General features: G+C 42.7%; 1 protein-coding gene across 1 annotated transcript; it reads left to right on the forward strand.

Annotated features, from left to right (window-relative positions):
• Positions 1–8,022: 8,022 nt before the first annotated feature.
• PALM (paralemmin) lies at positions 8,023–98,026 on the forward strand. The gene is made up of 9 exons (XM_070943590.1): positions 8,023–8,146; positions 51,480–51,528; positions 75,423–75,503; positions 77,726–77,856; positions 83,222–83,342; positions 83,797–83,818; positions 86,075–86,143; positions 92,706–92,837; positions 97,335–98,026. Exons 1-9 carry the CDS (start codon positions 8,142–8,144, stop codon positions 97,895–97,897), a joined length of 1,173 nt encoding a protein of 390 aa, XP_070799691.1. The 5' UTR covers positions 8,023–8,141; the 3' UTR covers positions 97,898–98,026.
• Positions 98,027–117,923: the final 19,897 nt, after the last annotated feature.

Below are 117,923 nucleotides of genomic sequence, written 5' to 3' on the forward strand. Positions count from 1 at the left end.
GAACAACTTTCATTTTCTCGGTGCATTTTAATATAAAATTCGTAATAATTCAAAAATATTAAAGGTGAATGATCTGCAAACCAAAATAAAATTTGTGAAGTTCTTGAATTCAAATTGGTTGTAAGTTATTAAAGACAGCTAGGTTGTCTGAACCAGTATGTGTAATTAAGTTTTCTAAAACAGAAATACTGAAAAAAAAAAATTCCACAAAGATTGCTAACAACGCTACAGCTGGACTAGTCAGTTCACTAGCCACAAGGCAAATACTATATTTCTAAGAGCCAATGTGTCTTTCATCTTTACAAGTTCCTTGACTGTTCCTTGTTGGGAGATAAACCAACAATGCAAACTATTATGGCGAGGCAGTTTGGCCTAATGGTTAATGCACCAGGTTAGAAACTAGGAGACTGTCCCACTTTAGGCATGAAATCCAGCTGGGTGACTTTGGGCCAATCACTAGGAGACTGTGAATTCTAGTCCCACCTTAGGTATGAAATCCAGCTGGGTGATTTTGGGCCAATCACTAGGAGACTGTGAATTCTAGTCCCACCTTAGGTATGAAATCCAGCTGGGTGATTTTGGGCCAATCACTAGGAGACTGTGAATTCTAGTCCCACTTTAGGCATGAAATCCAGCTGGGTGACTTTGGGCCAATCACTAGGAGACTGTGAATTCTAGTCCCACTTTAGGCATGAAATCCAGCTGGGTGACTTTGGGCCAATCACTAGGAGACTGTGAATTCTAGTCCCACCTTAGGCATGAAATCCAGCTGGGTGACTTTGGGCCAATCACTAGGAGACTGTGAATTCTAGTCCCACCTTAGGTATGAAATCCAGCTGGGTGATTTTGGGCCAATCACTAGGAGACTGTGAATTCTAGTCCCACTTTAGGCATGAAATCCAGCTGGGTGATTTTGGGCCAATCACTAGGAGACTGTGAATTCTAGTCCCACTTTAGGCATGAAATCCAGCTGGGTGATTTTGGGCCAATCACTAGGAGACTGTGAATTCTAGTCCCACCTTAGGTATGAAATCCAGCTGGGTGACTTTGGGCCAATCATTAGGAGACTATGAATTCTAGTCCCACTTTAGGCATGAGAGCTGGCTGGCTGGCTTTGGGTCAGTCAACTCTCTCTCAGTCCAACTCACCTTACAGAGTGGTTGTTGTGGGGCAAATAGCAGGACGAAAGAGCATTAGGTATGTTCACTGCTTTGAATTATTTATAAAAAAAATAAATATTTAAAATATTACTTTTGCTTTGCTTTGTGGGTTTGCTGGAGGTGTTTGGTTAGTAATTGATGAGACGCCAGTACATTGTTGTTGATGAAAATTCTGCTCAATACCATATCAATCCTGCGGTATGCAAAAACGGTCCTTGAATCATCAATATTTTCAGGGAAATGTGGCCTATTATATTGCCATCTAAAGATTGATTTTTCTATCTCTTAGGAGGGGATTTGTTTTTCCAGTCAAGTCCTGCCCCCTCCCCTCATTTTTGAAAAAGAAATCTGAAGTTCATGGTTGCTGGCAAAATGAAAGAAACACGGTGGCATTTTCAGAAGGGGCTAGATCAACCTTTCTTTATCTTTTTTCGTTATTATTATATTTATTTTACAATATTATATTTTGAAGGGCTTGTGCTGGAGTTAAATCAAACAGCTACACCTAGCAGAGGCCTAAAGCACTTATTTTGCTTCTTATTTCTATTAAAACAAAACCAAAAAAACCCCCCATGTTCCACTAGAATTTGGCATTCTGAAGGGGGCTTTCAGCAGTAAAATTTGGGAGGTGGGCTGTGATCATTGCAAAAAGGGCTGGAGGAAACACAGGCTGGTTTGAGATCTAAACCAGCGGTCACCAACTGGTGGTCCATGGACCACTGGTGGTCCGCAAGAAAATTTTGGTGGTCCGCAGAAAAATTATTTGCATTTTTTGTATTGCACTAAATCAGGGGTCCTCAAACTACGGCCCCTGCATGCAATGAACATTTGTGTTGTTGCAGAGAGTCTCCCCCTTTGGGGTCTTTTTGTGTGGGTTGGAGGAGGACAGAAATTCCGACTTGGGGTCTGCTTCTGCCTCCTGGTGCAAAGCTTTGGGCGAAAGCTGGAGGGAAGTGCTGCTGGTGGCGAACAGCTGGAGGGCCTTGTTCCAGTGGGACTGCATCGTGACCTGGAACTGGCTGATCATCTCAGCCCGCTGAGCCTCCAGGCGCCGGTACCTGGCCTTGCACTCCCACAGGTCTCCCCTCTGCTTGGAAAACCTATGCTTGTGCAATTTGAACTGAGGTGTTTTGCCAAGTCTTTCTCATGGTGGCTGCTTAGCTCCAACAACTGCTTCCTGTTAGGGCCGTAAGGAGCCCGGGCGGAGAGGCAAGGAGTGGCTGGAAGGGGAGGGGTGAGTAGAGGCTGGCGAGAGGCGCCCCTCAACATGAGTGACATAGAGTTGTCCACGCCCACCCAGTCACATGATCACCTAGCCACGCCCCCCCAGTCGGTCATTAGGGAGATCATATTAGTGGTCCGCGGGATTTAAAATTATGAATTAGTGGTCCCTTAGGCTCGAAAGGTTAGTGACCCCTGGTCTAAACAGTTATTACTGGATGTCTTAAATGACCCCTCTACAGTAGTGGCCAAAATTGTGGAACCCTTTTGGGAAAAGTGTATTTTCTAAAACTAGCTAATAACACCACTTTTTTTGGAGTAATACCATAAAATTATATATCAATGGAAAGATAATTTAATCAAGAATGTAATGCAATAACTTTTATGAAGGATTTGCTATTAGAATAGCAGTTACAGTATAAAGAAGAAAAGTGAAACAGGTAGAAAAAATGAGATATACAAAAATTATCACCATAGAAAAAATGAGATGTACAAAAATTGTCAATGAATACTTAGTTGGGTAACCTTTAGCATGAATTATGGCCTTACAACGTCTTCCCATGGAGTGAACCAAGTCTTTTAGTTCTGCAGCTGTTATAATGTGAAACCAAGATTGAATGGTTGCTTCTATTAACTGGGTTTTATTGCTAGGTCACTTCTGACTTATAAGTTTCTTTAGTCGGCTCCATAGATTTTCAATTGGGTTAAGGTCTGGGCTATTCCCAGGCCATTCCAGCAGTGGAATATGATTATCTTGAAACTCCAAAAAAAAAAGTGGTGTTATTAGCCATCAAACTTCAAAAATACACTTTTCCCAAAAGATTTCCACAATTTTGGCTGCTACTGTAGATAAGATCTACCATCTAGCCGGCACTGCCCCCCCTGCTGTTCGCAGACAAGCAGCAGCATACAGACAGAGGCTCAAATCATAAATATTTAGACCAGGGGTCAGCAACCCGCGGCTCTGGAGCCACATGTGGCTCTTTCATTCCTTTACTGTGGCTCCCTGTTGCCAGTCAGCACCACAATTTTGAGAGGAGCTTCCAGTTAAGGGAGGGGGGACGCATGGTGTGCCAGGAGGAGACTTTATGGCAAGGGGCGGGTTTTCCAGTCAGCCCCACAATTGATAGGGCTTTCGGTTAGGAATGGTAGAGAAAAAAGGATGCCGCGCTAGGAGGAGACTCTATGGTGGGGGAACCGGACTTCCGGTTGGCTCCAGAATTGAATGGGGGGCTTCTGGTTAAGAGCTTTGTGGCTCTTTGAGTGTTTAAGGTTGACGTCCCCTGATCTAGACGACACCTTCTCTATGGCCTACAACCAGCGCATCAGAGATTGAAATCCAGGAAAAGCTTCCTTAGGTTGACAGAAGAGTTCGAAGAATTTGAAAGCAGAGTGGACCTATGGATAATCCTCAACTTACGACCAAAGTTGAGCCCAAAACTTCTGTTGCTAAGTGAGGCAGTTGTTGAGTTTTGCCCCGTTTTACAACCTTCCTTACCGCAGTTGTTAATCAAATCACTGCAGTTTTAAATTAGTAACGTGGTTGTTAAGTGAATCTGGCTTCTCCATTGACTTTGTCAGGTCACAAAAGGGGATCAAATGACCCAGGGACACTGCAACCATCATAAATATCGGCCAGTTGCCAAGCATCCAAATTCTGATCACGTGACCATTGAGGATGCCGCAGTGGTCGTGTGAAAAATGATGTCACTTCTTTCAGTGTCATTTTATACTTCTAAAGGTCACTAAATGAACGGTTGCAAGTTGAGGACTGATTGATTATACATAGAACCAATACTGGGTGGAACCAACAAAGGAGCTGGCAGCTGGGTCTGATGAAAGCTGGGAAGTATGGAAATTGTTGAATAAGCTGCACACAGGTACAAGGTCCAGAGGCACTCTGAACATATGGGGCTCTCTGTGGCTTCTGCTCATTGCAATTGTGGTGACAATCAACAACAACAACACATATCATATGTATACCTGCGCTCAGTGTACACTTGCAGATCAGTGGTGGATTCCTCCCGGTTCGGCCCGGTTCGGCAGAGCCAGTAGCTGTGACGATATGACGTCACTGAACTGGTTCTCTTTGTTCAGGAGCTAGGCCCTCCCGCCCCCTACGTTATTCTTACCTTTTATTTGGCCCCGCCCCCAATCTATTCGCTGCCTCCCGAGTCCCAGATGATCGGCTAGAAGGAAAAAATGCTGTTTAAACTCTTGCCACGGGGCTTCAAAGGGCCGCCCTACAGCTGATCAGTGTTAAAAGCCAGTGTGGTGGTAGACCGGTGCCTCCAAAAACAAATGAATAGACCGGTGCCTCCAAGAACAAATGAGTAGACCGGTACAGCTCTGCAAGCAGTTAAAAGTCTGGTAGACCAGTACCTCTGCTAAATCCTAAAGAATTGTCACATGACCATCAAACCACGCCCACAAAATAAGCCACGCCCACAAAATCGGTAGTAAACAAATTTAGAACCCACCCCTGTTGCAGATATCATGGCAGCACAACACAGCACAATTAATGTTGCTAGTTTTTGGGCAAAATCTGTTTAACTTGTACATATTTTAATTTTGTCTTTTATATTTTAAATGCTACGCTATATAGTATGCCTTATTTTCATTGTAATGGTTCTGATACAAATAAACAAACAAGTTAGCCATATCACACCTGAAATACATTGAAGAGGCAATGGATTTGGCAAGAATTCTTTAATTAAGGCCAACTGGTGGCAGCACCTGGCTGATTTTGGCTGATTAGAAAAGAACTAAACAGGATCAGATGAACAGAAGGAAGAGGAGGAAGAAGAGATGACAAACAACTTTATTTATTATTGCCATGTCACTCTAGCCAGCAGGAAAAAAATCATCTTGAAGGAGACTTCAGTAACAGGTAGTCCTTGACTTACGACCGAGTGCAATTTTGACTGTGAGTTGTAATGGTCATTAAGTGGCTCACCCATGTGACCACGCCCAATTTTATGACTTTTTTTGTGGTGGTCATTAAGCAAATGCCATGGTCAGAGTGAATGTATTGGTCGTTAAGCGAAGCCATTGTTTGCTATAGGGGTTGTTTTGGGTTTTATTTTGGAAACCGGGAGTAAAAGTCAATTTCTGGCAAAAGCATCATAAATCAGTCTTTGTGGGAAAAGCACCATTGGGACAAAGGGTTGTGTGACTCACCCTTAAGAGGCACTAGATCGGCGGTCACCAACTGGTGGTCCGTGGACCACTGGTGATCTGCAAGAAAATTTTGGTGAAAAATTATTTGCATTTTTTGTATTGCACTAAATCAGGGGTCCTCAAACTACGGCCCCTGGGACAGATACATGCAATGAACATTTGTGTTGCTGCAGAGAGTCTCCCCCTTTGGGGCCTTTTTGTGTGGGTTGGAGGAGGACAGAAGTTCTGACGGGGTCTGCTTCTGCCTCCTGGTGTGGAGCTTTGGGCGAAGGCTGGAGGGAAGTGCCGCTGGTGGCGAACAGCTGGAGGACCTTGTTCCAATGGGACTGCATCATGGCCTGAAACTGGCTGACCATCTCAGCCCACTGAGCCTCCAGGTGCCGGTACCTGGCCTTGCACTCCCACAGGTTTTCCCTCTGCTTGGAAAACCTATGCTTGTAGTCCTCAGTAAGGTGCTTCTACTGAGCCTCCTTCTCGGTCAGATCCAATTTGAACTGAAGTGTTTTGCCAACTCTTTCTCATGGTGGCTGCTTGGCTCCAACAACTGTTTCCTGTTGGGGTTAGGGTTAGGGTTAGGGTTAGGGTTAGGGTTAGGAGCCCAGGCGGAGAGGCAAGGAGTGGCTGGAAGGGGAGGGGTGAGTAGAGGCTGGCGAGGTGCCCCTCGATTTGAGTGACATTGAGTTGGCCACGCCCACCCAGTCACATGATCACCTAGCCACGCCCACCCAGCCAGTCATTAGGGAGATCATATTAGTGGTCCGCGGGATTTAAAATTATGGATTTAGGCTCGAAAGGTTGGTGACCCCTGCACTAGATAATCCCCAGTCAGAGTAGTCATAATGTTGAATTTGGGTATTGGCTGGGAATTGAACAGATGATCTTTGAAGGCCCCTCTACTTCTGTGTATTGTCTTAGGTGACAGAAGCAAAACAGACCATCCCTGTATACCAGAGGTCTTCAAACTTGGCAGCTTTAAGACTTGTGGACTTCAACTCTCAGCTGGCTGGAGAATTCTGGGAGTTGAAGTCTACAAGTCTTAAAGCTGCCACGTTTGGGGACCCCTGCTGTATACCCTAAGGCTAAGCCCTAAGGTAATTTATCTGCCTGGGCCCAGAATATTATGGGAACATAGTTGACGCTCGCCAACCAAGGTTGGATTCAGTATTTTGTGAAGCTGTGATTATAAGGCAACTTCATTTGCTCACTGGAGAGCATATTTGGCGAGGAGTAAATATGAGTGGATCACGTCTTAGCTCAGCTGTCCCTCCCTCTCCCTGCAAAGTTTTCAGTTCATTTTGGTCTGAACCACTGTTTCTCAAGTCTCAGCCATTTTTAGACGTGCGGACTTCCAACTCCTAGAATTCCCCAGAATGGCTGCAGAATTCTGGGAGCTCTCCCACTTCTTAAAATCGCTGAGGTTGAGAAACACAGGCCTAAGGACATAAAGAGTGGAAAGCTCTTCTATGTTTCTTAATTGTGTTTCTGCTGAAAGGCAGGCCTGTGTCTGTTGCTGTGATTTCCCTACTTTCTCTTTTTGTTCCAGAGAGGGAAACACTCTGCACATGCCCAGAGTGCCTTTGTCCCACAGTGATGCAATCTATCACATAAATGCAACCAAGCAAGCCAGCTAATTTGCTTAGGGATTTCCTCTGGCTAGGAATGGGTCTTGTGTCGAATTGCCCTTTCCTTTTCTTCCAGTCAGAAGACATCCTCTTGCCCACAAGGCGAATTTCTCGGCTGTTCCGCGAAACCCATCCTCTCGTTCGCGGATTTCTCGGGCAGTTTGTGCCCAGACCGAAGCTCATCATGGTTTGCATTCATGGCTCATTTTAACCGTGGCTTGTCAAACCAGCCAGCCAGCCCTGATAAAGCGAAGCCCTGAATTTAGCGCCCTTTCTCAAGCCCAGAAAGCGCCCCTTGCGCTAAGCCCAAAGCAAACCCGCTTTTAAAAACCGAGCGCCATGAGGAAAAGCAAGCCGCATCTTCTTTCCCTCCGGAGCGTAAGAAAGCAGCGCAGCCCGCCGCAACGAGCTGAGGCGAGGGCAGAAGCGCTGAAGCAACCGGGCGGCTCCCACCAGCCGTCGCGCACCGCTCGGCTCCCTCAGAAGCCTCTCGCCTGCATTCAGAGCTCGCCGGCTGCCTCTCTGCTTTTTGGAGAAAACACCCGCCGTGGCGGGAGGCGACCAGCAAGGGGCGCTATTGCAATGCTGGAGGAAGGCCGGCTTGGGAGGGGAGGTGGGGGCTCAACTGCACCCGCGCACATACACACACACACACACCACACACACACACATCCATCCCACACTCGCGCATAATAGCCAAGGCTTCGCATCCTCGGCTCGCACAGCCCATCCGCTCGGGACGGTAACCAACGCCGGATGGGATGTGGAGTCGTCAGGTGCAGCCGTCACCGCCACCTTCTCTGACGGCCTCTGGAAATCAGAGCTCTTGACGAGGAGGAGGAGGAGGAGAGGAAGATTAATCCCGCTAAACCGGCTCTTCCCCCTCCCTTTTCTTGCACCTTGCAAGACCGCCAGACTGCCGGGAGTAGCCGAGGGGAGCACCGCGGAGTCCTGAAAAATGGAGTAAGCGTTTCTTCTCTTTCTTTCTTTTTCTCTTTCTTTCTTTCTTTCTCTCCTTCCTTCGCTCCCGGTCCGCGCCTGGAAGGTTGCCTTTTGGTGTCGGGAGTCTTTCCCCGTCTTCGTTCCGCCTCCCGTGCTTGGAGCAGCGGCTCCCTTGCAATATGCTGGGTACCCCTTGGCTGTGGCTGATGGGGCGGGGAAGAGACGTTGCAAGGTTTTGGCCGGGGCAGATCTCGCCTCTTGTTCCCCCCCCCCCCCCCGAGGAAGGAAGCGATGCTGCTGCAATGGGCACCTCGGGCTTCAAGTCTCCACAGCCTTGTTGTGTTTTGCCCGTCAAACTCTTGGCAAAAAGGCTGGCCGGCTGCACACCCCGGAATGGGAAGGGAGCTGAAAGAAAGGCTGGTCCATTTTCTCAGGGGGTGACGCTCCATCTCTTTCTCGCAGCCTCTCCCTCTCTCTCTCTTTTTTTTTTTACCTGTTGTTGCAAGCTTTCATCTGCTGTGTGTGTGTTTGCGTGGTAGTGCGTGACTGCCTCCACCCAGTCACCCCCCCCCCATCCAAGCAATGACTCAGGCGATTCTGAAAGAGATGCACTTGGTGGCTTCCCACTGTCTCTGTCTGTTCCTTCCAGTCCAAATTGGCTTGGGGTTGGGTTGGCTTGGTTGTTTTTTCTTTCTTTCTTTCTTTCTTTCTTTTTTCGACCCAGGTGGAGACTGCCTTTCAGGGTGGGGTGAGGTAGGCCCATCAATTCAGCCTCCTTCCCTGAGAGAGAGGGGGGGGGGGCCCTCCCAAACCACCATGGGCTTGCCTCAAGCAAAAAATAACAAGCCTTCTTTTATTATTATTATTTGACATTTTAATTTCTTCGGATGCTCTTGAGCGAAAGCACCTTTGACAAGGAGGATGCCTTCAAAGCCCCGGATTGACAGAAAACAAAGGAATGGATTTTAAGGGAAGGCTTCCAGTCAGGGCCTCCCTGTAACAGCTGTACGAAGTAAAGGGCATTGGAATGGATGCATGCCTATCCATACCTTTGTTTTTATTTCCTTCCTTATTAATAAAAACTGCCCCTAGGTTTTTGCCAGCCTGTTTCTAATTGGTTCTTCTTCTTCTTCTTTTTTTTCAATGGGTACACAGGACGACAAAGTTGGCGGGGCAAGAGATGGGCACATTCCTTTAGTCGGTCTTGCAACCCTTGCCTGAAACCTTTGCTAAAAAAAGGGGGTAAAAAGGGAAGGATTTTGACATTTCGTTGCCCACTTTCTGACGAGGAACTGAAAATGTGCTTTTTGTCCCCAGTAATCTCCAGTAGGAATTGCTGGCGCCGGGCACAATCTCTTGGGAGGCTTCCCAGCCGAACTGTCTTGGTATCCACGTGTGCCAATTAACAGAATTAGACTTCAGCCAGGGGTGTCTTCTAGATTGCTAGAAAAATTGCTGCAGTGAATTGAAATTTCAAGTTTCTGTTTTGGACCCTTCCCTTCTGCTGTTTGAATGTTTTGGGTGTTTACCACAGAATGTTCCGTGGTTATAACCAGAACGCATCTTGAGATTTATAATGTTGTGTTTTATGGGGATAAAAAAGGATTGACCTTAATGTACTCCCAAAAGATAAGGACTGAAATGTCCTTTAGACAAAACAGTGCAATATTTGTTTTAAGGAAAGCTCTCTTGTTCTTCACTAAACAGCAGACCCCCTGTGGTAAACCTGGCTTTGAAAGGTTTAAAAACTTCCCTGGAGCCTGGTTTTAGGCTCTGAATGTTTTTATCTTCTGTGGAGTTTATTGGAATTCTGGGAGAGCAGATGAAAAAAGATGAGATTTCCCTCTGCTTTCATTTAAATATTTCATTTGTCTTTTGGCAGCTACTGTTAAGCATCCAGCTAATTGATTTTTATTTTTCCAGTAGCTACATAAAACTAACCATCTACACTAATAATAATATACTTTTGCCTGTATAGCTCTCAACCTCATAGAGTATCCCAGCCCTGTTTCCACAACAAAGGGGTAACCAGGGAGGGCTTAATAATAATAATAATAATAATTCACAGTTGTATACATATTAAAATATAGACCTCCTAGCCAGAAAGTTGCCTTTGATGATATGAGTGGCATATAAGTTAAATAAATAAATGAATAAATAAATAAATAAAGTATATTTTTCCAGGAAGAAACATTAGACCGTAGAAAGAAAACAGCTCCCCCCCCTTTTAACGTTATTTATTTTATATATCAAATTTGGAGACTGCCCATCTCACCCACTGAGTGACTCTTTTGATCTTAGCTTTGCTACCCTTATTTTGGAGCTTCAACAAATTAAGGATTTTCTCCTTTGATAGGCGAAGCAAATTTTGAACTTGGTTCCTTTGCTTCTAACTAGGCGGTCTGAATTGAGCTTCTTTCGAGAGGGGCCCTGCAACCTTAATTTCTGGCTCTTGTTTTTCACACACTTGTCCCTGCTTGTCAGCTGTGGATCTAAGAAGTGCATTTCTTAGCTTTTCCTTGATTGCATGGTTATCTTTTTTAAGAGCATGCACTGCCCACTTGTTTCCCAAAGAACTTGAGGCAGCATCTGAGCAACCCATCATTTTATTTCTTCCTTTGGAAGAATTGAACCTCAGCGTTCAAGGTGCTGTCCGGGATCCCACTGCTTTTTAAACGGGTGTTGTTCCAGAGTGGTGTTGTTGTTTATGGAAGAGCCAGTTTGATGGTTCAAGAAACTGGATTAGTCAGGCCTTAGACATGAAGCCATCTGCTTCTAGTCTAGCCACCTGAGCAATTACACCAGTGTTTCTCAATCTCAGCGAGTTGAAGACCTGTGGACTTCAACTCCCAGAATTCCCCAGCCAGCCAAGCTGGCTGGGGAATTCTGGGAGTTGAAGTCCACAGGTCTTCAACTCGCTGAGATTGAGAAACACTGCATTACTTCCAAATGGCTTTCACGTAAATGCTACAGAGCTCTGAGACAACACCCAATTTAAGAGCAGTGGGACTACAGACGACCCCAGTTCAAAGTGAGCCCCAGTTTTTAATATTCCCACAGCCCTAAGAATGTAAATCACATATTGTCCCGAAGATGCTTTTCCGAAAGGCAACTGTACTTACTTGGGTTTTTTTTCCTTTGAAAATATTTCACTTCTTGTCCGAGAAGCTTCTTCAATTCTGAATGGGTGGGTTTATATTCTTTTACAGGCATCTAGTCATTAGCACTAGTATGTATGCATGTGAATGTAAGAATAGAATAGAATAGAATAGAATAGAATAGAATAGAATAGAATAGAATAGAATAGAATAGAATTCTTTATTGGCTAAGTGTGATTGGACACACAAGGAATTTGTCTTGGTGCATATGCTCTCAGTGTACATAAAATAAAAGATACGTTCGTCAAGAATCATAAGGGACAACACTTAATTCTAGTCATAGGGAACAAATAAGCAATCAAATCATTATTAGGAAACAGTCAATATAAATCTTAAGGATACATGTCAGGTGTGAAGAATCAAGACTACAGATTAAATTCCAGTTAAGCTCCTTCTCCTACAATATGTGAGAGAGTTTGTGCTTCTGTGTGTAAGGCTCTATTAGTATGCTTAAGAGCTAATTTCTCTTATTATCTCTGGGTGGACTGACCATTAAGCTCCTGGACAGGGTCATCGCCAACATCCACCACAATTTAGTTTGAGCATATTCTACAATTCAATCCCACGAGATGAAAAGTTGTGTACAGGATATTGTCGGGTTCACTGAGTTCTTTCCCAGCCACAATCTGTTTTGCAAATAAGCATGTGACTTTCCTAATCTTTCACTATCTCAAAATTTAGTCTGAAACTGAGCAAACTTCGCTGTATCACAGTCCTTTTTTGACGAGTAGCCAAAACTGATAATCTAAAATAATTTAAGCAAAACTTAAAAAAAAAAAACGAACTGCAAAACATCTCTGGAGTTGGCGCCCAAGATTGAAAGACTAAATAATAATGATAATGTTGTCATAACAATGCAAACAATAACAGCACCGTCCCTGCTGTTAGTACTGCTATTACAACTGTTATTGATAGTTAAAATTCCAAAAACAGACTAGAGAATGATAATTAATGATTCTTTTCTATGATGCGCAGAAATGCTAGAGCACGTCCTCTAGCTAGAAAAACTTTGCAAAAAATTATTCCTTCTGGCAACAACCCTTCCCACATCTCGGTTCCCAAACTTTTTAGAGCAGATTTCAGAATAATTTTGACACCATTAGGTAATACAGGAAGTGGCCATGATGTGGATCTAATTAATTTTAAAATGAAGGAGGAGAATGCTCTGAATGGTTATATAACAATCAGTAAGAGTCGGGTGGCATCTTGTGAAACTAATAAAATTTATTAAAAGGCATAAACATTTGTGGGCTGCCACCAAAGCTTATGACTTTCAATAAAAATTGTCAGAAAAGATTCTATAAGACGGGGGGGGGGGGTGTTATTACCACAGACTTAATACAGCCTACAATGTCTCTAATTTGCAAAGCAGTTATTAAAGAGTATCTCTAAGACAGTGTTTCTCAACTTTGGCAACTTTAAGATATGTGGACTTCAATTCTTAGCATGGCTGGCATAGGAATACTAGGACAAGAAGTATTCGACATGAGATGCATATAGGTAGTCCCTGACTTATGACCACAATTGTGGCTGGAACTTCTGACATTAAGCAAGGCAGTTATTAAGAGATCAAATATCCCTGGGAAACTGCAACTATCATAAATGCATACCAGTTGCCAAGTACCTGAAGTGGAGAAGGGTTCCATGTGAACAGCAGCTGAACATGGGTCAAAGTTGGCCACTTTGATTATGTGATCATGGGGATAGTCATATGTGTGAGCTGTAGGCCATTTTTTTTAGCGCTGTTGTAATTTTGGACAATCACTAAACAAAGTTGTAAGTTGAGGACTACCTGTACTAAGAGATCTTGGCCAAAAACAGAAAGCTGACTTATGCAGATCTTTGATCTGGTTCAGTTGTTAGCAAAATGTTTACCTTCATAGGGAGATTTATTAGTGCTCAATGCACATGAGTGCTAAACGGGGCCTCCCTATTCAAGAGCAATTTAGCTCTGAATACCATAAGCAGTGGGGAAAAGCTATGGTTGGAACTAATTAGAAGCATCTAATTGGCCACTGTGGGAAAAAAGATTCAGTGAAGTTGACCCACCCACAGTCTTTGGTTTTCTGAGATCTGTCTTCCATGGCAACAAGTATTAATCAGGTTATCTGAATGGAACTTTGAATTAGAAGTCCTGAGCAATCTACTCCAGAATAGAATATCATTTGTTGTAGGTTGTACAATGGGTCTTCATATACTGGTTGGTACCACCCCCACCCCAATTTCTGGTTGGTCATTGGGTGGATTGGGGATGGGGAAGAGATTAATTTAGTTCATGAAGGAAGACTTGAAACAAAACTTAGTTATCACCTGAGATTTTCAATTCCCTGAATTTTGAAGTGTTATCCACAAATAATAATAAAGAATGTATATTTAGGGAACAGCGTGTTCAAAAAATACATGTTTATGTTAAACACATTTAAATGCATTTAGGAAAAAATGCACTTGTAGATTCCTCCCCTCCCTCCCCACACACACCCCCTCAAAAAGACCAAATTTCTGTATATTAGGCAAATGGAAACAATGCTGTATTGCGTAGTATTGGAGATAGTGCACCAAAATATTTAACCAATTTTAGTGCCAACTTCTTTTTAAAAATATCAAATCAAATTTGACAAGAGTCAATAGAATGAAACCCACAAAAAATTGGACAAATTAATCAAAATCAGAAACAGAGAGAAACTAAAACAGACAGATTTATCCATTCTCTTTTGGAACCAGAAAGGTACAGTTTAAAATTGATGGTAGTCTGATCCCAAATGGAGCCTCTACATTTCCCTATTGTCTGGTTCGGTGAATTAGAGATAAAACAGGATGATGGCTAAGGAGGACTCCTTTTCACATCTTGCCTTGCGTTGTCTTCAAGGAATTAACAGCACCTAAGGATGTACCTAGAGGTGGGATTCACTTACCTTCCTTACCGGTTTGCAAATGTGACGCACGTGCCTCCTCTGCGCATGCGCACAGCCTTCTGCACATGCACAGTGCTGGCACATTACATTCGGGCGGGTGGGCGGAGCCTCCCGCAGTTGCCACTACCAGTTTGCCTGAACCGGCTGAATCCCACCACTGGATGTACCTATCACTTTTTCAAATAGTCATCATATTCCCATATTATAATCATGGGACTTGTTATTTATATGCAATACATTTTTACATGTAGGGAGTTGGCTTTTTGGATGCAGGGAAAGAATGGGGGGTGGGAAAGATCCAGAATCTCTCTTCCTCTGCTTCTCCTCCCAGTCCCATGGGAGTTATTCCAATCTGTTTTGAGAGCAGCAGAGCAATGGTAAGGTAAACAGGGAATCAGATTTCAACCCCAAGAGCTGCTTCTGTACCTCAGACCACAACACAACTCTTCAATTGGGTGCCTCCCAAACGTGTTGGACTACAGAACCAGTAATCCATTAATTGAGCTGTTGTCTAACACATCTGGAGGACATCATAATGGGGAAAACTGCATTACCAGCAGCTCATCAATCAGGACAGCATTATCAGCTCCTTTGAATAACTCTGGAGCAGGAAACCATCAGAAAGCATTGGGGGGGTGGGGAAGCAACCTGGAGAAAAACATTGAAGTGGAAGCATTAATGCTGCCATTCTCTCCAATGTTCTCAGTTGTAATATTAGCCGCATGGCTCTAAGGACAAAACAAACAATTAAAGAGAGTAGTTATCACCTTTTTTTGTTTGTCTTTAGGCTGTTTGGCTTGATGCCATTATATAAATACACTTTAAAAAAAAAAGGATTAATGCACCCCAAGCTGCAAGATTTTGGCATTCTCACTTGAAATGCAATCATAGGAGCATACCAATGAAGGAGCATACCAATCAGCTAAATAAATATAATTTTATGACATTTTTTGGGAGAACATCAACATCTTGTGTTGATTTGGCCATCTCATGAGTCTTCAGTCATTTTTTAAAAAAATTATAATTTTGGCTGGCTGGGGAATTCTGGGACTTGAAATAACTATATTTTTCTTATAAGTCTACCAACCATTTCTTATACTTTCACACCATTGTAGCCAATATGTAAATGTTCTATTATCTCCCTTATAGCCCTTTGTCATGGAACTATTTTCTCTACTTTTGTAATATAATCCATAAACAGACTCCAGTCTTTAATAAAAAAAAACTGTAGATTTCTCTCTAGCAGTCTTGTGTCTCTCAAAGGTGGAGCTAAACGACCTTCCTATTCCCCTTTAACCACATGATTTCCAGAATCCAGAAGGTTGAAAAAGAGACCTACTGATTAGCTAGCCAGTCGGCAGGCTGCAACTGTCCCATTTCAACTGCTGATCTGGTCACATTCAATGTGTGACTCCCCTGAAGTTGCTGAAGCAGTAAATTTGCTCTAGCAAGTCAGTTTAGGTCAGGGGTGTCAAACTCAAGGCCTGCGGGCCGGCTGGGGTGCTTAGATCTAGGCCACAGGACCATCCTGGAAACAGCAAAGGACTGGCCCACGGTGCCTCTGCCAAAACAGCACATGCGTGGGATGCAGTCAGCCCTCCTGAGCTCCATTTTTGCTGGCAGAGGGTTGCAGGAGGCTGTCACAGCCGAAAACAGAGCTTGGGAGCCCGTTTTCGCTGGCAGAGTACTTGGCCACCACAGGCGCCCCCAACATGAGTGACGTCAAGCTGACCATGCCAACTCTGACCACGCCCACCCCGGCCCCCCAAGATCAAACACAACCCTGATGCGGCCCTCAATGAAATTGAGTTTGACACCCCTGGTTTAGGTGTCTGGCCTTTGGAAAATAGGTTGACCCCCTCCTCTCTGTGACAGCCCTTCAAATATTGGAACACTGCTATCATGTCTCCCCTGGTCCTTCTCTTCAGCCATGTTCCTGTAACCGTTCTTCATATGTTTTAGTCTCCAGTCCCCTAATTATCTTTGTTGTTCTTCTCTGCACTCTTTCTAAAGTCTCAACATCTTTTTTATAGTGTGATGACCAAAACTGGATGCAGTATCCTAAGTGTAGTCTTACTAAGGCTTTATAGAGTAGTATTAGTACCTCGCGTGATCTTGATTGGATCCCTCTGTTAATGCTACTTAGGATTGCATTGGTTTTTTTGACTGCCACTGCACACTGTTGGCTCATATTTAATTGGCTGTCCACTAAGACTCCAATATTCCTGTCACAGTTACTGCTATTAAGCCTGTTTTCTCCCAATCTATATTTTTCTTGCCTAAGACTTTACTTTTCTCTACATTGAATTTCATTTTGTTAGTTAGGGCCCAGTGTTCAAGTCTGTCAAGATCCATCTGGATCTTGAGCCTATCATTTAGGTGAATGAGTATGTCATGGCAAAAGGTGTTCACAGCACAATTTCATGATTATTTACTTGGGAGTAAGCAAAGTTCTACTGTCCGTAACTGGGCCTTTTGTTGGCACTTACATGTTCTCTGCATACATACTGCCAGATGAAACAGGCATATGGAGTGATCCAGTAACAAACCCAGGTAGCATTATTCATAATTTGCTGGCGGTGAGGCCTAGATTCAACTCTTGTGCCCAAAGGCAGTCTACACCTGACAATAACTGCTTCCTGGAGATAAACAACAGAGATAAGCTATTAGATTTGTGACCTTTTTTTTCTAGGCAGCTGAAAATAGCACACGGGACCCACCCATTTTATCTCATCAACCATTCTGCTGGGTTAGTTACCGACTGACCCGAGATAAACCAACGAGCTTCATGCTGAGTGGAAATTTGGACATTCTTTCGCCCGGGTGTTTAATCACATGCAGATTTTTACAGGCTTGCTCACTTGCTTGCTTCTGGAAGCTTCATGTTGGCCAGAACAGGAAAATCAGATGAATACAGGGGTGTCCAACCTTGGGAACTTTAAGACTTGTGGACTTCAACTCCCAGAATTCCCCAGCCAGCTAGCCACCTAGGTACACCCACATTACACCAATTCTCCGTGAGCTGCACTGGCTCCGGTCTCCGGTCACAATTCAAGGTGTTGGTTATTACCTTTAAAGCCCTACATGGCTCAGGGCCAGGTTATCTTCGAGACCGCCTTCTGCCACATAGCTCCCAGTGACCGTTAAGATCTCACAGAGTTGGTCTCCTCCGGGTCCCGTCAGCTAAACAATACCGGCTGGTGGGCCCGCAGGGGAGGGCCTTCTCTGTGGCTGCCCCAGCTCTCTGGAACCAGTTACCTCCTGAGGTCCGGACCATCCCCACCCTATTGGCCTTCCGGAAAGCGGTGAAGACCTGGCTTTTCTGGCAGGCCTGGGGCCGTTGATCTTGCTCTTGTGATCTGGCGAGATCCGGCCATGAATGGCGTGAATGAGTTTTTAATGTTTTTAATTTTTTAATTTTTTTTTATAATGATTTTTTAAAATGTATTGTGAGCCGCCCTGAGTCTTTGGAGAGGGGCGGCATATAAATTTAATTAATTAAATTAAATTAAATTAAATTAAAGTTCCCAAGATTGGACACCCTTGCTCTGTTAAGAGGTGAAACTTTTACTATACAGAGCCACTATACAGGTAGTTCTTGACTTACAACCTGTTACTAAGTGACCATTCGAAGTTACAGTGGAACTATCTAGGGAAAGGGTGTCAAACACAAGGCCCGTGGGCCAGATCCAGCCCACGATGTGGTCGGATCCGGCCCGTGGGGCCATCCTGGAAAATGTAAGGGGCTGACCCTCATCGCTCCAGCCCAAAGAGGAAACATCGGGCCAGCATGGCTTTGGCCCTGTCTACCCAGTGTGAAGAGGAAACATGCCAGCAGTTTGGGGAGTGGTGTCAAGATGGCCACGCCCACACAGTCAGCAATGCCCAGTGAGTGGCATCAAGCAGGCCACACCCACCCATTTGGCCATACCCACCCATGCCTCTCCCACCCCCGAGGTCAACCACAGCCCTGATGCGGCCCTCAATGAAATTGAGTTTGACACCCCTGATCTAGGGGATACTTATGACCTGGATTCAAAGTTCCAATGGTTTTCCTCCTCCAAGTCATGTGATTCAACTTCCGGTGCTCAGAAACTGGCTGCATTTATGGCTGTTTATGTGGTCACATGACTGGGTTTTATGATGGTTTGGCTAAAATTGGCATTTGCCTCTGGTTTTCATCAAAGCCACGTGCTTAATGAAAGATCATTTTGTTTAATGAACATGCTGTTCACTTAACAACTGTGATGGCTGCTTTACAACTGCCGCACTCGCTTAATGACTGCTGCAAGAAAAGTTGTAAAACTGTGTTGGTCACATCTACAACCATCACAATGCACGACTATGATGGGCAGGCTCCATTACAGTTATAAGTCAAGGACTATCTATACAGGTAGTCTTCAACTTACAACAACAATTGAACCCAAACTTTCTGCTGTTAAGTGAAAGATTTGTTAAGTGAATTTGTCCCATTTTATGACTTTTCGTGCCACATTTGTTAAGTGAATCACTGCAGTTGTTAAAATAGTAACATGGTTGTTAAGTGAATTAAGTGACTTTGCTTATCAGAAGGCCGCAAAATGACTCCTGAGCACTGCAACTGTCATAAATATGAGTTGTCAAACATTTAAATGTAAATTATGTGACCATTGGGATGCTGGAATGGTCATAAGTGTGAAAAATGGTCATCACTCACTATTTTCAGTGCTGTTGTAACTTTGAACAATCACTAAATGAACAGTACAGGACTACCTGTACTGGCTGTGAGTATAGATACCCTTGTAAAAAGATAGTTTACCTCTGCTCAGAATCAAACACAAGTGAATATACCTGGTGAACCTCTCAGAGGTGTTTGTGATGAAGGCAGATGGAGAGCAACACAGATTCTCTTTGGGTTATCTAACACATCCTCTCATGGCTCCAATCCAGGGTGGGTGCTACTTACCTTTACTACTGGTTCGCAACGGGATCGCACACGCACCTTGATGTCATCAGGATAGCCAATGATGATATCCGTGGCGGTGGACGTGGCCTCCCACCAGTTTTACTACCGGTTCTTGTGAACCAGTCCGAACCGGGGCAACCCACCACTGCCCCAGTCCGTAGGCGATGAGTTGGTTGGTGAGTCATAAATACAGCTTGTGAGTTGGCAGGGTATTTATTTTTGAAAATTTATAGGACTGCCCAACTCGCTCTCAGCAACCCTGGGTGGCTTACAATTTTTTTCCACTCCACCCCAAGGGAAAAAAAATGATATAAATGGCTCTTGTCCTCAGCAACAGTTGTTTAAAGACAGGATCCTGTCCTGCATGAGCCATTTTGGATAGTAATTCTTGATAGCTTTAACAAAATGGAACCTTTTTGGGATCAAGTTAATATATAACCAGTTTTAACATAGTGATTCCAGTGGCAACCAGCTAGATGCCTCCAGGAGTTTTGCAAAAAGGAAGCTACTGTATTAGGTGGTAGAACTTTTGACTGAAAGAAAAATTTACAGGAAATACATTATATGAAAAAACAGAGAGGGAGAGAAAGAGTAGCATGTACTCTCTAGGACAGTGTTTCTCAACCTCAGCAACTTTAAGATATGTGGACGTCAACTCCCAGAATTCCCAAGTCACCATCCCAGAATTCTGGGAGTTGAAGTCCACACATCTTTAAAAGCTGCTGTGGTAGGAAAACACTGTGACTGAAACAGCCTGTATCCTCCACGGATTTGTTTTCTCTTTTATTGTAGGCAAAGCAGACCTCTGGCCATCATTTCCTCTTGTGACAGAGAATTCCAGAGCTGAATTCCAACACTTGTCTCTTATCTTCTGTTTATAACTTTCTTTATCCGAGGCCTTCCAGATGTGATTGAACTGCAAAATTCCTAGTCAAGGTAGTCCACTAAAATGCTAACTGCGGAATTCTGGGAATCTTCTCACCGGTTGCAGACAGTGAAAAAAATATATATAAGAGGATTGAAGTGTCCGCACATAAGCAGACAGATACATTTTCCTTGCTTTATGCTATGATACCATGTTTTCCCCAAAATAAGACATCCCTTGATAATAAGCCCAATCGGGCTTTTGAGCACATGGCAATAAGGCAAAGCGCTTATTTCAGGGTTCAAAAAAATATAAGACAGGGTCTTATTTTCGGGGAAACACGGTTAGTCAATTGAACTAACTCTTTGGGTACAAGCTCTCTAAACTGTTAAGAGAAGTAGGCACATTATTGAAGAAAAAAAGGGAAGACATTCAGCCTCTATCATTATAGGTAATCCTCATTTAGTGACTGCCTTGTTTAGTGAATGTTTGCAGTGGTGATAAAAAGTATAACCTATCCTTTGCAGATCTGTAAAGCAAAGGGAAGCTGAAATAAGATTGTAAGCACAATTCTGGTTTCACTTAGCAACTGCTTTCCTTAGTGCCCAGGTGTCTGCTCCCAAATGTGGTTGCTAAATGAAGACTACCTATATTTTCAAGTTCCTTTCTGCTGTGTATCTTGAAAGCCTTATTATCACCTCACCATCAATCATCCCTTGCTTTCATGGCTTCAGCTCTGAAACAAAGCCTGTATTTAAACACAGCGTTTTCTAGCCACGGGGTGATTTTTATTTTTCTCCTTCAGGACGCTGTAAAGTCCAGTGGAAAGAAAAAATAAAGAACGAAGAGGAGGAGAGCAAGCAAGCAAGCAATTGCCATTTAAAGTGCTAAGGATGTGCATTAAAAGGAAAGCCGGGTTGGGAAGAGCAATGACAAGGCCCAGAGAAAAATGGAAGGCATGAATATTTGATGAAAAGGGCTGTTTACAGAAAGGAAAGCAGGTTTCCACCTCCTTCCAACCTCTCTCCCAGACTTTTAGTAACATCACATCCTTTTGTGGCTGAGCAATCTCTGCTTAGGAGTCTTTCCCACCTGCCCCACTGATAAAAGCAATGATGACATTTATGAATGAATGAGGCCTCCTCTAACAATCCATGCATAATCAGCTCTGGGCAGGGATTCTTCAACAGGAGGGGGTCAATGTCTAAGTCAGTGTTTCTCAGCCTTAACAAGCTTAAAATGTGTGGACTTCCAACTCCCAGAATTGGGAGTTGGAAGTCCACACATCTTAATGTTGCTATGGTTGAGAAATGTTGGCCTAAGCATTATCTGGGACATGTCCAGAAGATATTCTTGAGTAAATGAACTTCAGGGCAGGGCATTACAGCCATGGGTCATCGTTGGCTGACAAATCAGTGGGGAATTTACCAGATTTGCAGATGATACTAAGCTGGCAGGAATAGCGAACACCCTAGAAGATAGATTCAAGATCCAGATGGATCTTGGCAGACTTGAACATTGGGCCCTATCTAACAAAATGAAATTCAGTCTAGAGAAAAGTAAAGTCTTACACTTAGGCAAGAAAAACCAAAAGTACACATATAGAGTGGGTGAAACCAGGCTTAATAGCAGTAACTGTGAGAGGGATCTTGGAGTCTTAGTGGACAACCAGTTAAATATGAGCCAGCAGTGTGCAGCAGCAGCCAAAAAAGCCAATGCAATCCTAAATTGCATTAACAGAGCGATACAATCAAGATCAAGTGAGGGACTAATACCACTCTATAAAGCCTTAGTAAGACCACACCTAGAGTACTGCATCCAGTTTTGGTCCCCACGCTATAAAACAGATGTTGAGACTCTAGAAAAAGTGCAGAGAAGAGCAACCAGGATGATTAGGGGACTGGACTGGAGACTAAAACATATGAAGAACGATTGCAAGAACTGGGCACGGCTAGTCTAGTGAAGAGAAGGACCAGGGGAGACATGATAGCAGTGTTCCAACATTTGAGGGGCTGCCACAGAGAGGAAGGGGTCAAGCTGTTTTCCAAGAGACCTGAAGGCCAGACAAGGAATGTTGGATGGAAACTGATTAAGGAGAGATTCAACCTAGAAATAAGGAGAAATTTTCTGACAGTGAGAACAAGCAACCAATGGAACAGCTTCGGAAGTTGTGGGAGCTTCATCACTGGAGGCTTTCAAGAAGAGACTGGACTGCCATTTGTCAGAAATGGTGTAGGGTCTCCTGCTTGTGCAGGGGGGGTTGGACTAGATGACCTACAAGGTCTCTTCCAACTCTGTTAATCTGTTGCTAACCCTGGATAGGCAGCTGAGTTCTTCAAGACCTATCTTGCCAGCAGTTTCCTTTATACAGGTAGTTCTTGCTTATTGACCTTGTTCAGCAACTGTTTAAAGTTAAAATAGCTCTAAAAAGGGACATTTATGACTGGTCCTCGAATTCATGGTCATCACAACATCCTTGCAGTCATGTGATTGCAGTTTGGGCACTTGGCCACCAGTGCACATTTGTGATGGTTGCAGCATCCTACGCTCATCTGTGACCTTTCTAAGTTGTTTCCCACACACAAAGCCAAGGGGGGAGCCGGCAGGAGGTTGCAGGTTGAAGTCATTTGACATTATGCTCAACAACCATGTGGGATTCATTTAATGGTCACAGCTGGCATTACCATCGTAAGTCAGCACAGTGCATGATGTTTCACTTTACAACCGTGTATCTTAGCAGTGGAGTTGCCAGTCTTGGTTACGGTACTTAACTAAGGACTATCTCTACTGTATATGGATGTTTCCAAGTTCTATCAGTGTCTTCCTGGTTAAAGTCCATAGATTCACTAGATCGCATCTGCTTTATATAGTTGTTCAGTCTGTTTTTTTTTTTACTGCTTTGATCCCAGACAGAAAATAAATAAATAAAAGAGCTTATCCCACATCTTGTTCCTAAAGACTCCATCAGCAGTAGAAGCAATAAGCTTCTATCTACCCCATCACACTTGTTAATAAAACAATCAGAGCCAAAATCAATTTCACGAAGGTAGCCAAAGCAATGCAATCTGTTCTTGAAAATGTAAACGTTGCTAGATCAGATCAGGATGGATTTAATTCTAGTCTCTGAGAAGGAAACTGGCAGGTTTTACATAACTCAAGATAGATCCTTTCTCTTCAGGTTTTTTGATGTTCAGATATCCTGTCTCTCAACACCATTGTGGCTCCATTGAAATATCATAGAACCATGAGGTTGGAAAGGAGCTTAGGTGTCTTCTAGTCCAGCCCCCTGCCCAGGACACGAATCCTTCATTTATCCTAGTCAAATGGGTATCTAATCTTTGCTTGAAAATCTCCAGTAATGGAGCCCCCCCATGACTCCTGAAGTCGGCTGTTCCACTGCATAATAGCTTTCATGGTCAGATATTTTGAATCTGGATCTCACTTTTTAAAACCCCCACTTGTTAGTTCTACTTTAGGAGTTGGAAAATAGAAATAGAATGATAGGGCTGGAAGAGACCTTGGAGGCCTTCTAATCCAACCGACTGCCTAAGGCAGTCCTTATTCCATCCTGGATAAATGGGTGTCCAGTTTTTTCCCTAAAAAAACTCCCAATGATAGGGCACCCACAACTCCAAGAGACAAGCTGTTCTAACAACAAATTGTTCTCAGTATTACTGTGTTTCCCCAAAAATAAGACCTCCCCTGAAAATAAACTCTTCCCTGAAAATAAACCCGTCCCTGAAAATAAACCCTCCCCCCAAAATAAGCCCTCCCCAAAAATATTTAAACACATGCATAGCCGGTCCCCGCCATTTCCTCTGGTTAGGGTTAGGGAGACAAAGCTGGAAATCAGGTAAGACAGCAAAAGAATCCCCATCTTGCTCCACACGCCCCAAAGTAATAAGACCTCCCCGAAAATAAGGCCAAGTGCTTATTTCAGGGTTCAAAAAAATATAAGACAGGATCTTATTTTCAGGGAAACACGGTAGGAAATTGTATAGCTTAGCCTCTAATCCCTTTATCATCTTTGAGCTCTTCTCTCCACTCTTTTTAGGATCTCCACATCTTTTTTGTATCATGGTGACCAGAACTGGACGCAGTATTTCAAGTGTGGCCTCATTAGCGAGGTATATCTATCACTTCTTGTTGTCTTGACACTATCCCTGCTTTGTCACAGTTTAGGACTGCATTGGCTTTTTTTGACAGCTGCAACACACTGCTGGCTCATACTTAATCTGTGCCTACCAAAATATCAGGGAGCGCAGTGGCTTGTGTGGTTAGGATGCTGGTTTGACAATCAGCTGGCTCACGTTTGAAACCCAGTTGCTGCCACCTGGTGGGGTGAGCTCCTGTCACTTGCTCCAGCTTCTGCCATCCAAGCAGTTTGAAAGTAGGCAAATGTGAGTAGATAGATGGGTACCACTTTGGTGGGCAACTTAACGGGGACACAAAAGGAGCTCCCTACTAGGTGTCCCTCGGGCAACAGTGATGCCACAGGTTGATCTTTTCACCCTGGAAACACTTCAGAGCTTCCGACATGGAAGTATATTATAGTACCAAACGGTCCAGATCCTTCTTACAAGTACTTCTCACTGCTGAGCCAGATAAAACCCTAGCCAAGTTTTAAAAGTATAAAAACAGAGCCTGTGTTAAACTGGATTAAAGGTCCACTTAATCAGTCTTTCCCTGTTGTTATCTCCCAGACATAATCAGGAATAGACTGACATTGAACACAGAAGCTTCACTTAGATATCCTAGCAGTCAGAGGGGGAATGTAGTGTATTCTTCTCCAGAAAGAGATCTCATTCCTATTTTAAGAGTCTTGAAAGAAGGCCCACTTATGATCTACGGGGGAAGCCCAGAAGTGGGTATGAAGGTAGCATTCTCCTCCTCACACTGTTTTTGGGGAGGTAGGATGCTATTACAACCGGCAGTTCCACCCTATTTTCATTAGTAGCTTAGAACTGTTGATAGCTCTGTCTCCAGCAAGTATATAAAAAAATAAAGGAAATAAAACATCTAGCCGGAAGATAGACAGTTTGGGATGAGGTCTTTCTTCCCATGCTTAAGAGTCTTCATAGCAATTTAAAAAGAATTACTGGGGCTGCTCTTTTTCACCCTTTATCATTACAGGGATTGATATCTTTTTTTAAAAAAAACAACAACACCGTGATTCTGGAAGAGCTTGTAGATTGCAACATTGTGTCTAATTTAGCACAATGAGCTTGAAAATAATTATTTGGTCCATTGCTCCCAAACACTGCAGTTTAGATATTTGGTTGGAAGTGACCGAGGGATGTGGGTGGATGCAGAGAAGCAGAAGCAGAGATGCTGTTTTCATCCTGTGTCAAGAAAGAGCATTAAGTTCCTTTTCACCAAAGACTGAACGTTTTCAAGTCACAAAGGGTAGGTGCCTGAACTTGTCCCATAATTTTAGCTACGGTTCTTTGCCAAGACTAAGTGGGCTAAGCTACAACGTCTCCCCAGCCAGGGTTCTGGGGAGGGTGGGATGGGCTGTTCCCAGAGGGTGGGAAAAAAGGCAAAAGAGGACCAGCTGCCTACTTTGGAAGTCAGCGGGAGTGTTGAAAAACAAAACTGTTTGCAGCCACAGCAGGGCAAACAAACACAATTGTTCTGTATCGTGGATGTGTAGGCAAAGGGTCATTTGGCCTTTCCTTTACAACATGCAAGGAAAAAAAGGAACGTCCCAGATCAGCACTGGGGAAAATATTGCTCTTGTCAGCTGAGTAACACTCTCTACTTGAGAAAGAACGAAGGAGAAAAACAACTGATTCAGGCTCTGTTCACATTGTTAGCTTGCTTCGCTTCGCTTCACTTCTCCTTCCTCCTCCTCCTCTCCCCTTTCCTCCCTTCCCTTTCCCCTCCTTCCATCAATACATCTATTTATCCCATTACTTCTTTTTTTTGAAAAAATCTTATTTATTATTTAAAGGTATCTGGCCTACGCTGGATACAGGGTGCCTGCCTGGGCTCTGCCGGGGTTTCCCCCAACAGCAGACAGGTGCCCTCACCCCCGAAAGGAGTCGAAGGTACCACTTGGGACGGACCCCTTTCGGAGTCCGCCCCTGGATGAAGGGAGGAGGAGCCTGACAGTGTCTTGAAGGGTCCAATCCCCAAGAGTGGCCGCAGGTGGATGGGGGGCACCCAGCCCATCATCAACCACCCCGCGGTAACCTCGGGCAGTGCGGGTGATGGTCCAGGCATCACCAACCCCCCCCCTCCATTCGACTTGCCGATTTCTCGGTTGCTGTCTTGTTTTCACAATGAGGCGGAGCCCGGAGGCAATCCAGCAATTCTAACTTTCAATCTTCCAGTTTTCTGAAACCACTCCCTGGAGCAGCCACCTGTTAGAATTTAATTTCAAAAATATTTTATTTGTAGATTTCATTTTACTTTTATACTGCTCCCTGCATAAACAGTTTCATCTTCCTTATGCCGTAGTAGATTTTTTCGGATTAGCTGAACCATCTTTGCAATGCCAAATGGAACGATATCTGAATGTCCTATGGCTTTCTACATGCTATATAAACTCTGTTTTGGTAAATGAACATTTATGACTGATTTGCCATGCCACACTAAGTTACGATTTCTGGAACCATGGTTTACTGAATAAACCAACACGGACGCTTGCAATTCAGTTATGTTTTCCATCTCCCCAGGTTTTCCCTTTTTGCTTTGAGACCTTTTGCAGAACTCAAGAATTCACTATCTGGTGACCTAATAAAGGGTTTCTAACGTATAACTTTTAAATTTCTGAATGTTCATGCTGGTACAGTGACTTCTTTCTTATAATATGAAAAATTCTTTTCATCTGAAATGTTTTAGCACGACATTCACTTATGCAAAGCCCCCCAAAATTGTAGCAGGTTGCGTGGTAATACCTCATAGTAGGTGAGATGGGGATGATGGGATATGTTTATGGGTTGGCTCCATATACCCCTGATAGAAACTGGTCAGTTCAATCTCCTCTAAGTGCAAAGAAAACCACTTAGTTGTCATTTCTTATGCTGGAGAGCTGGGAGGTGGGTGCTTGGGATGATGTTGCCGTGGCAACCAATATTAGCCAGGCAACAGGATGCTCTGGGAGAGTACAACGGCAAAGGAGAGGCTAAGATGAGTTTCAGAAATAAATATACCCCAGGGTTGCAAAACAAAGGCGAAAGAAGGAAGAATGCTGGGAATGGTGGTCTGCTTAGTGTTTGCCCTCCTGCTCAGATTCTCTTGCTGTTGTTTGGATCTGGAAGGTCTGTGACTAAGCTGGGTTTGTCTAGTGGGACTCAGAGATACACCTGTCTTATCCTGCAAGGGCTGTGCCAAGGGGAACCATCATGGGAACTGGGAGCAATGGTAGAGGTTGAGAAGCCCTGGGCTCGAATCAACTGCCTGTTCTTCAGTTTATTGAGAAATGTTGGGAAAAATGAAGCTTTAGGAAAGGCTTCAAACCAGTGGTGGGTTCCTCCCGGTTTGGTCCGGTTCGGCCGAGCCGGTAGCGGTGACGATATGACGTCACCGAACCGGTTCTCCCCCCGCCCTCCCACCCCCCCCACGTTATTCTTACCTTTTATTTGGTCCCACCCCCAATCTATTGCTGCCTCCTGAGTCCCAGCTGATGACTAGAGGGAAAAAAACTGTTTAAACTCTTGCTGCAGGGCTTCAAAGGGCCGTCCTACAGCTGATCAGTGTTAAAAGCAAACAAATGAGTCGGGTCGTAAGTGCGAGGACTGGTCGTAAGTGTGAGGACCTTCCAGAAATGACTGACCAGCTAGCCACGCCCACCTAGTCACATGACCTCCAAGCCACACCCACAAAACAAGCCACGCCCACAGAACCGGTAGTAAAAAAAATTAGAACCCACCCCTGCTTCAAACCTGTGCCTAGAGACAGAGCTTCTAGTGCAGCTGCAATTTAGATTTCTTTTGAAATGGATGTTCTTTTATTGTGGCGGCTTCATCCATGCAACCTTAAGGACAACCTAGGAATGGAGGGGAATTTCCCTCTTCCGATGTGAAACTCTTAACCTTGCAACTTTTGTGACCTGGCTCCAAGGTTGTATCAACCTTGCCTTCCTCCTTTCTTCCCCACCACCTGCTGGTGTGCTTGAAAAAGCGTTTTGGAAATCTCCAAAGTGGGCACACTTTCTCTGTAGCCTTTACACTGGCCTTATAGAAGCATTGCCCACTATGGATGTGGGTTCTCCTTACACCACCATCCCAACCCCATTGTTAACATGACTTCTTTGGCTTTGCATAAGTGCTGGACAAAGACTTTTTCCAAACATTTAAGCCTGATTTAAGAGATGGGACTATTCCCCTGCACCCTCCGTGACTTGTTTCACCTTTGAATCCGAGGAAGTGCATGGCCATATTTTTTTAGTTATGAGATAGCCAAGGATTGTATGTGAATGTTCTGTCCTTTACTACATAATGCAGGTAGTCCTTGACTTACGACCACAATTGAGCCCCCAAATTTCCAAATTTTGACTCTTTTAGCTATAGTTGAGAAGTGAATTGCTATAGTTTTTTTTTTTTGTTTTTTAAATTTAAATTTTTATTATAGTTCAAAAAAAACAAAAACAAAAACAAATGTATAATAGTTTTTCTATCATGGTGTAACATCACCAAAATATCCATGTATATATACACACCAATAATCAGAAAGTAAAAATAGCAATTATTTACATATTCTTATATACAAATTTACATTTCCAATACTTATTGATTACCATAATTATACCATCATCTATAATTATAATCCAACATTATCCTTTATCTCTCTCCCATCATTTCTGGATCCAATCATACCACATGTTCCAACTATTATAAAAATCTGAGTCTCTTTTACCCTTGATCAGTTTTGTAAGTCTGTTGGACTCCGCACATTCCATAATTTTATAAATTATTTTTGAGTCCGTTGGTAACTCCTCGTTCTTCCATTCTTGTGCGAATGCCAGTCTCCCTGCAGTGATTATGTGCAGCATCAGATACCATTTAGTCAATTCAATATTTGCGGGTCTAACCCCCAACAGAAAGGTTTCAGGTTTCAATTCCACTCTACAGTGTGTAATTTCAAGCAACCATCGTCGTATTTTCATCCAATATTTAGCTGCCAGTGGACATGTCCACCATTGGTGGAAGTAGGTTCCATTGCTATGCCCACATTTCCAGGATGAATCGCTATAGTTGTTAAGTGAATAGTTTAGTTGTTAAGCAAATCTGGCTATACCTTTTCACTTTGCTTGTCAAAAGACTGCTGGGAAGGAAGGACTGTATGATAAAATGGGCACAAAACATCGAGGAACCAATAATGATGGAAACATGGGAAAAAATATGGGTCAGAAATGTAAAATTTACCCAAGCCCAAAACTTGAGAGAAAATGTATAGATGGCATTTAGATCCCAAAAGTTGGCTTGTATGTATCCAACCCTACAATCTACGTCCTGGAGATGTAAATGTGATGATGCAACGTATTATCATATATGGTGGACATGTAAAAAAATTAAGGCATTTTGGATTAAGATATGGTGGATTGAACAAAATATTTTTAAAAAGAAGATAAAATTTACTCCACAGTTATTTTTATTGGGTATAATTACAGACTGTACAGTTATAGAGACTAATTTGATTTTGAACTTAATAACTGCAGCCAGACTTTTGGTGGCGCAGTATTGGAAGAAGGAAGACGTACCTACTATTGAAGAATGGACATTAAAAGTAGCTAATTTGGCGGAGATGGCTAAAATCTCTGCATATTTGAAGGATCGTTCGAATGAAAGATACATATCGGAATGGAGAAGACGGATTGATTATATTCAAAACAAATATGGGACTAAAAAGTTGCAAATAGCTTACGAATGAATTTGGGTGAATTTTTATTTTTGGTATGTATGGGGGAGTTAAAATGTGAAGGGGAGTTAAGAGCTTATAGTTAGTTTGATTATGTTTGATTATGTTTGCTGAATGCTATACCCTGTATTTTGCTCTGGGAAGTCGGGGGGGGGAAGGGAAGGGGTGGGGGGAGGAAGGGGGAAAAAATTTGTTTGTAAAATATTTTAAAAGACTGCTGGGAAGATTACAAATGATGATCACATGATCCTAGGACACATTTAACAGTAACAGAATTGGAAGGTACCTTGGAGGTCATCTAGTCCAACCCCCTGCTCACACTGAAGACCTATACTAGGGATTCAAACCGCCAAACTGCCGACCTTTCTGATCGACAAGCTCAGTGTCTTAGCCACTGAGCCACCTAGCCAGTGCAACTGTTATAAATACATGCCAGTTGCCAAGTGCCCAAATTTTGATCATGTGACCATGGGGATGCTGCAATGGTCATAAGTGTGAAAGCTGGTCACTTTTTTTTTCAGTGCCGTTTTAATTTTGAATGGTCACTAAAGGAATGGGTGTAAGTCGAGGGCTACCTGTAACCTCTCTCTCCAGTGGTCTGCAGATCCCTGACTTCCCAAGTTTCTAATGCCAAGAAAAGACATAGAAGGGGGTCTCTTCCTATGTGGAATTTTCAGTAAAGTGATGTCCTGTCCTTAAAAAAACTGTTGGGAGAATGTTTTCCTCTCCCCGGGGACTTTTAGTGAAATTGTCCACCCAATTTCTTTGTTCCAACTAGATGGAAAGAATTTCAAAAGGCTGTTTAAGTTCAGCTGTTCTTTCTGTATTGGATGTACATATTTCACAAAAGACAGAAAACTGGAGACTGGAAATTTGGTTTTCTCTTGAAAACCTGGACCTCGGCCACAAGGATAGCAAAGCTCTGTCTCAAGAAGATCTGAAATTAAGCAAGACAAAGTTTCTGCAGCTCACACTGAGTTAGGTACTCTCTCGCTATTTCCCCTAAGCAGGGGTGGGATTCAGCTGGTTCAGACCAGTTCAGGCAAACCGGATGTTGATTTTAATCTGGTTTGCTGAACCGGTAGTTGCAAGGACTGGCTGACCCCGCCCACCCCGCCCCTTCCCTCCCAGGAGTCTCCACGCAGCCTGTTTTGGATGCCCGCACGGAGGCTCTGGGAGGGTGAAAAACAGGCCTACCAGAAGTACCGGAAGTCCGGAAATAGGCCTGTTTCTGACCTCCAGAGGGGCTCCGGAGCCCACGGGAGGCCGTTTTCGCCCTCCTGGAGGCTCAAGGAAAGCCTCCGGAGCCTGGGGAGGGTGAAAACGCCCCCTCCCCGCCGTGGTGCAGGAAGCCAACTAGGCCACATTCCCCATGGCCACGCCTACTCAGCAACTGGGCAGAGAACCGGTTGCTAACATTTTTCAATCCCACCCGTGCCCCTAAGCAGAAACGATTCTTCAACCTTCTTTTCCAGCCCACCACTGACTTCCTTCACACAGCAAAAAGCCATTTCTTGCGTTGTTTTCTTTCCCCTGCTTGGGCTGGAATGCTCCAAAGTCACTGGCTCGAAATAAATTTTCACAACCCCCTTCTGTGAAAGATGTTGACGTGTGGAGCATAAAGTGGGTGGGTGGAGAGGAGATGGGGAGAAAGTTTTCTACCTCACCAGGATTTTTTATATTTTACACACACACACACACACACACACACACACACACACACAAAACCCCACCTGCTAAAAAAGGTGGCGGTCAGCGAACGGGAACCTCCCTGAGAATGCCAGAAGACGTCTGGCAATGATGGGCCTTCCATGATCTCAACCAGGCAAAGTTCAGTGGAAAAAACAATCACAGTGTTGGAACAAAACCTTCGCGGAGATGCTTGGTGTGTACATTCTAAACTGCTGACGGATTTTGTTTGGTGTCGCTCACGCAGTAACTCTGGAACAGTAAAATAAGGTGCCAAGTGTGACTAACAGGATGCGAGATGGGTGCGTGTGTGATTGTTCATTTCACATGACTCCCAAGTGCTGCTGCTGCTGCTGCCTTCCAGGGAGACGAATAAAACGAAGCCACTTGGTGATAAAACTGCCTGAAGTTGCTGGGAATCGGGCAGCATAGAAATTTTATAGATGATGGTGTTGATGAGGAGATGATGGTGATGATGATGATGATTTTCAAAAGACCAGCCAGGGGTAGCTCTGCTCATTTCTAAATGTCATTGCCAGACTCCACAGAAACTTGGGCAAAACAAAACAGCTTCAGAAGAATCCAGCTAGAGAACACGGAGCCAAGCCCATTTATCATAACTAGAGGCCCAAAAGTAGGATGCGGCTCTCTCTGAGCTTGTTTCTCAATAGCAAAGGTTCTAATTAGCTCACTCTCTTTCCCTTTATATATATTTTTTGCTTTAGAAAGATAGAATTTATATTTGCCAGTGGCCACAATTTTTTTTCCTACAACCACTACTTGTTCCAGAGCACAGTCCTGCAGCAAAACTCTGGAAATAAAGTCGAGACCTTCCTGATTGCTACATGGACACATCCATGATGTTTTCCAGATCTCAATGCAAAAGTACTTTGGCATTGTCCTATTCTGGAATGTTTTCCACCTTCATGTCTGGTCTACAGTTCTGGAATTTCCTGCAGAAATATCACGCCAGTACTAACTGGAGCTGAGCTTCAGAAATTAATCAGAAAAAGTGTTTTGGAGCATTTGTGTGCCTAATTGTACAACAGGATACAGCCCTTTAAAGTAGCCATATTTTTTTCTTCAGAGGTTGAATGATGTCTTAGAAGAGGGATGTGGTTGTTTAAAATAATTTTAGACAGGTGCTATGTTTTCCCTCCCTGCACATCTGGAATCACATAATAGAAAGCTTGGAAAGGGTCTTGGAAATCATCTACTCCGGGGGGGGGTGTTCCAAACTTGGCAATTTTAAGACTTGTGGACTTCAACTCCCAGAATTCCTCAGCCAGGCATGTAATTTATGTAATTTCAACAAATTGCCATGGGTAATTTCATCCATTTTTTGGCTTAGTAGGAATATTTTTGGAGATTTTCAAATATATGTTAGTTCACATAGCAATCTTTAAGTCAACTTAAATGTCCCTGTTGTGATGGGTGGTGGGTTCAGGTGTCGTTACCCAAAGAAAAAACACTTTTATCCAATTTTGGATAATTTACCCAGGTTTGGGGAGCAATAATCTAGTCCAGGTCTGCCAAACTCCCGGCCCACGGGCCAGATGCATCACGCGCTGACCATGCCCATGCCCTGTTTAGCAAAGGGGAAAAAAGTCCCAATATGTCATATGATACCGCCGTGAGTTTGACACCCTGATCTAGTCCATCTCCCTGCCTAGGGCAGGAATCCAGTACTATTACTGCAACCTGAAAAATGGCCATCCAATCTCTGTTTCCACACTATCCATATGTCTCACCTGCCAAGGCAGGCAGTTCTATTGTTGAACAGTTCTTACTGTTATTTCTTGATGTTCAGCCAAAATCTGATTTTTTTTTTTTGTAAGTTAAATTCATTGTTCCTTATCTTAAATCCAAAGCCAGGACTTCGCTTACTATGAGACCCAACCTTGCTGAGTTTCAGAGAAGACTCCAAAGCTGAAATCTATCGGCTTTCTTGAACTGCTTTACAGGGAGTCCTTGACTTATAACCGCAACTGAGTCCAAAATTTCTGTTGTTCAGCAAAACAGTTGTTAAGTGAGTTTTGCCCCATTTTACGGCCTTTCTTGCCACCGTTGTGTAATGTGAATCATTACAGTTGTTAAGTTAGTAACCCGGTTGTTAAACGAATCTGACTTTCCCATTGACTTCGCTTGTCAGAAGGTCATGTTGGAAGAAATATCCTTCTGGGTTCAGTTCCAAGTGGGGAAAAAGACACTGGATTCATGGAAGTTGCTTGGAAACACTATTTATTGATGAACAGGATCACATGGCTTGGAGATCTTGAGAGGGAAAAAAAGGGAAGAGATGCTGAGAGTCCCTGGGTTTTATACCCTCTCTGGCTTTGAACTTCCTGGGGCACAGGAAGAATATCCTGATTGGTTGCTGTCAGAGGTCATGGCTAGCTTTTTAGGTTGTCTCTGTGTTAAGTTTGGTTGAATCTTGCTGGGTGATGCATCGAAGGGCAATTAAATGACTGCCTGAAGGAGGTAGATCTTTGTTATGTAGAATAGATTGGCCCAGGCCTTAATGGCCCATTAACAAAGGTGAGGGGGGCTGAGTTTCTGCCTCCCTTTTAGGTAAGGTGACCAGACGTCCCGCTTTTGGCAGGACAGTCCCGCTTTTGAGCAATTTGTCCCGCGTCCCGCGGCGTTTCAAAAAAGTCCCGATTTTTCTTGAGCCCCAGCTGATGGCTAGAAGAAAAAAAAACTGTTTAAACTCTTGCCCGGGGCTTCAAAGGGCCGCCCTACAGGCAATCAGTGTAAAGCAGTTTTTTTTTCCCCTAGCTAAGCTTCAGAAACGAAACCGAAACCAGGGTCTTTGGTGCAGCGTGACAAAATGAGGCAGAGAGAGATTTATTTTTATTTTTATTTTTCCTCCCCAAAAAAGGTAGGTGAAAAACTGCAAACAATGGGAAATTTAGGAGGAGACTTCAAGATTTTAAAACACAAAGGAAAAAAAGCTGTATTTAACTAGGGAATTGTAATAATTGAGATACTATTAATTGTATATTGTGTTGAAAGCAGAAATGGTTAAGTTGTGGTTCGGAGGAATATATGGGAGAAATTATTTGGTTTATTATTATTGGTAAATATAATTAATTGATTTGTAAGAAATTGGATTGCATGGAAATAATTGGAATATTCATGTTCATATTGATTAATATACAAAAAAGATAGTTTTATAACTAATTGATTTATATTAAAATGTTGAATTTGTATTAAACAACTGTATTACATAATTACATAATTAAACAATGTGAGGATGGATATAAAAATAGATGACAATGGGAAGGGGTATAATATAGAATAGAAGGGAAAAATTGAATTTGATTAAGATTAGAGATGAGGATGAAGGGTAATATTGGTTTTTTAAAAAAATAGGTGAGGAATAAATATGGCAAAAAGGAAATATAGAAATTGTAAATTTAATTGAAATGACTAAACGCTGTTTAAATTTGTGAACCAGCCAAATATTCTGTTCAAAAAAAATACATTGTATGTTTGTATGTGTGTTTCTAATTATTGCTATTTATTCATATTTGTTCTCTTTTATTCTTTAAAGTTTAACAATTCATTCTTTATCTTAATATCTTTATATTTGCTTGGGGTTGGCTTTCTTCCCTTTCATCTTTTTTATTGTACAGCAATCTTTCTCCTCAAACCTACCACCTCTCTCTTTTCTTTCCTTCTTACTTTCTCTTCCCCCCACCCTCTTTTTCTCCTCCCTACTTCCTCTTTCTTTCTCCTTCTCCTCCTCTCTTCCTCCCTCTCTTACCCTCACTCCTACTCTAATTTCCATTCCTTCATCCCTCTCTATTGCTGTAATCCTTTAATGCATATGGACTACTCAGAGGGCTGAAAAAGTTATTTTTGACTGGTCCTCACACTTTTGACCAGTCCTCGAACTTATGACTGTCCTCACATTTTACATTTTTGCCCTATCTTGTCATCATGGTGAAGAGAAGCAGTTGTGAAATGAGTGACATGGTTGTTAAGAATACTGCACGGGCATAAATGTGAGGATGGCCATAAGTGTGAGGACCAGTCAAAAGTGCGAGGACCTGTCAGAAATGACTTTTTTCAGCCCTCTGGTTAGTCCTTTTGTGCATATGGACTACTCAGAGGGCTGAAAAAGTTATTTTTGACTGGTCCTCGCACTTTTGACCAGTCCTCGAACTTACGACTGCCCTCACATTTTACATTTTTGCCCTATCTTGTCATCATGGTGAAGAGAAGCAGTTGTGAAATGAGTGACGTGGTTGTTAAGAATACTGCACGGGCATAAATGTGAGGATGGTCATAAGTGTGAGGACCAGTCAAAAGTGCGAGGACCTGTCAGAAATGACTTTTTCAGCCCTCTGGTTAGTCCTTTTGTGCATATGGACTACTCAGAGGGCTGAAAAAGTTATTTTTGACTGGTCCTCGCACTTTTGACCAGTCCTCGAACTTACGACTGTCTTCACATTTTACGTTTTTTTCCCTATCTTATCACCATGGTGAAGAGAAGCAGTTGTGAAATGAGTGACATGGTTGTTAAGAATGCTGCACGGGCATAAATGTGAGGATGGTCATAAGTGTGAGGACCAGTCAAAAGTGCGAGGACCTGTCAGAAACGACTTTTTTCAGCCCTCTGGTTAGTCCTTTTGTGCATATGGACTACTCAGAGGGCTGAAAAAGTTATTTTTGACTGGTCCTCGCACTTTTGACCAGTCCTCGAACTTACGACTGTCCTCACATTTTACATTTTTGCCCTATCTTGTCATCATGGTGAAGAGAAGCAGTTGTGAAATGAGTGACGTGGTTGTTAAGAATGCTGCACGGGCATAAATGTGAGGATGGTCATAAGTGTGAGGACCAGTCAAAAGTGCGAGGACCTGTCAGAAATGACTTTTTTCAGCCCTCTGGTTAGTCCTTTTGTGCATATGGACTACTCAGAGGGCTGAAAAAGTTATTTTTGACTGGTCCTCGCACTTTTGACCAGTCCTCGAACTTACGACTGTCCTCACATTTTACATTTTTGCCCTATCTTGTCATCATGGTGAAGAGAAGCAGTTGTGAAATGAGTGACATGGTTGTTAAGAATGCTGCACGGGCATAAATGTGAGGATGGTCATAAGTATGAGGACCAGTCAAAAGTGTGAGGACCTGTCAGAAATGACTTTCCAGCCCTCTGAGTAGTCCCTATACACATAGCCATGGCCACCCGGTCACATGACCAGCTAGCCACGCCCACCCAGTCACATGGCCTCCAAGCCACGCCCACACAATAAGCCACGCCCACAATGGTGTCCCTCTTACCAATGTTAAAATCTGTTCACCTTACCCTATACACATAGCCATGGCCACCCGGTCACATGACCAGCTAGCCATGCCCACCCAGTCACATGACCAGCTAGCCACACCCACAAAATAAGCCACGCCCACAATGTCCCTCTTTACCAATGTTAAAATCTGGTCACCTTACTTTTAGGGGAAATATTCTGTCCTTTTAATATTCCCTAAAATATTTCATTTTCTAGGAGAGGGGTGGGCTTTAACTTCCTACAGTCACAAAAGATGATCAAATAACCCCAGGACACTGCAAATGTCATAAATACGTGCCTGCTGCCAAGCATCCAAATTTTGATCACATGATCATCAGAATGCTCCAACAGTCCTAATTGTAATAAGCGTTTTTTCAGTGCGGTTGTAACTTTGAACGGTCACTAAACAAATGGTTGATAATTCGAGGACTTCCTGTACCATGTTCCTCCCAGATTCCAATGATTTTTTTTTTCTCTTTTAGGAGGCTTCTGGGTATGCATTGATAGGCGTTTGATTAATGAAGGATTTATTTTCTTCTTGTTGCTGAAGGCCTGGTCCTTTTGCAGCCAGTTATGGCCAAAGGAAATGGCCTCTTATCTGCAGTTGAGGGCTTGTCTACCGTATCACTTTACACAGAAAGATCTCAGGATTTGCTTGCTTGAAAAATAGCTAGAAACCGAGCAGAGAAATGTGTGATGGAATGTTGTTATTTTTGGTATAAGTCTGGCAGATGCCAGATAAGGTACGAATTACAATTTTGTTTTTGCTGATGATGATTTTATATTTATGTAGTAGAAACAAATGGTCAAAGTTGTGGGAATAACAGGGAAGGAGGGGAGAGGAAGCTGCCAGAAAATTGCAAATTCAGTCTACATCCAGTGGTGAGCTGCTGCCGGTTTAGACCGGTTCAAGTGAACTGGTAGTTGCAAACCGCCCACCTGCCCGGGCGCAATCCGATCCTATATCGTTATGTTGTTTGACGCATATGAGGACTGCGCGAGAGAGCGAATTCCCGTGTTTTGTGACACTGAATGCATGTGTGGACGGCGCGCGTGAGCGAATGCCCATGTTTTGTGACACTGCACCCATGTGTGGATGGCGTGCGCTCACATTTCTGGTGCTGGCTGAACCGGTTGTTACGGTATGTGATGCACACCTCTGTCTACATCTGTTTGATTCTGCTTGTTCAGTTGCATTTTAAAATATTGCCATCCTACTTTCTTCTATGAAATATGTCCATAAAATATCTCTCCATTAAAACTCTTAGCTCAAACTGAAGACCCGGGGGCAGATCTGGCCCGCAAGGTACTTAGATCTGGCCCGAAGGGCCACTCTGAAAACAGTGAAGGACTGGCCCACGATGCTTCTGCCAGTGAAACAGAGCTCGGGAGGGCCGCATGCAGCCCTCCCGAGCTCCATTTTCTCTGGCAGAGGGTTGCAGGAGGCTGTCGCAACGGAGCTCCGGAGCCCGTTTTCGCTGGCAGAGCACTTGTGCCACCACAGGTGCCCCCGACACGAGTGACATTGAGCTGGTCACACCCACTCTGGCAATGCCCACCCCTGCCCCCGGAGGTCAAACACAACCCTGTTGTGGCCCACAATGAAATCGAGTTTGACACCCCTGTTCTGGCCCAATTCTCTCAGGAATAGCCAGGTCTTTAGCACCTTTCAAATGTCCAAGGGGGTGGGGCCACCCGAATTTGCGTAGGTGTGTGTGGCAGGTGATTGTTTCATAGGACAAGAGCTATGATGGAATGGTCATTATTGTGGAGTCTATCAAATGGCATTGCTTGATAGAAGATGTCAGGAACATACCAATTCTGTCATTTAGTGGGAATTTAGTGGAAAGCAAAGAATTAATAGGGGACTGGACAGTCCTATTCCATTAAGGGCATTATGGGTGATAACCAATACCTCAAAAATGTATCCAGAAACCTACTGGAAGTCAGTATGGGTAGTCCTGATTTAGTAGCCACAGTTCAGGCTGAAATTTAGTCATTAAGCAAAGCTGTGGTGTTCCAACACTAGAGCATCTCCTTAGTTTTTAAGAAGAGATTGGACAAACTTTTGTATGAAATGGTATGGGGTTCCTGCTTGAGCAAGAGGTTGGACTAGAAAACCTCCAAGGTCCCTTCTAACTCTGTTATTCTGTCGCTAAGTAAAACTGCGACTACACTTACAATCTTATTTCAGCCTTTCTTTGCTTTCTGCAAAGGTCATAGGTGCAAGGATTGTTGCAAAGTTACATTTTATTGCCATCGTAACTGCAAATGGACACTAAATGAGGCAGTTGCTAAATGAGGAATACCTGTGAAACTCCTAGATTAGGGCTGTAGCCTTGGCATACTGAGACATGCCCATCACTCCAATACTACCCCATTCTGGACCTTGTCAGAAGGTCGCAGAAGGGGATTGTGTGACCCTGGGACACTGCCTATGTCATAAATATGAGCCAGTTGCCAAGTGGCTGAATTTTAATCACATGACCATGGAGATGCTGCCACAGTTTGTTTAAAACGATTTTTTATTAGTTTATAATATAGCATACAAAGAAAATACAAATGTAAATACTGTAGTAGGAAAATTAGGGAAGGGAAAAGGGAAGGGGATAGTCAGGGAAAGCAAGGAGAAAAAAGAAGGAAAAGGCATTGACTTCCGATTCCTTTGGTGCAGTAGAATAAGGCATTGAGATGCTGCAACAGTTGTAAATGTGAAAAACAGTCATAAGTCCCTTGTTTCAGCATTGTTGTAACTTCAAACAGTCCCTTATTAAAAGTATATTTCTATTATTCCAATACCTCAATATTTAAGAAACTTCTATTTAATCAAGTTACATCAATCCATAGTTATATCTTCAATACCCCACATTTTATTTCATAATAAATGGAGCTAGAGATGTATGAAGAAATATTGTTAAAAAGTCTGTGTGAATCCTTAAGAAATGACAAAGAGACAAAGGAATTGTTTAAAGATACAGAAATGAACGTAGAAGCTACTCAACAATTGGTGGGAAAAGAAGAACACGATATTCAAGAAGTAGATGAGAACTAGAAAAAGCAGGGGAAGGGGATAATAAAAATGAGAAGCAAGAAGTTAGGAACAAAGAGAAGAGACTAAGAAGTAGAAGACAAATATATAACATCATAATTTATAAGAATACAGAGAGAAGAGAGAAAAACCCCTTTAAAAAACAAAAACAAAAGGAAATTTTGTAGATGGGTGTTTAAAAAATGTAGCAGAAAGAGGCAAAAGGCACCCAGAAGGGTAAGTTTAGTAGACACAAAAAAATTAAAAAGAGATACAAGATTCCAAGAGAGAGAGAGAAAAGATTGACCAAAAAACCAATAAACGATGGAATTTTAGAAAGACTAAGAGATGATGGATAATGAGAAAATATATTAATAAAATGGGAAAACCCCAAAACCCCAATAAATTTTAGGTTAGTAGATGTAATTTAAGACTAGACAATTTAATTGAAGTACTAATATTAACAGTGTGTTAAAAGAAATTATGAATTTAAAATATTAAGGATTAGAAATGGTTGGGACTTTGAGATATACTTCCGTGATGGATTGAATATTGTTAATAATTGGTGTTATTTGTAATCCGATACATTTGGAATATTGATGTTATGGTGGAATAATGAGTGATTTTTAAAATATTGAATGACAACATTTACTAAGGGATAATAAACACAGGGTGCGAAGAAATGTTATTTATGCTTAAATGAATTAAAGGGAAAATGTAAAAGGAATATGAAATGAGACTAGTATTGTTTGAAGTTGGAAGATTAGAATTCTACATACTATTTGTATTATTATTGTTAACGTTGTATAAAAAAGACCTGATCCAATCAATATACCGTCCACAAAACATGTATGTTTATATTGGTAAAATAAAAAATAAAAAAACTTAATATTAAAAAAAAAACCTTCAAACAGTCCCTGAACAAATCGTTGTAAGTCAAGGACTGCCTGTATTTCTTCCTCCTTCGTCACCATCATCACTACCAACTTGGTGCCATCAAAATTGGGATGTGGCTCTTTGAAACCTTTCCTATTGCTGACCTGCATTCTGGACATAAACATAACAAAGAAACGATAAAGAAATAATGATATGGCCATTTCACTTGGTTGCATCTTCTAGACAAAGACCATCCCATTATAACCTGAGAATCCGTCTTTTGGGAACAGGAGCAAAAGATAACGGATTGGGGGCTGTGCAAGGGGTGCTGAAATTACAATGTCCTTATTTCTCTTTTTAGAACATTGGCAAGCATGAGATCCATTCACCCTAAGGCAGAGGTGGGGAACTATAGGCCTTTTATGAGTTGTGGACCTCAACTCCCAGAATTCCTGAGCCAGCTGGCTCAGGAATTCTGGGAGTTGAAGTCCACAACTCATAAAAGGGCCATAGTTCCCCACCCCTGCCATAGGGAAAAAGCGGTGTATTGAATTCAATCCCAGGAGCCTGTTTTGCATACAGGCGTTAATTTGAGGTTTCTACTTAGATGACCTCAGCAGTGAGAAGAAAATCTATAAAAGCATTTAATTCTATCAGGGTGGCCTTCCGCAAATTTCATGAACCACACAGGGCATTCCTTGCCTTGCCCGCCTTATGCTATTTTCCCTAACAGAGGACAATAACACCTCCCTTCCCTCAAGCTCTATCAATTACAGGTCTAGAGTGAAGAATTGGCAAAGCATTCTTCTGTGGAAAGGCTCTTAAGATCCATTTGGTTCTACTGTTGAATATAAATGCCTGGCCTTAGAATCCTTCCATTGTGTGTGTGTGTGTGTGTGTGTGTGTGTGTGTGTGTGTGTGTCTGTGTGCATGCACGCATGCCTGTGTTTCTGTGCTTTGTGTGTGCATGTGCATTGCTAGAGGAAAAAAGCAGAGAGAAAGAGAGATGCCTCCAGGGGCATGCATGGGAATAGAATTAGAACGATTGAAGTGGTAGTCCTGGTCACTATCGTGACTTTTATGATCTTGGGGATGTCCCTGTATGCATGCACAGGTACCGTATATGTTGTACCTCGCTCAATAGTAGTAACTGTGAGAAGGATCTTGGAGTCCTAGTGGACAACCATTTAAATATGAGCCAGCTGTGTTCAGCAGCTGCCAAAAAAAGCCACCACAGTTCTAGGCTGCATAAACAGAAGGATAGAATCAAGATCACGTGAAGTGTTAATACCACTTTGGTATGCCTTAGTAAAGCCACACTTGCCATACTTCATCCAGTTTTGGTCGCCACAATGTAAAAAAGATGTGGAGACTAGAAAGCATGCAGAGAAGAGCAACAAAGATGATTAGGGGCCTGGAGGCTAAAAGATATGAAGAATGATTGCAGGAACTGGGTATATCTAGTTTAATGAAAAGAAGGACTAGGGGAGACATGACAGCAGTGTTCCAATATCTCAGGGGCTGCCACAAAGAAGAGGGAGTCAAGCTATTCTCCAAAGCACCTGAGGACAGGACAAGAAGCAATGGGTGGAAACTAATCAAGGAGAGAAGCAACTTAGAACTAAGGAGAAATTTCCTGACAGTTAGAACAATTAATCAGTGGAACCACTTGCCTCCAGAAGTTGTGAATGCTCCAACACTGGAAGTTTTTAAGAAGATGTTGGATAACCATTTGTCTGAAGTGGTGTAGTGTTTCCTGCCTAAGCAGGGGTTGGACTAGAAGACCTCCAAGGTCCCTTCCAACTCTGTTATTCTATTTAATGCCTCAGATGGATCCCAGAGCTATACAGATTGTCCTCAATTTACAACAGTTGATTTAGTGACCGTTCGAAGTTACAATGGCATTGAAAAAGTGACTTATGACTGTTTTTCACAGTTACCACCTTGGCAGCATCCCCATGATCATGTGATCAAAATTCAGACGCTTGGCAATTGGTTCGTACTTATGACTGTTGCTGTGTCGTAACACCTTTGGCAACCTTCTGACAAGCAAAGTCAATGGGGAAGCCAGGTTCACTTAACAACCGGGTTACTAACTTATCAGCTATAATAATTCACTTAACAACTGTGGCAAGAAAGGTCACAAAATGGGGCAAAAGTCACTTAACAAATGTTTCACTTAATAAAATAAATTATGGGCTCAATTGTGGCCATACGTTGAGGACTACCTGTAGTTAAAAAATAAAAAGGTAGATTCCCATGAGCTTGAAGTGTGGCCTTTCCCGCTCCTTAAGAACTTACCTTGTTTTACTATGGCCTAGAAATATTTTAAATATTTTAAATCTGTCTTCTCCAAAATGGTGCCCTTAGGGCAGGGTTGGGGAACTATGGCAACTTTACAACTGTGGACTTCAACTCCCAGAATTCCTAAGTGAGCCATTCTAGGAGTTGAAGTCCACAGGTCACAAAGTTGCCCTAGTTGCCCACCTCTGGCTTATGATATATTAAACTCCTAGAATTTCCAATCACCATGGCTTCAGGTTTTTCTGAAGATGCCTTTGTTTCCTTGTTTCTGGATTACTGCAATTCAATTTACCTGGGGCTACCCTTGAAGACTATCAGGAAACTAACGTGTGTGTGTGAGAGAGAGAGAGGGAGGGAGGGAGGGAGAGAGAGAGAGAATCATAATACACGAATAGGATCTAAAAATAGAATAGAATAGAATAGAATAGAATAGAATAGAATAGAATAGAATAGAATAGAATAGAATAGAATAGAATAGAATAGAATTGAATTCTTTATTGGCCAAGTGTGATTGCACACACAAGGAATTTGTCTTTGGTGCATATGCTCTCAGTGTACATAAAAAGACAAGATACAGTCAAGAATCATAAGGTACAACACTTAATGATAGTCATAGGGTACAAATAAGCAATCAAATCATACTAGGAAACAATATCAATATAAATCGTAAGGATTCAAGCAACAAAGTTACAGTCATGCAGTCATAAGTGGGAGGAGATGGGTGATAGGAAGGATGAGAAGACTAATAGTAATAGTAATGCAGCCTTAGGGAATAGTTTGACAGAGTTGAGGGAATTATTTGTTTAGCAGAGTGATGGCGTTTGGGAAAAAACTGTTCTTGTGTCTAGTTGTCTTGGTGTGCGTCGTTTTGAGGGTAGGAGTTGAATCAATTTATGTCCAGGATGTGAGGGGTCTGTAAATATTTTCACAACCCTCTTTTTGACTCGTGCAGTATACAGGTCCTCAATGGAAGGCAGGTTGGTAGCAATTGTTTTTCCTGCAGTTCTAATTATCCTCTGAAGTCTGTGTCTGTCTTGTTGGGTTGTAGAGCCAAACCAGACAGTTATAGAGGTGCAGATGTCATTAAAATAAATAAAAATATACAATATATAATCTACTAAAATAAAAAGAATATAAAAAGTACAAAATGAGTATCCAAATTTAATTAATGGTGTGCTATGTTGTACGAACGATAGCACAAAATTGGGCAACTTGAGATGATATTTTTGACTTAGGCCACCAAAACTCAGAATGTTTCCCAATGGTCCATGCCTGGTATTAGCATCTCCAGTTGCCAGCTTCGATAACTGCCACTCACAATAAGGCTACACAGGCCTTATACCTAGAAAAACCCAGAGAACCATTAGATGGCAGCAGTGGTGAAATCCAAATTTTTTTACTACCGGTTCTGTGGGCGTCGCTTGGTGGGCGTGGTGCGGCTTGATGGGCGTGGCTTGGTGGGAATGGCAGGAGAAGGATGCTGCAAAATCCCCATTCCCTCCCCACTTCTGGGGGAAAGATATTGCAAAATCTCCATTCCCACCCCACTCTGGGGCCAGCCAGAGGTGACATTTGCTGGTTCTCCGAAGCAGGGGTGAAATGCTCCCGGTTTGAACCGGATCACCTGATCCGGTAGTGATGGAGCCGGGTGGTTCGGAGAACCGGTAGCAAAAATCCCTGCCCCCCCCCCATTGCCCAGCTGAGCCACGCAATCATCAGAGGCTTTTTTTTTAAGCATTTTTTCTACAACCTCTTTGCCCGAAAAAATGCTTTTAACAGTAAAAAAAATAGCCTCTGATGATCGCGCGGCTCAGCTGGGATCATCAGAGGCTTTTAAAAGCATTTTTTCTACAACCTCTTCAGCCAAAGAGGTGATAGAAAAAATGTTTTTAAAAGGAAAAAAGCCTCTGCCGATCAGGCAAGTCAGCTGGGATCATCAGAGGCTTTTAAAAGCATTTTTTTACAACCTCTTCAGCCGAAGAGGTTGTAGAAAAAATGGTTTTAAAAGTAAAAAAAAAAAAAAGTTGGCCACGCCCACTCAGCCATATTACTCCCCCACACACACACACCAAGCCACGCACACAGAACCGGTAGTAACACATTTTACATTTCACCACTGCTCCGAAGTACTTAAAATTTTTGCTACCGGTTCTCTGAACTACTCAAAATTTCCACGACCGGTTCTCCAGAACCTGTCAAAACCTGCTGGATTTCACCCTTGGATGGCAGCAAAGAGAAACAAGAGACTCGTATCTCCCATCTCTTGTTCATTTGGATTTTGGCAGCCCAGCTCAAGTAGCCCTAACTAGACAAACAATTGAAGGAACTAGGAATAGATGATCCCATTCACCCCAGCGTGCAAAATTCTTCATCCTTGCTCATTTTCCCATGCATCTGTGCTTGTTTTAAAGTGGAGGAGCAGGCCAGGGTTTTTTTTTCCTCCTTTTTTTTTTGGCTATCCTTCTGGCACAAGAGGAGGCTTCCCCACCCTCCAGAACAATACAAAGGCCAAAACCCCCAAGAGCACTGAGAAGGAAGTGCCTGTTTTTAGCAACAACAGCAACAAAAAAAAAAAATGTGCAGAAAGGAGGGAAGATGGGGTCAGAAGGTGAGGAAGGAAATGGCCATTAAGTGTCTGTCTGTTGCGTCCAGTGAGTTTTGATGCACCATCTGTGCCCCCTCAAAGAAACACCTCCCCTCCCCCCACATCTCTGCAATACTCTGGCGCATAGCTGTAGAAGCTGTTTAACTGTAGACGGACACATAATGTCTTTATTGCTTATTTTATTTATTTTTATTTATTTATTTTTGTCAAGCATTTATAAGATAACCAATATAAGTATAAACATGATTATGAATACAGGAAATGGATACGAATAAATAGGGACAGTAGGACAGGGACGGTAGGCACGTAGGTGCCCTTATGCACGCCCCTTACTGACCTCTTAGGAATGGGGTGAGGTCAACAGTAGACAGTTTAAGGTTAAAGTTTTGGGGGTTTAGGGAAGAAACCACAGAGTCAGGTAGTGCATTCCAGGCATTGACCACTCTGTTGCTGAAGTCGTATTTTCTGCAATCGAGTTTGGAGCAGTTTACCTTGAGTTTGTATCTATTATTTGCTCGTGTATTGTTGTGGTTGAAGCTTAAGTAATCATTGACAGGTAGGATGTTGTGGCAGATAATTTTATGTACTACGCTTAGGTCATACCTATGAAGTCGGCGTAGTTCTAAGTTGTCTAAGCCCAAGATTTCAAGTCTGGTGGCATAAGGTATTTTATTGCGGGTAGAGGAATGGAGGACTCTTCTTGTGAAATATCTCTGGACTCGCTCAATTGTATTAATATCCGATATGCAGTGCGGGTTCCAGACAGATGAGCTGTATTCAAGAATTGGTCTGGCAAAGGTTTCGTATGCCCTAGTTAACAATTTGATGTTACCAGAGAAGAAGCTTCGCAAGATTAGGTTAACAACTCTTAATGCCTTTTTGGCAATGCTGTTACAGTGAGCTCTGGGGCTTAGATTGTTTGAGATGAGTACTCCTAGGTCCTTGACAGAGTGAGGGTCTTCTACGAGGTCATATCCACCCAGCTTGTATTATGTGTTCTGATTTTTTTTGCCAATGTGTAAGACAAAGCATTTGTTGGTTGAGATTTACTAAGATTTAGTTTTACTAAGTTTTACTAAGTTTTAGATTTACTAAGATTTACTAAGATTTAGTTTTTTACTAAGCAATGCCTTTCATATTCTTTAAGGGGTGACAGCAAAGTGATGCATGAGTGATCAGGGCTAGATATGTCTTTTGCTCCTTCGTGAGAATCCTTCAACTTTGCTTTGTTGACGCAGAATTTTTGATTCCACCCTTCTTGCTTGAAAGGCTTCCCAACGTACAACATTCCTGCAAACAATTCTCTCTTGTTTGCAGTCAGTCCTTGGCTTACAACAGTTCATTTAGTGACTGTTCAAAGTTACAAGGGCACTGAAAAAAGTGACTTACAACCGTTTTTCACGCTTCCAACCTATTGTAGCATCCTCTTGGTCATGTGATCAAAATTCAGAAGCTTTTGGCAACTGACTCATAATTATGACGGCTGCAGTGTCCCGGGATCATGAGATCACCTTTGGCGACCGTCTGACAAGCAAAGTCAATAGGGAAGTCAGATTCACTTAACAACTGTGTAACTAATTTAACAACTGCTATGACTCACTTAACAACTGTGGCAAGAAAGGTAGTAAAATTCACTTAACAACTATTGTGCTTAGCAACTGAAATTTTGGGCTCAATTGTGGTCGTAAGTCGAGCAGAAGTTCAGTTGTGTCCACCCCCGAAGATGAGAACTAACCCAGTCTACTAAGCTTGTCTGTCTTTGTTCCTTTTCAAATTTTTTCTAGAATGATGATTGACAGGTATAGTAATGGGAGAAGATGGGAAAATGGCAGGAAGGTATACAAATGGAAGATGACAGATTCTGGATCTTTAAAAATAAGTACTTATAAAGTTGTACAGAATGCTGAATGCTAATGAAAGTTGTATATGGAGGCGACCAAGTTCCTGTTTGGAGGTGTGTCTGTTTTCCAGTGTTCATTACCATCACATGGATGATTTTCCCTCTGCAACTTCCAAAATGTCATAAACTTCATTATAAATAGGATGCAGAGGTGGGATTCACATCATTTAACAACCGGTTCGCCTAATGCAGAACCGAAAATGCGAGTGTGCAGCTTGCGCGTGGCTTCAAACAGCGATTTCCTGCATGTGGCTTCTAGCACACCTTCTCGGGCAGCTGCGGTGAGTAGAGCAGGCAAGGCATGGAAATCAGCTGGGCTACATGGGTGGGGCGAGCGAGCCAGAGAGTGAGATCAGTGGTGGGTTGCTCCCGGTTCGCACTGGTTCGCAAGAACCAGTAGTAAAAATTTGTAGTAGTTCGGAGAACCAGTAATAACATTGGATGGCCATGCCCCTGAACCGGTCCCCGGCCCAGTCACCGCTCGCTTACCCCACCCACCTCATCAGAGACTTTTTTTTTTTACTTTTAAAAGCATTTTTCTACAACCTCTTCGGCCGAAAAAATGCTTTTAAAAGTTAAAAAAAAAAGCCTCTGATGATTGCGCGGCTCAGCTGGGATCGTCAGAGGTTTTAAAAGCATTTTTTTTCTGCAACTGAAGAGGTTGTAGGAAAAAAAATGCCTTTAAAAGCCTCTGGCAATCCCAGCTGAGTTGCCTGATCGTCAGAAGCTGTTAAAAGCATTTTTTTCTGCAACCTCTTAAGGTTGTAGAAAAAATGCTTAAAAAAAAAGTTGGCCACGCCCACCCAGTCACATTACACCCCCACCAAGCCATGCCCACAAAATAAGCCACACCCACAGAACAGGTAGTAAACATTTTTAGAACCCACACAGTATAGGATGGGATAGCGCTGGGGCAGGTGGGCAGGCACAGCTGGTGGTCGGAACTACCAGTTTGCTCAAACCAGTCTGAACCGGCAGCAGCCCACCTCTGAATAGTATGGAAAGAGCTTGAATTAGGCCAGTGTGAATAGGGATTAATAGGTAAAATTGACAAAACTGTCTGTCCAAACTTTGAAATCCTTAATTTGTAAAAACCTGGGTTTAAATCTCCACATAATCAATCATATTTGTGATTCTCTTTCTCTCTCCCTCCCTCTCCAGCCCCCTTTCTTCCTCCCTCCCCCTCCCTTTTAACAAATAAATGCAGGCAAATACAATTCTGTTCTAAAAGTTCATCTTTTATCAGAAATATATATAAAAGTGTGGCCATTAGTACAGGATTGAACCACTTTTTTATTTATTTATTTATTATTTAAATTTGTATACCGCCCTTCTCCCGAAGGACTCGGGGTGGTGAACAGCCAAAATTTAAAACACATACAGTATAAAAATTTAAAAGAATTAAAACAGAATTAAATCAGTTTGGCTTCCCTAAATTTTTAAACCCTTTCCCCATAAAATAACCCATTAAAATTTTAAGCCAGCCCAACTTGCTGGAATAAGAAGGTCTTTAATGCTTGGCGGAAAGTACGGAGGTCCAGGATCAGTTGTATTCCTGGGGGTAGCTCGTTCCAGAGGGCGGGTGCCCCCACAGAGGGCGGGTGCCCCCCCACTTTTATGTGCACCACTCATACAATACAGGTTGAAAAGGAAAACGGCATTGATTTTATAGTTATGCCTCCCTATCTTGATCTTTTTTACTTTTTTGACTTCCTATAATTTAGTTCCCATTTTTTGTAATCTCGTAGATAAAAAGGAAATGGGAAAGGGAACAGTTTGATCAAATTGCGCAGCTTTATGTTGGGATTGTCATAGTGTATTTTATAAATTTTATGTCTTTCCTGTGCTATTTAATTGTTAATTACCCTTCGCTGTTTTACATTTTTTATTTCCTTTGTCTTAAAAATCTTAAGACATTGTGAAGAAGCTGTCCACCCAGGCAATTGTGACTGTTGAGTAGATGAAAAACAAAATAAATAAAACCTTCCCAATTAGTTGGCATAATTGGGGATCAATTAAAAGTAAAGATTAGTACCACCTGAAGCCTTTTTCAAACCCATTGACTTCCATAGAGATCTCGGCTCTTGCTGTCTCTTTTGTCTCTAGTCTCTTAGAAGTTCTGCAGATGCTTATAATTATTTTGCCATGTTTGTGCTTGGTTTAAGGCCAGGGGTGAAATACTACCGGACAGGTTCGGCTGAACCGGTAGGGATGGTGGCGGGTGGTTCGGAGAACTGGTAGCAACAGCAGTGCGAGGCTCCACCCACCCGCCCGGTTGTCGTTACTTCCTGATTTTAACCAGGAAGTAACCTGTTTTTTACCCTCTGGGCATGTGCAGAAGGGTTTGCGCATGCACAGAGGGTCCGCCCACGCATATGATGCATGCACATGCGCACGGCACATACACTTCCAAACCAATAGGGAAGGTAAGTAGATTTCACCCCTGTTTAAGGCCCAGTATGTGGCTATTAGCCCCAAGAAGCTAGTTAGCAGATATTTGTGTGGGTGCATCAATCATAATGATAAAAATAATAATAACAGTAACAGAATTGGAAGGGACCTTGGAGGTAATCTAGTCCAACCCCCTGCTCACACAAGAGACCTATAATAGGGATTCGAACCGCCAAACTGCCAACCTTTCTGATCGACAAGCTCAGCGTCTTAGCCACTGAGCCACCTTGCCAGGCTTAAAATGTTAGGTCGACTATGAAAGACAGGTGAAGGAGGATCCTTGGACCAAAACAAGGTCTTATAATTGTCATATAAGTATTATCTGCATAACATGGGTAGATTTACAGAGACATTCATCTTATCCTAATGGGACTTACGAAACTGCATTGGGGTACATGCTTACTCTGTGATACCCTATAGTTCAGGGGTGCCAAACTCGCAGCCCATGAGCCAGATGCATCACACGCTGGCCATGCCCACCCCGGTTTAGCAAAGGGGGAAAAAGTCACGATACATCACATGACGGCAACGTGACGACGCGAGTTTGACACCCCTGAGGTTATACTGGAAACCATTGTAATCCTGGGCCATAGGCAAGGACCGGAGATTTGTGTAGCTGGACAGTTCCAGTGACTTACAACTGAGGCAACTTTGAAAACATGAGACGAGACCTGTGAGCATTACAGAATCAGCAAGGAATTGGACTAGACCTGCAAGATCCCTCCTTATCCTTTAATTCTATGAAATTGATCATTAGCCAATCACAACTACCTATTAATTTGATGGCCACACTTCCAAATGAAGAGCCTCTTTATTTATTTGAAGACAATGTATCCAGGTGATATCCTGCATTCAGAAGCTTGCTTTCTCGGGAAGACAGATTATGTTGAGACTAGTGATAGCTTTCCAGCATGCTAACTTCCTGTTTAATTGTTTCATTATTATTAAAAGAATGAGCAGAGAAAGGGACCCTCCTGGCTTCTCGGGCTGCAAAAAGACAGCAAGAGATCTGTGCTTTCAGGCTTGTAAGATTTTGTTAATGAAGCCTTACAATAAAATAGAATTAGCTCGTCTGGTCATGCTCCCTGTCTGGTCTACCTGGGAAGACTGACATCAATATTGCAAATCTGAAAGTGCAAATCTCCTACTGCCTCCTTTTACAGCCTCAGAAGCTAGGGAGGGTCCCTTCTGAACCTCTTTCTCCACCCATTATGCTGCTGTGGGCTATGCGCTCTCTTATCTGGCTGTTCCCTAGGCAGCATTTCTTCCCACCATCTCTCAAGGTCTTTCTCATATGCCATTACAATATGCTATAAAACAGGAGTTATGCATTCATCACAGAAAGTTGGAGAAAAGCCTACCTTGAAGTGTAGGCAGATAGAACTTTGGAAGACATGTGGGGGTGGGAAGAATCGGGCGTCAGTAGGTGAATTCTTCATCTGTTTCTGTTTTTCTTTCAGGATCATCGAAACAAGCACGATTCAGCAGGAGAGGCTCCAGGCTATAGCGGTAAGTTGCTCATGCGTTGAATCATATTTGCACCGGCTTGTAATTATATTCTCCACATTTGCTTAATACTCAGTGCTAATTACTTTCGGAACTTTTGAAACAAGTAAAGTATTATACCGTAGCTCTGAGCAGCTCTATTAGGTAAGTATTAGCTTCCTGATGACTCAACTTTGGTTGAATGACAGGATAAACGTAGATAAGATAACCTTTATTGTCATTTTTTATGATGAGTACACTGGCGCACATTAAAAATGAAATTCTGTTGTGTGCTCTCAAAAGGAAGTGTATATCTACCCATACCCATACATAACACACATATATACATGTCATATACATACATACATACACACACACACACAGACATATACTGTATATGTATGTATATATGTTTGTGTTGTGACCTGTCAGCCACCGGCCCCTCCAGCAACCAAATCAGATGAGGAGGAGGTGTGGGAGTCAGCATCAGGGCAACCTGAGAGCTCCGAGGGGGAAGAGGGAATGAAGCTGTCAGAGAGAGAGAGAGAGAGGCGGAGCCTGGGTCATCCGTCAGCCCTCAGATGGAGAGTCCCCAGGTCTGGAGGTGGCTGATGAGGAAGAGGAGGAACAGCTGGGTCCAGTGCCTGACACACGGATGCGCAGAAGGCAGAGGAGAGGAGAGCACTGATGGAAAGAGGAAACTTGAGAGTTCACAAGGTTGATGCTATATGGGACAAAACTGTGACTGAATCTGGATGTTCTGCTTCGGATACCTTGAAGCCTCCTCCCAGAAGGTAACAAGGAAAACAGGTTGTGAAGAGGATGTGTAGCGTCCCAGATAATCCTGCAGTCTCTGCTCAAGCATCACTCATATGCCATGTCCTGGACAGAAGGAAGTGAACTACCAAATAATAACCAAAAGCCAACATGGGTTTGTCAAAAACAGATCATGCCAGATTAATTTTATTGCATTCTTTGACAAAGTGACAAAATTAGTGGACCAGAGGAATGCTGTCGATATAATTTACTTGGACTTCAATAAAGCATTTGATAAAGTAGACCATAACCTACTACTAGATAAAGTAGAAAAATGTGGGCTAGACAGATGGATTCATAACTGGCTGACCAACCGCACTCAACGTGTAGTCCTCAATGGAATTGCATCTACATGGAAGGAAGTATGCAGTGGAGTGCCCCAGGGCTCTGTTTTAGGCCCAGTACTCTTCAACATCTTCATCAATGACTTGGACGAGGGGATAAATGGGGAACTCATCAAATTTGCAGATAACACCAAGCTGGCAGGAATAGCCAACACTCCAGAAGATAGGCTCAAGATACAGAAGGACCTTGACAGACTTGAACATTGGGTGCTATCTAACAAAATGAAATTCAACAGTGAAAAAAGCAAGGTTCTACATTTAGGGAAGAAAAACCAAATGCACAGGTACCGTATATGTGGTACCTTGCTCAATAATAGTAACTGTGAGAGGGATCTTGGAGTCCTAGTGGACAACCATTTAGATATGAGTCAGCTGTGTGCAGCAGCTGCCAAAAAAGCCAACGCAGTTCTGGGCTGCATAAACAGAGGGATAGAATCAAGATCACATGAAGTGTTAATTCCACTTTATAATGCCTTGGTAAGGCCACACTTGGAATGTTGCATTCAGTTTCGGTCGCCACAATGTAAAAAAGATGTTGAGACTTTAGAAAGAGTGCAGAGAAGAGCAACTAAGATGATTAGGGGACTAGAGGCTAAAACATATGAAGAACGGTTGCAGGAACTGGGTATGTCTAGTTTAATGAAAAGAAGGACTAGGGGAGACATGACAGCAGTGTTCCAATATCTCAGGGGCTGCCACAAAGAAGAGGGAGTCAAACTATTCTTCAAAGCACCTGAGGGTAGGACAAGAAGCAATGGATGGAAACTAATCAAGGAGAGAAGCAATTTAGAACTAAGGAGAAATTTCCTGACAGTTAGAACAATTAATAAGTGGAACAACTTGCCTGCAGAAGTTGTGAATGCCCCAACACTAGAAATTTTTAAGAAGATATTGGATAACCATTTGTCTGAAGTGGTGTAGGGTTTCCTGCCTGGGCAGGGGGTTGGACTAGAAGACCTCCAAGGTCCCTTCCAACTCTGTTATTCTATTCTATTCTACCAATGATCTTTTCTGCCATCCTCACCACTCTCTGCACCGCCTTCCTCTCTGAAGCAGTAATGCTTCCAAACCAGACAGTAATGCAATATGACAAGATGCTTTCGATCATGCTTCTATAGCACAGGTGTCAAACTCGATTTCATTGAGTGCTGCATCAGGGTTGTGTTTGACCTCAAGGGGCCAGGTTGGGCGTGGCCAGCTCGACATCACTCGTGTCGGGGATGCCTGTGGGGTCCCGAGGGCTCTGCCAGCAAAAATGGGCTCCCGAGCTCCATTTCCAGCTGAGATGGCCTCCTGCAACCCTCTGCCAGTGAAAACGGAGCTCTCGAAGGCCACATGCGGCCCTCCCGAAATCCGTTTTCGCTGGCAGAAGCACCATGGGCTGGTCCTTTGCTGTTTCCAGGGTGGCCTCGTGGGCCAGATCTAAGCACCCAGATCTAAGGCCTTGAGTTTGACACCCCTGCTCTATAGAAAGTGATAAGGACAGGGGAAGGAAGGGGAACTTTTCTCATGCGAGGAAGAAGATGCAGGTGCTGCTGTGCTCGCTTCACCAGTGTCTCACTGTTGAGCGAACTTTTCACCAGTAAGAGCTGTGGAATGAGTTCCTGAGTGTACAGTTTGGATAGCCTAAAGCACTAAGATGGCAGGGCCAGGGCCTTAATATTACACTTGTGGAGTCAATTGACATAACTTCATCCCCAGAAAAAATGAAATTAAATTCAAACTGGAAGGGCAGTAGATTAAAACAATGCTTTAATTATCATTTGCCAGTGGAAAAAACATGTCAGAAGGCTGTCTGGTTGTTCTATTGAATTAATAATTGTCAATTAGAAGCAGAAAACAAGCTGGCTGGATGATTGATCTCTATTTTGATAGCAAACAGGGAAGATGTGCAGTTTGTAGCAAATGAGCATGCCCAGTACCATTGCTACATAAGTCCCACCCTGCAGCAGGGTCAAATGAAGGAGGGACTTGTACGGTGATGTCAATGACGTGTAGAGTTTTCCATAACTTGTTGGGTTTTGCTGCAAGATTCTTTGGTGTTAGATATTGTGTATTAATGATGAGGTTAATGTAGGAGAAGATCAGGCGGAGCTGGGAGGCGGAGTTAAATGCATCATCAATTTAGAATCTTTGTGTTGCTACAAGAGATCCAAGTCCAGCCCCCCCTTGAATTCTATTCACCTATCGAGTGCCAATTTAGTGCTGGCCAGTACTTTTGTTTATAGCAGTGGTGTCTAAACATGGCAACTTTAAGACTTGTGGACTTCAACTCCCAGAATTCCACGGCCAGCATTGCTGGCTGGGGAATTCTGGGAGTTGAAGTCCACAAGTCTTAAAGTTGCCATGTTTGGACACCTCTGGTTTATAGGCTTGAATAAATCTTCTATGTTGCAACCTTATAAATCAGGTGTGGGGAACTATGGCCCTTTTATGACTTGTGGACTTCAACTCCCAGAATTCCTGAGCCAGCATGGATTCTGGGAGTTGAAGTCCACAAGTCATAAAAGGGTCATAGTTCCCCACCTCTGTTATAAATGCTCCTGATTCTTTGCACCTGATATTAGGCTTTCTAAAAGACCCACCTCAGGTCCTACAGTATATATGGTTCACAATGCCCTTGTCCAGAATAGCGGCTTAGGTCTGAAGAGTTTTGAGCTCCAAAACTGCTCTCTGGGAAAATCCAGCAAGATAGCCTCCCCCGCCCCTCCATTATAAGACTCTTCCAACAATTCCATGAAAATGGTATTTGGACAAAATGGCTTCCTCACCTGCTGGTTATTATTGGAAAGCAGCTTAGAGTCCTGGTGTTGTGTGTGTTTGTGTGAGGGGGAGAGGGAGAGGGAGAGGGAGAGGGAGAGAGAGAGTGAGTGGGGAGAAGGAGGCAGAGGGAAAGGGGGAGAGAGAGAGAGGGAGGGAGGGACGGAGAGAGAACAAATTATGAAGGGAATGATTATCAGAGTCCTTCAGGCTTAATTCCAAAGCTGCAGATCCGTTGCCTGCCTTTCCCGGGATCAATAGATGTTGCTGTTTGGAAAAACAAACAGGCTTGTAACCAATAAAGCAAAGATTCATTCTGACTAGAAAGAAGAGGATGCAACCAGCCTGCGCAAAGTTTGTTTGTTTCAGACTGCACTGGGTCCCACTCCTTGAGGTCAACAGACGTAGTTTCTAAATTATTCCACTTTTTTTTCTGCACCTCAGATATCGACTCTGATTATTCCAAATGCTGCCCTTGCAGAAATATTCCAATCAAAAGGAATAGGTTCATATAAGGGCCCTATAGACAATCGAGGGATTAGAAACTACAAAGTCCTCAATTTGCAAACTTTTAGTTACTATTTGAAGTCACAACTGTAGTGAAAAAAGTGACCAATTCTCAGACTTTACAACTGTTGCATTATCCCTGTAGGTCACGTCATCTAAGTTTGGATGCCTGGCAACGGGCATGTATTTCCAACAATTGAGGCATCCTGGGGCCAGGTGATCCCCATTTGCAACTTTTCCAGCTGGCTTCCCTCAAACAAAGTGAAGGAAGAGGGAGGGGGGGAAGCCAGATTCACTTAATGTCTATGCGATTCACTTAACAGCTGCAGCGATTCACTGCAAAAATGTCATAAAATTGGGTGGGTTTCCCTTAACAACCACCTTGCTTACCAGCTGAAATTGTGGTTTGTCGACTATGGTTGTATCTCAAGGATTTCCTTCATTTATGTGAAGAAAAATGGGCTTCCTTTGTTTTTTCTTTGAAGACATTTTGCTTCTCATCCAAGAAGCTTCTTCAGCTCTTACCTGAACCCTAACTCTCTTGTTTTTCCTTGAAAACGTTTCACTTCTCATCCAAGAACTGAAGAAGTTTCTTGGATGAGAAGCGAAATGTCTTCAAGGAAAAACAAAGACAGCCGAGTTGCCTCTTGAAAAAGGACCTTTAGGACACCTGAATCCAACCACTTACTATTTTTAGTTGCCCAAAGAAACCAAGAGGGATAAGGATCAGTCCACAGGGTGGCCAAACTTGTGCTGCCAAGAATCCAGTCCACTTTCTCAGAGTGCATAAGGTCAGATAACTTTGCAAGCTATTACACCAGTGTTCTCATGTATCTACTATGCTGTGGTAGTTCCTGAAAAGTTATATGAAATATTTTTAAGTAAGTAACCAATGGAAGAGAATATATGTAGCTCAGAGTTGAATTGTGGGATCCTTGATGCTCTCTTGAGCTTGTTTGTTTTCTTATAGACGTTTCATTAGGTAATATCATCAGCGCTAGAAGGCAGTGAGGTTGCTCTCTGCTTATATACTAACCAGTGGTGGGTTCCTCCTGGTTCGGTCCGGTTCGGCCGAGCTGGTAGCGGTGACGATATGATGTCACCGAACCGGTTCTCCCCCCCCCCCGCCCTCCCACCCCCCCCACCCTCCCACGTTATTCTTACCTTTTATTTGGTCCCACCCCCAATCTATTGCTGCCTCCTGAGTCCCAGCTGATGACTAGAGGGAAAAAAACTGTTTAAACTCTTGCCGCGGGGCTTCAAAGGGCCGTCCTACAGCTGATCAGTGTTAAAAGCAAACAAATGAGTCGGGTCGTAAGTGCGAGGATTGGTCGTAAGTGCGAGGACCTTCCAGAAATGACTGACCAGCTAGCCACGCCCACCTAGTCACATGATCTCCAAGCCACACCCACAAAAGAAGCCACGCCCACAGAACCGGTAGTAAAAAAATTTAGAACCCACCCCTGATACAAACCACTTGTATATAACAGCTGGAAGAGATGCCTGTAAGAAAACAACCAAGCTCAGAGAGCATCAAGGACCCACAAATAATGAATAGTTCTGGCAAGCGGACAGTATAGATGCTCCAACTTTTGAGTTCCTCCAGTTCATTTCATCTCGCCATTCTTGTATCCAGATTGCTGTTACGCAAGAATTTATGCAACACAATGAAACAACAGACTTCAGCATGGTCATTTGTGTGATTACATTTGGATTCTTCCTATACAGCATTCTGCTGGCGCATGTTAGTAAAACAGCACAACTGGACAAAGAACAATATAATGTATTTGCCTCAGGACTGTATGGTTTCCTATGTTTTATTGGAGGACATATGTACATCATTAATGGGAAACACACCACTTTACTTAAGAAATGGAAGTACATCTGTATGTTTGGCAACAAAGACAGGAAAAATGCATTGATTTCATCGGGGGAAAAAGTCAGATGACTTTGATGTCCCAAGTCCAGATAAATTTTGAAAAGAAGAATTTTTGGAATCAAACCTCTCCCTATTTTTTTGAGTTGGGTGAGTATTTAACTTGACTTTCCTAAATGGTACCAAATGTACATTTTTCAACCCAAAGAGCTACTGATTCAGCTCACTTTGAATAGGACAATTCCAAAAATGGTTGTGCCAAGGAGATGAAACAAAGGCTGGCATGGGCTCCCCAACCAGCTCCAACCTTAGTCGTTTTAGTGCTTTGGAGAGCAACAGAGGCTGTTACCAGGGGGCCCTTGTGAGTGAGCTGCAGCATCCGGCTGATGTTGTAACTTTGCCGACTTCTAAAGGCAACGAAGAAAAGGGTCTATGTGAGGGACCAGAAAAGGGTGTTATTGTGTAGAGAGTCTTGTTCAAGTGGAGAAGCGGGGTGGGTGGGGGGAAGGAGGTCAGCTCCATCCTGACTTTGCTTATGTTTGTACAGTAATGCTTTCAGGGTGATGATCTTCTCTGAAATGCCTAGAAAGCTGCAATATACAGCAATGGAGTGTGTGGATATGTGTAGATGGATGGATGGATGGATAGATGGATGGATGGATGGATGGAAGGAAGGAAGGAAGGAAGGAAGGAAGGAAGGAAGGAAGGAAGGAAGGAAGGACAGAAGAAGCGGATCATAGATACATGGATGGATGGATGATGGATGGAAGGAAGGAAGGAAGGAAGGAAGGAAGGAAGGAAGGAAGGAAGGAAGGACAGAAGAAGCGGATCATAGATACATGGATGGATGGATGATGGATGGAAGGAAGGAAGGAAGGAAGGAAGGAAGGAAGGAAGGAAGGACAGAAGAAGCGGATCATAGATACATGGATGGATGGATGATGGATGGAAGGAAGGAAGGAAGGACAGAAGAAGCGGATCATAGATACATGGATGGATGGATGGAAGGAAGGAAGGAAGGAAGGAAGGAAGGAAGGAAGGAAGGAAGGAAGGACAGAAGAAGCGGATCATAGATACATGGATGGATGGATGATGGATGGATGGATCTGCAGATATACAAGTAAGCAGAAAGAAACTTGTGGCAACACTTCCCATCTATGGAGCTGAGCTGGAATGGAGTCAAATAAATGGAGCCAAATTAATGGAATATGTACAGGTAGTCCTCAACTTATGTCTATAATAGGAACCAGAACATTTATCTTAAGTGGTGCTTAAGTCATTAAACAAGACATAAGGTGACTATCCAATTTTACTACCTGTTTTTTGTTTTTTTTTTGCCATGGTTGTTAAGCAAATCACATGGCTGCCCATTGACTTTGCTTGTCAAAAGCTGACTGGGAAGCTCACGAATGCCAATCACATGGCCCTGGGATACTGCAACCGTTGTAAATACATGCCAGTTGCCAAGTGCCCAAATAGCAATCGCATGACAATGGGGACATAAGTGTGAGGAGTGGTTGTAACTAATTTTTTAAAGTGCTGTTGTATTTTTGAATGGTCGCTAAACAAATGGTTGTAAGTCGAGGACTACCTGTATCCTGGAAATCATAGGAACCATTCTTTTTCACGAATGCAAAGACTGAATGTGTTTCCTCAGAGATGTTGATTTGTTTTGCAAACATTCCACCATTTAAGCTACAAAGTTTGATTAAATGTGGATCAAATATAACCAGGGGTGGGCTTCAAAAATTTTAGCAAGGGGTTCTCTGCCTGGTTGCTGAGTGGGTGTGGCCATGGTGGGCGTGGCCTAGTTGGCCTCTCCACCATGGAGGGGGGGCATTTTTGCCCTCCCCGAGCTCCGGAGGCCTTCCTCAAACCTCTGGGAGGGTGAAAATGGCTTCCCTAGGCTCCGGAGGCCCTCTGGAGACAGGAAACGGACCCGTTTCCAGCCTTCCTGAACTTCCGGTAGGCCCGTTTTTCACCCTCCCTGAGCCTTCATGCGCGCCCTGCACTTACCTGCATCCAAAGCAGGCCGGATGGGGATTCCTGGGAGGGGCGGGGTGGGGTGGACGGAGCCAGTCAGGAGTGGGATTTGGGGGTTCTCCGAACTGCATAGAATCTTAGCTAGAGGTTCTCCCAAACCCCTGCGAACCCCCAGCAGCCCACCCCTGAATAATTTTGCCCCCAAAGCTGGCAATGATAATAGGAATAGCTTAGGGAAGGAGCAGTGTTGAGGCCATGTGCCTCAGTGGCATCAATGTTCTGAGATCTGGATAAATCACCATTCTGTTTTTAGATCACCCCCACCCTTTTGGCATTGTGCTTCTGTGAATGAAGAGTCTTCCTCTCTGCTCACTGGATGCTGTGTCTCTTTTCCCTGAAAGCGCCTGGCTTACACAGATTTCCAAAACAAAGAGGGTGTTATTTTGGCTCAAAGGACAGATGATTTGTGCAGGGAGGGGAGGAGAAGAGAAATATGACAGTCTTCCTCTAAGGATAAATTATGAATGACTTAAAAGTGAGGTTCTGTCTCCGTCTTCTTCCCCTCCCTTTGCAGATAGAGTAGTTGCCATTATGAGCCTCAGAATGCCTTCAGTGCGCAAGTGTTTTCAACCCCATTAAGGATGGCTACAGGAATTGGTTGGAATTGGAATTGACAATTGGGTATAGGAATTAGAATTGACAAATCGGTTGGAATTAGAATTAATGATTGTGTAGGAATTGGAATTAATGATTGTGTAGGAATTGGAATTGACTATTGGGTGGGAACTGAGATTGACTATTGGGTGGGAAGTGGAATTGACTATGGGAAGGAATTGGAATTGATGATTGGGTAGGAATTGGAATTGATTGTTAAGTAGGAATTGGTATTGACTGTTGAGTAGGAATTAGAATTAATGATTGTGTAGGAATTGGAATTGACTATTGGGTGGGAACTGAGATTGACTATTGGGTGGGAAGTGTAATTGACTATGGGAAGGAATTGGAATTAGTGACTGGGTAGGATTTGGAATTGATCATTAAGTAAGAATTGGTATTGACTGTTGGGTAGAAATTAGAATTTATGATTGCGTAGGAATTGGAATTGACTATTGGGTAAGAATTAGAATTGAATTGATTATTGGATAGGAGTTGAGATTGACTATTGGGAAGGAATTGACATTAGGTTGGGTTGGAACAGACAGTGACTATTAGATTGGAATTGACTGGATGGGAACTGGAATTGACCATTATCAAGAGAAGGCTAAGGGGAGACATAGCAGCAATCTTTCAGTACTCGAAGGGCTGACCAGGAAAGAAGATGGGGATTTAATCTCCATAGCTCCTGAAGGTAGGGCAAGAACCAGTGGGTGGAAGTTCTACAGAAGAAGATCCAAATTCAAACTAAGGTGAAATCTCCTGGCTATGAGAGCTATTAGGCAATGGAGCAACCTACCTCCTGTAGCCATGGGATCCCACCACTGGAGATTTTCAGTTGGACAATATGAAGATTCCCGCCCTCTCCTGCAGAGAGTTGGTCCTTTCCAATGTTATGAGCCTATGAAAAGCTGTATTCTACGGGTATTATATTGCTCTTGATCATATCTTTCTTCTGGCAGTTACTCAGCCCCGTTCTACAGGCAGGACCCCCCATCTTCTAGCCCAGCAACCATTACATAAACAGACATACAGCAAACTTTTTATCTTAAATCTGTATTGTACTTTATAAAAGCATCACAGCTGATAACAGCCTTTGAATCACTATTGACTCCTGGTGACTGCCTGGACAAGTCCATTATGTTTTCTTGGCAACATTTTTAAAAATGGTTTGCCTTTTGCCTTCTTCTTCCTAGGTCTGAGAGAGGGCTCTAAGTCATTCAGCTGGTTTTGTGCTCTAGGCAGGACTGGAACTCATGGTCTCCTGGTTCCTAGTCTAGCACCTTTAAGTTCTACACCAGGAGTGTCAAACTGGCGGCCTGCGGACCAGATGCGTCACACGCAGGCCACACCCACCCCAGCTCCGTGAAGGAGAAAACCAGGGGTGAAATCCAGCAGATTCTGACAGGTTCTGGAGAACCGGTAGCGGAAATTTTGAGCAGTTCGGAGACCCGGCAAATACCACTTCTGGCTGGCTCCAGAGTGGGTGGGAATGGAGATTTTGCAATATCCTTCCCCCAGGAGTGGGGAGGGAATGGGGATTCTTGCCACGCCCAACAAGCCATGCCCACCAAGCCACACCCACAGAACTGGTAGTAAAAAAATTTGGATTTCACCACTGGGGAAAAACATCACAAAACGTCATGCGATGGCAACGTGATGTGGCAAGTTTGACACACATGTTCTACACCAAACTGTCTCTCATAACATAGATACATCTTTGTTCACAATTCACAACCATTTGTTCAACGACCATCAAAGTTACAATGGTGGTGAAAAAAAGTGACTTATGATCAGTCCTTGCACTTACAACCATTGTAACATCCCCACGGTCATGGGATTAAAATTTGGGTATTTGGCAACTGGCATGTATTTACAAAGTTTGCAGTAGCATCTGATCACCATTTGTAACCTTCCCAGCCAGCTTCTGACAAGCAAACACAATGAGGGAAGCTGGATTTGCTTAATGACCTGAGACTTGATGGACCAGTAGGGTGATCCTGATGGTTTCATCTACCGTGTTTCCCCAAAAATAAGACCCTGTTTTATATTTTTTTGAACCCCGAAATAAGCGCTTGGTCTTATTTTCGGGGAGATCTTATTATTTTGGTGCACGTGGAGCAAGATGCAAGGCTCCTCTTGCCATCTTACTGATTTCCAGCTCTTGCCTCCCTAACCCTAACCAGAAGAAATAGCGGGGACCATGTGTTTAAATACTTTTGGAGAGGGCTTATTTTAGCACATGCGCTCAAAAGTCTGATTGGGCTTATTATCCGGGAAGGTCTTATTTTCGGGGAAACAGGGTACTGACAAGGAAGCTGCTTGGTTCAGTTGCAACGCACTGTCTATGAACCCTGGTCCTGTGAGTTTCCATGATCTCAAATCACTGGAATGGGAAAAAAATAATACCCTGAGATCACGAGCTTTACATCGGTTATAAGCATATCATGTCCAATGGTTATTTCAGGATAACCTTGCTTTACAATACATAAACACATATATTTAACATTTAGACACTTGGTGGTGGGCCCGTAATTAAATGTATCATCACTGGTATTTGCATAGCATTTGAAAAGGCTTTGCTTGGGCTGCATTAAAGAATACACACTAAACTGTAAAACACTTACACATGGATAACACTTAACCATGGCACACCAGGGAAATGCAGCACCTGGATCTTTAACTCACCTGCTTAAAGCATCTCAGCCTTGCATTTGCTTTTCATGTCAGTCATTACAGTTCTGTGACCTGCAGATTCTTTTCTGGGCTGAAGATCCCAGTCTTTGAACCTATGTGAAAACAAGATTTTTTTTTTTTTTAAAAAAGGGATTCATTTACATTGAACTAAAAAGAAAAATCTTTGATAACATCTTTCTCCAGTTTTCTATTTCCCCATGTCACATTTAAAATTACCACTATGGCTCAGTGCAGGGGTGGGTTTTACTTACCTTTACTACCGGTTCGCATCATGCCCGCGTGCACAGATCGCCTATGATGACGTCTGGGTCAGTGGGCGGAGCCTCCCGCTGGTTTTACTATATCTTCCGAACCAGTCTGAACCGAGGGCAAACCACCACTGGCTCAGTGGCTAAGACGCTGAGCTTGTCGATCAGAAGGTCAGCAGTTCAGCGGTTCGAATCCCTAGCGCCGCGTAATGGAGTGAGCTCCCGTTACTTGTCCCAGCTTCTGCCAACCTAGCAGTTCGAAAGCATGTAAAAAATGCAAGTAGAAAAATAGGGACCACCTTTGGTGGGAAGGTAACAGCGTTCTGTGTGCCTTTGGCATTTAGTCATGCCGGACACATGACCACGGAGACGTCTTCGGACAGCGGTGGCTCTTCGGCTTAGGAACGGAAATGAGCACCACCCCTAGAGCCAGAAACGACTAGCACATATGTGCGGGGGAATCTTTACCTTTACCTTAATACAGGTAGTCCTCGACATATGACTACAATTGAGACCAAACTTTCTGTTGCTAAGCGAAACATTAGTTCAATGAGTTTTGGCCCGTTTTACGACCTTTCTCACCACACTTGTTAAGTGAATCACTGCCATTGTTAAGTGAGTAACATGGCTGTCAAGTGAATCTGGCTTCTCCATTGACTTCGCTTGTCAGAAAGTCACAAAAGGGGATCACGTGACCCGGGGGACACTGCAACCGTCATAAATATGAGTCAGTTGCCAAGCATCTGAATTTTGTTTTGTTTTTCCCCCTGATAATTTTTATTCAACATTTACATCTTTAACATCCTTGTTACATTTTTTCAGCTTTCCGATACCGGCATCTGTAATAATATCTATAACCAACTATATACACATACATTTTATGTATTACTTACTAATTTCTATATTCACTACAATTTATACCTATTTATTACACAATCTTCTCTTATGTTTATATATTTATACATTAATTTTGGATTGTTTCTCCAACCAGTTATACCATCTATTCCACGTCTCATAATAAATAGTTTCCTCTCGGTCTTTTAATTCCATTGTTAATTTATCTGCTTCTGCACATTTTTTATGATCATTGTATTTGATGGAGCAAATCTTTGTTTCAAGCATCTGAATTTTGATCACGTGACTCTGGGGATGCTGCGATGGACTTAAGTGTGAAAAGCAGTCATAAGTCACTTTTTTCAGCACCGTTGTAACTTCAAGTGGTCACTAAATGAACTGTTGTAAGTCGAGGATTACCTGTATTGGCTGAGAGTATAGGTACCCTTGGAAGTCACAGAGGGGTGTGGTGTTCTTGAGGAGTTACAGGTGATCCTTGACTTACAACCACAATTGGAACCAGAATATCCGTAGCTGAGCAAGGTGGTTGTTAAATGAGTCACACCCAATTTTGCGACCCTTTTTTTTGGTTAAGCGAATCACTGCAGTTTTTTAAGTGAATCTCATTGTTAGGCAAATCCAGCTTCCCCCATTGTCTTTGCTTGTCACAAGTCGGTTGGAAAAGTCGGAAATGATATCCCTGGACTCTACAACCCTTGTACATACACACTGGAATGTTGATCGTGTAACCCTGGGGATCAGTGGTGGGTTCCTCCCGGTTCGGCCCGGTTCTCCTGAGCCGGTAGCAGTGAAGATATGACGTCCCCCTGCTCCCCTCCCCCCCACATTATTCTTACCTTTTATTTGGCCCCACCCCCAATCTATTGCTGCCTCCTGAGTCCCAGCTGATGGCTAGAGGGAAAAAAAACTGTTTAAACTCTTGCCACAGGGCTTCAAAGGGCCGCCCTATAGCTGATCAGTGTTAAAAGAAAACAAATGAGTAGACCAGTGCCTGCAAAAATACATGAGTAGATCAGTGCCTGCAAAAATAAATGGATAGACTGGTACAGCTCTGCAAACAGTTAAAAGCCTGGTAGACCAGTACCTCTGCTAAATCCTAAAGAATTGTCACATGACCACCAAGCCATGCCCACAAAATAAGCCACGCCCACAGAACCGGTAGTAAAAAAATTTAGAACCCACCCCTGCTGGGGATGCTGTGACAGTTGTAAGTGTGAGGAACGATTGCAAATCATTTTTTCAGTGCCGTTGTAATGTCACGCCTTTGCTAAATGAACCGTTTGTAAGTCGAGGACTGCCTGTCGTATACACGCACTTGAAAATTGCTAGGCAAATTTTTTTATTTCACACTCCTGCAAAGCATGCAGGAAAGGGGAGTTGGTTTTGACCGTTCTCCTTACCCCTCTTGTTGCTGTAGCCAACAGGTTGATCTGGCTTGAAATGGGTCCTCGTTGCAGTTCCCCACTCCAGCCCCTGCTCTACGTTTTGGCACAGATCCTGCACTTTGAAGCCTCCTCCCTGCACGTTGCCAGCACCCAACCACTGTTCCTCGCTTGATGCAGCCCCCCCCCCCCCCCCGCACAAAGGAGGAGATTGTTTTAAAGCAATCTTGGGAAGGAGCAAATCAAGGCTAAGGACAGGGTGAAACAGCTTGGACAAAAGAGCATCGGCTCCCTTCCAGTCTCAGGGGGAAGCAAATGAAGCGCAAGGACCTCCTTTGAAATCTGGAGAAGTTCATGGTGGACAGAAGTGATCTTTGCCAATGAGTGTGTGTGTGGGGGGGGGGGGGCTTGAACCTAAGCCAAGAAAACAACGTGAGGAAGCATCTCAGACAAGCTTCTCCTTAATTCCCATGGAGATATAGTGAGGGTGGAGGGAAGTGCATTCAGATTTTTAAGATTCTATTACTATAGCTTTACAATAAAAGTAAGCTTGACCAACAGGGCCTTGATTTCCTGTCTGGTCTATCTTGAAGGGCTGACATTAATCCTGCAAGCCTCAACATGCTTTCCCTCTCCCTCCTTTTATCTTCATTTTCATGAGGGATCTCAGATATTTACTCACATTACTTTTTGGTCTAGGCTCAGGCCCCACTTATCTGATTGTTGGCTTGGTACCTGGTCTTCCACTGGTACTTCAAGGCCGTTCCCTCTGACCAGGGGTGGGCTTCAAAGCTTTCAGCAATGGGTTCTCTGCCCGGTTTTTGGGTGGGCATGGCCATGGTGGGCGTGGCCTAGTCGGCCTCCAGCACCACAGCAGGTGGGGGGGAGGTGTTTTCGCCTTCCCCAGGCTCCAGAGGCTTTCCTTGAGCCTCTGGGAGGGTGAAAACTGCCTCCCCCGGGCTCCGGAGGCCCTTCGGAGGCCAGAAACGAGCCTGTTTCTGGCCTTCCGGAACTTCTGGGAGGCCCGTTTTTCTCCCTCCCCAAGCCTCCGCACGGGCCCTCCACTTACCTCGCATCCAAAATGGGCCGCGTGGAGACTCCTGGGAGGGGCAGGGTGGGAAGGGTGGGGTATGGTTGGCGGGACCAGCCGGGGGTGGGATTTGGAGATTCTCTGAGCCAGCCATAACATTAGCTACGGGTTCTCCCGAACCCAGGCGAACCCCTAGCAGCCCACCCCTGCCTCTGACCTCTACATTGCATGTCAGGGGAAATAAGACCCCTATAACTACTCTATTCTGCACTTTTCCATCAACTTACCTCTGGGTGTTTTGATCTTTTTTTCCAGCTAAGTCCAGCTTCTGGCCTCCCTAGCCACCCCCAAGTCAACACCCCCATGTAAGTGGCATTGAAAGCCAGCCTTGTTGTCTGGGCCTTACAACCTGCATTTGTTGGATATAAATTTAGACCCCTGAGATTATGCCGAGTGACACTGCCATGGGAATTGCCATAAACTCCCTTTGCATCCCATGTGTTTTGAATGGAACAGCGATCAGAGGTGTTTTGATACGTGCAACATGATTCAGCGGAGTATCTCAGGGCCAAGAAGTATACTCTAATGATAAATAGACAATAACAGTGGAGTCCTTGGTCATCTCTGAGCTTGGTTGTTTGTCATAGACCTTTCATTATCCAACTAGGTAACATCATCAGTGCTAGTGAGTGTTGGGTTTGTTCTTTCCTTATTGTTCTGCCCCAGCTACGGACCCCAAAGAACACAGCACACACAAAGTCTGTACAAAACCTAATTTACTAAAATAACTCAGTCTTTTTCAAAACAAAGGCTGTTAATAAACTTTCTTAACAGCCTACAAGAAACCAAAGATAAAGTAATCACAATCTTAATAAGGTTGGCAGAAAGCCCAGAAGCAATTTGCAGAGAATCCAGACGCGAAGTAGAGTGAACTAAAGTTGTTCCCTACAAATTGCTTCAGTCGGCGTTCCTCCTTAAATAGGCTAAGGGAGTGGCCAATTAGCCCCAAGCCTTACTCTCGAGGAGACCTCCTCCTGAGGAGCCACTCCTGCCTTTTGGCAGCTCTGCGCGCCCGTGCATTGAGAAGAGGCTCCTCCTATTCGTCCTCTTCACTTAAGGGAGCTTCTGGAGGTTCTGAAGGCCCTGGCTGAATCCCTGCCTCTGGCACCACATTTTCTCCAGCCTCCTCATTGTCCGACTCGAGTGTCAGCTGCACAGGCTGCTGGCGCAACACCACACCAGCCTCCTCGCTGTCCGAATCAGCTACAATCCGCACAGGCCGCTGACGGGCCACAACCCTTATACAGATAGTCCTCAACTTTCAACTTCGTTTAGTGACCATTTTAGGTTACAACAACACTGAAAAAGTGGCTTACGACCGTTTTCATAATTACAACCATTGCAGCATCCCCATAACCACATTATCAAAATTCGGGTGCTTGGCAACTGGCAGGTATTTACGACAGTTGCACTGTCCCGGGGTCATGTGGTCACCATTTTTAACCTTCCCAGCTGGCTTCCAACAAACAAAATTAATGGGAGAAACGAGATGTGCTTAATGACTGCATGATTCACTTAACAGCTGCAGCGGTTCATTTAACAACTGTAGCAAAAAAAAAAAATCGCAAAATGAGGCACAGCTCACTTAACAATTGCCTGGCTTAACAACAGAAAATTTTGGTTTAATTGTGGTCGTAAATCGAGGATTACCAGCATACAGTGGCTTGCCCTGCCAGTGTTGGTGGAGGTATGGTTTTCCCCTTGATAATTGTTCGATTTGTTGCAACTAAAACCACTCAAAGTTAATACATTATGTGGATGCACCTTCTATGCTTTTATCAGAAATGTTTTATATGAACATAACTGTCTGAACCATTGCCACATATTTTAATAAATTTAATAAATAAATATTTCTGGAAGAAATATTGTAGTCTAGCTGGCACTGACAGAATCACTCAGCATCTATAGGAAACGCAATAATGTAATTTTTGGTGGAAGCCATTGACACAGCTGGTCAAGGGCTCATTCGCACATCTGTATCCACACTTTTGTTGCTCGGCATTTAATGAATGGCTGAACCTACCCTCCACTAAAGCATTGTGGAATCTCCCAGTCACTTGCACTGACGTTGTTACCTGGTCAGGTAATGAAATGTCTGCATCCAAACAACCAAACTCAGAGAACACCAAGGACTCTGCAATTCAACCCTGAGCTAAGTACATTCTCTTTTATTCAAACAGCAATTCAGAAATAAAAGCAGTCAGATGAAAATTGAAAAAGTGGCAACCATTTCCTAATAATAAAAGATTTAACATCCTGATCCTCCCATGAGATATATTTAGCTGGGCACCAGAAGATGCCAATATGCATCAAGCTCTCACTATTTAAATTGCAAAAGGTTATTTTCTTGCACTGCTTATAATGTGTATGGTCCTTCTTCAGCAAGAAAATCAAGCCCTTCATAACAATCCCTTATTGTTTGCCTTGGGGAGAGAGAGAGAGAGATTCAGGCCCTGTTCCGGCTCAGTGCATTTCCTGATTTACTTCATGTTCGATTTCCCTTTCGAAAATAAGAACAAATGTGTGTCCTGTAAAGAATAGCAGCCTCTGTCTGTCTTCCCTTGGAGGAAAAGGGCCCCGAGTTTCCATCCACCCTAATTAAATTAAAATTCCATTTGGAAAACCATGGAAATATGTGTGAACTCGCTAGAAGTGCAATAAGGAAGGGAAAAAAAGTAGAAGAAAGAAATATGTAAAGTTAAATGTATCAATGTTATTTCTCTCTTGTTTTTTCTGTTTCATTTACTCTCATTTTCTCTGTTCTATTTTATTTGTTTATTCGATTTCTATTCTAATTTCAATTTGTATTTCTTCTTAATATGTTAAAACTTCTAATTAATTATATATTATTAAATATATTATAACTTACAAAATATACTATGGGATATATTGGTTCTGCCCTGATCAGATCCATTTTGAGTGCTGCATTCAGATATGGACACTAGATTACAGAAAGGGCAGTGATGTCTGTCTGTCTGTCCGTCTATCTATCTATCTATCTATCTATCTATCTATCTATCTATCATGCTATTCTTTCTAAAATCTAGTGCCCATAACTGAATGCAAAATGAGTCTGACCAGGACAGAACAAATACAGCACATAATCTTGATTCTTTGTTCCTCTAAGAATAGCATTCTCCTTTTTAGCAGCTGCATCACTTTGCTGGCTCCTAATTAAATGCTTGGATGGGAGATACCAGAAAATCCCAGGGCAGTAGCCTGGACTGAGAGATTTAAAAAAAAAATCCTCAAAGGAGGTAAATGTCATGGATGTGTCATGGAAGTCATCAGGAGTTGGCCTGTTGCTTGAAAGTTGGCCTGTTGCTTTATGCTTATTTCTTTTTTTATGACTGCAATTTTCACGCGGTTTCATTGTTATTCTCTTTGGTTTAGCAACACTTTGGGGTGGGGGGGATTGACTGATCTGGATAGAAATGCTTGAGGAGGATTGTTCTCAGTAGTCACAGAGTGGTCATGAGCTGTTTTGTCATTTTAGACTGCAGGACATGGAATAATCAATTTAAATTAGAGAAGGGTGGATTCCAGCTGAACATTTCTAATGCTAGGAGCAACGTGATTACGGCTCCTCTTCTCTAGTCGTGTTGAAGCAAAGGCTGGATTAGTATATGTCAGGGTTGCGCAAATGTGGATTTCTGCATTGAGTCGAGGGGCGGACTCCGTAGCCTTAATGGTCTGGTCCGAGGCTATAATTTGTGATGAAGGCAGCACTGAAGCATCTTCAGAGGACTTTTTGAAAAAGGTAGGCCACGTTGGCTGATTCATCCATCACCCCGAATGATCCATTTTGCTCCTGAGAGCACTTCTTCCCGGCTGCTTGAGTGTGTTTTCCACTAGTTCTTGATTTGACAGAAAATTATGCCAGCCTAATTTGCATTGCCCTAAAAACTGAGCTCTTAATCTATCCCAGCAATCAGGCTGGTTCTGTCCTTACAGCTTTACCAGGGGACATTTAAAGACAGTTATCAATGAGTCCCCTGTTTTGTTTTCTGTCTCATCCAGCTGTTGGGGGGGAAAAAACCCTACCCATTGCTCTCTTGAGCAGACAATGGGTGGGGCAAGTCTGCATGTGAGTGAGTGGGAGCCTGGGAGAAAGACTTACTTACAGTTGTAAGTCAGTGACGGTCATAAAGCAGGGTATCATGTGACTGATCCGATCTTATCACCCTTTTTGCAGTGGTCATTAAACCAATGCAGCAGTCGTTAAGTGAATGTCAGATTCGTTAAGCAAACCCACAGTTTGCCATTTTCAGCAAAAATGCTGTAAATTGCAGTCATAATATGACTGTGGGATGCTGCAAATGGCCAATGCAGACCGGACATTGCTGAATGTCCAAAATGTGGTCATGTGACTGTGTGGGGAGGGAGGCCGTTGGAACTTCAGAAGTAGGTCATAAATACTTTTGGGTAAGGTCCTTTTTAACTGAATGGTCATAAGTCAAGGACTATCTGAATTTTCAAGTTGCCCAGGTTACAGGTTGCTGGCATAGAGGTGCTTTATGCTTGGTTACTCTTGCAGGCTGTTTCTGAACATGGGGTCTGCTGCAGTGGGGAAATCCAATTTTTTTACTACCGGTTCTGTGGGTGTGGCTTGGTGGGCGTGGTGTGGCTTGATGGCATGGCAGGGGAAGGATACTGCAAAATCTCTATTCCCTCCCCATTCCAGGGGAAGGATACTGCAAAATCTCCATTCCCACCCCACTCCTGGGGGAAGGATATTGCAAAATCTCCACTCCCATCCCACTCTGGAGCCAGCCAGAGGTGGTATTTGCCGGCTCTCCGAACTGTTCAACATTTCCGCTACCGGTTCTCCAGAACCTGTCAGAACCTGTTGGATTTCACTGCTGGTCTTCTGAAAGACCTCTAAGCCTGTGTCCAAAAATAACACAGGTCAGGGAGGGTGAAGTGGGAGACAGCTTCTGGGGTGGTGGAGGTTTGGTAAGGAGCATCGGGGTGTTATTTCTCTTCCAATTTATGTCTCTAACTGTACCTCTGATCTGGAAATTGGCAGAACTCTGATCAGTTTTATGCCAGCTTCCAAATTCTGCAAATCAGTAAATGTTGCGATAGAATAATACATTCTGGGAGGGAGGGTGTGTGACCAGCAGCACCCAGAAGTCTCCTATAGAGCACACAAAATGATGATGGAGTAGGCAAATTGGCACCACTGTCCCGTCCGTCCCCCATCCCCAACCCCATGATAAAAACAGTACAAAGCGCAGCTATAGAAAAGTTGCAGAAGCAGCAGAAAACCTGCAGTGCCCTCATTTGGGACAAAACCAGCAAAGCATAAGAGGCAGAAGCCAGTTCTCTTTCCCAATTGAAATCACTTTTTCTATGCAGAGGGTGGGAGTCTGTCTGTTTGTTTGGTTTTTTTAACTCAAAGCCTTCTGCTCTTCCAAAAGGCCACTAAACACATATTTAAAACCATCCCAGTGTTCTTCCACTGGACCCATTCATATAAGGAGTTCACATAAGGTCATGTTGGCACTTTGCAGAGTCAGCCAACAGGACAGAAAGTGGCCAGTGGGAGCTCCAAAATCCCAACTCCTGCTTGTACCATCACCAGTATTGTGATTGAGCCATCATCAATGTTCGTGTGGCAAGACTTGTGCTGGGGGAAGACAAGGAAAAGACATTACTTTTAAGTCCCTAATTCCATATCACATCTCCAACATTGTTTACTAATTTTGTTATCCATCAATGACAATCTTAATGGAGTCAAATAGGGACTTATGAACATATGTGGTACAAATGTGATAAAGTTAAAAAGTTTTGGCAACAATTGGAGAAAATGATATTTGAAATGATGGGGAAAGCAATAATATTGAGACCAGAAACTATATTACTGTTGATAATTAAGGAAATAGAACCAACAAAATATGAGAAAGAATTGATTAGAATTATGATTATAATGGGTAGAATTATAATAGCCAGATATTGGAAATTAGATGTGAATTTTAGAATAGAAGAATGGTATTGTGAAATGTGGAAATTAGCTTTAAACGATAAAATGACATGCGATATTAAAATTAGAAATGGGGACTATAAAGAAGATATTTTCTGGAAAATTTGGAAACCATTCGTGGACTATGAGCTGGGAAAATTGGATGCTTTGGTACCTGTACCCCGAGAACGTGGATTTTGGCGATCATGAGAATATATCCGAAGAACCAAATCTTCCTTTCTTATGTATAGAACAGGGTGAAGTATTGTATATGTTGTTTGTAATGTTATTTTAATAATAAAAAATTTATAAAAAAAAAAAAGAAAAGGAAAAGACATTACTTTTTAAACCAGAACAGCTCATATTAGATGCAGTCTACCCTTGAAGTGGGCTGGGGCAGGGGTGAAATCCAATTTTTTTTAGTACTGGTTCTGTGGGCGTGGCTTGGTGGGCATTGTGTGGCTTGGTGGGCGTGGTTTGGTGAGCGTGGCAGGGGAAGGATACTGCAAAATCCCCATTCCCACCCCACTCTTGGGCCAGTCAGTGGTCTTCCCCAGCTACGGACCCCAAAGAACGCAGCACACACAAAGTCTGTACAACCCTTAGTTTACTAAATTAAATCAGTCTTTTTCAAATAAAGGCTGTTAATTAACTTTCTTAACAGCCTACAAGAATCCAAAGAATAAATAATCGTAATTTTACTATGGTTGGCAGAAAGCCCAGAAGCAATTTGCAGGAACCTGATAAGAGAACTAAGATCAGGACGCGAAGGAGAGTGAATGAAGTTGTTCCCTACAAATTGCCTCAGTCGTCGCCCTTCCTTAAATAGGCTAAGGGAGTGGCCAATTAGCCCAAGCCTTACTCTCGAGAAGACCTCCTTCTGAGGAACCACTCCTGCCTTTTGGCAGCTCTGCGCGCCCGTGCATCGAGAAGAGGCTCCTCCTCTTCTTCCTCTTCATTTATGGGAGCTTCTGGAGGTTTTGAAGGCCCTGGCTGAATCCCTGCCTCTGGCACCACATCTTCTCCAGCCTCCTCATTGTCTGACTCGAGTGCCAGCTGCACAGGCTGCTGGCGCAGCACCACACCAGCCTCCTCGCTGTCGGAATCAGCTACTAGCTGCACAGGCCGCTGACGGGCCACAACACAGAGGTGGTATTTGCCAGTTCTCCAAACTACTCAAAATTTCCACTACCGGTTCTCCAGAACCTGTCAGAACCTTCTGGATTTCACCCCTGGGCTGGGGATGAAATGAAGCCTTCATCATGAGGATGTGCCCTCTAAAAATACTTATTCAGGGTGACTTGTGCCATGAGGATGAAGTCCAACATCATTTCCTTCGTCTCCTTGGTGTTCTTCAGCCCATTCTCCCTTCGATTGGATGGATTGAATATTAAGTCTCCAGTTCAACATACAAAGAGACCAACCAGTGCTGCTCCCTGTGCATCTTATGGAGCTAAATGTTTCTAGGAAGACTGTAAGCTCATTTTGACCCTTATTTAAGATTCTTATAGGGTGGATTACTTCCTCCATAGATGGTTCTGCCCTATAGTATAGTCTAGCACAGGGGTGGGTTCTAAATTTTTTTACTACCGGTTCTGTGGGCATGGCTTATTTTGTGGGTGTGGCTTGGAGGTCATGTGACTAGGTGGGCATGGCTAACTGGTCAGAGTCATTTCTGGAAGGTCCTCGCACTTATGACCAATCCTCGCACTTACGACCCGACTCATTTGTTTGCTTTTAACACTGATCAGCTGTAGGACAGCCCTTTGAAGCCCCGCGGCAAGAGTTTAAACAGTTTTTTTCCCTCTAGTCATCAGCTGGGACTCAGGAGGCAGCAATAGATTGGGGTGGGACCAAATAAAAGGTAAGAATAACGTGGGGGGGTGGGGGGTGGGAGAGAACCAGTTCGGTGACGTCATATCGTCACTGCTACCGGCTCGGCCGAACCGGACCGAACCGGGAGGAACCCATCACTGGTCTAGCAGTTCTGGAAATTAATTGCAGGAGACTTAGTAGAATGAAGCAATTTCATGCCATCATTTTTCCAGGGATCCGACACCTGAAAAATTACATGCAATCATTGGACAATCTATGCAGTTTTTGGAGAAACATCATTATTTATACCAGGCTAAGTACAATGGTCATAATCTGAGTTTGGAGCCTCAAAATATCACTTCTGCACTGGATTTTGACCAATTTAAATTAAAAACTTGCTCTAGGGTGTTCTGAAGAAAAACAGGTTCTTCTTTTAAAACTATCATCTTCCACCGGAGAACAAAAGACGCTTCAATGAACAGCACTGAAATGCATTGAAGCACAAGCTGGATTTACTTGTTTTCTAGAAATAACAGGTGGTATCATTGCTTGATTTGATATTTAGTTGTTTGGCACACGTTATTTAAAGAAGCCGACAGAAATAGGCATTATTGGTCAGGACAATTTAATTTTAGTGGATCTCTTTTATATCAAGATCTCTAAGAAAATTGGTGCAAGGTCCTTGCTTAATTAAATCGTCATTTAAAATAAGGACCAAATATTCTTAAATTTCCCCCTTCCCAAAGGTTATTTTCCCATTCTTTTGACCTCCATTCCCAAAACTGACAATCAAGGAAAATTGTAGGGGCAGTGAACTTAAGCCTCTGTGCAGCCTCTTAACACCTAACGTTTTTTCTCTTGGGGACCCAATGTTTAATTCTCGCTCCTCCTTTCCCCTTCTTTCCCTCTTCTCTCCGGAATTTCAGGAAAAGAGAAAACGCCAAACGGAGATTGAAAACAAACGGCGACAATTAGAAGATGACAGGCGCCAGTTACAGCACTTAAAGGTATTTGAGGGGTTTCCAAGCTCCTAATTTGCTCTTTTGAAAAAAGATTTTTTTAAAATTTGTATCCCACTTTTATGATTTGTACAAATAACTTATATCCAACACACCTTCCTCCTCCTATTTGCCCCACAACAACAACACTTTGAGGCGATTTGGGCTGAGAGTATGTGACTGGACCAACGTCACCCAGCCGGCTTTCATGACTAAGTTGGGACTAGAACTCTCAGTCTCCTGGTGATTGGCCCAGCTGGTTTCCATGGCTACGGCGGGACTAGAACTCAGTTTCCCACTTTCTAGCCTGGTGGAGAATTTTGGATGAAGGAAAAGTGTGCTGTGAGCCACACAATCATAAATGTATATGGGTCCATTACCCAAATGTAATAATGGGTGTCCTCGGCAACAAGCTGAGGAAAAGTGGAGAAAATCCAAATGATTCAGTACCATCAGGTTGTTGTTGACTTTTAGTAACGGCATAGATATTTTCCAGGATGCTCTTTCCTCAATCGGGTCTTGTAATGAAATCTAGCAAAAAGTTTATTCCTGCGTGCTTTAAAGGCAGAATGTAAACGTTATTGCAACTTTCTAAAGTCATAAATTTTTATGCTAAGAAAAACCAGAAAGGGCTGTTAATTGCTACTGCCTTCACATTTCTTCTGGCTTTGTGATTAATTCTTAATAAATAGTTATTATTGTGGCTTTTAGAACTTCATCTGTTTTTATTGGTTGCTTTATTTATTCTTGTGCATTGCCCAGAGAGTCCTGTGGAGGGGAGATGGGTGACTATAACAGAACAGAATAACAGAGTTGGAAGGGACCTTGGAGGTCTTCTAGTCCAACCCCCTGCTTAGGCAGGAAACCCTACACCACTTCAGACAAATGGTTATCCAACCTCTTCTTAAAACCTTCCAGTGTTGGAGCACCCACAACTTCTGGAGGCAGGTCGTTCCACTGATTAATTGTTCTCACTGCCAGGAAATTTCTCCTTAGTTCTAAGTTGCTTCTCTCCTTTATTAGTTTCCACCCATTGCTTCTTATTTTATTTTATTTATTTTTATTTTTATTTATTTTTATATGCCGCCCTTCTCCGGAGACTCAGGGCGGCTTATAATGCATTAAGCAATAGCCTTCATACTTTTGTATATTTTATACAAAGTCAGTTTATTGCCCCCACAAACTGGGTCCTCATTTTACCCACCTTAGAAAGGATGGAAGGCTGAGTCGACCTTGAGCCTGGTGAGAATTGAACTCGCAGTAATTGCAGGCAGCTGGATATTAAATGCTGCCTTAGTAGGAGGTATTAGCCTCCTACGCCACTCAGGCTCCTTGTCCTGCTTTCAGGTGCTTTAGAGAATAGCTTGACTCCCTCTTCTTTGGAATATTGGAACACTGCTATCATGTCACCCCAGTCCTTCTTTTCATTAAACAATATATATAAATTTCATTAATACATTTGATGAATAAATAACTGAACCCAAGTTCTAGGGTTCATGCAGGACATTTCATCCTACCCCAGGCAAAGGACTGGGTTTGCATTACGCTGAGCTGCACAACTTCCCACAAAAGATTAATATTAGCTGAGTTTAGCCTATTGTGCAAAGCATTGCTAGGTCTTTCCCTGTCCTGATTAAGCCTGTAAAATCATCACAGCTATCAGGTTATGCAACAGAACAACACTGGGGGAGGGAGGGTATATAAGGAATCTAATAGAACAGAATACAGGTAGTCCTCAACTTACAACCACAATTAAGCCCAAAATTTCTGTTGCTAAATGAAACATTGTGAAGTAAATTTTGCCCCATTTTATGACTTTTCGTGCCACAGTTGTTAAGTTAATCACTACAGTTATTAAGTTAGTTACATGGTTGTTAAGTGAATCTGGCTTCCCCATTGACTTTGCTTGTAAAAGTTGATAACATGATCCCAGTACACTGCAACTGTCATAAATATGAATCAGTTGCTAAGCATTCGAATTTTGTTCATGTGACTATGGGGATACCTCAACAGTTGTAAGTGTGAAAAACAGTCTTAAGTCACTTTTTTCAGTGCCATTGTAACTTTGAACAGTTACTAAATGAACTGTGGTAGATCAAGGACTATTTGTGTAGGTAGCTTTGGGTTGAACTGTAGAGTCCTTGGTGCTCTTCACAGCCTCAAACTCAGTGAGCACCAAGAACTCCATAATAAGGAATCCCTTCTTCTTTTTCCTTCCTGTTGTCTTCAAGTCAAAGACTCTGCGAGAGAAATGGCTGCTGGAAGGAGCTCCATCATCCACAGCTGAAGAGGGTGAAGCCACAAAGAAGCTGTTGGAGGAGGACTACTTGAAGGCCAAGGAACTGGAAGAGAACATCCAGAGGTAATGGAAGCCGTCTCCAAACCATGTATTTGGGCTACACTTCCCAGAAGCTGTAAGTTTAGCTGAAGATAGTCAGCAGTCACTTTATACCTTGAGGATGGCAGGTTGGGAGAAATTGGTACATATTAAGGTGGAATCTTAACAGGGAAAGCTTCTAAAAACCTTTCCAAATGATGGATGCGATCAGGATGGAACTAGAGGAGCCGTGGATATCCTTGGACTAGTTTATTAACTCCTGTTTAGGGTGGGTAGACAGCCTTCATGAAGTTCCCAGACCCTTTACGTAGTCTGGTCACTATCTAGTTTAGAGGGTGTCACCAGTATTCATTAGCGCACTTCTAAAAACTGAAATAAGAAGTTATGATTCTGCACTTTTTGTCATTCCCACTTACCACACATAACCAGAATGCTCTCTGTCTATAGAATATCTGATTTCTGGACAAAAGCCCATTCTGGGAGAAATAAATAAACGTTCAGCTATGTCTGTTGCTTAAATATACAGAAAAACTTTATGCAACAGTGGAATAGTTTACTTATTCCGGATGGGCTCCGTGTCTATGGAGGTTTTGAAGAAAAGGCTGGACAGCTACTTCTCATTGGGGGGGGGGGAAGGGGGTTAATGTGCAAGATCTCCGATCCCCGTGTATTTCGCTGTGCCCTCAAGACCCTGCTGTTCCACCAAGCAGGGCTATCAATTTAATGATTTTTAAATTGGGTTTTAAATTTTTGGGGTTTTAAATTTCAGCCGAATTATGTAATAATTTTAATTATTTTTAACTGATGTTTGTCTTTGTGTTTTTTAATAGGCTGTACACCGCCCTGAATCCTTCGGGAGAAGGGCAGTATAGAAATAAAATTATTTATTTATTTATTTAATTAATTAATTAGTTTTCCGGCGTAGTACACAGCAGTGTTCCTCAAATTCAATAACTTTTAAGACAGGGATGAAATCCAGCAGGTTCTGACAGGTTCTGGAGAATCGGTAGCGGAAATTTTGAGTAGTTTGGAAAACCGGCAACTGGCCCCAGAGTGGGGTAGGAATGGAGATTTTGTAATATCCTTACCCTAGGAGTAGGGAGGGAATGGGGATTTTGCAGTATCCTTCCCCTGGAGCGGGGTGGAAATGGAGATTTTGTAGTATTCTTTCCCTTGCCACGCCCACCAAGCCACACCATGCCCACCAAACCATGCCCACAGAACCAGTAGTAAAAAAAAAATGGATTTTACCACTGTTTTAAGATCAGTGGACTTCAACTCCCAGAATTCCCCATGCTGGCTGGAGAATTCTGGGAGTTGAAGTCCACTGATCTTAAAGTTGCTGAGGTTGAGGAACACAGCTCTAGAGGGTTGGACTGGATGATCCTTGTGTCCCCTTCCGACTCCACCATTCTTCTGTGCTGTACATTTAACTGAGCAGCAGGTTGATCCAATGAGATGAGCCAAAAGTCTAAATCTGGACAGAGCAGTAATTTTGGCAAGATCGGGGAGGGAATCTCCGACTGGAGGGCTGTTAGTGGCCCATGAGATTTTCCTGTCTAGCCCACCAGTCTTCTCTTCCCATATCCTGCCCCCTCTCCTGGACCCACTACTTCCATGGCCTCCTTCCCTAATTGCTCAGCTGTTTCCTACTGTTTCACTAGGTAGTGCATAGCCAGGACAGGGTGGGGTGGGGGAGACTGGAACGGAGCTGAGGACAGTTTGGAGGAAAGTGAATCATCAAGATGATGAAACTCACTTAGAAAAATGAACTGAAGAAGCTTCTTGGAAGAGAAGCAAAATGTCTTCAAGGAAAAACAAAGAAAGTCAATTGAAAAAGCACCTTTAGGGCAATCATGCCTGGATGACTGAGAATCTCCATAGCCACTTAAAAAAAGTTGAGAGGCCACCAGAGAACTAATCAGAATACTTGAGAATATATTCCTGTATAGGTATCATTATACATAATTACAGGTAGTCCTCAACTTACAACAGTTTGCTTAGTGACTGTTACAACGGTGCCGGAAAAAGTGACTTATGACCATTTTTTCATACTTATGACCATTGCAGTATCCCCATGGTCACGTGATTTACATTCGGATGCTTGACAACTGACTCACATTTATGACGGTTGCAGTGTCCCGGGGTCATGTGATCCCCTTTTGCGACCTTCTGACAAGCAAAGTCAATGGGGAAGCCAGATTCACTTAACATCCGTGTTATTAATTTAACAACTGTAGTGATTCACTTAACAACTGTGGCAAGAGGAGTCCTAAAATGGGGCAAAAAACCCCCTTCACTTAACAAATGTCTCAGCCACAGAAATTTTGGGCTCAATTACGGTCATAGGTTGAGAATGACCTGTATTACACAGAATCTATCCCACCAAATCTTCTGGAACTACAGGTTGTTCTCGACTTACAATCATTCTTTTAGTGACCAAAGTTACAACACCACTGAAAAAAGTGACTTAGAACCATTGTTTCACACTTATGACCATGGCAGCATCCCTGTGGTGTACTGCTCTGCTGCTTCCCGTTCTCAGTTTATTCAGTAAGATGCAACCAATTTCCCTTTTGTAAAATAGTTGTGCTGTCAAATTATTCTTTCAGTTACAGTAACCTCCTCTGCCTCCCCACCCTTGTTGTCTTCTTTTGGCTGTATCCTAACCTCCGAATTTGGAAGGCCAAAGAGAGGGGAGAATGGCCAGGATTCCTGGCATCCGAATAATGGCAAGAGAAACAGGGATTGCATAAATTGAGCCAGTTCTTGTTTTCTTTAAGTCCAGCAATTACGTGGGTGTTAATTTGCAGTGACAGTGCCTAGCCCATTGCCCCTTCTTCTCCCCTCTCTTTTGTACATTCTCCACGCTCAGATCAGTTTCTCAAACTTGGCAACTTTAAGATGTGTGGACTTCACTTAGCAATTGTGTTACTAACTGAACAACTGCAGTGATTCACTTAACAACTGTGGCAAACAGGGTTGTAAAATGGGACGAAATTAACCGCTGCCTCGCTTAGCAACAGAAATTTTGGCCTCGGTTGTGGTCATAAATCATGGATTACCTGTATTACCCCTCCAACCTGTTATCCCAGCATTATTTTTCTTGTAAAATCTTTCTCCCCTCCCTGGCTGGTTTTATTTAATGGTCTTTTAAGCAACTATAACCTCTGTGTGCTGCCAAGTACAATGTGTTTCAAAATTGTGTTGCAATCAGTTATACTCGTTAAGACATGATGCATGCTACTTATGTAAGCAGGGGAGACTTTAAAAAAAAATGCAACGTGAAATTGGCTAAAAAGATTTTCTCAAGTTGAGCTCAACTTTTGGTGACTTCCTGAATATGTGGAGTTTTCAAAGAAAGTTTTTTCCATTTTCCACTGCCATATTCTGAGATGAATTATAATTTCACAGTCTTGCCAAGATCCCAGGAAGTCCAGAATCCACACTGCTTAGATTTTGGGGAATATTTTTAGATAGTTAAGCTGACCAGCTGAGATGGAAACCCACCACATTGGGTTTTCTGATAAAACTGAATGTCTATAGAGATTCTCAGTCATCCTGGTCATGATTGTCCCAAAAGTGCTTTTTCAAGAGGCAATTGGGCTTTCTTGTTTTTCTTTGAAGATGTTCCACTTCTCATCCAAGAAGCTTGGCTGAAGATGCTTCTTGGATGAGAAGCAAAACATCTTCAAAGAAAAATTGAAAAAGCACCTTTGCGACTGACAAAGCTGAGTTGTGAAATTGAGTAGAGAATGGCTGAAGCATCAAAGGTGTGACAGGAAAGGCCGGGTACATTTAATCTCTGATGCCTCCAAAAGTGAGCAGGAACACATAGAGTTCTTTTTAAAAATAGCCTGTGTGAAATGTATAGAAACAACAAAAAAAGTGATTTAAACCTTTGCATATTTTCAGGAAAAAAAACGAGCTAAAACCTCAGGTGCATGAAAACATACAATTGTAGTGCAATTGTCAGTGATAGGTGGTCTGTCCAGAGTTACTAACTGGGGACTCACACTCATATTATAAATACTTGATATTGTGCTACACAATTTAGCATGTGCCTACCGGCTAAGAGATTGCATTTTGACAACAACTTCTATCAGTGTAGTTTTTGCCCAAGTCTCTTTAGAGAGCTTCTCTTAGTGTGAATACTGATATCTATTCAACGCCCATTGAAAGTTTTGAAATTTTTCATTCCAACAGGCATATCACTTGATCTAATCATGTACGTTGATTGGCATGTTGGACTTAATATCTGGGATTAAACATCTACTTACCTGCAAAACTTGCTTAGAAGACTTAACAACCAAAACTACATCACTAAGTTGTTGCAAAAGATGAAAAACAGGATTTCTGGCGTCCCAACTGCTCTCTTTGGCAGGAGGCTGAGATGAAAAGTGACATTAATGAATTTTGCATTTCTCATTTATTTATTTTATTGTGCTTCAATTTTGCCAACGTGGTCCTCAGGGATGTATTAGCATCAAATATAAAACCAAGTAGGAAGTCAATCCTAGACAACAGGCAAAATAAACAAACTAAAACATACCAAAGTAAAAAAACCCTCTAATCTTAAAGTAGAATGTAATCACATGTAGCATAGCAACAGTCCACATCTGTACTTTCCAAAAACTCGTCCCTAGTTTAGATCAGCCTGCTTCCCAAAATGACAACTCCCTTGATTTTCACCCAATAGTTATGCTGGCTAAGGAAGATATAATCCATCTGATATGGACAAAGGCAAACCTTGTTTTTCTTAAATCCCTTGATTTGGGCTAAGAATTTTGTGGAAACTTTGGTGCCACAAAAAATGAGTATTTGTGCTGGTATCACTACTCAGGAACTAAACACTCCAAAAATCTGTGAAGTTGGAGCAGGAAAGGAAGAATTGAGGCAAAAGCCAGGCTAACAAACTATTGTTTGCCTGAGGCCTCTGATTTAATTCCTTATTTCTGAAGAATAATTACAATTTAGGTGGCACACTCCAAATCTAGTACTAGGGTGAGAAGTTGGATTATTAGAGCTAAATGATGTCTCTAAAAAAGAACTGCAACTTAGGTTAAAACAAGGGTGTCAAACTGGCGGCCCACAGGCCGGATGCGTCTCACGTAGTCCACGCCCACTCCAGAAATGTCACATGATGGCAACGTGACGCGGCGAGTTTGACACCCCTGGGTTACAATATAGTATGTTGAGTTAAATTTGAGACCTGATAGTTTATTTAGGAGGCTCAGGCAAGTCAGTTTTTTAATCCCGAAGAAAGAAAGTTATATCACATGATGCGCACATCTGTGTGGCAAAATAGGATATCTTCTTCCAGAATTAGTATTCCAGTTCTGCAGGCTTTTAAACAATGTTCGACAATTCATGTCTCTTTCTGGTCTAGGTTGGAGAAAGAATTGGAACAACTGGAAAATGGCATCTCGGCATCTTCCACCAAAGAGAACATGGCTGAGGAAACAACCAGAGTGGTGGTCAAGGAAGAGAAGCTACCCCACACGCCGAAGGTCAGAACCAGCTTCTTTCTCTCATCGCGGTCTCCACACAGGGTTGTTGTGAGGATGGAATGAAAGACCCTCCCTGCCATGTCCGTATGGGCATCGCAGTTCACTGAAGAGAGCTTAGTGGGCAAATCTGATTGCTAGATGTAAGCCAGGCTCCAGTTTTAACTAAAGCTGGAATCCAACTTCTCCTTTTGGTTTGGCTCATGGATACGGGATTTGCTTAACCCGTCATGCAATGCCATCCAGAGAGAGCTGACTCGGTTCTCATGTTTCTGAAAGGTTTTATAAAAAATGCAGGAAGCTGATGCTATGTAATAGGGAAGCTTTTAAAAGCGTTTGCATGTACCCAGAATGCCACGCATGCAGCTTTGACTCACTGCCAAGATATAAATGTGCAAAGAAACATCTCTTTTTTTGTTCTATTTTGGTAACCTACCTATGTCTCTTCTTCCCACAGACTCCTCTAGGCTCAGCCAAAGGTAGGTGCCAACACAGATTGCACCTGCTGCCTTTTTTAAAGAAAAATGTCTTGAATTTGGATTTTAGAAATAGTAACTAGCAGCTCAGGGTTGTCTGCAGGGGGCAGGCACAATATACATAAAATGGGGACAGTGCTTCAATTGTGAGCTTATGGTATTTCACTTATTTGAGCCCACTATCCCAGGGTCCCCAACCTTTTGGACCTCAGGGACCACTAAATTCATAATTTTAAATCCCACGGACCACTAATATGATCTGCCTAATGACCGGCTGGGTGGGCATGGCTAGGTGGTCATGTGACTGGGTGAGCGTGGCCAACTTGATGGCCAACTCGATGTCACTCACATCGAGGGGTGCCTCGCTGGCCTCTACTCACCCCTTCCCTGCCAGCCACTCCTCGCCTCCCTGCCAGGGCTCCTTAGGGCCCCAAGAGGAAGCAGTTGTTGGAGCTAAGCAGCCACCATGAGAAAGAGTTGGTAAAACAGCTCAGTTCAAATTGGATCTGGCTGCGAAGGAGGCTCAGCAGAAGCACCTCACTCAGGACTATGAGCATAGGCTTTCCAAGCAGAGGGAAGACCTGTGGGAGTGCAAGGCCTGGTACCGGCACCTGGAGGCTCAGTGGGCTGAGATAGTCAGCCAGTTCCAGGTCATGAGGCAGTCCCACTGGAACAAGGCCCTCTGGCTCCTTGCCACCAGCGGCACTTCCCTCCAGCCTTCGCCCAAGCCCCACACCAGGAGGCTGAAGCAGACCCCAAGTCAGAATTTCTGCCCCCCCTCCTCAAACCCACACAAAAAGACCCCGAAGGGGGAGACTCTCTGCAGCAACACAAACGTTCATTGCATGTATCTGGCCCAGGGGCCGTAGTTTGAGGACCTCTGATTTAGTGCAATATAAAAAATGCAAATAATTTTTCTGCGGACCACCAACATTTTCTCGCAGACCACCACTGGTCCAGGGACCACCAGTAGGTGACCGCTGCTCTATCTCACATAGATGCCCCTATATAAGAGCTGCCTTTTCTTGCCTATGCATGAAATTGTGCAGGAATCAATCAGGGATTCAGCCCTTTTTAAAATAGTCCATCATCATCATCTTCACCATCATGGCTACCCAAAATAGAAATGTATGTAACGTTGGGGAAGGAATGCAGAAGTTGTTGGGGAAGCACCAGGTGCCCCCACTCTAATACTCTTCCAGAAGGCGCTGAAGACCTGGTTCTGCCAGGGAGCCTGAGGAACCCAGAGCGGGATGGAGCCCATTAAATGGCTCGTGTGATCTGCTGTCGCCGGGGCGGGGAAGTGAGGGGTGGGGTGTGATTTTATTATTATACTATATTAATTTATTCGTTTCTTTTTTTTTTTAGTTTTATTGTTTTATATGTGGTTTTATATTCTGTAAGCCGCCTTGAGTCGCCATGGCGAATAGGTGACAATATAAATTCAATAAATATATAAATAAATAAAAAAAGGCAAGAACGGAAATGAAACAAACTCACACAACCCAAAGGGGACTTCAATCCCCTTCACCAAATGCCTGAGCAAAAAGCCAGGGCTTTAGCATGCTGTGTGATCTCAGTCTTTGTAAAACACTGATTTATGGTTTGCATAATGTGCAAACTCAACTAAATTGTGGCTTAGTTAATAAACAATGATTGAATGAGCCATGACTTAGTGCAGGGGTTTCCAAATTTGGAAACTTTGAGGCTGGTGGACTTCAACTCCCAGAATTCCTCAGCCAGCCAATCCTGGGAGTTGACGTCCACCAGTCTTAAAGGTTGCCAAATTGGGAGTCCCCTGGTTTAGTAAGTTGGGAGTCCCCTGGCTTAGTGCAAAGAATGAACCCTCCCACACATCATTTATTCATTTATTTATTTATTTTTGCTTATTTATTAAATGTATATGCCACCGTCTCCCTCTGAAAAGTTATTCTGGGCCATCTTCATAGTTGCCCATTCCTGATTTGTTAAGGATGCCAAAAGGATGAAATGGACATTACGACCTCCTCCTTCCCACCAAATTTCTCAGACAAATCTAAACCTCAGGATCACGAGGAGGATAAAATGAGGGAGAAGGAACAATTATGCCCATTAATGTTCTCTCCGTGGAGGAGATGGGACATAAATAAAAGAAATAAACTTTTATTTGGGGGAAAGAAAAGGCGGATAGGAGAGGGTGCAGAGGCAGAAAGAGATCTGGGGAAGATGATTGTGTTTGACTTTTCAAGTTTTGATTTCCCTTTTTTCCCCTTCCTGAAGCAGACAACAAAATCTCCAACAGTCCCATAAAAGTGGTGGAAGGCAAGGGCAGCGGCTTGATGAAAGCAGGTAGGTTTAGTCCTGATGTCTTGGCTCAGACCTGGGGACTTCTTCGGGTCTCACTGCCCACGCACACCCCAGCCACTCTGGGCTGGCCCTAACCGCATGCTGCTTTGCCTGCTTTCGCCAAGAAGGAACTTACTTACTTAATCTCTGTCTCAAGGCATTGGTACTTTGTTCCTTTCCAAAGCCAGAGAAGAGGTCTCACCCTTGCTGCATTTACGCTGCTTGATGCTTGCCTCTATCTATCTATCTCTGTCTATAGATAGATAGATAGATAGATAGATAGATAGATAGATAGATAGATAGATAGATAGATAGATAGATGTCCTTTCTGTAAAATGGTACCATATCTGAATGCAGCACTCAAAATGGAACTGACCAGGGCAGAACCAATACATCCCATACTATATATCTTACAAATTATAAATATAATATATTTAATAATATTTGTAAATTTGTTTACAAATTTAATTTGTAAATTTGTTAATTTGCAAATTTAATATTTGTAAATATTTGTTTAAAGAAGGAGCTCCTTAAATAACCTAATTTGCCATGAAAAATTTATCCTAGGAGACAATGATTTTTCAAGTAGATGAACGTTCAGACGTTGTCCAAACTAATGTAGTTCTTTTAGATGTTCTCTTGAAGGAACATCTAGTCCAACCTTTCGCAGTATGCAGGAATATCAGTTAAATCATCCATGTCTGGTGACTCTCCAGCCTCTTCCAGAACAATTACAGAGATGGAGAGATCCATAGATGGACTTCCACTGTTGTGCACTGTAGATTTTATGGTCAGAGAGATTTTTCCTTATCAGGGCCTGATTAGCCTTTTTTTTTTAAAAAAAAGATGCTATTGGAATGGTAAGTGAATCTATCTGCAGTCATTAAATAGCTTGCTCGCAGCACCTTCATGGGGACGTGGCCGTGAAGGCCAAAGAATCCTTGAGTGTTGACCTCACAAAGTGCAAAGAGTCCTTGAGTGTTGACCTCACAAAGTGCGAAGAGTCCTTGAGTGTCGACCTTGCGGGATAAACAGATAGGAAACACAACCAGATGAGCTAATTCTGCTTTATTGTAAAGTAGCATGGACAGAATATAGTCTTCCCCCTTGTCTTCTCTGCAGCACAACAAGGATTTCTTTGAGCTTTTTCCCCTGCCCACTGTCCAGTTGTGGGCTACACTTTCTGTTATCTAACTTTATCTATCTATTCCCTCGGCAGTGTTCCCTTGCCCAGTCCCCCAAGATCTTTCCCACATACAATTATAGTGAGCTACCAGAAAACTGTAATGGCGTAAAAGTTGCTGTAGTGGTAACAATCCCTATCCTTGCAGTCTTGATCCTGGCAAATGGTGCTGTCTCTATTTACAGTGTACAACTCACATTAAGAACAGGGATTTCTAGTTTTGTTTCTCTGCCAGCCTCCCAAAGATCACCAGCTAGTGGTGAGCCAAATACCCATCACTCTCCTTAACATACATTGGGGTGGGAGGTTAAACATTTTGACAGAAGGTTAGAACAGGTTCCTGCTGAAAGGAATTGTGTAGAACACTTGCACCAAAGTAAAGCTGTCCATTAGGCTCCTTCTGCACACAGGTATAGTGCTGTTCTAGAATTGCACTAAATCTGTGTTCAAAAGCAGCCTAGAGCAGCTCAAATTTTCAGGCATAGGGGAAACTGAATTATGAGGCAGCAAAGAGAGTGTGGGTTTTCTTTCAACTTCATATATGAACCGCCCACCATGTCCAGTCAGCTGGCGTTCAGGTTGATCCAGGCAGGATCCAGGCTTCAAAAATTTTAGCAAGGGGTTTAGCAAACAGCCTCCCCAGCCCCCAGAGGCCCTCTGGAGGCCTTCCCGAACTTCCAGTAGGCCCATTTTTCACCCTCTGCATGCGCCCTGCACTTACTTGCATCCGAAACAGGCCACGTGGGAACTCCTGGGAGAGGCGGGGTGGGGTGGGCGGGGCCAGCCAGGAGTGAGATTTGGGGGTTCTCCGAACTGCACAGAATCTTAGCTAGAGGTTCATCTAGAGACCCCTGCGAACCCCCAGCAGCCCACCCCTGGACCAGGCCTCTGAGTCAGGAATCAGTTCAAAGATCTGGTGGGTACCGGGGGAGAGGCTCGGTTAAAAGAATCAGACTCTGAAAACAGAACAGTCCTGGAGGACTGTGCTCTGATCCTAAGGAAGCGAAAGGTACATTCATCAGCCTAAAATTACCAATAGGTGATTGGCTGATTCCATTCCTAGAAGACATTTGACTGCAATGGTTGCAGTGAAGTGCATGAGATGATACTCATGGCAAAACGATCAAAGTTTTTTGCCTTGTCTAAAGGAATTTTAATGCCAGAACAGCTAAAGACAACCTTATGAGTTTCCATAAAGTTTTTAAAGTTGGTTCCCAGATCTTCCGACAATCAATTTCCGTCCCCTCAGTCGAACTCAATTATTTTTGTGCCAGTTTTATAGAGAGAGATGATCCCAGTTTATTTAAGACTTCCATCTGAGGCTGAGATGGGGCTGAAATAACTACCCCACCTCTTTTTAAATTATTTCTTTAAGTTAAGATTCTCATAATCTAAAATATAAATGAAAATGAAGATAATAGGGAAATGGCAAAGGGAAAAAGGGGAAGGAGAAGTGTAGGATAAAGGGCAAAAGAGGGGGGAAAAGCATTGACTTCCAACTTTTTTCAGCAGAATAAAACACAAATTAAAATTAAGGCTTCCATGTTTTACTTTTACATGAAGCACTTAGCAAATACTAGCCATTTCTATAACACCAAAGTAATGTAATCAGCAAATCCCAAAGTCAATATTGCATTTTCATTTTCATTCGCCTGTCAATAACTACTTCACCTTCAACCACAACAATACACGAGCACACAATAGATACAAACTTAAGGTAAACTCGATTGCAGAAAATACGAGTTCAGCAACAGAGTGGTCAATGCCTGGAATGCACTACCTGACTCTGTGATTTCTTCCCCAAATCCCCAAAACTTTAACCTTAGACTGTCTACTATTGACTTCACCCCATTCCTAAGAGGTCTGTAAAGGGCGTGCATAAGCGCACCAACATGCCTTCCGTCCCTGTCCTATGTCCCCATTTTATTTGTATCCATTTCCTGTATTCATAATCATGTTTATACTGATATCTGTTATTTTATACATGCTTGACAAAATAAATAAATAAATAAAAATAAAATATACAGCTGTCCATCTCACAAAAGTGATTCTGGGCTGTGTACTGTCCTATCCTACTGTACCCTACTCCACAGTTGTTTGATAGTTGAGATGGACAGTATATCAATTTAGTAAAATACATAAGTCCTATGCCTAAAGCTCAGGACTAAGGTCATGTTTTATCAGCTATTTACAACTTCAACCCCTGAAAAGCTATTCTGGATGCATTTAAAAGGCCAAATTTGGTGTTCCTTTTTGCACTTGGTTGGCCTGGATTTTTGCCCTGATACAGCCTGGAATGACATGTCTGCCATTTCCACAAGGTCAAAGGAAGAATGGCCAGGAGGGTGAGGGAAAAAAACAAACCCAGTTACCACAGAGCTGCCCTGGATCTGCCCTTGATAAATGTTGTTTTAACTAACGGCATGTCACCCATTAGCTGCATCGCAGCTATCCTGAACTGGAAAACCTCTGAGTGAGCTGTACAGTTTGATCGGTTTTGTGCTAGGGGCTCAAAGGCAGCTTCGATCATGGTGATGAATTTGTTTCCTTTCTGCTCTGTTGGGTGTCCGGCTCTAATAGGACATTTTAATCAATAGGAACAGGCAGGGAGATGGCTGCAGCCTTAGAAGTCCACCTTTCTCAAAATTTACAGGCAAATGTAACATGCATTTATTTATTACTCTGTTACATCTCTGTCTTGTTTTTCCTAAGGAAATCAAGTCAAAGTATATAATATTCTTTCATCCCATTTTTCCCTTACACAACACCCCTGTGAGGTAGGCTGTGATGACCAGTTCAAAGTCTCTCATAAGCTTCTGAGCCGAGGAGGGGTAGAATCTGGGTCTCCCTGCTGCCAATCCACCTAATCACCAGACGACACAGTCCTAGCTCTTTTTGCCCAGAAAATTATTTTATGACCAATTACTGTAGTTAGTTCCTTACGTTGCAAAAGTTCATACTATATCACAGTTTTAGGAGAAACCGCATTTAGAAATGTGTGGTTTGAGGTAAAGTACATATTGCATTTACATTTAGGTTTGGAAATTATACTGTATTTAAATACCCTGTTTTCCCCAAAATAAGACATCCCCTGATAATAAGCCCAATTGGGCTTTTGAGCGCATGGCAATCAGGCCAAGCGAAAATATAAGACAGGGTCTTATTTTCGGGGAAACACGGGTATGCATTTCAACAAGCAGGACTGATGGAAATGGAAAACTGAGCCATCCTGAATTAAAACTGTAAAAATATGCTGAGAAAGCAGTTTGTTTTTAAAAGAGTCCTAGCCCATGTATGTCCAAATTTTACGTGCTTTCAGGGACAATTGTCAACTGGAATGAACCCAAATTCGGTGACACCTTTCCTTAATCAGGCAGGCTGCATACATGTAGAACTACATCTCCCATCCTAGCTAGCCACTGTGGTACTTTAGCTGGAAAATATAGACTTTGTAATCCAACACATCTAAGGGCTCCAGACTGAGAATAATTTAGCACTTTGGGGGAAAATGCTTTCAAAAATTCAATCCATTGTTTAATCTAAATCTCATTCGCCACTTGATGCTTTGCATTTTTGTTTCTAAGTAATTAACAAGCCAAAATAGTAGTTGCATTTCAGCTGAGCACACACAACATCATGTTGTTTGTGTTTTTGACATTTCGCTGTCCTGCCTCAGAACTCCTTTGCTGAAAGTATGCAGACCTGTTGCCAAAAAAATAGTTTTACAGCTGTTTCATGTTCCTTCCTGACCTGAGATCATGGACAGCCTACAAACACAGTCCTATATTTCTTTTTCTGCCTGCAGAACAGTGACAAAGTATATTATCTTTGTCAGAATAAGCAAATGAACTTTGGGCTGGTGTTATGTTCAAATGGTGGCTGCAGGTTTGCTGAGTGATGAGGGACAACGCAGTCTTATCTACCTTGGCTGGTTCAGCCCCTTTCTCTGCACATCTGCTTTGCCGTGCTTCCTACCTTTTCACTCCAACTTCCGGTCATATCTTTCTTTCTCTCCCACTGACAAAGAAGTGAACCCGGCTTTTCATCCAAATTCCTGTCTGCTTTGATGCTCAATTCAGCATCCTTTGCTTTTGGTTTTGGTTTTACTCATCATTCTTCTCTGCTTGGGAAATTTGCTGTGCTTAATCCTAACCTTAAAAAGCCAAATTCGGCTAATCCCAAAAAGCTAAACAAGGTTCTTGGATAGAAGATCCCTAGGAAAATCCACGCCTGTTGTTTAAACTGAGAAGTTTAAAAAAAAAAAAACATCTTGGAAGAAAGAAATGATAAAATTTCTTTATGTTAATTGTATTTATTTATTAAATGTTTATGCTGCCCACTTCCCTTGTAAGGTGATCACAGAGGAAATGTCCAGGAAGTCACCAAAGTTGACTTTAGCTGAATGGAAGTCTTATTTTTTTAAAAAAATGGCTTATTGCTCATACTTACTACTTCATCACAAACAAATCGCCTTTCTTTGAGCCATGGTGGTGCAGTGGTTAGAGTGCAGTACTGCAGGCTATTTCTGCTGACTGCCGGCTGCCTGCAATTTGGCAGTTCAGATCTCACCAGGCTCAAGGTTGACTCAGCCTTCCATCTTCCGAGGTTGGTAAAATGAGGACTCAGATTGTTGGGGGCAATATGCTGACTCTATAAACCGCTGTAGAGAGGGCTGTAAAGCACTGTAAAGCTGTATATAAGTCTAAGTGCTGTTGCTATTGCTTTTCTCCTTCTTTGCTCTGTTCTCCTGCATATGCACCTCAGCACTTATGCAGGGCCATTCTATGTTGAACAATTCTTAAATTCATCTTTCCTTGGCTTCATTTAAGCTTAACTACTTTTTTTCCCCGCTTCCTATCTTGCTCTCCTTTTCCAAAAGCAAAAACTCTGATCAAAAACCTTTCAGCTAAACCCTCATCTCATCTTTGGCTAAGGGATCAACTGTAAGCTACTGAGAACATGCAGGCTGGCTAGAGAATTCTGGGAGTGGAATTCCCAGAATTCCTTTAAAACACATTTTAAAAGTGGCCAAGGTTGAAAAAAACACAGGTTTACATCACCCCCAGATCAACATTTTAGAAATGCTGACTGAGATACCATCAAGGAGAGCCACAGATGGGCTCTGCCAAGAATTTGGGAAAGCAAAATCTCTTTGGTTTGCTGCTCCTTGGAACTCAAAGGCCTTTGCTTGCCTTGTGCATCGCTTCTTCTCTCTGCCTCTAATGCTTTGGGCCTGTCCACAAGTCTCCCAGCTGCCCTGCGCCTCCCACCTTCCCTGCTCGTACCAAATGCTTCGTTTCCGAGCTCAGGGAGGGAGAGGTCGGTGAGCGGAGGGGCAGAAAAACGTTCTTGTTGCTCATTGTGTCCTGTTTATGTCACCAGCTATGTACTCTGTAGAGATCACTGTGGAGAAGGACAAACTCACAGGGGAGACCAAAGTCCTGTCCAGCACCACTAGACTACCCAAAGAGAACACAGTTCAGGGAGTCAAAGTGTACGAGGACGAGCTGAAAGGTATGCACTGGACGGGAGGGTCCACAGACCAAGGATGCGTCTGGCCTCCTACAAACAGCTTTCATGCTTCCTGGGACTCAGATGGAATCCAGAGCAGCACATTGTTATTGACTCAAGAAGACTTGGCTTCCTTCCCACAGTGCAGCTGTTGGAGGTTGTGTTTGGAATTGTGTTGGGGGCTCTGATGGCGCGGCGGTTCCAGGGCAGTACAGGTAGTCCTCGGCTTACAAAAGTTCATTTAGTGACGGCTTGAAGTTACACACTGAAACTTAAGTGACTTAAGACCATTTTTTCACACTTTGAAGCATCCCCGTGATGGTGTGATCAAAATTCAGATGCATGGCAACCGGCTCACATTTATGACGGTTGCAGTGTACCAAGGTCATGGGGTCAGGTTCTGCAACCTTCTGACAAGCAAAGTCAACGGGGAAGCACAGATTCACTGTGCTGGTTGGATTAGAAAAATCCCATCTCTTCCCTTGTATCCATCTTGCTTGCAGTGTTTTGGCACACAAAGTAGAAAAACTATTGCAAAACCATTCTGTGTTCAGGAGGCAGGCTGTCTGCTGGAAATACGAGGAAAGCTCAGAAGCCAAGAATTCCTATGAATAATTATTAATATTATCCTATTTACCCAAATGAATATCTTAAGTCTAATTGACTGGATGTTATCTCCAATTGCTTAGGTCCTGCTTAATGACCTGAGTTATGGAGATTTTGCTATAAAACGTCTTTTACAGACATCCAGTAAATTTAACATTTCTAAATATTTGGTGAATCCTTTTCACATTGTGCCAACATTATAATTGGTATTAACAATCAATGTTTAATGCTCCATTATTTTTCAGCTTTAGTATATAAATTATGGTATTCAGATATTTTCTCCCAGAGTTTTTCAACAATTCAGCAGCGTTCCTTTCTGTAATAGCAGTGCCTGTGAGATCATGTTCTTATTGGTAACAGTTTGCATATTGAAACCTCACAAAATTTGGATCTCATTTTGCAAACTTTTTTCAGGCATAAAAATCCCAGTGTTTCTTTTTTTTTTTCTTTTTCTTTTTTTTTTTTTGCAAACAGTAAAGTTGAATTTCCATATAAATCCCAATGGACAATTTTTGCAGTTGTATAGAGATATTTGAGATGGAGATGATGATGATGATGATGATTTTAGCCTAAAGTTTTTAAGTCTCCACAGGTGTCAGCACCTTGTCAGCATTGGTTGATTTTCCAGCACTAAGCAGGGTCACAACAGATCACAATACAGATACTATTCAGATGGGAAATCCCTAGGAAATTCTGGGGTAATAGGCTATATGGTGAACAGTTCAAAAAAATCTGGGAAGAAAACAATTCTAGAGCATTGTGTGCTCATAAGTAGGAGTTAAGTTCAAATAACGGGCACTTTTCCCCCTCCCCCCCTTTATAGTATAAAAAAACTGAAGTCACGTTTTCCGTTTTCTGTAAACCCTCCTCAAAATGTTCCTTACTTTTCTTATCTCCCATTCCAGTGTGGAGAATAGAATAATACAAGGGATTGTTGATTATTTATTATGAAAGTGCAGGTCAAGGAATGAGTAAGAAGGACAGTCATGGTTGAAAAACCCCTAGAATTGTTTAGACCCACTCATTTCCTACCCTTACTGCTTTTGCTTTTTCTGACAAATTCAACATCCATTTTTATGCACCTAAAATAAAAAGTACATTTATGATAGCTGGGCATAAGTGGCTTTTCTAAATTTTCCACCAAATGTGTGGATGCTTGTTTTTTTTTTTTCTGAATTTATCCATGGGGGGTGGGGGGTGGGGGTGGGATCTCCAACTCTTTCTCAAGAGAAGAACTCTGAACGAGCCCTACAGAAGATGTTCCTCACTTTGGATTGAATAACAAGTAGGAAGCCAGGGAGTTTGCAGACTGCAAGAAAGTTAGATATCAATATAGAATAGAATAGAATAGAATAGAATAGAATAGAATAGAATAGAATAGAATAGAATAGAATAGAATAGAATAGAATAGAATTTTTTATTGGCCAAGTATGATTGGACACACAAGGAAATTGTCTTTGGTGCATATGATCTCAGTATACATAAAAAGAAAAGATACATTCGTCAAGAATCATAATGTACAACACTTAATGATAGTCATAGGGTACAAATAGCAATATCAGGAAACAATATCAATATAAATCGTAAGGCTACAAGCAACAAAATTACAGTCATACAGTCATAAGTGGAAGGAGATGGGTGGTGGGAACGATGAGAAGATTAATAGTAGTGCAGACTTAGTAAATAGTTTGACAGTGTTGAGGGAATTATTTGTTTAGCAGAGTGATGGCGTTCAGGGAAAAACTGTCCTTGTGTCTAGTTGTTCTGGTGTGCAGTGCTCTATAGCGTCGTTTTGAGGATAGGAGTTGAAACAGTTTATGTCCAGGATGTGAGGGGTCTATAGATATTTTCACAGCCCTCTTTTTGACTCGTGCAGTATACAGGTCCTCAATGGAAGGCAGGTTGGTAGCAATTGTTTTTTCTGCAGTTCTGCAGTTCTAATTATACTATATAATGGAATATATTATAATGGAAGACAAAACATTCACACATCCTTTTTGGCCTCTCATAATCACGCCATTCTCACATTCTCATCTCCGAAAGAAAAGTGAAGGTTCTTTCATCGAATTGCTTGGGAACTGGCCTCATATTAGCATACACAGAGAGAAAACAAAACACTTGAGTGAAGAACAGGTAGGTGTGGTTGGTATTTGAGGTGCTTAACTGTTGTTCTGTCAGAGGTCTACAAGATTTATCAAACCCCTCCAAAATAAAATTGCATTCTGCTTTAAAGGACAAATTCTTGGCATTTTTGAATCTCTAGTGCCACTTCAGCGTTCCTTAAGGAGTAGAAATGTATCTATGGAGATTCTCAGTCATTCAAGTCATGGTTGTTCCAAAGGTGTTTTTCAAAAGGCAACTGGACTTGTTTTCTTTACTTCCTTTTGAAAAGCACCTTTGGAAGTAGAAATGTAGTAGAATGTAGTCCAGAGTTGCGGGAAGGAGGGGCTCTTTCCCAGAGAGCCAAGAGACAACATAGCTTAGAATCTTTGGTATGCAGGAAGAGAGCGAAGGTGGACACTCCCTAGCACTTCATAGGGTAATAGTTATGTACTGTAGATAATTGATTTAGTTTAGCAAGATTTCTTTCTATAGGTGAACAACAATAAGGAAAGTACTCTGAACTTACTCCTTGGGTCTTTCTTGGGTCTTTGGGCTTGATATTAATTTTGCTGGATTAGAATGGAATAGAATAGAATTCTTTATAGAATAAAACAGAATTTTTATTGGCCAAGTGTAATTGGACACACAAGGAATTTGTCTTGGTGCATATGCTCTCAGTGTGCATAAAATAAAAGATACATTCATCAAGACTTAATGATAGTCATAGGGTACAAATAAGCAACCAGGAAACAATATCAATATAAATCGTAAGGGTACTAGTAACAAGGTTACAGTCATACAGTCATAAGTGGGAGGAGATGGGTGATGGGAACGATGAGAAGATGAGAAGATTAATAGTAGTGCAGACTTAATAAATAGTTTGACAGTGTTGAGGGAATTATTTGTTTAGCAGAGTGATGGCATTCGGGAAAAACTGTTCTTGTGTCTAGTTGGCCAAGTGTGATTGGACACACAAGGAATTTGACTTTGGTGCATATGCTCTCAGTGAACATAAAGAAAAAATAAAATATATTCGTCAAGAAACAAGATACAACACTTAGTGATAGTCATAGGATACTAATAAGCAATCAAATCATACTAGGAAACAATAAAAACAATATAAGTTGCAAAAATACAAGCAACATGGATATAGCCATAAGTGGGAAGAGATAGGTACTAGTAAGGATGAGAGGAAGAATAGTAATACAGTCTTAGTAGTTAAGAATTAGCTGTTGTGGGAATTAGCTGTTTAGCAGAATGATGGCACTCAGGAAAAAGCTGTCCTTGTGTCTAGTTGTTCTGGTGTACAGAGCCCTATAGCGTCGTTTTGAGGGTAGAAGTTGAAACAATTTATGTCCAGGATGTGAAGGGTCTGTAGATATTTTCACAGCCCTCTTTTTGACCTGTATACAGGTCCTCAATGGAAGGCAGGTTGGTAGCAATTGTTTTTTCTGCAGTTCTAACTATCCGTTGAAGTCTGTGTCTGTCTTGGATGAATTAATGGATTAATCCATTAATCAATGGATTAATCAATTACCTGCATACAAGATGTATTCTCTGAATTGCTAGATGGGGGTTCACCTTCAACCTCTTCTTGCATATCAAATACTCCAAGCTATGTTGTTTCTGCTCTCTGGGAAAGAGTCCCTCCCTCCCTCCTGCGACAATAGTCTACATTCCACCACAAGAAACAATGATATCTGCCTGTAAGTCATTTTTGAAAGCAACAGTGAAGGTCTGGTCAGGCTTCTCATTGTCCTCATTGTGTATCTTCTCTACCTTCTCTTGCAGTGGTCCATGCAGTCCGTACTGAAGATGGGGCTATTGAGAATGGTGTCCACCAACTCAGCTCATCCGAAGTGGATGAGCTCATCCATAAGGCCGATGAAGTGACCCTGAGTGAAGTCTCTGAGAAGGCTGCCAAAGAGGCCCAAAGTAATCTCCCAAGCCAGAAGGTCACCCCCCGGAAGGAAATCACAGGTGTGCAGGCTAAACCAATGGAGAGCCCAAAGCTTGGGGGTGATGGCCCAGAGCCTAGCAAAGAACAACCTGTCACCATGATCTTCATGGGCTACCAGAATGTGGAAGATGAAAATGAGACCAAAAAAGTGCTGGGGCTCGAAGGAGAGCAAATCAAGGCCGAACTGGTGGTGATAGAAGATGCTGAGAATAAAGCAGCCGGAGACCACACAGCAGATCACGCCCCACCTAATGGCAGCGCGATGGAACCCTTGCCTCAGAAGGACGAAAACCAAGTTGGAGCACAGCCATCAGCCAATGACACGGACCCCAAAGGAGCAGACCAGGATCTTGACATGAAGAAACAGCGTTGTAAATGCTGCTCGGTTATGTAAGAGGCTCTTGCCAAGTCCCTCCCTCAACTATACAGCCAATCAGGACTGCCTTTTCCCATCATTCTCACCTGGACACCTTGACTCCGCCTCTCCAGTTACCTTCTCAATTCTACAAAGGTCTGAGTTCAAAGTGTTGCTATTTTTACTTAACAAGATGTGCTATTTGCATCCCCCAAGGATGTTTTTCCCTCTTTATTTTCAAGTGACTGGGGGAATATAAGTGCAGTGCTGGTGAAATCATGTAAAATAGCCAACAATGACACTAAATTGCCAGTCTGATTTTTTTTCCCCTGCCTCCATTAACCCCTTTATTCATTATTTCATAAAGGAACAGACCCAAAATTTAATGATGGAAGTGATCCAATCAGTCCAGTCCCTTTTCTTTCCTATTTGGACATTTTAAATTGTAATGGTTGAATATACCTGGAAACCTTTTGATTAGAAATGAAAAAGAGCAAATATTTCCTCACAGTTCAGCCCTGTTTCCATTTTCTGAAATGTTTAAAAAAGAAAATTAATTGATCAAGAAAGGAGACTCACCATTCTTGGCTTCCTCTTGAAATTTCTGAATTTTTTGAAATCCAATCATCTTTGATATCTCCCAAAGTCCTTCACATCCTAATTTCCTTAAGGATACTGGTGACAAAAATCTTCTATGGTGGGAATGTAAAGATCAGAAAACAATTAAGCAAGTTTTTCACAAGTTTTAAAAAGAGGTCAACTGATTTTTTTTTTTTTTGTGCACCACAGAACTTGGTCCTGAACCAAAGCATCCAGGTGTTGGAAACTGGTTTCACCTCCAAAATAATTCCATGACATCTTCACAAGAATTTATTGGCCTTCCCATCCTGTTGATTGCAGGAGCTTTGACAAGGATGTAATTGTTGAGCTTTGAAGCTCTGAAAAAGAAAAATTGGGTTGATTTTGTATGTTTTTTTCTCCCCCAAATGCCATGATGACAACTACTCTGGACTATAAGACTCTAAGCCTATGGTTGATGTCTGAGTAGACTTTATGATTCAGTGAGCAATCCCAGTCGATGATAAGAATTGTTGACGCTAAATGTATATTTTGTGGCTGCTAGACCAGTCTTCCCCAACCTAGGACTTATACATTGGACCATTTGGCTACAGATGATGGCAACTGTCATCTAACACATCTGAAGGGCATCTAGATTGGGAAAAGATACGATGGATTCGGTCAGTGGGACAGAGAGGTGTGCGGGACTTTCAGGTGCTCAGCATCGGACAATGTACCTGCAAATAGTTAAGAGGTAGAAGAACAGTTCAGTGAAAGCCCCAGATCAGATTGGTGGGGGGAATGGGAGGGTCACACAGGCTTCCCTGATGGAAGAGGCAAAATGCATTTAAAACAAACAGTAAGTAAAGACACAGGATGCAATGTCATTTGGAGGCAAAAAGGAGAAATTCTCAGCCATTGGCACAAAGAGAATAATAGGGAAACTGTAGAAGAGATAAAATTGGTGCTAGCCAACTGGCACCATGGTTCCTGATAAACTGCATCAAGGATAAAGGTCCCTCATGTCAATGGGGGGGGGGCATTGTTCTGAAAATACTTCCTTCTCTCTGCTTCCCCATCAAGTCCTTTAAGGGAAAAAGTGCCCTTGGTACCACCCGTGTTTCCCAGAAAATAAGACCCTGTCTTATATTTTTTTGAACCCTGAAATAAGCGCTTGGCCTTATTGCCATGCGCTCAAAAGCCCGATTGGTCTTATTATCTGGGGATGTCTTATTTTGGGGGGAAACAGGGTATTAGATATTTAACATCAAGTCTTCCCTTCCCTTCCCTCCTCCTTATCGTTATCTGGGCCTTTCCCATTTTTGTTTACATCCTATAAAGCAGGGGTCTCCAACCTTGGCAACTTTAAGATTTGTGGACTTCAACTCCCAGAAGTCCCAGAATTGCTTTAAAGAGTTCTTTAGTTCAAGGCTGTTTCACAAACATTTCTTCTAATTTGTGGTGGCTGGAATTTTTGGAGACGAGATGTATCAGATTCAAAAGGTGCTGACTATCTCCATACCCCTAAAGAAACTAGAGTCTGCCACATGTCTCGGCTTCCATTCCTGAGATATTACAACCTGAATTGCCAAAGCAAACAGTTCCACCTCAGGTACTGAGACAAATAACATAAGTAGTATTTGGGTTTTGCTGCGGCTACCTTTTCTGAACGTGCACTCCCCAATTGTACGGAGACCATAGCTTCCAGGGTTCCCATCTGGCATAGACCTGTCAACCAAAATTCTGGGAAATGTAGATTGTGGAAGGTCTATCTCATATATATGAAATCAGAGGCAAAATATATGCAAATCTCCATATATGTGCATATATATAAAATCTCCAGGCTAATCATCCTTCTGGCCATGATCATGTGTTCAAGGATGGGAATCAAGAAACATCAGTTCCCACCAAATTCAGCTGAAAGCTAGATTCCCACTGAGCCTTTCTAAGCATGATTTGCTGAGAAGGTGAAAGATAAGGTTCTAGTAATCTGAACAAGTTCCACTTTAAAACCAAATTTATCTTTTGGTTTGTTTGGATGGAGACTTTCTCATTTGTTTTTGTTCTTTGAATTGATGAGCTAGTTCTTCCCCTTCCAGATAATTGAAAAGTGTATACATAATTGTTTTCAAAGCATCTCCTGAATCTTTCCCAAGCTCTGAACAAACCATTGCATCAATTTCTCAAAATAGTATAGCTTCCAAATGTTGTATCAGGATCCACAACATCTCCACGAACCCACACAAGTCCTAGGAGAGGGCCTTGACAAGTCTTCCTTGGACCTGATGGAAAAGCAATGAAGAAACTGTTACATGGTGGAGAAGACCCCCTGTGCACATAAGGGTGCTTCCCATAAATACCTTGAAGGGGTTTTTTTCATCCCAAAACACTAGAATCCTACAGACCAGTATCCAAGTATTTTAGTATTTTGGAGTATGTTCCTCATTCCATCTCCCTAGCAGTGTTGACATTTGTGATAAACAGGCAATGGAATCTGATAATTATACTTGCAATGTTAGGGTTCCAAGTTAAGGAAAGCCATTTTGAGGACACTTCCTTGCATTGACCAAAAGAACCTGGAAGAAGAGTTTTCCATAACAATATCATTCAAATGTCTTCTTCCATCTGTATTCGTAAAATACATCCGTGCAAAGTTTTAGGGCAGGGAGCAGTCACTGGGTGAGTTGCTTTTGCACATTTCTGCTTGGCTTGACAATCATATTTTTTCTGAAGAAAGTCATCCAGTTACCTTTCTCATCCCATGTTCTGTTTCCTTACTTTCCTGTAATTAGCAAAGCAAGCAAGCATATTGGAAGAAGCCACACAGAGATGCCCTGCTACCTCTTTCACCAGAGACGTTGGGCAAGGATCAAACTTGAACTTTTTGCCTGTACAATGAGCTGTGAACCCCTCCTAATTCAAATGATTTGCTCATTGTGATCAGGGATATCCATAGTAGCTCTAAAATGAAGCAGCCAATTGGATCTGGAAGTTTTGACATGCAAAGGATAGGCTGTCCTGTTGAGTGATGGGTGTTCTTCAAATTCACTTCCTTTAAAAATGTCCTAAATTTGCAAACCTTGATGAAGAGTTGAAGGCAATCTTAAAAGAGGAAGGAGCAAGTTTCCATGGTTTGACCATTATGTAGTGTCTCCCTGCAGCTAAACTTTAGAGATAGAGAAAGAATTTAGCATTCCGGCATTGAGATGATTAGCATATAAGAATGTGATATGGGTTACCTTTTGAGGGCAAATCACAGAGCTGGGGCTGATGGAGAAATCTCAGCACTAATACAGATGAGCTTTCTACAACATTTGTATGGATTCTCACTTGTATAGTTGGGGCTCCACATGATAATGTAGGCAATAAAAAAATAGAGGTAGAGGGGCTGAGCTGCTACTGCTATGTCATTTAGAACAGTATTTCTCAACCTTGACAACTTTTAAGATGCGTGGATTTCAACACCCAGAATTCTGGTTGGGGAATTCTGGGAGTTGAAGTTCACGCATCTTAAAAGTTGCCAAGATTGAGAAATACTGCGTTAGAGCTTGGTCATTTGCATTCGATCAGTGCCAGACAATAATCCACATGTGGACTATGCCTTATTTTATTACTATTCCCTCCCCTCCCCCCTCTCTGGCTGAAAATTACTTTTGCATTTCCAAATGGGTGAGAGATTGGGGATGGAGACCAAGGAAGTAATATTTAAAAGCTCAAAAAATACTGCATTGGTAGTTATGATGAAGGGACATGATCATACTAATTGAATTATAAAAGGAATTCCTTGGGATTTAAGCTGGATTCAACCAATTTCCGTGGTTGGGCAAGGCTGGTTTTACTTAAAAAGTTATCACGTATTATTCTGTTACTATAAAATTGAATTATCCTGCATAATAAATACAATGTATGGGTGGTGAAATAGGGTGTTTAAAAATGAGAGATCAAGAATTGTGCGGTGGAGTGGAGGAAATCCCTGTTCAAGAGATTCTGGGAATCCCTTCAAATTTGGTGGGTCTGTGATATGAATCCATTCTTCCAGAGGAAGAGAAATCCATTGATGCCTCCTTGCCAAATTTCCCTATCTGACATGAAAAAGCTGGAAGAGGTGAACCCCATGACTTCCAAGCCAAGGAAAGACTGTGTTGTCTCCAGACTTTCTGCTCAAGCTGCCATTATTTTTTTTGGCTCTGGACTCAACAGTCCATTGTTGTAGTTTGTGACTTGGAAACTAGTCCTCCTTCTGTTCTCCAGGTGTGTCACCTGATCATCTGCTCAATGGGCTTCTGAAAACTCACAGCTTACCAACCATCCATCATTTTGTCAACAGCTCACAAGCCAAAAGACCCCGCATGCTGTTTGCATAAATTTTTTGGCACTTTGTGGAGACATCACTTGGGAGTCTTCTCTGCAATGGACAAGGGGCAGTCTTCAAAAGCTCTAGACATCTCAAGCTGTTCTTTGGGCCATTGGGAAGGCCCTCAACATCAGCATCTCCAGCAACCAATCTCCATCAGCAATGTCTTCTTTCCTCCACTACTCAACAATGATCTTCATCTGGGTTGTTTGACCCAAGACAAACAGCAGCAAACACTCCTACCTGGATTTCTCTGAAGCTGAGAACATCTGTCAAGGTGATTGAAGGAGAATCAAGGAATGAAGAGGCTATCCGGTGCTGCTTCAGAGATTCTGGTGCTGGTGTAGTTAAACCCCCTTCCCCACTTTTTCTCCCCCACAACCCAGTCTCTGTCTCATCTAATGTGTATGACATGGTGATGATAACCTTTGTGTGCCCAGTTCTCCACTGTTAATTCCTTTCATATTCTTTGGCTCGCAGAAGTGCACTTCCCCCTTTCTCCCAAGCTTTCCAAACATCATGGCCAACTGTTTGAAGATCTACCTTAAATACACCCTGCCACACACACATGCACACTTCTCTGTTGTTTGTTTGTAATATACTGGAACAGAGCAAATAAAAAGTGTGAATCATCTGGAATAAAAATGTTCAGAGGTGTTTCTTTCCTTTTAATAATGATGATGATGAAGATGATGATGATATAAATATTATTATAATAATAGTGAGAATAATCCTTAGGTTGCCCTTGGAAAAATCTGCAGAAGTGGCATATGTTAAGAATGATAAATGCCACATTGTATAGAGATGAGCAGTAGAGCAGGCCAATTCTAAAAATTGAGCATCAGTACTCAGCAAAACAAGTATTCCAAAGATGGATATGAGGGCAAATAAATATTTTTTAACATATAGCAATGACAAAACAAAAATTCTTTCTTGGGAAACACTGTTAAGGAATGTGTTTGAATATTAGTAGCTTGGGTTGTCCCAACTGACAATTCAAAACGCACTGACGAGGTCTCCTCAAATGGTGACGAAACATTTGCAACCAAATTGCCAAGCTCGGAACTCAAACCAACAGCCTAGAATTTCAAGAGACATGGGTCATCCTTAAAAGATGACTGGCTTGGTCACTGTAAACCTACCTTATAAAAAAGTAGGCAACCCTCCCATCGTTCCCACCACTGTTCCCTTGACCTTGATTCCAACATCAAGGTTGATAGATTTTACACCTTTTGGGGCATCATACCGACCATAACTGAGACCCACCCCACTGATTTTTGTCATAAATTGTGATAGTTGTAAAGTCATCATCATGTGATTGATTCTATAACCTTGTTTTGCAGTGATTACAGGTCCTCAAATTATAAAAGTTTGTTTAGTGACTGTTCAAAGCATTGAAAAAAATGACTTATGACCATTTTTCACACTTAAAATGGTTATAGCATCCGCGCGGTCACATGATCAAAATTTGGATGCTCGACAACTGATTCAGATTTATGACAGCTGCAGTGTCCAGGGATCATGTGATCATTTTTTGAGACCTTCTGACAAGCAAAGTCAATGCAGAAGGCAGATTCACTTAATAACCTGTGACTAACTTAACAATTGCGCTGATTCACTTAACACCTGTGGCAAGAAACGTAATAAAATGGGACAAAATTCACTTAACAACCATCTTGCTCAGCAACAGAAATGTTGGGTTCAATTGTGGTTATAATTCAAGGACTACTTGTATTAAGCTAACAAGATAGTCGTTAAGTGACCCCATTAGTCGCTCTCAGGCATTTTTTGCTGAAAACTGGAAGTAAACACCAGTTTCCAGGGAAAAAAGTGTTGTAAATTAAGCTTCAAATAGCAGAAATTCAAATCTGGGTCATAAGTCTCTTTTTCGGGGTCCATCAGAACTTCAAATGGTTGCTAAGTGACCGGATATAAGTTGAGGACTACCTGTAGTCCTAAAGGTTTTTCAAATTGTGAAGAGGGGAGTTGACTGAAAAGTATTTTTTTTCTCCTCTCCTTGTAAGAGGATTGGTAAAAGGCAGGTTTTAAACTTGGGAGTTGTTGAAAGAATTTGGCAGAAGAGGCAGAGTGAAGAACAGGAAGCGCCATTTCATCCAGAGATGGTGTTAACGGATGGAATTCACTTCCTCAGGATGCAGTGTTTAAAAGGAGGGAAAAATGAGGGAATTGGTGGCATGTAGCCAGCAATTTTGATAGGGGAACTGCCTCCTCTCCCACCCCCATAAGAGACCATCTGATTTTGATTTTGTAGAGCAGTTGAAGCAGCCGTTTCTCTGCATTTTGTGACCATGTAAGACAGCATGCTGGCTGGGGGATTCTGGGAGTTGAAGTCCACACATCTTAAAGTTGATAAGGTTGAGAAACACTGATGTAAGACATCTGAATGACCACTACGGCAAATATAATGCTGTCAAGACAATTTTTTCTCTGTTTGTTCTTGTGTCTGTCTGTCTTGTGCCTCTCTTTATTTTTTTATTTTAAAATGTTGTGCAGTCTAGCAGAACCTTTCTCCAAATCAGCTACAATTTATGATTATTATATGGCTGTCATGGAGACAGAGCAGTCTACCTCTAAATTTCAGACGCTGGGGACAATATTGTATTAGGAAAGAATACTACGCTTGTAAGCTGAGTTCATATAATACACTAAACCCCAATTAACAAAACACAATTGTGCCACAGCTGAGTAACATACTTTTCATGAGGAAAAACTCCAGAGTCTCTTTTTAAAATTTTAAATTGGGGGAGGAAATGGCAGAAGAGTTTCTCAAAATATAATGATCAGAGGGGAGCCAAGATGGTCCAGCATTTCCCTTCTCAATGCAACATGCAGATTTATATTTCATATTTGTGAATCCTCCATCTCCCTCAGAGTTGTACTGAATTTGTAGTCCAACATAATTGGACGTCATCAAGTTGGTGAAGAATGGATTAGGGGATCAGGTTGGGGAAACTCAGACTCAAAATCCCAAAAATTCATGTCTGTCTGTCTGTCTGTCTGTCTGTCTGTCTGTCTGTCTGTCTGTCTCTATCTATCTATCTATCTATCTATCTACCTACCTACCTACCTACCTACCTACCTCTATCTATCTCTGACTGTCTGTCTGTCTGTCTGCCTACCTACCTACCTACCTACCTACCTACCTACCTCTATCTATCTATCTATCTATCTATCTATCTATCTATCTATCTATCTATCTATCTATCCAGTGGTGGGATTCAGCCAGTTCGTACCACTTCGGGAGAACCGGTTGTTAATTTTCTGAGCAGTTTGGTGAACTGGTTGTTGGAAGAAATCATTAGGACAGAGAACCGGTTGTTAAATTATTTGAATCCCACCACTGTATCTATCTATCTATCTATCTATCTATCTATCTATCTATCTATCTATCCATCTATCTATCATCTATCTATCTATCTATTGAATATATGCAACACCTTCCTCCCCCTATTTTCCTCACAACAGCAACCCTGTGAGGTAGGTTGGGCTGAGAGCAGTGGTGGGTTGCTACCGGTTTTTAGGGCAAACCAGTAGTGGTGGCGGCAGGAGGCTCCACCCGCCTGCCCAAATGTCATCAGATACGCTCTGCGTATGCACAGAAATGGCGCACGCAGAAGCGAACCGGTAGCAAAGGTAAGTGAAACCCACCACTGGCTGAGATTGATTGGCCCAAAGTCACCCAGCTGGCTTTCATGGCTAAGGAGGGACTCACGGTTTTTGGCTTGGTGCTTTAACCACTGGACCAGTGGTTCCCAACCTTTTTTCGGCCATGCCTAAATCCTGATGCCCCACCCCGGTGACATATAATACTTACTATTCAAAAAGTGAACTCCTATTCATGCGGAGGAAGCCTAAAAGGCCATTAACTTGGTTTAAACAAGGTTCCAAATTGCCCCCATTAAAAATAAAATTGCCCCCCTGTGGGGCGTAGGCCCCAGGTTGGGAACCACTGCACTAGATCAAACTGGCTCTCAATGTATTAATCTAAAATTCCATGGATTATTTTCTGGATATGTTCAGTGTATTGAAATATAATTGAGTGCGCACTATATGTTAAACAAAGTACAAGCAAGTCAAGAAACCACCACCCTAATCGTCATTAACTCTAAAAAAGGTTGGTTTAATATGTTTAGTTTATGGAAATGTATTTGCTGGGGCTTTGTCTGAATTGATTAAGGATACTGTAGACCCCACAAACATTGGATATAAACTCATAACACAGTTCCACCATAACCTAGGCTTAAAAAGGCCAATTACTGTATTCTGTGTTAACTCTGTTCATTTTATGTAATCTGTCCTAGCAAATAAACTACATTAGAATAGAATAGAATAGAATAGAATAGAATAGAATAGAATAGAATAGAATAGAATAGAATAGAATAGAATAGAATAGAATAGAATAGAATCCAAGTGTGATTGGAGACACAAGGAATTTGTCTTGGTGCATATGCTCTCAGTGTACATAAAAGAAAAGATACGTTCATCAAGAATCATAAGATACAACACTTAATGATAGTCATAGGGTACAAATAGCAATCAAGAAATAATATCAATATAAATCGTAAGGATACAAGCAACAAAGTTACAGTCATGCAGTCATAAGTGGGAGGAGATGGGTGATAGGAAGGATGAGAAGACTAATAGTAATAGTAATGCAGCCTTAGGGAATAGTTTGACAGAGTTGAGGGAATTATTTGTATAGCAGAGTGATGGCGTTTGGGAAAAAACTGTCCTTGTGTCTAGTTGTTCTGGTGTGCAGTGCTCTATAGTGTCGTTTTGAGGGTAGGAGTTGAAACATTATGCCATAATATGATGAGCTGATTGAAAAAAAACAAGGTAATGTCTGGATTCCCACAGAGCAAGGTATGGTGAGTGTTTCTTCTTTTAACCAGCATAGTGTAGAGGAATGAAGGCTGGTTGTGACCCAGAAGATCCAGGTTCAAGATCCCATCCACTATGGAATCTCATTGGGTCACTTTTCTTCAACTTTGACAACTTTAAGATAGTGGACTTCATCTCCCAGAATTCCCCAGCCATGGCGAGGTTGAAGTCCACGAATCTTCAAGCTGTCAAGGTTGAAAAACACTGCATCAGTCAAGGTCCTGCCCGCCCTACTTTTCCAACTGACATCATAGGGTAGGTGTTGTGAGGAGAACATGCTAGAAATAAATAATAATAGCATATAGCCTGGTCCTGAGCTGGGGGAAAAAAATCTCAGAACAGCTTGTGAGTCAATAAAGAAGAAAGTGCCTCCCTTTCACAAGTCCAACAGTACAGGAAATCCTCGACTTAGGACCAGAGTTGAGCCCAAAATTTCTATTGCTAAACAAAACCATTGTTAAATGAATTTTGCCCATTTTATGACCTTTCTTGCTACTGTTGTTAAGTGAATCACTTCAATTCTTAAGTTAGTAACACGGTTGTTAAGTGAATCTGGTTTCTCTATTGACTTTGCCTGTCAGAAGGTCACAAAAGTGGATCATATGACTCCGAGACACTGCAACCGTCATAAATATGAGTCAGTTGCCACTGCAATTGATATAAATATGAGTCAGATGCTGCAGCAGTCGTAAAGGTGAAAAATGGTCATGTCACTTTTTCTAATACCATTATAACTTTGAATCAGTGGTGGGTTGTCCCCAGTTCGGACCGGTAGGCCCCGCCCACCGCCCCAGATGTTGTCATCGGCGATCTGCGCAGAATGCGCGCGGGAGCGAAGTGAACACGCGAGCACAATCCCGTTGCGAACCGGTAGTAAAGGTAAGTAAAACCCACTCCTGCTTTGAATGGTCGCTAAGTGAAGCTTGTTAGTCGAGGACTACTTGCATAGCTAAATAGCACTTCAATATTCAGAGGCAGTCTACCTCAGATGATACAACAGGGATACAACAAAAAAGTGGTTGCCTTCAGGGCTTGCTTGTTTAGAAAGCATCAAAACTGGACTAGAATGCAGGCTAAAAAGAGCCATTTTGATCCAATCAAGAATATTCCTTTTCTCGCTGAATCTCTGTTTTATTAATGGCAGGAGAGCATTCCTCCATCAAAGGCTCCTGGTCAGCAACATTCCAGAGCCGGCATTCTGTCCCGTCAGCGACCCATCCTCCCCTCCTTTTGTTTACCCTTCTGGAGACACATTGCCTCTAGCAGCTTTGCTGTTGCCGACTAGAGCTGGGCCTCCATCCTGGTTTCCTGCAGGTTTTTGAAAAAATGGGGATCACCCAGTTGATCTTCCAAAAGCCACAGGCCAAATCCCGCAGAGTCCTGTGAGGGGAGGGCCAAGGATCAAGAAGTATCTGTTGTTCCAGATGTGGGAGTCCCTGGTGTAATCTTGGGAGGCAGGAGGAAGAGGCGCGGCCTAGATAGATAAAATTTGAGTCTGGACATGGAAGAGTATGGAGAGCATCCATGACGAAAGGACTCGTCCTAGTTTTCAGGAGAGTAAAAATGAGAACAGGATGGGCACTTTTGTAAGATGGATGTTAGCCTTGTATGGGACTCCAGACAAGAAGGACAGCCAGGAATTCTAGCTCTATTTTTTTTTTTAAAAAAAGGTTATTATTACAAAATCTTGCAAGTCTGGAAGTACTATCCCGGTGATGGCTAACCTTTTTTGGATGGAGTGTCCAAAGCACGCAGGCCCCAAACCAGTGGTGGGTTTAAAATTTTTTTACTACCGGTTCTGTGGGCGTGGCTGCCGCTTGGTGGGCATGGCAGGGGAAGGATACTGTAAAATCTCCATTCCCATCCCACTCCAGCAGAAGATACTATAAAATCTCCATTCCCTCTCCAATCCAGAGGAAGATTACTGCAAAATCCCCATTCCCTCCTCACTCCAGGGGAAGGTTACTGCAAAATCCCCATTTCTTCCCAATCAGCTGGGACTTGGGAGGCAGAGAATAGATGGGGCGGAGCCAGTCAGAATTTTTACTATCGGTCAGGGCTGGATTTTCCTATAGGCTAACTAGGCTTCAGCCTAGGGCCTCAAGATCAAGAGGGGCCTACATTCAAATTGTTAGCAAAATTAAAATTACACTTTCACTTTCACTATAGGTGAAAGGGCCTCATAAGTGGAATAGCCTAGGGCCTCTTTTCATCTAAATCCGGCCCTGCTATCGGTTCTCCAAACTACTCAAACTTTCCGCTACTGGTTCTCTAGAACTGGTCAGAACCTGCTGAAACCCACCTCTGCCCCAACCCCCCAAAATGCAATGCGTGCTCCCGTGCACGTGTGTGAACCCCCGCAATACCCCTCCCCCTCATGCATGCACACATGACCTCCCCGCACGGCCCCCAGCACATGTGTGACAGAGACCCGATGACCAGCTGGCTGGTGAGAGGTGCACATGCGCGGTGGAGCTCAACTGGGGCGACAGCTCACATGCCTGCAAGAGGGCGCTGTGTGCCACCTGTGGCACACATGCCATAGGTTCGCCATTATGGTATTATCCCATCCCTCATTTTTCCTTTTCTGAAAACCAGGGAGGGTCCCTTCAGAGATGCTTTCACCAGTCCTTGTCTTTTGGACTTTTGGATTATATTTATCAGACCATTGTCCACACTGAGTGTCTTCCTCGGGGCAGGTTTCAAAACCCGTTGCTACCGGTTTGCTCGTGGGTGCGCGCGTGCTCACCGCTACTGGTTTGCCCGATCCGGGGTGAACCGGTAGCAACCCATGCTGGTCTTCCTCCTGTCTCTGGAGGTCATTCCCACATACCATTATACCCACTGTTACTTTATGAATAAGCCCCAGGAACAGTGAGAAGATAGAAGAGAATGTTTGAGGCTCAGGGTTGAATTGTGGGGTCCTTGGTGTTCTCTGAGCTTGGCTGTTTTCTTGCAGATGTTTCATTACCCATCTGGATAACATCATCAGTCCTAGCACAAATGAGTTCTAGTTTGGTAATGAAATGTCTGCAAGAAACCAACCAAGCTCAGAGAGCACCAAGGATCACACCTAAAGAAGAGCTAGGAAAGATGTTCCCTCTACAAATAATGAACACCAGAGGGAGCTGCTCCAGGCCAGGAGAACTTGCAGCCATCAGTAGATACAGCAGTCCTTCCCAAACATGAGTAAATTATCCAAAATTAGATAAAAGCTTTTTTTCCCCGTTGGGGTAATGACACATATAACCCAATAACCATAGAGAAATTCAAATTGACTTAAAGATTGCCACGTCTACATGGTGATTTTCAACCATCCAAGTCATGGTTGTCCCAAAGGTGCTTTTTCAAGAGGCAACTGGACTTTCTTGTTTTATTTATTTATTTATTTATTTATTTATTTATTTATTTATTTATTTATTTATTTGATTTGATTTGATTTCTATACCACTCTACTCCCGAAGGACTCAGGGCGGTGCACAGCCAAACAATAAAATGCATACACACAAAATTCAAAAGTGGAATTAAAATCAAATTAAATAGTTTTGGCCCAGACAAATTTTTCTCTGAAGATGTTTCACTTCTCATCCAAGAAGCTTCTTCAGCTCTGACTGGATGGTGGATCCTTCCATTCCCCACTGTCCAGTCAGAGCTGAAGAAGTTTCTTGGATGTGAAGCGAAACGTCTTCAAAGAAAAACAAGTCCAGTTGCCTTTGGGATTACCACGCATACTAAAATCTATCTGAAAATCTCCCAAAGCATTCCTATTAAAGTTGAAATTGTTGAAACTGCCAATGGTCATTTGCTGAAGTTGACATAAAGATCATTCAATGATCTTGTTCTTATATTACAGATAATCCTCGAGTTACGACCATTCATTCAGCAACAGTTCAAAGTTATGATGGTGCTGGGGGGACTTTTGACCAATCCTCAAAGTTCCATCAGACTTGCTGATAAGTGGTTCGGGGTATTTGGAGAAAACATTTGGGAAGAACCAACTTAGAGCAAACCTCTGTGCCCCAAGTGTTCTCGAGAGTTTGCTCACCTCACCCCTGCAAGCTTTGCTCCTTGGGACTTTCCAGTACTTTCTCATATATTTCCCTTCACAAAGTGCCCTTTTAGCAATGTGAACTTTGGTTTCCTGAGCAGCAATGTCAGATTCTCCATTCCACTTTGTTTTCTATGGCACTCCCTTGTGTCTGGCCTTTGTCCCCAAATATTCTTTTTCTCTGGAGAAAGAATGTGGAAGGTGCTGCTTTTAAAAATGTTTACAGAGAGCAAGGATGATCTTCCAGATTTAATTTCCAGATCTCTGAAATTAATATAAAAATCAATCTAAAATTTAGCAAAAGGAAAGGGAGGTATTGTGAATGTGAGTTTTCTTTTTCTTTCTTCCCCTTATCCTAGGCCTCTAATTTTGTTGGCTATTTCAGCTTTCCATTCTATATTTTGTAAGAAACTATTTACCATAACTGATTTCCTCATTTCTTTGCATCTGAGGTAGATTGTCTCTGAATCAGAAGTGGTATTCAACAGGTTCTGACCAGTTCTGGAGAACCGGTAGCAGAAATTTTGAGTAGTTCGGAGAACCGGTAAATACCACCTCTGACTGGACTGGCCCCATCTATTCTCTGCCTCCAAGTCCCAGCTGATTGGGAGGAAATGGGGATTTTGCAATAACCTTTCCCTGGAGTGGGGTGGGAATGGAGATTTTACAGTATCCTTCCCCTGCCACACTCACCAAGCCACGCCCACCAAGCCATGACATGCTCACCAAGCCACACCCACAGAACCAGTAGTTAAAAAATTTGAATCCCACCACTGTACTGAATACTGAAGTTTCATTTAGCTATAATGACAAACCTGTGAAAATCAGGGAGCTTCTTATGTATTTTGATCCCCAAGCTGCATCATTTGAGGTAGACTGCCTTTGAATACTGAAGTTTCATTCACTTTAATTAGGAACTTATGGAAGTCAGGGACGTTCTTCTGAAGCTGGGGTGTCCTTAGAAGGGTCAAAAAAGTTAAGATGAAAGCTATAACCTACCTACCCCTTTTTTATGTGACTCCTGTGGACACGCAATAAAAATGTCCAACTGCTGTTAGCTGGGTTTCTTGCAGGACTGCCATTATTTCTGCCTGTCCAGTATGAACTGACAGGGTCACCATGCACATCCCTGACGAGGAGACTCTAAAATACAAGGCGCACATATGAAAGAAACAATGGAGATTTCACTTTGAACTAGTCAATAAAAAGAGCAGGTTAGAAAGTGGGAGGCGGTGAGTTCTAGTTCTGCCTTAGTTCTGTTTTAGGCATGGAGTCAGCTAGATGGTCTTAAACCAGTTACTCTCTCTTAGCCCTGGGAAAAAAGAAGGCAAGGGCAAGCATCTTCTGAAAAATATGGTAAAGAAAACTGCAGGGATTTGTCCAGGCAGTCAATAGGCATCAAGACTGCCTCAAAGCCAATCATAGTAAAACGTGATTTGAGTGCAATCCTAAAACACCCAAGCACCATGTAAATACAATCAGCATTGACCAAATCCTCATCAGTAATTGCAAAAGGCAGCTTTTCTTTAACAGTTTACATCCTGCGATGATACCTTTAATATCATCAAACAACAATATCTGCCTATCCCAGGACTCATAAGTGAACAAAAGTACCAAATCCAGTGTAAACACGTGGCTGACTGTGTGACCAACCATAATAATAGTAAGATGTTTGAATTTGTGCTTCCAAACTGGGACTGCAGAGTCACCTCTGTGCCCAACTGTTTGTTTTCTTCAAACCTCAAAGACAACCAACTTAATAATATGCAGCTCTCTGTGTTATACATGCATTCCTAATTTCCAGTCTAGTTTAGGCCACTAAAACATAAAAATTTGAGGGAAGCCAAAGGCCAAATTTGTGTTTCTGAGGGGGGGGGGGGGGGGGAAGGCTTGGCTGTGTTTTTACCCTGGGTCTCCATCTAGAGTCCAAAGAGGGAATTGCAGGGAATTGCCTTCATGTGAAGTGTTGCTTTTTTTCTGAAGGTTCTTTTTTCAATCTGATCATTGATTCTTTTACAGTATTGCTCCCGTTCTTCTTAATCTAAGATTCACTCCTCCAAATCTCTCTTTGGATGTTTTCAGTCCTGATGATCTAGAATGCCTTTTGAACTGGAATAATGTTTGGAATCTGTTCTTATGCCTTTTTTGTTTTATGTATCTAGGTTTTATGATACAGTGCCATGCCTGCAACTTTTCATCTTATCTTGTAAACCTTGACTTATGACCATAATGGAGCCCAAAATTTCCATTGCTAAGCAAGACAGTTGTTAAGTGAATTTTGACCTGTTTTACGAACTTTCTTGCCACAATTGTCAAGTGACTTGCTGCATTTGTGTTAAGGTGACCAATTGTCCTCCTTTAGGGAGGACAGTCCTTCTTTTGTAAGTTCTGTCCTCTCTCGAAAAGTGTCCTCCTACATGTCCTCCTTTTCGATATTTGAAGTCTAAGCTGTAAATCTCCATATTCGATCGATGCTGAGCCGATCCGTTGCGTGTGATGTGACGTATTTGTAATTGACATGACAATTCATTCATTAAGGCTTGGTATAGTGCGGCGAGACATGATTATGAGACGCATGCGCTCCGCACAGGAGAATTGTTTTGAGAGAATGCGCCGCACACAAGTGGCTTTGTTTACTTCTTACCAAAACACGACACGGCACACATGCACGCATTAGACTCATTGTTGCAATGAATAAAATGTTTCTTTTATTTACGATATTTTTTTCCTTCAATTTATTTGTGTCCTCCTTTTCATTGTAAAAAAGTTGGTCACCTTAGTTGTGTAACATGGTTGTTAAGTGAATCTGGCTTCCCCACTGACTTTGCTTGTCAGAAGGTCTTCCTGCCCAAATCAAGATTATCCTTCAAGGCAACTGAGTTGGGGGTACTGTGCCATTTTGAAGCATCCGCCTTCTCACTCCTTGAGACCCTAGAACCACTCCATATTTAGGTAACACTGATGCCTCCATTATAAAATATTGTTTTTACAAGGTTTTTAAAAATATTTTAATTACCATCATATTTTAATGTTAACTATGCACAATGAGGGGGTATGATGACTCAGTGCAGGGGTGGGTTCTAAATTTTTTTACTACTGGTTCTATGGGCGTGGCTTATTTTGTGGGCATGGCTTCGTGGGTTCTGTGACTGGGTGGGCGTGGCCAACTTTTTTTTTTTTTACTTTTAAAAGCATTTTTTCTACAAACTTAAGAGGTTGCAGAAAAAAATGCTTTTAAAAGCCTCTGACGATCAAGCAACTCAGCTGGGATCGCCAGAGGCTTTTAAAGGCATTTTTTTTCCTACAACTTCTTCGGCCAAAGAGGTTGTAGAAAAAAAAAATGCCTTTAAAAGCCTCTGGCGATCCCAGCTGAGCCGCACAATCATCAGAGGCTTTTTTTTTTTACTTTTAAAAGCATTTTTTCGGCCGAAGAAGTTGTAGAAAAAATGCTTTTAAAAGTAAAAAAAAAAGGAGCCTCTGATGAGGTGGGCGGAGTAAGCGAGTGGCGACCGGGCCGGGGACTGGTTCGGGGGCGTGACCAGCCAATGTTATTACCGGTTCTCCGAACTACTACAAATTTTTACTACCGGTTCTTGCGAACTGGTGCGAACCGGGAGCAACTCACCACTGGCTCAGTGGTTCAAAAGACACTGAGCTTATCGGTTGGAAAACTGATGGCCTGGGTTTGAGACCCAAGTGCTGCACGACGGGATGAGCTCCCGTTACTTGTCCCAGCTCCTGCCCATCTAGCAATTTGAAAGCAAGTAAATGCAAGCAGATAAATACTTCCCACACTTCAGTGGGATGGTAACAGCATTCCATGTTCCTTAGGCGTATAGCCATGCTGGCCACATGACCACAGAAAACATCTTCGGATGACGCTGGCTCCCTCGGCCAAGAAACAGAGATGAGCACTGCACCCCAGAGTCGGACACAACTGGACAGGTGAAACCTTTACAATTTTTTATGCACAAAGATGTTAAGTTCTTTCATTCAATTTCTAAGTTTTTATTATGCAACTTAGAATTTACGGTTGTTTGGACGTTAATATGGTTTTATTCCCTGTTTTATCTCAGATTTTTTTTTTAAAAAAAGGTAATTTTAAAAAGTTTGGTAAGTTAACTTGAGTAACCTTTGCTGCCAGAGAAAAAGATTCTCCTCCTGACATGAAACTCCTGCCAATTCTCCCTTTGTTAAGAAAAATCTTCCTCCTTATTCAATGTTACAACTCTGAAAGGAGACACTGTTTGCTTTGCCCTGATTGCTTTTGACCCACATTTATCTACGGTTTCTCATCTTGTTTCCTCCTTCCAGCTTCTCTCTCTTACGGGGAGGAAACAATGTGAAGAAGTATCTGTCGAGGAGTGGCCATGAGACAGGGAGTTTACCGGAACAGGTGTGTGCCGATTCACTTTCCTTTTCCTCCAGCTCCTCAGTTTGACTCTGAATCTCAGCAGATGCTGGTTGCATGCAGCACTCGAAACCATGTGGGGTTCAAGAAATGGGAGCCTTTCTTATGACCAGGATCAGTACCAGTATCCCGAAGCTGGGCCGGAGCACCCTCCTCCTGCCATCTGCAACCCTCAACTCAAACAGGCTGGTTCAAGAGTGGCTCTCTTTAAATACACCCCACCGTGGCAGGTCTTCTGTGCAGCTCTGGGGTCCAAGTTGCAGGTAAGAAGATGAAGATCAAAATGTGGCTATCAGCAGATTCCTCCAAAGTGTGTTTGTTTATTTAACTTTATCTTTATCTTTATTAGATTTCTATACCGCCCTTCTCCCGAAGGACTCAGGGTGGTGTACAGCCATATTAAAACACATATAAATTTACAAAATTTAAAACAATTTAAAATTGAATATATAAAAATTTGGCCCATAGATTAAAACACGCATACACCCATTCTAAAATTCGTATTAGGCCAGGCCGGCTTGTTGGAACAAGAAGGTCTTCAAGGCGCAGCGAAAGGTACGCAGGTTGGGGATGAGATGAATCTCAAGGGGCAGCTCATTCCAGAGGGCTGGCGCCCCCACAGAGAAGGCTCTCCCCCTGGGTGTCGCCAGTCGGCATTGTCTGGCCGACGGCACCCTGAGGAGCCCCTCTCTGTGGGAGCGTATTGGGAGGTTACCATGCCTGATTTTATGAACTCTTTTTGCAATGGTGGGTAAACAAATGCTATGTTCAGGGCCGGATTTTCCTATAGGCTAACTAGGCTTCAGCCTAGAGCCTCAAGATCAAGAGGGGCCTACATTCAAATTGTTAGCAAAATTAAAATTACACTTTCACTATAGGTGAAAGGGCCTCATAAGTATAATAGCCTAGGGCCTCTTTTCATCTAAATCCGGCCCTGGCTATGTTCATAAAGCGAATGCCCTGGTTCTGTTGTTCACTATGGGGTGGTTTTTGCTGCAAACCTGTAGTAAACGTAGGTTTCTGGCAAACCCATCATAAATTAGTCACATGATTGCGAGGGAGGGCAGCTATTGAAACTTCAAATCTAGGTACTAAGTAGCTTAGTCTGTCACACCTTTGAATGGTCCCTAAGCAACCGGCTGTAAATCAAGGACTACTTGTATTCAAATAGAGGCCTTTAGGAAGCACAACGGCATGATTTTAAACGTGAGGGTCCTTTATTCAATCTTGATTGCCATTGTTGAATTCTGCCCTTGTTGGGGAGAGCTGAGACCCTATTATACAAGCACACATCCCATTTTATTCTCACAATAAACCTAGAAAGTCACTTTGAACCAGTGACCTAATTAATCACTGAGCACGGATTGCAATCCGAATAAAAGTGGCATTGTTTTCCTTTCAGGACACTGGCTGAACTTTAAAGAGATGGTTTTTCTAATGAAACTGAGTAATTTTGCTGCATTGTTGAAGTGTGGGTCTAGTCCAGTGTTTCTCCATCTTAGTCATTTTAAGATGTGTGGATTTCAGCTCCCGGAAAGCTCCAGGCAGTATTGCTGGCTGGGGAATTCTGGAAGTTGAAGTCTACACGTCTTAAAATGGTTAAGGTCGAGAAATGCTGGCCTAAAAGGCCACTTGCTGATCCTTGACTCAAGGGAGGTATCAGCTTTTCAGTGTTCAGTTCTTTGTGTAATCCACAGTCCACTTAAATTCTGTTCAATTGCTTCTAACCAGGAGTATCTGCTGGGCGGGGTCAAAAAAACCAAGATGGTGGCCATAATCATGTGATCAAAAC

Source organism: Pituophis catenifer, unplaced genomic scaffold (assembly GCF_029215685.1).
Source record: "Pituophis catenifer annectens isolate HBS135680 unplaced genomic scaffold, rPitCat1.0.hap2 SCAF_1, whole genome shotgun sequence".
Classification (NCBI taxonomy): Eukaryota; Metazoa; Chordata; class Lepidosauria; order Squamata; family Colubridae; genus Pituophis; species Pituophis catenifer.

Bases quoted from the DNA above. Each gene is read 5' to 3' on its own strand.
- PALM (XM_070943590.1), top strand. The intron at 77,857-83,221 runs GTAATGGAAGCC...TTTCTGGTCTAG, and splicing joins CTGGAAGAGAACATCCAGAG to GTTGGAGAAAGAATTGGAAC. The intron at 86,144-92,705 runs GTAGGTTTAGTC...TTATGTCACCAG, and splicing joins CAGCGGCTTGATGAAAGCAG to CTATGTACTCTGTAGAGATC.